Source organism: Patagioenas fasciata, chromosome 8 (assembly GCF_037038585.1).
Source record: "Patagioenas fasciata isolate bPatFas1 chromosome 8, bPatFas1.hap1, whole genome shotgun sequence".
Classification (NCBI taxonomy): Eukaryota; Metazoa; Chordata; class Aves; order Columbiformes; family Columbidae; genus Patagioenas; species Patagioenas fasciata.
In genome coordinates, this window is record NC_092527.1 from 32,013,206 (window position 1) to 32,138,132 (window position 124,927).

The following is a 124,927-nucleotide window of genomic DNA, read 5'->3' on the forward strand; positions in this document are numbered from 1 at the left end:
TTGCGGTGGAAGGTGCTGTGGGAGACAGAATGGAGAGTTGTAGCAGGGGGCTGAGCATCTGCACAGCTCTCACAGAGGGCAAGGAATGCTACAGCTCAGCTCATGCTATAAGCCTGGCTTTTGGATCACAGCATGCTGCCATGCCAGCCAGGTGAAAGGGTGTTCTCAGTTCTGTTTTCCCACTGCAAGTACTGTGGTTGCCGACACCTTTGGGGTTTCCCATTGCAGTGGTCTCACAGCAGCCCCACCACCACTTGCAAGCCAGGGAACACGTTAGGAGACCCTAGGGGGTTAGAGGCAGGGAGCGGCATCACGTGCCCTGGAGCAGGGGAAAAACACACTTTTACGAGGTTGCACGCATGGCCAAACAGCCCTTTCCATACACGTGACAACATTGGGATTGCCCGGACAACAATCGACCCAGTTGTATTTGTGCTCCATGGGGGCTGTCCTGAAAACTGTCATGTGCCAGATGCTTTACTCACAAAAGCCCTGCAGTGAGTACGGTCACGGTCATGTCTTCGTGCTGGCTCTGCAAGGTCACATCCTCCAGCCCGGAGGCACACGGTGTCCACGTGGGAGAGAGCAAGTACATTAAGTACAGTTTTCTTCCTATTTCCACCCCAGAAAATTACCTAACAACAATTAACACTAGTGTTTTGGTAGTTTATAAGAGCAGCTGTAACGTACCAAGGCAAGGAAGGGCCTGGGAATGGTTCAGCAGAAAATTGCATTTATTTTAAGCTCTCAGCTCTGAGTTAAATGAGGTCTCAAACACGTGACACAAGTTCTTTTGGATCACATTTAAAATAAATTTTGTATGTTTGGAAACAGTGAAACTAGAAACCGCAACAACAAATGGTGTGTTTTGGGGGAAAGATAGCAGGGGGAGAAGGAACAAGCATATCTAAAGATCTTATCTTAGTTTTTCTTGGGAGGACATCTTATCCAGCCAGCACTGGAAGTTGATCATGGTTGCGTGGTTCCCAGCAGCTGCTTTTGGAAAGGAAAGGGAGGCAGCAGCAGGCCAGGTAGATATCTGAGTACTTCCACGTCTGCTCTTTTCAGTTAAATACCAGATGTTAGGACTTCACTTGTAAACCTTTAATGACAAGGATGAAAATTAAATGTTTGCTAAGTTCTGCCTGGTTCTGTTTCCACACCAAACAACGCAAACACATCCCAGCTCACCTGCAGTCGCCTGTTTGCTAGATCTAATACGTGCAAGGGACCATGGTGGTCACTGGTGCCCTGTGAAGTGCTTTAGGAGATCATTTGTTGAGTTTGCATAAAACTCCATGCTGCTAAGGAAGTACGTCCTGATGAATTGGATATATTTAGGGATATATTCCATATTTAAATATTAAAATAATGCTTTTTGCACAACAAAGGCTTTTCTTCAGATCATATGATGCTATTCTTCTTCAAAGTTTTCACTACCACAAACATTAACAGGGTGCAGTGACCTGCCTGTGTTTTGGCCTGACACCTGGGAAGCATTTTTATTACACAAGGTTTCCTTATCTGCTCTGGCAATAAAACTAATGAAACCAGATGTCTCCGCCTTCTGTAAAGCTGCAAGGTCTTGCTCTTCTCCGTGTCTGCTCAGGGGGCAAGTAGGAGTCCTCCTGCGAGCTCCTGCCAGGGCTTGGGTCAGTGACACATCTCCTCCAGGCAACACTAACCTGAGTCTCTGGCATCTGAATTGCCAGTGAGGGACCAGACATGGATTTTGTTTCTAATTAACATTTGCAGTATAGTAGAGATTTATTTGCAAATACATATATATATATATATATATGTATATAAGGGACACATTTTACAAGCTTCAAATCCCACCTGAAGTCACCATCTTTGTGAGTGAGGCCCCGTCACCTGCCAAAATATCCCTTTGGCCTGAATATGTTGAAATAATTTGACATTCCGTGCTGTGCAATATATTAACCGAATCGCAATACAAGAAACAGATGTTTATTCCAGTGGGTGCAGGAGTCCAGACACAAAGTATTGGGTTACTGTCTGTCTCAGATAACAGGAAAAAGTGGAAAAGTTGGGATTAAACATTCTATATGTGTCTTATTTAGAAACTGTAAACCTTAAAAATGTAGCCCTAGATCCTGTAGCAGCCTTACGGGAGTGAACCCTGCACCGGCCACACATGATCGCAAGCTGCAACCAGAGCTCAGCACACGAACCTGGGCACTGGCAGATGCCGTGTGCATTACACCCAACTCTGGGGCTGTTTGAGCACTTTAGTTTGGTGCCTGGCCACGTTTTCAACTCCTGTGCCCAATGGTGGGTGATCCCTAGCTCACGTCCATGGGAAGCTGGGGACCATCTGAGACCCCATCTGTAATGTTTCAGGTCTTCGGGCACTGCTGTCCTGAGATCTAGCTGCAGAACCAAGCCCTGGGCTTTTCAAGTGAGCTGTTTTTTCTTAAAACAAAGGTTCATTATGTTTGATTAGTTGTGTTTATCCACAGAACTCTAAGAATCAGAAAAAAATGGGCTGATTTTGTTTTTTCAAAAGGAAACATGAAATGAGAGGAGCTCCAGAGAAGTTTGCAGGCTGGTGTGTCACTGTCAGGTCAGTTTTTTGTCTTGTAGCAACTCAGTATGGGGAACATTTACTCAAAGCTCTGTGCAGGAGAAAGCACAAGTCTGAAAAAGCAAATGAAACAATGAAAAGGGTTCCTGTAGAAAGATGGTGTATATCCAGGGATGTGACTTTTCTGCCATGCTCTAATTCTGTTGTTGTCAGCAGGAAATCACTGCCAATGCAGGTCCTGTTTGGAGTCATCTCAAAAAGACCTGTGGCTCTGAACAGCGCTTTGTGCTTGGGGTCCCAGAGGGATCGCAGCCTCTGGCCCCGCAGGGTGGCAGTCACTGGGGAGCAGTGGGACACTGGCCCTCCAGCCAAATACCCCTGGTTTAAACCCACTGCTCCTGCCACCTGAAAACACTGCCTGTCAGCTGGCAGCAGTTGTGGAAAATGAAAAGCACCATTTTTATTTTTTAATATCTGTCTAAACAAACAGACCTTGGCTTAGGCAGAGTTCTGCCTCCTGTCACATCTAAGCAAGTGCAGTATCACCGCAAGGGCTTCCTGGCTACAGGAGCTGAGCTTTGCTCATACAGGAGGAAAGATCTGCTGCTTCTTTCCTGTTCCTGTTTGCATCCCTTGCCATGCTTGAAATTTGCCGTATCCTGAGTTATTCTTAAACAAGCCTTCCCATTGTTCAAGTCACGGGTTGTGAATTCTGTCCCTTTGATGAAATATGACCTGTGCTATGGAAAAGTGAGAATGATGTTAAGTCTGCACGAGACACTCATGGCTGTGACATACAGGAAAGGGATGAGTGCTCTGCACTGTCCTCATGAATGAAGGCACAGGAAGGAGGTGTGACAGGGCAGCGGGTGAGCTGCTGGGAAACTTCCACGGTACCTGATGCTGCACTGGCTCATCTCACATCCTCACCCTGCATTTCCATTGACTGAAAATGTTCCCTCATAAAGGGCTTCTCTGGGACTGCAAGACTTGTCTCTGCTAGGAGGGTTTTTTTGTAATACCTAACCCCAGTGATTCCTACCTAATTTGTAAAATTCATGTCCTGACAATCTGTGCTGAGCAGGGCTGAATGAGATGGGGACAATCATCGGTTCCTTGCATGGCCCTCCATGCTAGCTCTGCTTCTTTATTCTCATGAGTAATGCCAGCTGAGTATTAGCACAAGTGGGGGAAAAACTTGTGCTGACAGAGAACCAAAGTGCCTCTCTGATGGCTACAGTGTCCTCCCCAGGACGCAGTTACCAGCCATGCAGGGTACATTTTGCTGGAGCAGGGGGAAAATCAAAATGCGGCAGCCATGCACTGAGCATCACCAGGCACAGCCTGCAGCCTTTGGGGTTTGCCCCAGGTTGTCACTGTGGTCACTCAGCCTTTTGTTCACTTAGCCCAACTCTCAGCACCAGCTGACCCCACGCTCAGGCTGTGCTGCCCATGACCCAGCTCCTTCCCCTGCCTCGGCACCCCGCTCCCGGGGGCTGCTATCATGTGCAAAAGGGAAGAAGGCGGCAAAACAAGAGCAACCAGGATTCACATAATATTGCTGCAGCTCTGCCAGGAAACAGATTGTAAAAGTTCCTGTATTTAAAGCTGGGAGATGAGTTTTATTGTTAGTAGTTGCTATAGCAACCCGAGGTGCCGGAGAGTAATACATGCTCGGCACGTTGCAACAGACTCTGACAAGTTCAAGGCTGTTGCCTTGCTGCTAAATCTTGTTGCCAAGGCAATGCAACATAAGGCAAGAGCCTCGAGAAATGAATACTGCTGACAGCTCGTGCCAGCAGGCTCCGTCTGATTAAAACGGAACTTTTGAAAGTAATGTTAACTTAAACAGCAAAGAAGAAGGGAAAGAGGAGCACGCAGATGGAGGAGAGGATCCAGAGAAGGAGCAGTGGGTTAATGTCAAGCAACAGGTAAAATAAAGCATTTGATTAAAAAGCAATGTGGCTGAATAGAATGTCTTAGACTGCAATGCAAGAAATCCACCACATAAGAAATAAAATAAATTTCTCATTTTTACTTTTTTTTTTTTTTTTTTTTTTTAACTTGGCCAGTACTGCTGTAACTTGAATGGGGACTTTTGGTTTTTCCCAATGGTGTTGACAGCAAAAATCATTTTCTCAGTAAATTTGTTCTGTGAGGCTTGTATTGTCGCTGCTATAGTAAAAGCCATGAAGGAGCTCAGTTAACATAAAATTTAATGTTCATTTCCAGCCTTTTTAAACATTCTTCATGGCATAATGTTAGCTGGAAAAGAGAGGAGGCTGCAAGTTGATTATTCTCTCCTGACTGTGATTCACTGATAATGTTGACAGTGTGCTCTGAGTTGAAGGAAAAGTGCTACCCCAAGGACCACAGAGTCAAAACAGATGATCAGTGATGAAGAAGTTGGGTAATTAAGTTAATTTTAACTAGCAATACAATATTTTGACATGTGCTATGGGGTAATATGGCACTAAAATGCAAGTACTACTGAAGTGCCCCAAATAGATACACAATGATCTCAGATGAAATTGTTGACTTGTCTATTGATTTGTGAGTAAAAGCATAATATTTCTTAAACAATTACCATAGCAGTATTCTGATCTGCTCCCATTCAGATGCCAGGGACTTTACATTTTCGTGAACTATCAATAGCTAAAAATGACCTCATGTTTTCCTATCCAATGACTATTCCAGCATTTGCATCTTGCAATACAGCAGCAGTGTGCAGCAGTATATCTGAAACCACCAAATGCCTCATGGGGTGTTTTGTTCTCCTGGCACCTGCTGTGGATTGTGGACAAGTTATCAGGTCTGCAAGCACTTTGCACTATTTAAAAATGGGAAACTAAGACACAGGAAGTGATTTGCCAGTTGTACTGGAAATTTCTTGTGTGCAATCATGGGCAGAGCCATCCCATTGACCTTCATAAAAGTAAGACTTTTGATTAACTGTGAAATATTTTTGTACTAATTTGAAGTTCTTAAGCCATGGGTGAGGAAGCAGGCAGGTGACTGGTCATATGCTTGTAATCACCATTTGTTTTTCAGCAGCTAAATTATATTCCAAGAAGCCAGCAGCATGTTACTTGCAACCTTACTACAGTTACTGGCATTTTTCCACAGTTGCCATAGCTAACTGTGAGATATTATATGATAAGAAAGAAGATAAAACCTGCTTCAGACAATTGTGAGGGGAACATGACATTGCCCAAGAGGATGGTTTTATGTGAAGACCATCCATTGGATAAAGAAATGTGAGAGTCCTAGAACTGGACATTAGCATTTTTTTTTAATAAGAAAGGAAAAGGAAACTCTGTTTTTAGCCTTAGTTGAATTTCTCTGCTGGTGATTCCACACATGGTGTTACTTCTTAATATATCCGGGAGAAGATTTCAAAGCTGTCCAGAATATGCTTCCTTTTTCTGAAGAGATGCACATGCAGAAGTCTGGCTAGTAAAAAGACAAAACCATATGGGCAGGTCACGCAGCAACATCGACACTTAGTTGACCAGCAGGATCACAGAGCATTTCCAAGACCTGGCTCTCCTATCTGCAGGTCCCATATGTCCTTGACGCCTGAGACAGTAGGATTCTTCTTGGAAGGTTTCTAGATCATCTTTACCACCCCAAACATGTTGTGTGATGCCTTCTCCAGAACAGATGGGATGCACGGAGAAAGCTCGGAACCCTCCAGAGGAAGCCACTGCTGAATCACACTGCAGCTAAATGCATCTTGGCACGTGCTCCGAAACACGGGTGCACAACCCTAGGGCATCCCCCTCTGCTTTCTTCTGCCTCCTACCCCTCTCCCCTGCTCTGCACCTATTTCATTGCTGGAGAGCCACCCCCAGAGAGCAGGGAAGCAATGTGGAGCTGGAACAGTGTGTCATCTAGATAGCTACTGATAGCAGAGCAGACAGAGCTATTTCCAGAATGATTAATAGTATTAACACATGCTGAAGCTTAAGGCTGAATATAAGCTTTAGAGGAATGTATTTTGATGTAAAAAGTGAATAAATGAGACAACTGTCAGAACAATGAGTGGTGAACCAAGTAAAGATCCTTAGCATAGAAGATGCAAAGCTCTGCCTGCTGGCCTGTTTTCACTGAAGCTGCTGGTAAAATTCCCATTGCCCTTCAGGCTGGAGAAATAGCCCAGCAATGGCATGTGGCACAGAGGTAACCAAACTAGCAGGCCCATAATTAATTAGCTGTATGGCATTTGATCAGGGGCACCCCAGGAGCCAAGGCACTGCTCTCTTTCCAGCCCAAACTGTGCACTGCTGCTCCTGGAGCCTGTTTGGGAGATCTTGTACTGTCCTTTTCTGTACATACCTTGAATGCTTGCAAGGGTACCAGTCTGAGGGCTCGTCCTGTTGCTGAATAAAAAGTATGTTTTAAAAGAGCTGTCTTGACTTATACCATCTTCTGATAATCCCCACTCTGGAGGTCTCAAATGCTATAATTGAAAACCTGCTGCTCAGATTCTGAAAGTCAGGTTTAACCTCCCGTAGGCAGCTCCCAGAAGGACAGTATTTTGCATAATCAGTTCCTTTGCAGGGAATATGGTTAGCATTTTGCTGCTTTTCTTCTCCTGACACTTTTCTCACAGGAAAGCAGGCAAACAAAATCTAGTCACAGCTATGCAATATCCTCTTACCTTGTTCCTAGTTTTAACCCCAATCATCAAGGTTTTCCTAAGAGTATCCCATTGTATGGGCAGTTTTTAATTTCATTTTTAAAAATCTGTTCCTCTCTTTCTTACACGAGACATCTTGACAATAGATGTCTTGAATGGATACACCAAAATCTGGTGGGTTTTGTTGCTTTAGATCTATATCTGTGAATAAGTCACATGCTCAGTGTGTTTCTCTGGAGCAGCTAATTCTGCTTGGACTGAGCCACATGATCCCCTTTTCCAGTCCTGCCTTATGGCCTCTGAGGAATGTTGCACTGGCTGCGAGGGAATTACTAGGTCTTGGCAAGACATGCTAATATTCTCGCAAAGACTTGTTAGGGACCGAGACTTCAGCCTCCAACTATTTCCTCTGATAAAGTAGAGTATTCACAGCGGTTCTTGAAGCACAAGTTTGACTTTGTTTGAGCTCCCCCCAAACCAGAAGGACCCTGCAAGAAAAGCTGGCTGGTGTTGCCTGCCTGCTAGCAGGCTTCAAAACAGAAGCACAAAGTGCTGGATCCAATTAGATAAATCAGAGTCTCACAACATTTCGGTCAAGAGTTGGGAAAATGAATATGCAGGTGGAAGACAGGTTATGAATTATGGCAACACTTGCAGCACTGTATGTCGGGACATCTGAAAAGCTAGATTCTCATATGTGGGGATGCAAATTTCATGTTTTCTTCCAAAGACACATCTGCATTAATACACAAAGTTCATAGCAGCAGCAGAACTATAGTCACATTTTATCGTAGCTGTTGGTTTGAGTTTTTTTTAACACTCTCGTTATCTTTCCACTAGCATCTGAAATGATACTGATAATCCTTGAAAGCACCAGAGCGTGAGTATCATATCTGCAGCTGGATCACTCTACTAGGAAGCTAGTGACACAGCATGGAAAGTATTTTTGCTATCTCATTTTGGATCATTGATAACAACATCACAAGTGAAGGGACCGCATTCATCCATGAGATGGGGGGGAACCACTCCTGCAACCCCAGCACATCACTGTCCCAAGCGTTTGCTTGCAGGGCAGAGAGAGATGGGGTATGAGTTACATGCTTTGTAAACCAGGAGCAGCTTTCTCCAAGCATGGGGGGCACAGCACCGGTGCAAATGACAGAGGGTGGATTGCAAAACAGGTGCCTCCATGCCAGCTTCCCAAAGCACTTGTTTCACTGAGCTGAGCACAGCCAGAGGACACTGTACGTGAACCTGGAGCTGGTCTCAAGCAGGAGCCAAGCCCCAGCAGCTGGAGCACTGGATCCTGGTAAGGGCATGGGTCAGGTGCTCAGAAACTCCCGCTTGACTCACGGCCCTGTTTCTTGCCTGTGTGCTGGCCTCTTTACACCTCTGCTGTTGGAAAAGGAAGTGAAACAGCCAGTTCTCATGTATACATTTAACAGCTTTGAAAAGCCCCCCAGTTGTAGAAAAATGGAGCAGAGCTGTGAGGTCTGGAGCTGGTTTCCTACCCAAAAGCCAGGCAGGATGCTGGATCCACAGCTGCAGGTTGGTCTGACAGAGGGCCAACTCCAACACCACTGTTCTCATCTGCTTTCATGTCGCCTGAATATTTGTATGCCACTTTCCCATCCAGCACCATCTAAGCCTATACCAAAGACTGAAGTCCCTCCAACTTTCTGAGGAGTGGTGGCACAAATTGCAGTCTTGTTCAGTGTCTTTTGCTGTCACCTGATTCATTTTTTTGACACTGGAATCCAAATCAGGACCGTAGCTCACCAGCTACGCAAGGACATATCCCATTCCAGCCTCCCTTGGGCTGTGCATACCCTTAGCTACACATGTTTAAATAACTCACTACAGCCATGTTTAAGCCTCCCAACAGAAGGACAGAGACCCAGCTCGCTCAACCAAACACAATGAGATGTGTTCAAGTCAGCTAATGGGTAATCCTATGTGTATGTACCACAAATCCACAACATAACTCACTGTCCTGCTTGGCAGAAGAGTATTATTGCCTCTTGGGAAACAGGCATTTCTCATCAAAGACTGTCCTTGTAGAATAAATAATCAAACCTAACTAATGCTTGTGTATGTGTGTATATATATAGCTCGTATGGATTTATATGACATGTTGCATATGCTAATGTCAGCCCCTCTGAGTGGGCAGAAAGTGATGGGGAAGTTGTAGCTACATGGAAATAATGGGAATTTTCCAGCGAACCTCAGCATGGCAGAAAGACCATTCTCAGAGGTCGTAAAAGACTCCTGCAGCCTGCTAATTATACACTAGCCAAATCTTATTATAAACAAGTAATAAGTATAGGCACGTTTGTTGGTTTTGCTAATGACATTAATGTCTCTTTTGATGATTTGCAGAGCTACAGGGGGCCAGGGACTCAATTTGTACTGATATATTTCCCACTCTGGTGCAGCCTCGGGAACTCTTGTTGATGTTTGAAATCTTTTCACCATCTATCTTTAGACAATTCAAGGTCTGCACAGTAGTTTGAGCTGCTTCTTCCACTGTGTAACACTTAGACACATTCAGAATTCTACTTAGATGGCAGATCTGCGTATTGTTTTCTAGTCTATAAGTGATGATATGTAGAATTACGCATTACTGTTCTTAAAGGGAATCTGTGCTTTTACTCGTCTGCAGTTTCCTTATGTCCCTTATCAAAATGGCTGCGACACTGAAGTCTGCTGTGTAGATTCATCTATCTTTCCCTGCAGAGTCCCAGAGTCTCCAGATACCCTGCTTAAAACCACTGACTTTGCAATTTATGGTTAGCCATCAGCAGGGAAAGAGACAGGCTTGGAGCTGGTTAAAACATTCTGAAGAATTACCGGGATTTGCTGGACAAAGACAAGCAAAGGTTTTTCTCTCACACACTATCCACATACCTCTGCGACTGATTTGTTTTGAGTTTCCAGCGTCTGTTTGCACAGACCCGATCATCGGTCCTGCTGCCCTTCTCCGCTTCCTGTCTGAGAACAAACCCAGACAGTCAGCAGAGGCAATCGCACGTCCCCTAGTACGAAAACCACCAAACACAATTTGTCCCGCCAGGGAAATCAGTGCTTTAAGTCTGTGAGTAATCCGCTGACTTCATAGGAGTACCTCTGGATGGATGTATTTAAACATGGAAGGACACTGTGCTGAGCACAGCCTTGCACGCTGCGGGCGGTGCCAGGGAGCTCCGTGCAGGCACCACTGTGCTTTGGGGAACCTGGTCAGGCTGGGGCAGCCAGCTCTTGCCCCCCAGCTTTCCGTCCTCCCCTTCCTAGCATTACGTATCCCTGGGAATACACTCAGAAACTACAGATGAGGTCATTCCCAAGAGTCTGCTTAGGTATTTGGGGCCCTTGACACTGAGAGGAGCTCAAATCTTGTACTCTATGTATGTTTGTTAAAGGGAAAGTGGAACTCTTTTTAGAGTACATGAGCCATTTGTTAATCTTGAATTGGTAAATTATTAACTCCTCTACAATTTGTTTATCCTTATCATTAGAGATTGCTCTAACATATGTTCTTCGATCTTATTTGCTTCCAGAGAGGCTTTTGGGAGTAATCGTTACCTATGCAGAATCTAAAATCAAACATTATTCATGAATTAATATTGTTTATGCATACTAACAAATTTGAGGCTGATTTAATCTCTGTGCTGTCCTTTCAAGTGATTCATCAAACATGAAAAGCAACAGTTTGGCCAAAAGGCCCTGTTTTTGACTTGATGCTCTAAACTTCAAAACTTTTGTCCAGGAAATTGCACCACATGCTCCTCTGCGGGTGCAGAGTTAGAGCAACAATCACAGCGTGCAGAGATACATCACCACTGAGGGCAGAGGGGTGATTCTAGCTTTGTCCTATATCCAGTTTGCCTTGGGATAATGAAGGAGAAAGTGGGTGCTAACTCTGTAATCCAGGAGAGGTACAGAAAGCCTTTTTGAGACCTATTGAATCAACACATCTCCCAGCCCATGACCTGCACTCCCATACCTCCACATTCCTCTCCCCAGGCAGTTGTACTGGGCTTCCCACCAGGTGTGGCTCTGGTGACAGCACACCCCGTCAGAAGTGACAGTGCAGCTTCAAGTCATAGGTAATGTGCTGACAAAGAATTCCCAACTTGTTCAGCCAACAAAAACCTTTTGCCCGTGTGTAGATGGAGCTGAACTTACAAACGTGGGTTTCTTGATGCAAAAGGATGTGTTGTGCTCCAAATGCATCATCAGAATCACAGATTAGAGATGTCTTTTTAAAAATGTGCTCTGAACATGAGTTTTTGCTTCCAAAAATAACTTGTATTTTGCTCATATTAGAAGAGCAGGATGTTCTTTCCTGTCCTGAAGGGATAAGGAGGAAATGAGAACTGTGGGGTTTTTATATGGTATGAACTACTCTTCTTCTGGACTAGTCCTGTGAATCTTGATTTTTTTTTTCCATATCCTTAGCATTTTATTCCCCACGGACCTCATTTTGCTTCCATTCATGCCAATGTTACTCCAGCGAAACTCTCTTTGATTTCAAAGGAATTCCTCCATATTTACAACCCCTCCCATGCTAAGGCAGTAGGCATTAGAAGGGAGGCAATCTACTGAAGACAGCAAATGCTGAGTGTCTCAAATCCCTTTTAAAATGAGTTAAAGTCAATTGAGAGATGTGAGTGGGGGCAGAAAGCATCTTTTCCTGTCCTCTGCATTTGAAGGAAAGAGACGGCTGTTTGGAGGAAATGTGAACGTAATGGACTGTACATTTGTGTCCCATTGTACTGAGGTCTGACAGGAAACACTTGGGGTTTGATTCAGGAAAAAGTAAATATTATTCCTTTATAAAACTCTCATAACCCCGGTTATCCTGCAGTATTTGACTACATCCCCGTCTTTAATATATATGTTCTCACAGCTCTCTCCAGAATACCAGAAGGAAATCTGGTCACTGGGGAATGAGGGAGGCATGGGAAGAGTTTGTGAAGCAATTTCCAGCCAATGTTCCTCCTAAGTGACAGCAAAAGTCCAGAGGCTCTATCCGTTTTAAACCAAAAGGACTCTGGAGCAGCTGCCGCTACTGACTGCCACCATGGCCATTCTTTGCAGGAAGAGGGCTGCAAATACCAAACTTCGGGTGATTTCTGAGCAGTATCTGCCAAGTCCTTGAGAGCACTCTCTCACCATAACGTATAGATGGCTGCAGCGAGGTGTCCCACCAGGTGTGCGAGGCTGCAGAACTCCAGCAGGCACCAGGGAATCCCTTGGCTGGAGGTTCACCCTGCAGCAGCCTGGAAAAGGCTCCAGCCATCAGCATTTAGAAACTTTGTTCCTTGAAGAGCCAGCTGAAGCTGCAGTAGTCTGTAGGATCAGTGCTTGTCCCTGGAAATGCCTTTCATCCCTCCCGAGGGAGCCTGCCTCCCGGAGTGACCGGGGTCAGGGAGCTGTTACAGTCCTTTGTCTGCGGGGAACATGCAGTACCACCAGTGTTTGGCATTTTGCTGTATAGCTCTCGAAGCTGCAAAGATTGCAGAAGGAACCAAAAACCCCCATACGTAACCCAGAAGCGACGGATTGAGGACATAATGCCCTTGATTGAAAAAGGAGGCACCCAGGAAGCCTTGTGATATATATATTTTTTTAAACTAGAGCTAAAGTAATTTGGCATGCACATCCCCTGAGCTGCTTCCTAGACCACAGCTGCATGAGGAATTATCTAGCTCTTAGCTGAAGTAACTCCTTAAAAAAAAAAACCAACATGTAGGTCATTAAAGTGCTAATAAAAAATGTTGATGAATCTCTGAGCAGTGCTCTGATTATCTCTCTGTGGGGAATGAAGAACTCATTAACATGAGCTCCATGCCACTCCCTCCTCCTCTCTTAGAGTTTGGCATAAAGTAAGGAAACGAATGTTTGTGGTTTGGCCAAGTTTCTAATGAGTAGCTCAGCTAGGTCCACTGATTAGACACATGGCTTTACGGAGGGTGAAAAGGCTGCAGTACAGTGTAAATTGGCAAAGTATTTCTGCCAGATCAGGTCCCCAAAAAGGAGATGCTTTACCTGTTGTGTGGATTTTTTGCAATGTATTTAGCAGGGAATGTACAAAGAGAGGGTTTCATTGACATGGCAGGCAGGGAACAATGCTGTGAGGTGCAGAGGGAGTAACGGAGTCAGATGTATGTCTGAGGATCCACTCTCCAAAAATGTAGTGCTATGACAGCTTACTATGGGGTTAGTTTCACTTGATAAGTGTTGAGGGTTTGGTTTTTGTGATTGTTTGTGGGGTTTTTGCTGTTGTTCTTTTTGGTTTTGTTTGGTTGTTTTGTTTGTTTTTGTTTTTAATATTAAGCTACAGCCTGGGCCCAAAAGAACAGTCCTGGCTATTATCTGTCCTCCCTGCTCTAGATGCTACTTCTCGTACCCCACAGGAGGGTGTCTGTGCAGCAGCCCCCAGGCACCGCAGGAGCTCACAGGCAGCACAGGGAGAGATCTGTGTTTGCTGCATCATCTGCAGGAGCTGCAGCACCAACATCTGCCTCACTAGAAGTAGGCGAGGCCAGGGACTCTCCAGCAGCACCTGACAGTTGTTTCAAAGGATAGAAGAAAACCTCCAGAACTAATGGGAGAAGTCTCTCCCATGCAGGAAAGTTTCTTCTTGATCCTGCTTGTAATCACCTGAATCATGAGGACTTGTCATCTCCATAATCTCTTCAGGACTAAAGTAAAACTCATCCACATGCCCAGGAGAAGAAAACTCACCCTACAATATGCACGAAAGGCATCTTTACATGTCTGAAAGCATTCTGTTGGGATAAGCAACTGCTGCCTCTGAAATTAAAATCTCAAGGTGTATAATCAATGTCACGCAGCATCTTAGCTCCTAAGACATCTAGTCTGTCCCCTGCTGTTGCAAACAATGTGTCTTACAATTACTTTAATAAAACTTAATCTGAAAAGCAGTGACATTCTTCCATTCCAAATCCTTCTCCTGGAAAAGATGGAATTTGATTGTTCTAATGGTTAACAACCCTCCCCTAATTTCCAGTTTAAATTTGTGCATGGCCAGGTCATACCAAATTGCTCCAGTGCCAGCACCATCAAGCCAAGCAGTTGTCCGGACCAAAGCGCAGAAATTCTGATCCTTGGATTTCTTTGCAGTATCACTCTCACTTTCAAAACCACACCTAAAGTTTGTAATTTCTTGTCCCTTTTGTGTTGGAAGTTTATTAAACATGTCACAGCTGTATTTTTTTCTGAAAGGAAACAAACAAGAGGAAATGAACACGCAAGGAACAGCCCTACTAATTCCATGAGTGTTATACCGAATACATAGGCAAATTGGAGAAAGCCAATTGTTTCAACCTCCATAGCCCACTTTACATATAGGTATATATTCTTCCCATGCCTAAGTTTTAATTTTCTACAACTGCCAGATAGTTTAAGGTCTTGTATTATAACATCTAAATAACAGATGCTGTACCACCTCATCCCATTATTACTGCTTGGTGCCTCCAAGTTCCCATAGCACTGGTCTGGTCAGGCGGAGCCATCTCAGTGCTGGGTATTAATTTGCAAAGTTAAAACATGTTCCTCATCCTCTCCCTTGTCAAATCAAATAGCCCATGGCTGGATAGTTTGGTGCCTTAAGCCCTTTTTTCTCTGAGGACCTCTCTAGCTCCAGAGAGGTCTTTCTGTGAGCTCCTGTACTGATGTGGTGGCTGTAGCCAGCAGAGCTGGAGCCTCCTTGGTGACTCCATCAGGAGATGTCCCCAGGCACATTATGTCTTCAACCTGCCCTTGCTCCAGCCCTGCTCATTTCCTCATGATCACAGTCCCCAAGGAGCTCTTTACGCAGAATTAAAAGGTTTTGTCCCCAAATCCACACAAAGCTAGTTGTGTGGGTGACTTTACACCTGTGAGCGATATTGCTGATTTCAAAGGGGACTTTCAAGCATTTCCCACACATTTTAGACAACTTCTGAGTATTAGAAATAATTAAAAATCTAATTAAAATATAGATGCTTTTTGCATAGAAAGGACAACTATCACCCAGTGGTTCCACGACTTCAAAGGGCTGATCAGAACCGCCCAGATGTGAGCAAACCAGCTCCGAAAACAAGAAACCAGTAACATTGGGTGGGGAAACAAAACAGAGATGATTTCAGCTCCAAAGCAGAACAATTACAGAAAGCCAAAAGAAAAAAAAAAAAATAATGAAAAGACAGCTTTTGCCAAAATGAGATTTGTATTTTGTGCAGCTTTTTTTAGCCAGGGCCGCTTTCTCCCCGCGGATGGCGCAGGAGCCTTCTCCTCAGCAGCACAAGCCATCTGGAGAAGCCTTCTGCTGCCTTTCAGCCCCGAAGACTGTTCAAATCTCTCAGAATTTCTCTTTTTTAAATTTTTTGGGGGGAGAGCTAGTGCTTATTTTTTATTCATTGTTCCCACGTACACCTCGTTTTATTCCCCCCACCCCAGCCACGCACTGAGTCCATCTCCTCTCGCTCGCTGCGACCCCCGGGGACGAGCGGCACGGCCACTGCAGGTAGCGCCGTGGCCGAAGCGTGGTGAGTTGGGCTGCGGACAATAATGGAGGACACTGGCGGTGCCACCACCGCCCCTCGGCCAAGTTTGAAGCCGGGGGAGGGTGAGGGGGGGCGGCGGCCGCCGCCCCCCCTCACCCTCCCCCGGCTTCAAACTTGGCCGAGGGGCGATGATGCAGGGGGGTGAGGCCGCCTCCTCTGCCAGATAGTGAGCCACAGCGGGCGGGCGGTAGCGGGGGGAGGAGCTCAGGTGTCCCTTCCTGCCACATAGTGCGCCGCCCCTTCCCCGCCCGCCGTGGTGGTGCTGGGGCTCCCGCCGCCGGCGAGGAGGGATGGACTGAAGCACAAAGGCGCGGGCCCGCCGAGGTAACGCTCCCGCGGTGTGGGGAGAGGAAGAGGAGGCCGGGGGAATATTCTCTTTTCCCGCCGAATGTAGGCGGGAGCGGCCGTTGCGGGGCTGCGGCCGAAGCGTTGCCGCGGTTGGGGAAGGGGGGAAGGGGCGGCTGGAGGCCCGGAGCGCTCCCCCCAGGTTCCATCAGACGCTTCACGGTGGCGGGACCGCGGCTGCCAGCGGGCTGGGGAGGTTTTGGGGGGCTGCGGTGGCCGTGGGGCTGAGGGGAGAACTTCCCCGTGGGTGTGCGCCAGCCCTCCGGCCGGGGGAGATGCTGCAGCGCTGCCTCGGCGCCCGGCTGGGAAGGACAGGGCTTTAAATAATGCGCCACTGCTCGGGAGCTCTGCTAATCGAATAAAACCTTGCAAGCAATTATTGTAATTATGGACTGTCCTCCGTCCATCGCAATGCTCCGAAGTCCCCACGAGCCTCAGAAAACTTCCTGAAAATGATTTTCTCCAGCCTTTCGCTGTGTTGAATTGCGCCGGGCTCCACCTTTGCCGCGGCTGATGGTGCGGGGAGCCCAGGAATGCGATTTCCCAGTGCAGCACACGCATTCTGGTCACGGCTGTGCCAACCTACCGACGATGGGCATCTGCCCCGGGGGATGCGGTGCGGTCACCCTGTGCGATTAATGCACTGGGATTATTTTCATTGTGTGTTCGTATTAGCGCGGACAAAATTCAAGATTGCTGTCTTGAACTTCAGGCTCTAGAAATGAGCGTTATGATGGGCCTTTTGGGAGTTTGTATCTCGCGTTAAAAAGCTTATTTAGAAATTCAGAGCAGTTTTCTCAATTGGTGTGAGTACTCGACTGCAGGTCAGGCGGGCAGGGTCTGCATGACCAAACGATGTGATTTTATCAGGGGAGCCTTGGACTGGCTCTAAGGAGGCAATAACCACTGCAGCTGGCTGTGGAGTTGGGTTGCTACTGTCTTCTCAGCATTGTTGTGTTACAGGTGGGTTCAGGCTGAATCTGCTGGTTTTCATCCACAAGCTCTGGACTCGTGTCCTGAGGGTAATGATGTGATACCAAGCAGAGGAAAAATGTGGGATTATGCCTCATCTGTGTGATACCACTATGTAGAGGAGTTAAGTTTTAAAACAAATAGATAAAATCAGTGGCAATAAATATCTGGGCAAAAAATAATTGGCCAAGGGTTGTAAAAGCATGATTGTATGAAATTGCTGAATTACTAATTGTGTGGGAGAAGTTGTTACTTAAGTCAGCTTTGGTACCAGAGGGATGAAGCTGATAAATGTGACCTCAGCCTTTAAAAAAGGGCTTTGGTGTGCCTGGGGCAGCTTCAGGCTGTCTCACCTGCCTCCTGGTCCAGTTGCTGGTGACTGGAATAGAGGGGAGGTGTGGTGGATGTTTGGCTGTGTGTGATCTGCTGGGAAGGTGCGGTGATGGCTTTGGGGGGAGCGATGTGAGCTGGGGCAGTTCTGCGTGTGGCTGCTTTGGCAGGAGATCAGCTGTGAAAGGCTTCTGTCCACCCTCCTGCCAGGGTTTGCAGGCACGTCTCTTGTACCAGGGGGTTCTTTGGTCTGCACACCCTCTCACCCATGTGGCCTGGCTGGAAAGGTTGTGTGAACTCATCTGAGCCTCCTTGATGGCATCCAGCACTTAAGGGTGAAGAAGGTGTGAACTCTGGGAATGCCTTGGGCTCTTTGGCTGTTATTGAAAGAGCTCCTCAGTGCTACTTTGGGTAGGGAGTGCATGAGTTCTTCAATTAAACAAGACAATAATTGTGTGAGTAATGATGTATACCAGTTTTAGCTTTAGAAATGTTCATGTTACGCCTTTTAGAGATACATTATTCTCCAGAAGACATTATTATAATACTTGCGTTTAGTTTTTGTTGGGAGAATGTGAAGCCCAATGCAGGGAGGAAGGGGTGGGATACTTAAGGGCTGAGTGTTTAATGATCGAGGTTAGTGCATGATGATGATGATTAAACACGTCCTTAATTCTTGACCAATAGATGGAGTGCTGCTACGCATTAGGATATCTGAGGATTTAATGGTCTCTTGGTTAAATCAATCCTTATCCTTGAGTCTTGCCTGAGGATTGAGGCAGCTGACATTTTTATTTAGGGAAATGATGATTTTAGGGTGGTGCAGTTAGGCTGTCACGTACACTGTGATCATCAAACCCAAAGAGGAGGTCCAGGTGGTGCCTCTCACATTGCTTGGAGATTGGGTGGACTTGAGTGATCTGGGTGAGGGGAATGATGTTTCCCAGTCAGTCAGCGAGGTGTACAGCAGCTCTTCTATTGACATTTTGCCAGTTATGAAATGAGTGTCGGTTGTTCGACAGGGCTGGGTGAGCCGAGCTGGGTCTGGTGTAGCTGTGCTGGAGCTGTCCCTGTTGCATGTGATGCTAGAGGTGACATTGCAGGCTGGGCTGCCTGCTTTTGTTCAGCTCAACTGGTTACAGGCCAAAGGACCTGGCGTGAGACCCTGTTTGCTGTGAAACTCATCAGAAATTGACATGCAAGAGACAAAAAATGAGAAATATTTTAAGACAGGCAAAAGTTAGTTTGTTTCCTTTTTAAGTGGAATGTTTTACAGATCAAAAAAGGACAGAAAAGAAGGCTGCTAGCTTTTCCCTTGTTAAAATCATTGTTGCTAGTTAAAGCTGCAGCAAACATCCTTGCCACACTCTGGATGGTGTTGGAATGGTAATATTAAAAAAACCCAAACAAAAAAAAAACCCAAAACAAAACAAACACAAACCAAGCAAAAAAAAAAAAAAAAACCCAAACAAAACAAAAAAATCCACACCACAACACACCAAACAAAACAAACAAACAAAAACCACAAAAATCCCCAAACAAACAAAACCAATTTTAATTTAGGAGAAAAACTTGTGTGACTTTGAGATGGTCCATAAAATTGCCTTTGCTAGCATTTTTTTTTTTTAAACTGGATAAAAATTTTTGTTTCCTTAAAAAATGTCTGCTAACTTTAGCAGCCATAGCAACCCCTGGCTATTATTTTCCTTGTAAATCAATTTTGCATTTTCATAGTGCTGCTGTTTTAAAAACTGAGTCAGTCATTGTTTTGGTATTGACTTAGAAGAATGCAATCTATATTATTTAATAACATTGCTTCCCATTACATCACAGGCTTTTCTTCAAGCTGTGTTTGAAATGCTGGTTGCTGTATGAGGGATGGTGGTATATGGTGGTGTGGCTTCTGGTAGGGTTCTTGGGGGGTAGTTGTCTTTTGTGTAGCGTATTTTGGTAGATGAAGATGATTAAAAGCTACTTGACCTTTAGTGAACAAGCAGTAACTTACTCATTGTATGTTAATGTTAGATTTGTTTGCCACAGAATCTACTCTGCTTCCTATATTAGTTTTGAGTCAGTTGGTATATGGTGAAACACTTTTGTTTCTTTTCAATATTCAAGATAACACAAGTCATCATACCTTATCACAGATGAGATTTTAGAGGTCTTTCAAAGATATCCTAGCAAGTGCATGACTGTTCTGTGGATAATTTGTCATATGGATTATTAGTTAAGACAAACCAATCTTAATAAATTTGGTTAGATAAGAAAGTATCTTGAATTATGGCATGCTCATAATCCAGTCTACAGTGTGGGGGGTGGTTATGTCACTTGGAAATAATCAGTAAACTGGAAAATGTTTACTACTAAAAAGTGGAGGTTTTCTTTGGGTTCATTGAAAAGTTAAATAGTGAAAGAAGGCTTGAGAGCTTCAAACCTCAGTTGGAGAGTGATGGCTTCTGCTTGGTTTCCCCCCCCCCGTCCTGGATTTTGGCAATTTGGTAAATGTGATGTAGGTGTCTATTTAGTTAGGACTGCGGGAGCACATTAAATGTAATGTGTACTTTATGGTAGTAACGTCAATTCTGCTTGACAAGGATTCAGTCAGCTAGTACAAAGTGCTAATTAGGGACATATTATAATAGTCTCATTCATTGCTCTAGTCTCCTAAACTGTTCGGGTCTTGGCTAGCAAGAAACTCTCTTTTTTTGCCTTGTGTTGTTTAATGTGTTAAAATCCTAGTGACATCAGAGCAGCAGGTAGTTCTCACATGAGTTAGCAGGTTGAGGCAAAGATAAGTAAACCTCAAACTGGTGTGAGAGGTCCCACTTGCTTTGTAGCTTTTCATGTTGTGTTTTCTTGACCCATGGCAGCTGACAGCTGGTAAATCCCTTTTCCCTTGTGCAGCTGGTACCTCCTGAAGTTACTTCTGCAGCTGAAATATGTGGCAATCTTGCATACCGTGGAGTTGATGGCAGCTTCATGCTGCTCTTGCTGCCCTGAATGGGTACCTAGCACAGAGCTGGTGTTAATGCTGACTGGCGCTTCAGCTGAGAGCGGAGCTACCTGCTGTGTTGGCCCAAGTAAACAGATTCTGTTGAATTGCTGTGAAAACCTGTGCTTGTTATCTTCATCAGTATCTGTAATAATTGGCTCAGGTGTTGGTGTGGTTTGTTTTTTTGTTTAATGTTGCATGTGTTTAATTATTACATGATTTTTCTTTGAGTATAAAACAAGCATTCCTATGCATCTCATCCATAGCTATTACGCTGAATATGATGTAGTTTAGAGGCCGGTTGGATCTGTGTCTCATGTTTGTGGATGCACAGTAAGTGTCAGTTCAGGAAGCAGGGTGCTTGCTACCTAACCAGGCATTCCTGTGCATGGCCTTCTGATGGTAGATGGAGTGCAAAACCGAAAAGCTTGCTTATTGGATAAAGCTTGCTTTACTTGTTCTCATACAGTAAAAACAAGGAAGGAAAACTATCATTTGAAATATATATACATATATATTCCCTCCTTCAAATGTGGACTCACTTTTGTTGAATAAATGCCTTTTTTTGACAGCTCTAGAAGTCTTGACAGAATGTTGCGTAAGTTATTTGATACTGAAGTTGTCTGTGTGATTCAAGTAAATAATTTCTAGATCAATGAAAATTATAAGTTGGTTGGGTTCAGAGAGATTGCTGATATTAACCTAAGTTGTTTCATATAATCCAGTATGCCAGTACTTCCTTTGCAACCCATATTACATTTTAGTGTTTATGGATTTATATACAAGAAACTCTGTATTTGTAAAGAGAGTCTCTAATGTCACAAAGTCAGGTATTTGAAAGCTGGGTAGTGCTTTCCAAAGAAAATATTCTGGATTTAAAAATGAAAATTAAACTATATAATTGGAAAGTATACTTATGAGCCCTTGTGTCAGGAAGCGTAGAAGTGTTTTGGCGTAGATGCTCAGGTCTAGCAGACACTTAACAGAGGCAACCTTCAGTCTAACATATGAAAAATTAGGTGAAATTGAAAATAGGATTTTGGGACGGAAACAGCAGACAATACTGGGTAGTGCATCCAGCTCTGTTTAGAACTGAATACAATGACACAAAAGTAGTGACCTCACAAGTACCTTTGTGTTTTCCTGACTCAGATACACAACCATTTTTAGGAGTGCTAATGAGCTGCATAACAATTTCTCCAGTCTCCTAATCAATTCCAAAACAGGAGTAAAACACATTTTAAGCCAGCTCCCTTTTAATATACCAATTATTGCTACACACCAGACAGCCCACTCTCTTTACTGTGTATCCTAAACCACCAAAACCAAACAAATAAACCTGAACTCTTAGAACATACAAATTTTATTTGGGGATGGCATGATAGTCTGTTGAGGATAAAACTGAGTATTCTCTTATGATTGTTTTCAGGTGTATTATCTGCAGTTTCTATGATGGTGCTGAAATTTAGGGTGCAAGAAGCTGTGTATAAAAGGGGACCTGGCAGTCCCTTGATAACTGGCTACAACAGTGGCCCTTCTGATGTAGTATTGCTGCCATAATAAATGAATAACTAGTCAAACAGGTGTTTCTGTTATCATGATTAAATGGTAATAGTGCCCACAACAAGCCTGTCATCCTGTTTCAGATCTTGATTGCATATGAAGCGTCATACTAAATACCCAGTTAAAGAGCAATTGTCTTTGTGGTGTCTACAGTTAATCTGCACAATTTCTGGCTTTCAATAGCAGCTGTCTTTAAATGCCTGTTTGTCTAAAAGTAAACGCAAAGGCAAAACTATTCCACTGACTCAGAATTTTTTTTTGACCCAACTGTCAGGGCATAAGGCAGAAAGCAAAGTTGTTCATGGTCTTTAATTCATTTACTAAATGGAAGCTGTTGTCTGTTAGGGCAAACCATGTATTTTCACACCAAAGGGTATGTAATTTTCTTATTCCTGAAATTACTGAGATTGTGAAAGAATCTGTGGGTATGTGTTTATTTATTTATTTATTTTTCCCTTTTTCCATTCCCATCAATGACCATAATCCTGAATACAAATTAGATTTCTTACTGATGTGTGATTGTTATGGATTGACTATCCAGAGCTATTTGTCTTTGACACGTAGCTGACTTGGCATTCAAAGGACACGTGCATGTTCTGTGTTAAATGGCTTGAGGACTGGAGTGACACACTTGGAGAGCTTGGCAGATACCTCTGCATGTGCATGATTTGGAACAGAAAACTCCATCTTCGAAGGCAAAGTGTCCAAAGTAGATCGCTCAGTCAAATTTTCATAAATATTATTATTGCAAAGATTTAATCCTAAGCAACTGAGGAAGAAAAATGAAGTTGTGATATGTGCTTTAGTAATGTCCGGTATGATGTTTTATAAAGCAAAGTATGTCTTTTACCAGCAAAGCCTTCTTTATTCACTTGGCTTGTTCCCTATCAACCCAATCATGGGTCTGGTATTGAGTAAAAAAAATGCATAAAAGAACTTGCAAATACATAGAGATTTGTGGGTTTTTAAAATAAATAAAAACAACCAGAAACCAAACCTAGTGGTCTGGCAGTCAGGTTCCCCCCTCCATTTTTACTCTGTTTCAAACTTTGTTTAAATAGTTTTGCAACATGCAAAGAGATTGAATACATCTGTGCAGGACCAGCATGAGTGAGTCTGTACTCAAAACCAGGTTAGTTTAAAAAAAAAGATCTTGAAATGGATCCAGGTAGCTTCCTAGTTAAAACATATCAAATAACATAGAGCATGTGAACTCAAGTCTACTCAGTTTAACTATATAAAACGTTTAAGCTGTAAAACGTCAGGAGGGTTTTTTTATAGGTGCCTGGGTAATTTGCCCTTAGGTGGCAGAGCGGCAGTGCGTGTTCCTGTTTTACATCAGATGTTTTCTTGTGAGCCAAGCACTTGGGGAAAAACCGAAGTACTGCTTCCTCTTTAAATGGTTGTTGTATACAGGTTACACTGCGTGTGCATTTGCTCAAGCTTAGATAATTTTACATGCCCTAAGACAACTCTTGGTTAAGGGCTAGTTTTCAAAGACTGCATAGTTCTTCTCAATCACCACACCATTCAAAATGGAAATTTTTGCTGGCTGACCAGCAGAAAATGTTCTCTTTGTTACCTTTCCTAACATGAGTATATTATTGCATGTCATTGCTTCTAATCAAGTCGAGTGACTTTTAATGTATTGCCAGGTGAGATCCCATGTGCTTCAAAGCAGTCTGAAAGTCCCCAGTTGCCCTGGATCAGGGCACCATCTCTTCAGTGATGGACCCAAAGTGGGCCAATGGAGACCATTAAGTGTGGTGGGATGTCTTCTGTAGCAATGGAGGTCAATGTTTCAGACCTATGCTATGAAAGCTTTGCTTAGATGCAAAGATTGCCCCATCTCCCCTCAGTTGGCAAATGCATCTGATGTAATTGGGAGCGAACGGGAGGGAGGGCTCTGAGCAGAGCTGTGGGAGGTAGGAGCGTCCTGCTCTGCTTGCAAGATGAACAGCGATCCAGGCTCACCCAGCAGTTCCTGTAGCTGGAAAAACAGACGGCTTAGCCCATATGTACCTGCAGATCAGTGTGTGTGTGGGCAACTCTCTTCAAGAACTGCAGTTTCTATATGTCACTTGTGTCTAAGCTTGGGTCTGTGAACTGTTTCACAGGAGCCCATAAGACAGAAAACAAGGTATAGTAGTCTTATTGTCCCAATACTTGTGTTAATCAGATACTTGTCTCTCCACTGGAAAAATTCTCCTCTTTCTGTGTTGAGAAGGGTTGAAATGCTCTCCTTTGGGGGGGGAAAAATAGTATTTTTTTTTAATCAGATGTATTTAATCCTTTCCTATTAATATTGGCTAAAACGGTGCATTAGAGTCTACTGTATGTGAAATGTTGACTAAAATGGATTAGCTGATGGTGGAAGTAAGAATAACAGTGTCATATTTATAATCTGCATTAGCCTTTAACAAGAAAAAATAGCTTGAGGTATACCATGTAACACTAGCGTCTGGCTACTATCAGATGTTGCATATGTATAGTAACAGGTATTGTGTGCAGTAAATTTATCTTTGTAGTAGGAACCTGATGTTGTTGCTGTTCCCAGGGGGTAAGTTGAATTACATTATTGCCGAGGCTGAGCTAACAGAGCTTTGCTTATAGTATACATACAGACAAGACAGTTCTTCCCAGGGAGGTGACCTTTGCTGTATTTTGGTTTCAGATTTCACAGGGACCTATTTCAAAGTTTTTAGCTTCAGTCCACACCCTGCTGGTAGTTGGCTATAAAACTCTCTTTGAAGAAAGTTTAAAAGAAAAAACCTCTGCCCTTTATTATGTTATTAAAGTTAGACAAATGTTGTTTGTTTACTCCCTTTGTAATATATATTACTACCACTGTTACTTATCAATATGACTGATAGTTCAAAGATGAAATTAAAGCTACAGAATTACCAGTTACAATGTGCAAATGCATAGTGTAAGTAATTCTTTTTTATGGCTGTTCTGTTTATTAGTTAACTTGAAGAATGTGTACTAGCATTTATTTGTGCTGGGGAAACTATTATGGTTGACATGGCATAATGTAGTGTGCTCCTTCCAAGGTTATTCCATTCTCTCTATAAACTTTTTTCGGGTTACGCTCTCTCCAAAATCAAATTAAAGACACAAATTAAAGCCCTCTAATCCTATGTAGGAACCCAATAAAATAAGAAATGTGTGTGTCACTGTTCCAATAAATATAATCACCTCCTTAATGTTGTCGCTCCTTTCTAGGACTCTGATTTCCATCTGATTAAAATATTTGTGTTGTACGTTACAATCAACTAAGCAGGACATCCTGCTCTTCCCTCCTGGCCATGTGGTCCTTTCTCATCCTCTCTTGTGAAAGCCCTGCTGGTTGCTGAACTTATGCAATTCACTGTGAATTGCAGCAGAGTACTTCCTCTCCTTCCCCTGTCTGCATTAACTCTCTTTAAAAAGTTGAATTAGCTTGAGAGGGTTGAGTGAGCACCAGGGCACTGAGAGGTGTCAAAGGCAGTGGTGAGAACCTGGGAGTGGAAAGGGGGAGATAGGGAGATGAGGCTGAGCTTCAGGTTGACTCCAGTCCCTTAATCCTTCAGTGGCGACAGCTCTTTGGGGTCCCACCTGCAATGTGAAAATATAAGTGGAAGGTCTTGGTGAGTTGGGCCTTCTGCAGGGGGACTTCTTTGTAGAAAAGAATGGAAAAGCTGTTTCTCTAGGCTTTGAGATGTGCTGTGGTAGCCACGGGATCATGAGGTTCCCCCTGCTCTTGCAGTACTCTCAAAATCAGAGGGGAAATGGTCATGCTTAAAGGGAGACTCTTTGGGATAAATGCAACCTTTTGAGGTTGACTATGCAGGCTTCGAAATTATTTTAGATAAAGTAATCTCAGCATACTTTGGGAGCTGCTCTTTGGCTCGTGTGTCACGTACCCACATCCCAGCTCCGTGAGGCTGCCAGTAAGTGACAGTTCTGGGTGACATGGAGGTGTTGGGTGCTTGGGGTCGCTTTCTGTAACAACCTTCCCTTCGTCTCCAGAGCCTGCAGCATTTGTGCACAGAGCAAGACACAACTAACCTTTCTATTTTAAAATAAAAAGGTTTTCACTATTGAACGGTGTGTACCATTGCTCTTGTTACTTTATGGTTCTATTTCATAGTTATGTACAAGAAATGGAGGGTAAATATCACTGCAGGAAAATTTCATTGCATCAGGTAGACCGCAGTGCCTATATGTTCAGGATTGTATAGAACAAAATATTTGTTGAGAGGAAAGGATGGGGTTGTACTTTGTTATAGTAATGAGCTTATGGATATGTTTACAAGACAATTTTATGTATAAAGAAGTAAGACTTAACATTGAGGAAAACTTGTGCAAATAAGTTGTTTAGCATAGCTCAGCCTGCCTCCCTAAATATTTTGTAGCTATAACTTGCAGTCTCTTACATGCCTTTGAAAATGGTATTGCCTCTCTTCTCCTTACATCCAGGTTCTCATCAGTTAAATGATGTGTAAGAAAACCTAGTGTTGCTACCAACAAATTTGGCAGAAGGATTGTTTTAGAAGTGTAATGCTGAGTTTCCAACAGCAGAAAGCTGTTTGCTGTTTAAGTTGACTGAAATTGTTCCAGTTAGTCTCTGTGCAGGTGGTGAATGATACATATTCATGGTGTGAAGAGCTGTCCTGCAGATAGCACTTCAGGGTCTTCAGTGCTTAGTCCTCTGAGCTTTTTCTTGGACCTCTCTCTTTTCCCTTTTTTCTCTTTTCTTAGCTGCAATGAAGCATCATCTTCAAAAGTTTGTGCTTTCTTTGTTTGATATGATGTGCAGGCTTCAGTGTAGATACTTAAGCAGTCTTATCAAAGTAATACTGGCTCAGTCAGAGTAAAGATGCTTTAGTTAAATAGACTATGGCTGTGTTTAAAAATAACAGCTCTGGCTGTGTCAGCGCGTTGGACGACCTGATACTGACTTCAACAGAAAGAGCTTCTGAAAATTACTTTGCTGGTCACACATATTACCCCCAGTGTGAACTGGATTTCTGTTGGTAGCCCATGAATTTTACATGTTTTTAGCCAAATGGCTGCAGAGGGACCTTGTTGTACTGGACACTGTTTAAATGCATGAACAGGAGTATCAGCACTTTGCTCTTGTTCAGATCATCAGAACAGAGGCGTCTGGGGTTGGGTGCAAACACCGTCCTCATCTAAGCTCAGTAGTTCTGGGTTCTCTGCCATTTGATATCTGTAGGAAAAAGCTGGTGTGTGTGCTCTACCAGCCTGAGGTCTGTCTGTGTGTGACCGCTGTGCATGCATGTGTAAGCTGTTGCTTTCTCGTAATAGTAAGGTGTGTGGAGAAGCTTGGTAGTAATTCCCATGCAATTGTCTCTTCTTACCCCAGCCCTGGTTTGGCTCTGACTCTGCTGGCTTTCTGAAAACAAATTTCAAGCATTGGTATTCCTAAGAAGTCTTGGTTAACAAGACATAGGCTGTGTGCCAAAAAAACCCCAAAATAAGGTAAAACATTTTGAAAATACTATGTGTATCTGATGTTTATTCCATTTCTTATGGTTCTTGTTCTGTGTGGGTTTTCTGTCCTTTTCTGTTTCTTGGCAAGGAAGATAGTATTACATTCTTATACCAAGAGGAAGGGTATTAAGGTTACTCATAAAAAGAAGATTTATTATCAAATGTAGTTTTTCATTTTGTTGTTTGGATTTTTTTTTTTTTTTTTAAACTCTAACCATACCCAGATTACTGGCTTTATTCATACAGTCGTTGTATCAAGTTTGGATGGTGTCTTTGTTAAATTATGGCTCCTGAGGGTTTTCTGTTACAGAGGTTTCTTCAGTCAGGGGAAATGAGGGTATAATAAGGAGGATCCAAAGACCGGACGTGATGATTCTATATAATAGGAACAAACAATGCCAGATTTGGCTGATGTTGGATTTTCCATCAACTTTTTTTATTGGCATTTGTTCATTTTGCTTTAAGCAGTGTTTAAAGTTGAGGCAGCCTGAGCGCCTGAAGTAATTGCAAGACCAATAGCAGACGATTTGGGCAATACGTCTAATCACTGTGTCCTATCTTCATGGTTCACCCTGAATTCAGGTTTACTCAGGAAGTCTCTTTGATTCAAATACCATTAGAGCAGTAAATTCAACAGGAGACATCCAGATTCACTGAAAGGACTACAACTGAATCTGGTATAATAGACCTGGCTGTGCCTGAGGTTCCTGAAACCCTGTTCCAAGCATTCAGCTCGTGCTCAGCAAGAAGCAATGCTGCTTTTTGGCACCGTGAGTACCTGACCTTCCTTGCTGCTGCCTCTGAGTCGCTGGAACTATCTGCCAGCTGTTAAGGGTATCCTTTGCCTTTTACTACAGCTATAAAATATTATTAATTGTAATACACTAAAATGGGGATAGAATCATCAAAACGTATTTCAGGATACAAGCGAATTTGCTGAGAGATTCTATAAATAAACGGCTGTGCCTCTCAGCCAGACATTCAGTGTGAAGCAAGAAGGCAGAGTGTGCCGGTGGTTTTCTCTTCTTCTGATGTTGGGCTTTGCTGGAAGAGGAATGATGCGGAGTCCATTTCTCACTGCCTCTGCTATGCCAGAACGCTGATATTTCAGGGTAGAGAGTGTGCAGTTTTATGTAGATACCTCTCAAGGAGAAGGGAGGAGGAAAAAAAAAAAAATGTAGTATTTGCTTTGACATTTACAAACTAATAGATACCACAGTAAAGCTGCTGAAGTCAAAACTGTAACCATTGTTTCATTATCCTTTTAATTATATTTGAAAGTTTTGTGGATATTTTTCCCCCTTATTATTCTCAGTAATTTTTGTGTCTTTGGGCATTGGTAAAATTGCATGTAACAGTCAAATCATACCCAATATACAAAACCATTTCCTTTCCCCATCTTTTTCTGCACACGCTCTTCACTGTACCTTATCCACTTCTTTATTCATACAAATCTAGGAGAGACTTTCTTAGTGATCCTTCTCTTATTCAGGCTCGACTGCATAACTTTAATGCCTTTTCTGTTGTTATTTGCCACCCATGTTAGCCACTCTGGTAAAAATGAAAGCCTTTTACAGTAGCTAATCATGTAGCACTTTGAAAGATGAAAACTGGATTCCTCATGGAGCAAAAAGCAGTATGTGATTTGAGGTTAGCACTTGTAGTGCATTAGGACAGTGCATTATGGTCAAATTTAATGAACATAGCTGCTTTTTTTTTTTTTTTTGTACCATAACATGCGCGTGGTACGGTAGGATTCTGCTTGATGGAAAAAGGAAAGCTGACAGAAGGGGTAAAACTATATATTGCCCCGAGGATAAACTGTTAGAAATATTTCTGTGGATTACAGCAATGGGTATTACGCAAGAAAGAAAAAAGTTTGCCCTGAAGTACCGAAATTATTAAAGTAAAAGTAGGATTTGTCTGTCTAGAAATTTATTGCAGTGTCCACTTCTGACCAGAGGCGAGACGAGTGTGGATGTGTTGTAAAATCACAGTCATCTACAGGAGCCTGTGGATTTTGAGGGTTGCAAAGTTGTGTAACTTGGTGTGAAAATCATAGAAGGTTACAACTGACATACTTGAATTATTTATGTACCTTGAAGTTGTGTGAAATTTCCTGAGAGGTCTGAGTTGACAGTATTCAGTGTATGAAGACCTGATATTCTAGTTCTTTGTTCTTTGAGGTAAACTGAACTAGCACAGACTTGTGCTATTATGCAGCTTTCTAATTAGAGTGCTCTCTTTGGTGTATTTGATAAATCAGGGGGGTTATAAAGGTAGAACTGTCTGTGTTGTGAGATGGAGTGATTTCATGGGGAAGTTTGCACTGGACTTGGATCCAGAACTACTGGGGCTTTCTCTTGAGCCACAACATCTTTCTTTGGCGCAGTCCGTAAGGGAGAGGACAGGCAGGAGGTATTCACACCACTCAGCTCAGCCAGCTGAGGCTTTCCCCTTAATCACAGTCCTGCTTTGAATTGCCTTTTGGAGAACTCTCTGTGGATGCCGGAAGCCTTAAAACAAGGGAAGCCCAGCTCGGGCTTGGCTGGCTAATTAAGCTGCCCCGGTACAGTAGTGTGATTAGCACACTTAGGTTGTTAGGCCTGCATACAAATTCTTTGTGCAGCGGGGCCTGGATCCGTGGGTCTTCTTGGCTCCAAGCAGATAGCACACGAATAACAATTCTCTGAGTTCTCAGCTCATTATTCAGATTGCTGTCATATTTAAATATCCTGTCTGCATGTTGGCTTAATGTCTGGAAAGACTTGGGCTCTGAGATTTTTTTTTTAACTTTTAAATACAAGCTGTGTAAATGCTGCAATATGTTATCTATCTTCTTTTAAGATACTTTTTCCCATACTGATGTGACAGCCAGTGGTGTTCACCCTTTTTGGGCACAGTGAAACCCTTTATGTGAAACAGTTGGCACCTGATAAATGAATGAAGGTTTTGTCATTGGTTTATTAACATGTCCAGAAACCACCTATGTGTTTTTGGTTCTCAAGCAGTTTGTTTGTCTTCCTTATTAAGAAAATAAACAAATGCACACACATCCTCGCTTGTTTCTCCTGCCTCCCCATCCATAGGCAGGATTCAGAATCAGTCAAATCAAAACATTCTTAAATTGGGGTTTCCTTTATGTTTGAAGAAAAAGCTTTGCTAGCAAGGCTTCCATTATAAATAGTAGGTAAGTGCACCTACCCGGCAGGGCTGCTGCTCTTAAGGGAGGCTGCAGCAGTTGAAGTTTGGAAGTCATTTTTAGGCACCATATAGACAGACTGCATGTGGGCAGAGCTGCTCACCTGCATCACCCACCCTAACCCAAGTAGCTGGAAACAAACACTTGGGTGAGAGTGGGGCTGAGCCTCGGCTATTGGACGTTCTGTTGGCTTCTCTTGCTGAAATAAACCTTTCCTTGTGGAGCAGAAACAAGTGCTTTGTGCACCTCTGGTCTCAGATTGCCTTGTTTATCCATCCTTGCCAAAGTTTCCTCTCTGAACAACCTGTCAGGTCTAACTGCACTTTAGATAAATCTGATTCCACCACTGAAGTGAGTGTTTATATGACTATATATACATTTTTTCAAATCCTGTTGAAAATTGTGCTCAATTCAGATGTAATACATGTTTGAAGTCCTTGTTAAAGGTTGCTTGGGACATTTTTAATGGTTGTGAAAGTATCCAGTTGTCTGGTCCTCCTGCCTCCAGAAGCAAATACAGTTACATACATGTTAATTAGAAATTAGCTGGTCATTAGAGGATTTTAAAATTGAAGCTTCATTCAAATTATCTGACATTCTATTTCTTAGGTAAAAATAGGACTCTTCCCTGCTTTGATTTTATTCTTCCTCTTTTTCATAATTTCATATGACATTTGTAATACCTTGCTTGGAAAAGATGATCTAGCTTAATCAAATACCTGAGCTTTACAAATAAATGTAGGTGCTCAAAAGTGTGCTTGTGAAGGACTGTTCTTAAATACTTCAATACCTGGATATCAAATATGGTGAAAATCTGGGTGTAGATATGGAATGATGCAGTCCATCTTTCTGTGCTGTTTCTATCCTGTTTTGAAAAGAGTTTGTTTTATTCAAACTTTCTTGAGGTAAGTTGATAGGATTTTATAAATTGGCAAACATGAAAAAAATGAATTCTTATTTAGACTTTACTAATTTTGAATATATATTTTCTTCAACTCAAAACACTAAAATAATTGATGAAAGTGTCTTAAGTTTCTCCACTCCTGTGAACACAGTTGTAGTAGCAACTTTTCACTTTGAAAATCAAATTACAGTTTAGGTGCAGTCCTAGGTAAGCATTCTTTTAAGTAAAGAAGCTCAGTCTAGGCTTAATTCTAACCTACAATGTTGCTTTTTTTCCTTGAACATTGGGTTCAAGATGTAGGCCACATCTGTAACCGTGTTTTTAGAAATCAATCTATTAAATAGGTTCTCTGCCAGCAGCATCTGGTTGCACTTTATGTATGTGTTTTCTTTCATAAAGAAAGCAAATCATATGACATAAGCCCGGTAGAATAAAAGTGATTGTTTATAATATTTAGTTTATTTATATAGCACCACAAGATGGAATACATCTCCATCTGAAAAACCTTACAGCAGATTACAAAGGTGAGCAGATGACATCTGCATTTCCAGATGGCCGGTCTGGGGTACTGTGTAGTGTGGTTAATAAGCCCTGATTAAAGGGATATAAAATTAGTAGCTGAATTGCTAATCAAATGGGGACTAATAATTCCAGATGCCTTCACAAGTTGTGTCCTGCATCCTGTGGTGGTCCCGTGACGCCGGTACCCACGATGCTGGTAGCGCTCCTGAAGCTCCTCTGGGGTCGGAAAGATCAGTGCTGTGCAGGGACAAACCTCAACAGAACATGGTACCTTTTAGGACTAGTAGCAAACCCTTGGTGCTGCTCACTGCCATGAGTAAAGTTTAGGAGCAATGATTTGCTTTTAGTGAAATAGACTGCACAGCACTTGTTTGCCTGGTTGTTCAGACTAATTGCAGAAGCTTGATCTTAATTACACTCTTAAAAGTGGCTTCACTTACAAAATGAGCACTCTCTGTGGGGCTTTTGAAGAGGTCCAGCCTGGATTCACCCATCGGGTTCAACTTAAGAAACATCCAAAAGATAAGAACTGGAAATATTAATACCTTGTGAACATCAGAGGCATGATTTTGTGTGCTAAAAAGAGTATTGGGCTGCGATGTCCTCAGAGCAGGGGGAGCTACGCAGAGGCTGTTATAATCCTGAACAACAGATCTCTTCAGCACATGCCCACTGAGGTATTTAAGGGTGTCACTCACGTCTGTCCCTCAAGCTGGGCCACCTGCAGCTGTGGAAAAACCTGTAGATAAAGCAGTGTTCAACTGAGCATGTACAGTCCAGTACTTCTGATTTTGAGATATTTGGAAGGAGCGATTTCTATATAGGCCACCAGACAGTTATTTCAGAAGTAGCTTTTTGTGTCAAAAGTTTGATGGGAGCTTTTATGCCCTGCAAGACTCATGTGTCACTGAGGGAGAGGCACATGTCATATAGTGTAGTGCTTATTTTTTCCTCTAACAGGCTCTGATCAAATGTGCATGAGGGAAGGATGTTTTGACAATTCGTAGCCAGATAAAATATCCTTGTGTGGTTAACGGTGTCTTTCACTTTGGATTTCTTAATTGGTCATCCATACGTTAAAGTTGCTTACAATATGTAGTATTCAACAAGTAATACTTTCTTGGACTCTTTCCATTTCAACTGATTTGCTTATCTGTTAACAGCATAACTTTTTTTGACTCATCAAGAGAATGGCAGTGGTCTAGAATAGATTTTTGTTGCAATACCAGAACAAAACAGGAATTTAAATACTGTGGCTATTAGACCTTTTAAAATTAGGCATCCTAATTAACAGAGCTAAACATCTTAATTACTTAATGTAATTAACAGAATACCTATTACCTTTTTAGTTGCTAGGCTAAAAGCTTTTTAGCCGAGTACAAGCTTTTGCTGTGCATGATGACCCTTTAAAGGCTTTTGGGACTCTCTCCAGCTGGCAGCTTGGCATTGCTGAACAGATGTGGCTGGTCTCTGGAGAGCTGAGCTGTGCTGCTAGCTTTATTAATTCCTGGCACTCCTATTGATTTGTGGGTCCAAACAAAAGTAGTCTCACGTGGAAGTGGCATAACATGGCATGTTATGTTGGTCTCCTCCTGATATGTTCAGGATGTATTTTGGTAGGTCTGATATTCGTCCTAGCAGCTCCAACTGGTTGTTTGTACATGTGCATGTTTTACTGTTTCTTGGCTTCATGTTCTGCTCTTGGTGATTCATAGAGCATCAAAATGCACAGAAATGATGTTCTCAGCACTTTGGAAGACCTCTCCAGATAATTCTGTGAACACAGCTTGTTCACGGGAAGCAAGTGGGCGTGCTGGAGGAGCATTCAGCTTTCCTGAAAGTGCTCCTGATTACTGAGGAACTGCTTTGCAGCTCTCTTCTGAGAAGAGGGTTCTTCACTTCTTCCAAATATTACTTAATAATTAAAATCTTAAGGTTGGGAGGAAGTATATTTTCCTGCAATAAGGACAGTTGGTGTCAAAAAAGCAAATGAAAACTTCTACTGATGGACCAGAGTTTGATTTTTCCTGGAATCTAATTTATATCTGCAAAAGGCGAGCTGTGGTAAATTGGTATTAGTATGACAGTAAACTCAAACTATGCGTGACAGGTTCTTTCTCTTAGTCTGGGAAGAGTTATAGTCAGATGATCTGTATATGTGAAATATTTCTGGATAATAATGTATTGTTATCAAAGTACTGAACTGAAGATTTTTTTTTTAATATGCTTGTCAAATATAAGAGGAAACTTGAAATAGTTTAGGGGTTTGTGAATAAGAACAGTATGAGAAGAAGTTGGCATGTTGGAAATGCTGGTCACGGGCAGTTGCAGATAATGTTCTGAAGGTTGTCGGGTGAGGATGCTGGTGGATTATGAATTTCCCTCTTCAGCCACACTCTGGCACAAACAAACATGCCAATTGCTGCAACAAAGGTGCTGCATTAGTGCACTTCGCTGACCTCATCCCAAGAAACATACAGCACTAGCCAATTTCTGAAATAATTTGGGAAAATATTTATTTAAATACTTACTGAAAACAGATGTTTGGGAGGTTTTTGTGGGTATGTTAAAGTCTTAAGAAAAAATCCTGAAATGTAATTATAATAGCTGATGTTTGTACCTTTCCAATTCTTGGTCTCTGAGACTCTGCTTTGATAATTTCTCCAAGGGAAGCACTTGCTGGTCAGAAAGTGGATTCAGATTGAGACCACCCAACAGTCACTGAATAGCAGTCATGGCAATATGTATGTTTTCATTTAGTATAAACATTTTGAACTTAATGACATCCTGTTTCTAAGGATGAGAATAATCTTACTTAAAAAAAAGGAGGAGGGGGAGTATTAAACCAGGAAACATGGGTCCATGACTGCACTTAGCTGGTAATCCTATAGGTTGATGCAAACTCAGGAGGAAGTTCATGAGGTGTTATGATATTACAGCTTGCAATTCCTAAGGTGCTTGTCAGGCAGTTACGATTGTTTTCATACAGAGACCCAAACTTGTGCATTTTACTGAACAGAAATGGAACAGGTAACGAGAGCTTGTTGAAAAGAACAGAACAGCAAATGAAGGAGGAGCAGGTGGCCGGGGAGACAGTGAGGGGAAGATATGGATGGTGTGCTAAGTAGCATCTTGACTTAATAAAATGTTACACTGGATAGGATTTCTGTTTAACTGGGTAACAAGCTTCTGTTTACATTTCCAAACCCAGTCTGAATGGGCAAATATTATTATAGAAGAATAAAAAGAGAAGCTTAGATAAAACCTCAAGATCAGACTTGAATCATTGAAACCTTCAATACTTGGACTCAAGCTGAAGAGGTCAATTAATTCTACGCTAGTTTAGCTTTCTTTTCTTACTCAATTTGATGTACAGTATTTCAGCATGGCAGTGTTTTAGAAGCAGCGTATAAAAGTGGCTATTTTGTTTCTTGAGCAGCTTCAGCAGCAGAAGCAAGTAAGTTGCAAAGATCAGTAAGGGCTTATGTAAGCTGACTGAGGTGCATATACTCAGGAAATCTTACACTTCTGTAGTACTGTTTTATTTTAGATCTCGGCTTAGATTGATTCTGCTCATATTCGACATATATCTTGTGCGGTCTTGCATTGCCATTTCATGTAGTGCTCTGTATGATCAGTGTATGGTGTTTTTTTTTCCCCCTTTTTAAAGTATTTTTTTCTCAAGGGATCACGCTATGTACAATAAATGCCCTTAGCCAAAGTTGAGGATCTTGTTCGAAAGTTGGCTGCGAAGAGGTGAGGAGAGGGAAAAGCATGGTTGGACTTCACTTCGCAAGAGCTGGGAGGGAGGAATTGAAGCCAGATGAGATCTCATCCTTCCTTTCTTGAGGGAGGAACACGCAAAACTAAACACTGTCCTTTTTTTCATAGCAATAATTTACATTTTTACTGTTCTAACTGTACACTTGAGTATCATTTTGTCTTATGGTTTTGAAGGAGGAAAAACAATCCCCTCCCAAAAGGGCTTTCCTAGAAGTGTGCTGGAGGAGCCTGTGGAAGTGAGTCAGTTTGACTAAGTTGCAAATAATGTTCTGTCTCAACCGGAGAGGAGGGAGAGGAGGAGGGGAAGGGAAAAAACCCCTTGATTTCTGAGGGGGGAAAGAAAGGTTTACTGCTCGTGTTCTTATGCCCTGATAGCTTCTATTTTCAAGAATGCTTGACCTGTGTTAAATTGCGGTGTTCATACTGATTCAGAGCTGGGATTTTGGGACTTGGACAATTACATGTGTATTGTGAAATGAAGTCTCCTCCCAAGTTGAAATGTAAGAATTTCCTTTTGCTTTTGATGGCAGAATAAGCTAAACTAATTGAGCAATCTTCTAAAGCTTTGCATGGTCCAGTAGGGATTCGTCTTCTGAATGTAAGTACATTTGGGTATTTTTCTTGTTTATATCTTCTGTAAGCTGACTGTAACATTTATGTATAGTTTTAATGGTCCTGTTTGTTTGTTTCTTTTCCCCTTTGGAAAACTGGGATCCCTATGGTGAATGACAAACAAGGATTGCATCAGTAAACTTTGCTGTAGTAGCTGTTGCTAAAATATCTGACAGGATCTGTGTTTTGTCTCATCACGGTGATCCAACCAGGCAAAACTGTATAGCAGCAATATTTTCACTGGAAAATATTAAACCTATTCCAATTATCATCATTTATGAAGTCATGCATTTATTTTCCTGTACTGATAATTTAATGTAATTTCCTCATACATTAAAACTAGTCTAATCTCAACATGAAATCTAGCATCTTGTGTTTTACCTGTAAGTAGCAAAAGCTATTAGAAAGCAAAGCTGGGGGCTGGGGGGCAGTGAAGACTGCTGTGTCCTACAGCAGATAGACATTCTTATTGCCTTTATACCTGAAATAGCTACTGTCGTCATGTAGCCACTGAAATTCTTTATCTGTTCTTTTCCAACTGATAGACAGTTCCACAACTCAAATTTTAGGCTCATTAAAGGCCTAATCTCCCCTTAGGAGCATTGTCTTGAGATGCTGAAATTTGGCTTTATAGCATAGGCAGTGGCATAAGGAGTTTCTCCAGTTCCAGGCACAAAGAAGGCAGCGGTGGATCCTGGTGCCTCCCTGGCATTTCTGACTTGGGCATTCTCATCTAATTCTGCCTGTTTGGTTTTAGTCCTTCCTTTCATATGTCTCTCAATTTCTGTTTGTTTGTTCTGTAAGAAAGACATAGTCTGAAATGAAGAAAATCCTACCTGCTAAACACGCCTGGAGTGCATGTGAGGGGCTCATTTCCACAGCAGGCATTAGGAGATTAGTGACTTGCTGTGGCTTTGCCTTTCTTCCTCTCTCTGAAGCAGTAAGTGCCCCTCATCACAGGATCTTTTTGAGTACAGCCTTCATTTATGGACGTTTTGAATACACAACCAATCATGCTCTGCTTGAATGACAATAATGTGGTAAACAGAGTATTTTTGCTTCTGGTGTTTTTAACAAGCCAATAAGTGGCACCATTCTTCTGTTTGGGGAAATATGATTATCCATCTCTATTGGAATATGTTATAGGGTAAGCTTTGTAAGGAAAAGCTTTGAAGCTCAAAAGGAAAAAATGCTAAATATATATATCTCATTGAATATAGAATGGTATCTTAAAGAAGTGTGTTCTTGCTGAAGATGAGATCGAAGTTATTTGACATTTCCACATTGTGTTTACGGCTAAGACTATCGTTCTGATTTGCATTCAGAGTGATGCATGTGACAAGCCATTATGTGGATTATTCAGGGTGCATAATTAGGCATTTACTTTCCTTCCCTTTCAGAGTATCTGTGAAGGGGTTTAAAAATTTGTAGTTGTAATGATCTGTGCACTTTCATATGGCATTTGCATAATTAATTTGGGAGGTGGGTCTTACGGATTTATTTTGAAGCTTCTGTGCCTGAAATAGGTTCCATTGATGTATAGATAGAGATGGCTATTGAACAAGCAGTCTGCAGTGGAATAGCACAGTGAGATAATATTATGGCCTGTATTTGGGATTTCAGGCCTGGCTGTTATGTCTGGGCTGCTGGCCTTCAGGCAAACACTTTTGGAAGGAGGTTCTTAACACTGATGTTTTGAGGTGCATTGGTGTTTTTCTTTTAAAAAAATAGCGTTGTGTGAAGGGGAAAAAAAATGACCTTGCCCAAACCAGCGTAGCACACATGTAAACTGAGGAGCATTGTCTCTAGAGTTGCAATAGCCTCATTTGAACACCTGTATTGAAACTGCTTTAGAAAGAGTCTAGTTTTCATTGAATGCAAAAGAGATCTGGAATTGTTTCAAAATGTGAATTTAAGTTAACTTTTTTGTTTTTAAAACCCTCTGTGTACCCACAGAGAAACTCTTTCTGTGTTGTGAGAATGATGGATAACAAGACTTGTTTTGCCTCTTGCAGATGTGTACACACGTGCGACCTCCATTGCTAAGCAATGGGTTATGTGTCTGGTTGATGGAAGGAATGTTTCATTTCAGAGTTTCGGAAATGCACCACGTACTTCTGAAGTTTTAAATTCTCCAAAGAATTCTGATTACTTTGTCTCGGAGGAACCAATCTTGCGGAGCTCCCTGGTGTAGCAGTCCTGGGGGTCTGTCTGTGTCCCAAGCGTGGTGCCTGCACAGGCTGGGGGGCGCATCCGAAACAGCCCCGTGTCAGCAGCTCTGGCAGGGAGGCTAAGGGGGGACTCCCTCTGGAGTCCAGTACTCATCACAACAGGAAAACCTGCTTGGGGTTCATGGTGTGCAAAATCCTGGAAATAAGTACTTTTTACCTGACCCCCTTTGAGTTCTTGGGGGAAAAACATATCAAATGTTTGATGCCTCGCTGGTGAAGCATTTGTTTTCCCCCTGAAAGAGGAACCATGAGATGTGGGCAGGCAGATATTTAAGAAGTCATAGGGGAACTGTGGCACACATGAACGAGCAGGCTATATTAAGTGCCAACTACATTATCGGTTATTTTTAGTGTCTCCTCCTGCACTGTTGTTGGGAGGAGGAGGAGGCTGGTGCTGGCGGTGAGCTGGTGCTGATGGTGAGCGGGTGTGCATCCTGCTCACACCTGTGTTCTCCCTCCTCAAACACATGGGTGTGCCTCACCAGTGAGTTAAATTGCTAGTTCAGGATGCTCAACATTCAATTCCTTAATCGGTTTGGAGGGATTTTGCACCTTCTGCAGCTGATGCTGTTTGTTACAGAAGCAGTACAAACCCAGAAATTTTCTTCCTTTATATTCTGCCCTGTTTCCTTAGAAACTGGTTTCATACCATAACTGTGTGCTAAGAATCAAGTTGCTTTGCATTCTCCCTTAGAAACATGTAAAATCAAATCGATGAACACAAAGTGCAAGTATATGGGTCCATTCTTCTTTGCAGGTTCTTCTCTGCAGTGAATCTTCTCTCACTGATCATTTTCCAGCTCTGATGCTCTGGAGAACAGAGCCCATTAGGCTGATTGCTGTTCCTTTGATTAAGCTGCAAGGAGTTGTCAGTGCTGGAAGTAAAACTTATTTTTAGTAGCTCACATTAAACGTTCAGCTTGTGTCTCAATCAAAGCAAGCTCAGTTGCCTAATTGATTATTGTCCATGTCTTCACTTCCAAAACAAAAAATACTAAAAGTTCTGGAGAAAGCTTGAACAGCTTGAAAGTGCATGAAGGGGGGAAAAACGTCCATGTTAGTGGAGGTATTGCTCAACTGGTAACTGATCTCCTGGGGTTTTGTTTCTGATAAACAATTTGGCAATGCTTCCCCAAAGCAGAGATGTGTTGCATCTTCACTATGTTTCAGCTAATTTTGATGACAAAACGTACTGATGGTCCTTTGTGGGTTTTGGAAATGAGGAGCCAAAAAGTGGGAAGAGATAATGTTGACTCAGCCTAGAAACTGGCAAGTACAAAGAAACAATGTTTGGTTTTGTTCAAGTTGCATTAAGTCCTCATTTCGTAGATGATGGCAAGGGAAGTGTTTCTGTCCTGGCTTGGTCACCTGAATTATTACAGTCTAAGCATTTGTGTGGCCACAGAGCTTTATGCAAAATCTGTTTTGCTTTTTTTTTTTTTTTAATGTGGTGGTGTTTGCATGAGTTATTTCAATAGTGTTTTGTGTTTTATTTGGTTTTTGCATTTGTTTGTTGTTGTGGTTTTGTTGGGGTTTTTTCCCACATGGACATGTTCAATTACATTTTTAATTTGTTGTCATCTCTATCCTGTGTTTTTCCTACTCTCATGGATTTCCTGTGGTTGTGGTATGCAGCCTCCCGTGCATCTGTGATTGAACTTCTGCTCCTTGGTATTCCAGAAGGGCTGCTGAAGAAACAAGATACTTGACATGATCATTACAAATTGTTATGCCTCTGAAGGGTCACATCACAGTATCACAGTATGTTTGGGATTGGAAGGGACCTCAAAAGATTATCTAGTCCAATCCCCCTGCTGGAGCAGGAACGCCTAGGTGAGGTCGCACAGGAATGTGTCCAGGCGGGTTTGAATGTCTCCAGGGAAGGAGACTCCACAACCTCCCTGGGTAGCCTGTTCCAGTGCTCTGTCACCCTCACTGAGAAGAAGTTCTTTCTCAAATTTAAGTGGAACCTCTTGTGTTCCAGCTTGATCCCATTGCCCCTTGTCCTATCATCGTTTGCCATTGAGAAGAGCCTGACTCCATCCTCGTGGCACTCACCCTTTATATATTTATAAACATTAATAAGGTCACCCCTCAGTCTCCTCTTCTCCAAACTAAAGAGCCCCAGCTCCCTCAGCCTTTCTTCATAAGGGAGATGCTCCACTCCCTTAATCATCTTTGTTGCCCTACGCTGGACCCTCTCCAGCAGTTCCCTGTTCTTCGAATAAAGATCAGAGGTGCAATAAACAAGTAGTTCTCTTTAAGCAATCATCTCTCTAGAAAGGTATTTTTCGTCTAGTACCTGTTTTCTAGTTTGTGTTATGGTATAGCTCTACATTGGTGTTTTTCTCCTATCATAGGTATTAAATGAGGTCATTGAACTGAATTAAATCTTGAAATTAATCAGATATTTGGGCCAAGCATCACAAAGCATTGGGAACCTTTCATTCCTGATGAAAAAGTTAGCTGCATGTCATGCATTGTGCTCATTGTTTTCATTAATTTCCTCTGTAACAAAGGGGCCAATCTGGCTTTCATTGCAACTTGATGCAGGTTTCTGGTGCATGTCAAGTGGAGCAGAATAAAGCTGCAAAATGGCTTTTAATGGTAAGCTATAGTTGACTACCTTTGATCGAAAGAGAGAGCGCACCTTCAAAAACAAGGTTATAAAATGCACTGAAAGGGAAGCATTATACAGCAGCTCAGATAAAAGTAGGCGGGTTTTAAGAACATGTGGTTGAAACTAAAAACCAGTTTGAGGTAGCTGCTTGTCTTGTGCAGTTTGCACTTTTTTGCAAGTCTTCCTGGGTATGTTTGTATTTGCAGTGTTGGAGGAGGGCTGCAGCACGGATCTGTTGCAGAAAGGTGGAGGAGCAGAGATGAGAGGTCACAGAATCACAATGTTAGGGGTTGAGCTGCTGGGACTGGGAGAGAGGGACGTGGTTTGCTTATGTTCCATCTAAAGTTTGTCTCTGCTCTTAGTTTGGCAATAGTTCAGTTTATTTGCAAAACTGTCACTTTCACTGTCTAAACAATGACTTTGGTACAATCGCTACTGTCCTAATCCAGCATGTGTGAACGTTCATGCTGTCTGTAAGGGCTTTTGGGAAAAGAAGGTGAAAATTGAGGGGGAAAGTAGTAATTTCACTTTTTTGAAAAAAAGAAAAAAAGGCAATATTACAAAATGCTAAATGAAGAAGTTGTGTGGCTTCAGTAGATGTCAAAAGGAAGATTATGTGAGCTCCCCAGAGGGCACAATAATTTTTTCATTTTTTGAGAAAATAAGAACTTAGAAAACAACTGTACAGTCAGGATGGGAAGAGAGTAAGGAGACTTTCTTTGTTCATGAACAAATTTAACTTTCTTCTCAGTAAAGTAAATACAGTCCAGATGGCTGGAAAGTACAAGATGCTCCCAGGGGTGAGGGTGGAGGTTGGATGAATTAAGCTTTGTAAAAGTCAAAAGAGAACAAGTGAGATAGAGAGTTTAAAAAAAGAAAAAAAAGCAGTTGGTTTCTATTCTTTCTCAGGTTTGAAGACTGGATTGAGCCTTTCATGATAGTGATTAAATTAAGGAATATGAAGAGGCAAGTTTTCTGTTTAGAATATCAGAATAAAGTAGGAAGAATACTGATAAAAATCTGATTTTCTTTCAGCGGTGGAGTTTGTCAGTTTGTAAACAAATCGTAATCTTAACTTCCAAATAACAGCTTGTTTCAATAAATAAGGGTTTTGTTACTTTGTAGCTGAGGAATAAATATTGAAAGATCTCTAAGTACACTGAACATTATTAATTTTGTAGCAATGGTGGTGTCATTAATCCAGCTATGACTTTATCCATAAATTAATACTGGAAGAAGATAGTACTATACATTTGAAGTTTATGTTGTGAAATGTGTTCGGATGATCCGTTGTCAAGGCACAGAGATTCCTCATGGGAGGATGTGAGTGGGGTGATTGCCTCGGTTGCTACCAGGAGTGTGGGGAAAGTCCTCTCAAGCCCCTCAAAACTTGAGCTGCTGGGCTTCCTTTTCATTTCCATTCTTCTCATCTTTTTTTGGGCACAGATGAGTTTGGATGGTCACAGCAAAGGGATGCAGAATGCTGGGAACCTTGCTGGAAATGCTCAGAATTAATGTTGCTGCAGTAGAACGGGAATAGCACTTCAGCTTCATAGTGGAAAGAGAGAGCTGTGTGCTAGTGCAAGTGTATGAGTGCTGTAGATTTCATGTCTCATTAATAGAAATAAAGTAGTATTAAAGGAAAATATGAGATTAGAAAAGAATCAATGGCTGCTTAGGTGGTGAAAGTGTCAAGTTAGCAAGCAGCACTTCTTGGTAAAAGTTGCCTGAATGAACACTTTTTAGGAGTGAAGTGACAAAGACAGTTTGTGAAAACCATGCTCTGCAATGAAATGTGGTATGAGAATGTTCTAGATCTTATTGTCACTTTGTATGAAAAAATGTGACAAGATTCCTTGTGAAACTTGCTTTGCTTTTTATCCGTAGGCAGACCGCTATTGCTACACCAGTATTATAACTGCAAATGTTAAAGTATTTTTTTTAATATGCAGGTTTATTGAGAATGGTGTATCAAATGCACGTACCTCAGTGAGTTGGGATGTTGGTCTTGTTTCCTTGTGTGAGAGATGGAGCCCAAAGGAGCAGAACTCTTGCCCCCTGAAGTGCCCATTCCATTCTTAAAGCTTTGATGCTGTAGTGGGTGTCTTGGGCAGAGCAGGAGATAAGTGGGCTGCATACAGTGCCAAGAAGTTGCTTCTGATTGCAAATGAGATGATTAAAAATGTCAAAATTTTATCTTGTGGATGTCAGATCAAGAGTAAAAAGGGCTAAATAGCTGTGGGGCTGTTTCCTAGCCGTAAAATAGTATATTTATGATTTACAGGAGGTTAGCCAAAGCAATGCTTAGGGACACTTCTCATACCAAGAGCACACCTGGCCATGAAAGAGGAGGAACGAGCCAAATATGAAGTGATGTAAGTGCAGTATAAGTGCAGGGGATGGTGCTGAAAACTGAATGCAGGAGGAGGAGCAAAGCACGGAAGGAGGGAGCTGCACCTGGTGGAGGGAGGGTGGGATTTCTTGCAGCCATCAACTTGGCATTTTGAAATGAGTGTGTATTGCTGGGGTGGGATCCTGCAAACCACTTGGTAGGAGTGGTTGGAGTGGATGGTTTCTGGTGAAAGCTGGGAACAACTTTTAAAATGTGAAGTGAATACAACATATTAGTGGGTGAAATCTGATGGTAGTAATGGGATTGTAGCAAAAGCTTCTGAGTTGGAGTTGACACTGAGACACTGCTAGAAAATAAGAAAGATTTCATCTCAGGGACAAGAAGGAAGAAGGAAATCTGTGCTAACAAAAGGTGAGAAAGGGATCATGCTGGGCTTTCACATTTATCTTCCTTTAATAAAAAAAAAAAAAAAATATATATATATAAGTAAGATATATTTTTCTTCCAGCAGAAATTTAAAAATCTGAAGAGTCTGAATACCGGAATATATGTGGCCAGAGGCAAAAAATATAGAGATGGGGGAAAGATTAGGGTGTAAGTTCAGAGGCATTAAATAGCAATGGGAAAAAGGTAGGTATATTTTTGTTCACAGTTACCCAAACCTTGGACATAACTTGAAAATGGTTTTGCTTAAGCGTAGTGTGTGTAGCTTTAACATACGCTTTTTCATTTTTCATGATGAAAGCTAAAGGAGCAGTGTCCATTCACCTTGACAAGCTTTTTGAAGCCACAGTTAGCCCTTGTATTTTGTCTGGCTTGAAGTACCTGTCACTGGAAGGGATGTGATATATTGACAAATATGAATAAACACAGCTTGACTAATGCTGGGCTCAGTGGGGACTTCACCTCATTTTAAGGGGATGAGGGGAGCAGAGGTTTGCAATGCTCCAATTATTTTCCTGAGACCAGTTAGGATACCTGTTACAGAACTGTACCCAGCTACTGGATCCTTGGGGCCATTCAGATGATTTCTTAAACTGTCATTTACCACTGTTTGGACTGTTTGTATGTGGGAAATTATTAATTTGGTACTTAAAATACCCTACCTTAAACTATTTCTACTGTTGAGAAGCAGTAGATACCAGACATCAGCTCTGTTCTTTACAACACTGAATTGTTGAGCATTGAGGCTTTAGTAGTGGGATTTATCAGATGACAAAGATAAAATGGAATATTTGACTCGTAATATTTTTCTATCTCTGCTTCCTTATTAACACCAAAGATTCCACTGATTGTAGCGCCAGTTCAACCGGAGTATGAATGTTGCATGGACTCTGCCCAGTAGTTTCCTGAACAGGCATCTTGGTGCAGCAACTGTAGGAAAAAAGAAAAATGAACTTTGCGTTTGAATGAAAACCAGTAAATAATTTATTGAGTATCTTGATATTATGCTCTAATTGTGGAAATAGGTGGTGTGTTCTAACTACTGCCTTGCATTACAGTCTGCAGGGTTTGAGGCGTTCTCTGTAGCATCACCAATAAGATTAAATTGAAAACCTTTGAGTGCATGTCTTTATCGAGGACACTCACAGTAATACAAACAAAAAATAGTTTTGGAGTAGTCTTCTAAATCTCAGCACAGACTTTGGCAAATCAGCTTAATAGGGGTTTTGTTTGTGGTGGTTTTTTTTGTTATCTAGTTAAGATAATTGAAAAAATATTTTTGCAGTATTATATGTAATTAAACTAAGCTGCTACATTTTGTAATTCATGTTTAGATCTTCAGCATCATTTAAAAAGGAGACAAAGATTCCTATGTTTGTAACTTCAGAAAAGTTGAATTCTTTAAGACCAAGAACAAAAGCTCAGCACTTTGAGAGTTCAGTGTGCGTCTCTTTGAAAGAAAAGGTCAAGAAATGCAATAGTTCAAATAAAGCCTTGCTTGAAATTTTTAGCTTCTTGTTCAGTAAGTTCTGGTAAATCGCTTTGTATGTGGAAAATTTTTTAGGGGAGAACTGCAATGGCTATTTTGTCACTTATCATCTTGGAAGACTAAAGTACAGTATAGACATGTTTTATTTGTGATGGTGACCTCTTTGTCCACAGTGCCATTGGGACAAATTTGTCAAAGCTTTTGGCCCTATTTGTCTGCATGTGGGACACAAGAGCCATATCCCATTCTCCTTTTCGAATAGCATGGAGGATTTTTGCATGTTCTCTCCTAGAAGGGGAATTCCAAAATTTGAAATGTTGTAATTGTAAGAGTGGTTTCCTTGACTACCAGGGTAATAATCCCTCTGCCATAGATTGTAAACACCCTCCCACACGATCAAAGTCTTTTAACATCTCTATCTGAAGTTAAGACATTTGTCTGCCTCTTCCATCATCCAGAATTCTTGACTTGTTTGGCACACTAACTCCATAATGCTTTTTCTTTAATGTGTTTTGTTTGGTTTCTTTTTTCCTTCTGAAAACAATTTGGTCTCTGTAGCACATTTCAGTTTTGTTCTGTTTTTATGACTTGTTCCCTTTGCTTTCCTTTAGCTGCAACAGTGAGAATTAAGTACAGTTGTAGCCCTGATTAAAATCTTGGCTTAACTGAGTTGCAAATTTGCAATGACAGATAATTGTCAGAGTGCAGATGATTGGTACCTTTTAGGACTCCTGGTGCCTTCCTTAGTTCCAACAATACGCTCTGTTTTTACCGTTGCTTTTGTTCTCTTTCTCTCTTTACAGCATGCAGCTTGGCACAGGGTGTGAATTGCTTTCTCCATGATAGTGACTTGTTAATTAGCTGTTAAGAAAATTAAATCCCTCTGTAAGGCCTGTTTTGCCTTTCTCTTGGGATATCTCATACTTGGTCTCCTCATGTGGCATTTTGAGGCTGATAGACAGTGAGTACTGAGGGTGCCATTGCCCAGACAGATCCACCAACATTTCCAGGTTCCTTTAGGGGGATTCATAGTGTCAGTTGGCATTGCTCAAATAATCCCAAACAGAGAAGTTAGTCTAATGAAAAGATTTCCTCCCCAACTGGGCAGATATTGTACAAGGCACAAGGGGTGTACTACCAGTAGTACTGTTTTTAATTCCACTTGGCAAGTTGAGTAACAACCAGTGTTTTCATACCAGTGCTCCTCGTTAGTATCACCTGTTTTACTGTCAGGGAATGCTGCAGGATTGAGTCTTGTTACTGATAAACTACTAAGTTATGGTTGGGGATAGGAGTCTGTTCCTGGTTGATAGGGATGCTAACAGTATTTTGGGAAATCTAACAAATAAGTAGAAATTGCAGTAGAAAAATAAATTTTCTTCAGACAAAATTGCCTTATAATTAAGCACAAGTTCTCTTTAACCCTTAGGAAATATATTTTTTGTAAAGCCTCTCAGGTGCTGTGTTTTAATAAATATATCTTGTGGCCCTGGTATGATGCTTCTGTATCCTATTATGTCATCTATTTTGTATGCTGAGTGCCAAGAGTGGAAAAGATGGAAACATGGTTAGATTGTCAGTTGTTTCCAATGAAGAAATCTCTGTTTGGTGGAACTGTTTGCATTCCTGTGGTCAGTGGTATAAGGAAATACCGTGTTATGAAAAATTCCCAATTGTTTCCTTAAGGGCTCTTAGAGTTGCACAACCTTTGATGGTTTTGTTTGTTAAAAAAAGAAATTGGTTGCCAGCTCTTTAGTTTGGAACTCAAAATTCTCTTAAATATTTACTAGGGCCTTGCTTTCCATACTCAAGGTTTGGATTCAAACCAGAGGTGTATTTTCCTAATGCATACTGAGCAGCCATTATAATATAAGTAGTTGAAGAAGATTATGTTTTCATTCCAGTGGGTGTTTCTTTGGGATATCCCATCAGTTCCTTGACTATCTGTCATTGTGATTACTCATAGTTTCTGGATGCAGCTCTAAAATGTTGCTTCTCTGAGCAGGGGAGAAGATAGCTCTGTAATTCTCAAGAAGAGCGATGGTATCTCTGACACACAAATCCTATTGTCCTACAGGCTGAAGCCTTCATTTAACATTTAATTTGTACTTGCATTTTCAATATCCTATTAGGATTTGTGTAATATGTCTGATTTCTGATATATGCATTAATTCAGAGTATTCAAAATTTTTTTGGAGATGCTCACATTCAATGTTTATCTTACTGCTGTCTTATCTGTATTCCTCAAAGAATGTATTTCAGTTATTATTTTCCATAATCTAAGGGCTGCCTTCGAGTTGGTTCCTTACTGTGTGACTGTTATTCCTTTTCAAATTTTCTTTTTCCCATTCTTGATATGATCTGCATCCTTTGTTACTGGGTGTATAATTTTATTTTGGTCAGAGAGGGATTAAGCAGAATGAATTAGGTCATGGCACCAAATGTCTTAGTAGTGTCACAATTGTCAAGGGTTTCATGTTTTTGTTTTGTTTTTCAATAATGAAATTGGGAAGAAGAATAAATTTTCCTGTCTGGGAGCATTCTGCAGATGCTCTCTGGAAACAGGAGCTGCTAGCCTGCAAGATGGGATCTCTTCGTGTGAGTGATGGCTGTGCTTAAAATAACGTATCGGGAACTTGCATAGAAATAGCATTTCCTTATCTCTAGCAGTGTGAAGTAGATGAAAAATAAACCGTGCTCATGCCAAGAATAAACAGTCACGTTAAAGTGTTTAAATTCCTGATGCTGTGGAGGGTTCCTGCTCTGACATGACATTTTGATGCCAACACTCTTCCCTGGTCACTGCCATGGCTTCGTGTGCTGCTCCAGGGAGAAGTTGGCAGGACAGCAAAATAAGTAAATATACCCAAACTCCACGCAGAGCACCTGGCTAGAGATGATTCCGTCCCCTAGATCTGTATTCTTATCAGGTCTAAATGTAGATGAAATCGTTTTGTGGCTGTTTACCTCTATTAGTACTGAGTATAAGTACACTGTTCATTCCTAAGTGCAAACTTGCTGAAAACAGTACCATATTTATGGCAACTTTTTTTTTTTTCTCAAGTGAGTGAGAACTGACATTTTGTTAAAAAAGTAATTCAGGGAAAACAGACGATTTCAGCACACATGCAATAATGTTATTTTAACTGTGATTCTTTTGGAAGTTTTGGGAATTTTTGCTTCAGAGTATCTCATGACAATGATGTCTTGCTTTAATTTTGTATAATTCTACTTGCCTTCTTCCTATGCATGTTGTTGTTTTGGAAGTCAATTCCTTACAGCTGAAATTCACTGAGAATACTGAATAATCCAGCCTTTAGTGATGATGGGGAAGGGGATAGTCAGCCTGCTGAAATATGTAGATTGTGAAGTATTAGTAGTGCAATGTACTGAGAAGACCTAAGCAGTAATGGTGGAGGGTACTATGCTAAAGTCATGAAAGAATAACAAGTAAAAGCTGGTGATGATTGAAAGAGGCTGCTGAAACCTGATGAATAAAAAGGGCTTAACAGGTTGGTGAGAAGTGCTGCCTGTGCCTGATGGCGGGTTGAGCTCAGTGTTTTCACAATGCATAAAATGTCTAATTTGCAATGTATAGATCTTAAAAAGGAAAACATAGCATATGTTTTGTATGCATGTATGAAATCAAGGGGTCTGTCCCTCATCCCCCAGGAAATAACTGCTTTTCCTTGGAGGAGCAGCTGAGGGAAAAGGGAAGATGATGAAAATAGATTTGTCAGGCTTAACTCTAGAAAACTCAAAGACGGAGAAGACGAAAGACCATGGAAGCAAACAATTGCTATTTTATTTACTCATTTTACTTTCATGTTAGAAGCTGAAGGCAAAAGGAGAAGCCGTAGCTGCTCAGTGGTGGGAAGGGGTCAGAGCAAGGCAGTTATTTCCTGATGAACTTTGCCCACCACCAGTTGTCAGCCTTCAAAGAGCCAGATTGTGTTCCCTTCCCCGGCTCCCCACCCGCTCAGCAGCACAGCGGCTGCTCCTGACTTCAGCTTCTGCTGGGTTAGCAGAGGAACCGTGCGCTGTGGCTGCTATGCTCTGTTTTAAAAATGCAGCAGATAGGCTGGATTTCACTTTCTGATTTGTAATCCAGCGTGCATGAGGCAAAATGGAGAGATTCCCAACTAGATGCTATCACGTAAGACTTTCTTTTGGTATTTTTTAATATGAAAAATGCGTTATATGATAACAAAGAAAAAATGCGTTATATGATAACAAAGTAAAATGCAATTCAATAAAACATTCTGAAAGAGTTTAAGAAACTAAATGTTGTGTAGCTCCTCTCTTAAGTTTCAAGCGTATTCCAGTAATATTCAAAAGCCTACCAGGAGTCAGTAATCTCTTTCTTCTGTTTTACAGGTCCACAACATTACTAAAGCAAGGAGAGCTGTGGAAAAGAAATCAAGGTACTCAGAACATTTTACTGTCTGAATTCTTGGCCGTGTTCTTGCTCATCATTTAGTGTAATGATTTTAAGAGGGAGGAGGGGAATTGAATCAGCAAACCGCCACTTTAAAGTGGTTTTATTAAAAAGCACAGACAAAAACAAACAAAAAAATAAACACCCACACAGCTTTAATCTCATTGATGTTGTGCAAAATACTTTTGCGGCTGAAAGTGTACCTTGGCTTTGGTGTATGTGCAAGAGTCTGAACAATACTGCATAATATTTGCTCTGTGTAATGGAACTTCTTATGTGTAAGGATATCGAGGTTTCCTGCAAGTTCCAGACATGGTGAGGTGGTTGTTACCTGTTTGTACAAGGGGGTACAGGGACCAGCTGATGAGAAGTATCATCAAAGATGAGTGAATGTGTTGCTTGCAGCTTTGACATTCATCACAGTAATTACTAGACTTCAGTACCTTATTTAACCCTTACGTGTACAGTTCCTAGAGATGCAAAAGGAGGAGTATGAAGACAGCAGAACCTGAGCAGTAGCCTTTGTTTTACGAGTGAGGAACTGTTTTTTGCTTTGGGGTTGTTTTTTTTTCATACTTTTTACAGAAACTTCTGACTATTATGTCTTGCCAGAGTTACTGTGGTATAGCTAGCACATATTGTGTTATGGTTTTCATTTTTATGATAATAAGCAGCAAACATTCTTGCAGTGCAGTCTTCTAGGGATTTTAGTGCCTAACCTCTTATCTGAAGGGTATTTTTTTCTACCGGTGTTTTCCACAGCTCCCCAGTCCTTGATTAAGACAGAGTGTTACAACTTGTGTTTTCATGCCTGTTATGTAACTAAAAGGACTATATTAAAATAATCCCGTTGCTGACACCTGGATAGGATTCTTTGTGGGTGTGTTTTTTTTCAGCCGGAGAAAGTTTTTTCTCTTTCATTTGCTGTGAAATATTACCCATGAAATGCCACACATACCTTGCAAATGCAACGCCATGAGGCAGAAGCAAGGAAGGAGTCAAAACACTTTATCTAAGTGCAGAGACAATGGTTTTTATTAATAAAAGCTTACTGCACACTTCTCTCTACTTCAAATTGAACAGTGACGAGCTGCCTTCTTCCAGTAAAACAACATGAAACTGTTACTTGTGAGTGATGGTGTAGTGAACTCTAGAGTTTTCTACCCTGTTGAGTTAATGCTGAGTTTGCATATTTTTAGCTGTTTTTAACATGCCAAAGCAGTTTGATACAGATAGAAGTATAATTTATATAGAATTAATCTCAAATTTCTACTTTTAATACAGCTTTTAGAGATTGGTTATATCAAGAATTTATCTTTATGACTGAGGAGAAAAATAACGTGTGTTTTCTTTTTGATCGCTGTCTTCAAGACCGTGGGAATTTAAAAGAAAGGGCAGAGCAACTTACAGTGCTGAGAAAAATGAAACGTGTCTAGTTCTTGACCTGCTGGTGGGTATTTATGCTTACACTGCAGGCAATGTAGGATTTCTCAGGTTATTTATTTGCACGGAATTGAAAAAAAGGAGAGAAATCCTGTCCCAGAGCAAACCAGCAATATTGGCAGTGACATGTTCATCTATAATGCCTTTCATGTCAAGAAACAGAGTAATTTCTTGATCCTTTGACTTTTGTTTTAAGTTCATTCAGGTGATCACTTCCACCTTTAAATTGAAGTCTCTATGGTGCTTGGGGTGTTTAAAATACAAGTTGTTTTGCTGGGAGCTTGGGAGGCTGCTGTACATGGAGCCTCAGTGTGGCTGCGTTCCCTTCGGTGCTGGACTGGCCTCTCCTGCAGGCTCCTGGTAACATGAGAACCTGGCAAAAAGCATAAAAAGGAATTAATGTGTGGCTGGAAAAAAGATACAAGAGAGCCTCAGACTTTTATCTGGCGTCTCCAGTGCTGAAGGAGAGGTTTCTATCTCTTTGCTCAATTTAGACAGGAGATTTTACTCCAGACGGTTTTTTGCCCCTCACTGTGCAAAACCTGTCAGATCCTTTTCCTGACACTTTCTCCCCCATCAGTCCCTCAGAAAGACTTCAAAAGAGATTTTTTTTCCCCATTGCAAAAGGAACCAGACATGGCCTTTCTTACTCACCCTGCATTTGAAGCATTGATAAGTAACATGTGGCTGACTCCAAACTGCAGACTTTCCCAGCCATTTAAGAAAACACTGCTAATCATTAGGTTTTAAAAGAAGCTATAGGATTGTTCTTCCTTCTTTGCAATTGTTCTTTTCTGTAATATGTCCCAACAGTTTTGATTCTCTTCTCTCTGACGCAGTCAGAATTCACTACTGTCTTTCTGATTAATGCATACTGAAAAGCAATGTCAAATTTAAAAAAATTTTTCCATATGGAAAGAGATTCTTTATTCATAATCCCTGTCATGCTGTTTAAGCTGTAACTTTTTTCTTTAATGCCTTTGGATCGTCACTCTTTGGAACATTTATTTCAGGAGTGCCTTAGCAGAAAGCAAAATATTATTTTAAAACCTGAGACTGAGTAAGAGGAGCCTGGAATCGAAATCCACTGTCTTGTGTAATTGTTTAAACCTGCTATGCAGTTTGGCAGAGGTATGAACTGAGAGGTCTTTTCCATAAAATGTAGCTGGGGCTTCGTCTTCAAAGACAGGGTATGCCCGGGAACAGCCTCTGGTCCTTTTAATAAGAGTAGAGCTGACTTGAAAGGCAAGACTGCAGATGAAGAAGAATGTAACCTGGGGGCTTATGAGCTTATTCAATAACTCCAATCTGGTGCATCGCATTATAAGGACAGGAGGACACAGTAAAACAACTGCCTCCTTATTTCTTGCTCTGTCTGAGGAACCGGCTAAAAGCAAATGGGACAAAAATACAGTAAGATGGAAGATTAATCAAAATCTGTGTTCGAATTTATCACCTGGGTTGATTTTTCTGAATAAAAAAACCCAACCCTTCCCTGAAATACAGAGAGTATGGCAGCATTACCCAACCGTTTAACCTGGCTGAATATCATTGAGTGTTGGCTCTCAGCTGGCAAGCTGCACTCCCTTTGCCTTCTGCTGTCCCATGTGGTTTGTGTGAGGAGGGCTTAGACCTTGAATTGTTAAAATGTTCAAGGACCTGTTGGAGCCATTTTCTAAAACCATCTCACAAAATGATAGTTTTGGGTTCAGCGACTTCATAAAGTTGATTTTTTTTTTTTTAATGTTTTTTGAGAGCAGTGGGTAACTTCTTTCTATGATACGAAGCACTTTTCTATGTCCTGATTAGCATTACTCAATTTGTTGTAAAAATTAGACTTGTAAAATCCCCTTACACATAGTACTGGGGAAGATGTCAAGGTAGGGCAGAGCAGGACAGTTACCAAAGTATTGTTGCGTATTACCAGTGTAGAGTTAACCAAAATTTTTGTCTCTACCCTAGTTAAAGCATCAGACCCTAATGTCTGGTTCTCTTGGGTGACAAACAGGATGTGTGGCCGTATCTGTTTTGCAGGATGACCACGGCAGCCCTGCTGAAGCTCACATTTCTAACCAGGCTGTTTTCGGTGCTTTTGGGCCCCTGGATTTTCTAAGCCTGGAGAGAGGCTGGATGTTGCTTGTGGGACTATTTTAAGCATGTACTTGAGTTCTGCCTTTTTTTTAGTTCCCCCTCCAATGCTTCTTTCAACACATCTGTTCATTTTACCAGCACCATGTGTAGGTCTCTCTTGTTCAACTGGCCCTCACCCTTCTAGTTCAGGAGGAACTGGGCTGAATGTTGGTTTGAGATCAGTTTAGGCACATCACTTCCCAGGCTTGAGTGACAGAAACTGTTTAAGTGTTTATTCCTAGATATATGACATTTTATGCAGACATGGAAAGCTTATCTTCTCTGTCTTCCGTCAGTTACCAGCCCTGATCATACTTCAGGATCTCAGAGGCCTGGGATCCTCCTGTGGAACGTGACTTCATTGTCTTCTCTGAGCCCCATGGTCTAAGTGAAGTTTTGGTCAGTTTTTTAATTGGGGACATTTAAGTTGTGCAGGTGGGCCTCTTCAAATGTCAGTGATTCTAAATAACCCTATCTTCATGAATGATGAAGCAGAATATGTGATATGAGTGTGTTTCTGCCTTAAATGCCTGTTTCCAGTCAATAATAGTAAAAAAAAAAAAATTGGTCTTGCAGTCTGGTAACAGAAATAAAATTAAACACACAGTTGGGCTCATGCACGTTTCATAAACCCATGTAATCTGATACCTCATTGTCTGCAGTGAATCAGTTTTAAGCTTTTATTTGTTCCTAGCGTAAGAAGTTTCACTGCAGAAAAATCTGAATCTTTGACTTAATCTTCTCAATAAATGTTTGTAGCTGCAGAAAATAACGTTTGTTTATGCTGTATCTGCATTCTGAATTTTTCTCATTAAGATTGGAATAAGATAACTACATTCATCACTAAGATGGTTGTTTTTTTCTGAAGTCCTTCATTTGTTGGACTTTTTCCTTCCTGTTGAGGTGAAGAAACTTTCTGGAACTCGGTTCCTCTTTGCTTGGCTGGTCTCTACCCCTCTGAGTGCTGGAGGTGACAGCGGTGCTGTTCGCTGTGGCCAGTTGCATCAAAGCACTGGAGCTCTGCCCAGATACTCATAAACAAATAAAATACAATGTGGGATATATGTTGCGCAACCTAAAGTAATCAAAGAGAATATGTATAAAAAAAATAAAAGGAGATCCTGTTTAGTGTTTCTGCAGTTGTTGCCTTTCTCCTGAAAAAGCACTTGCTTTGTGTGTAGCTCCTGTTGCTTTATTAAACATGTGAAAGTGTTTTTTCATTGTTCATTGTGTTTTGGTTTTAATTATTATTTCAAAACCGCCATAATTTTCAACAGTTTGCCTTTACAAAGTAGAACCTAGTTCTCTGTATCCGTAGCACCAAGCTGATAATTGTCACGTCTCAAAAGAGCCCAAAACATTGTTTCTCTGGCATGACTGGACTAAGCTTGAGCACTTGCACTGCTTCTCTCACTGTGATGGAAAGCTGGAGGAGGAGAGCTTAGCAGTCGAGGATGAGGAAACTTTTAAAGTAAAAGAGGAAAACATCACCCTAGGATGTTTTCAGAATTGCTGCTACTTCTGTGATCCATGGTAGTAAGGAAGGCTTATCCCAATTCGTGCAGCCTTTTAAAATGTGAACAGGGCGCTTGAAGCAAAGATCCTGTTTCCTCAGGCACGCTGCTGAGCCTTGGGCTTGTGCAGAATTTCTGTAGATATTACTTCTGTTGTGGATTCAGGAAAAAGACATTCAAACTTTCCCAGCCAGCGTATCTTTTAAATACATTATTTTCATTATGTTAAAATCCTGAACTGTTGGTGCTGCCTTTTTTTTTTTTCCCCTCTACAAGTGGCTGGAATGTGTTGAAGAGTGTTGAATCGCTCTTCACCCGCTTCCCTTTCCAATGCCCCTATCCTGGAAGCAGTTTGCTGGCAGCAGATAAGTTTCTGTATCTCACTCCCTGTCAAATTCCTCAGCCCGTATGATAAAACAGGTCCGTGTGAGGCAGGATGAGGAAGAGGACAGTGTTTATGGGAAGTCTTTGATGGCAGCAGGGCAGCTTGGCGGGCACCTCCAGAAGGATTTGTAGGGAGCTGGTGCTGCCAAGCATGGGAGAGATGCGCTGGAGCTCTGGAGTTCACCAGACGAAAAAACTCATCCTTTTTCAGTTGACATGAGCAGGCTGTTACAAGTCAGTAGTACAGATTGTGTTATCAAACCCTGGTAGTTTTGAATTAATGAAGGACAGCTCTGGAAAAAGAGTTGATACAGTTATTCAGTAGCTTCTGACGTGGTGATCAGACTTTTTCAGCTCTATGTGATGCTGTAATTAAAACCAAGAATGGTGATTCAAAATTGCCAAGTGGTGTTACTTTAAATCAATAAGCTTATAATTCTAAGAGAACAGATCTAGCTTAAAATTAAATATTGTTTCCAAAAGACAAAAATAATTCTGTTTTCCTAGCATTGTAACTATTAACAAAATGGGTTTAAATATGTCACTCTATCTTTACCACGTTGTACTTAATTTTTTAATTGCTCTTTAGCTTAGGAGTAAGTCTGTGCTTGATGATTTAGAAATGCTGAATATTTGTGAGCATAAAAATGTAGCTAGATGTGTATCGACTCATCACTGTGACTTTACAGTGGAGGTTGTTGGGTTTTTATCCAGGCTGGTCTGGTTTGGCTTTATTCATAAGCTGGGTGGAGTGAATGGAGAATAAGTGTTTAAAAATTGAACTTTTTCCAAAGTAGTTATAAGCCTCAAAACTCTCTTCCACTCAATACTGATTTAATAATTTCAACAAGAGCCTGTGTTGTTAGGATTTTTTCACCTTCATTCATTGAACTGTATGCAGTAATGATGACCTCCTTAGCAAATGTTGATATTTAGAAAATCAGTTTAATAAACATACAGCTTTTTGTTTCCCCTTTGCTAAAGCTGGATTTACTTCTTAATGGTTCTGTTGTAATAACATGAGGGGTTTGTGTCTGCTAATGAACAGTGAGTGACTCTTCATAGAAAAGAATCTGTTAAATGGGGAGCTAGTCTTAAGATTCGGCTTAGTTGTGTACCTTGGCATATCAGGTTAAAACAGTGTCAGTTGAGTTATTTGCAGCTGACACTCACTTAATTCTGTTCTTTCTAAAGGGCTTTAGCTGTTAACTGAGCCTTTCCAACGCTACAATCGCTGGCAGTTGTCAGCACGGACCGCTAGGAAGCGGGATTTGTATTGTGGCATCTTTAGGCTGAGTCTTAGTCGAGGGGGAATGGGGGTAAAAAAAATCACTAATGTAGTGTAACTGTGAGTCTGACTTCTTTATGCTCTGTCTCCATTCGGGAACTGTTTTCAGTCGTGAACAGTTGCTGCTGTTGCGTGGTGTCCACAACTCAATGTAGAGAGAGATAGGTAGAGTTTCATGTCAAACGGTTCAGTTTGAAGTTTATCTATACAAGTATTTGGAGCAACCTATAATTAATTCTCTTAAAATTAAGTTAAACTTATCTGTGTTTCTGGATTAACAGCAGTGCAGCTACACAAATCAGTAAGTGATGATCGCTGAATCAAATCTGTGGGACCAGACTCCTTTCAGTGGTGCCCAGCAACAGGCACAGACTGAAGCACAGGAGGTTCCACCTTAATATGAGGAAAAACTTCTCTACTTTGAGGGTTCCAGAGCACTGGAACAGTCTGCCCAGAGGGGTTGTGGAGTCTCCTTCTCTGGAGACGTTCAAGACATGCCTGGACACATTCCTGTGCCATCTGCTCTGGTGAACTTGCTTTAGCAGGTGGGTTGGACAAGATGATCTCCAGACGTCCCTTCCAACTCCAGCTAACTGTCTTTAATGGTAAGGGTGGCAATAGAGAATTTGTACTTGACATAGGCTGTAACTTAAGATTGAGTTAATTCTTTTAATAAATTAAAGCAGTCAAGCCCCCAAATGTAATGATTTAACAAGGACAGAACAGACTCCTTTGTTTACATTCTGTTTGCAGTCTTTGACTATGTACTTCTTAAAAAAAAAAAAATAGTGAAACGCTGTAACTCATAGGAGTTCCAGTCTTGGTTAATAATACATTTAACAAATTGCCTTGTTGTTTGGAGCACTAACCTGTTCCTGTGGAGGTGACCTGATGAATGTTTTCAGAGGAGGAAGCCTGTTGATACCAGTCTCACATTTGTGGAAGGAAGTGGCTTGACAAAGCATCAGTGTTGTTTACAGTGCATTGGATATGGAGTCTGGGATAGCAAAGCTGGTTCTTACCTGGCTTCAATAAGTAGAAGTTTGAACTATGGTTATGTTTCTAGAGTTGAACTGGAAGTTCACTGGTAACACCTGAGCCAGGGAGCTGAATGCTGCAGTTCCCATGCCGGCCTTCTGCCTTTGCTAGTCATAAAAGTGAGAATGCTCATTGTAAGGAAGTTTGCAGGTAGCAAAGTGACTCTTCAAAGACTGAATTCAAAGTCAGATTAAATGTATACCACCTATCTAAAACGTCCTTTTTTTTTTTTCTTGTTGCTACTTTTTATTTTTTCAGGGGCAAGGAGGGTTTTATAGCAGAGTTCAGGAACCTCTTAGAAACATGGAGACATCTTTCAAAAGTTGAAGCTGTGTCCAAAGAAAACAGAAAGGAAAAAAATCCCAGCTATTGCAAATTAAATTTTAAAGTATAATAAGTCTGGCCAAAAGATATTCTGAGAAACAATTTGCTAAGGGTATGAGAGCCTACAATAAATCATTTAAATTAAATCATTTCAAGTGCATCAGAAATGGATGTCGTGCCAGACAGACTGAGGAGCTGGTAGATGACTGAAGTGTAAAAGAACTGCTCAGAGAAGATAAGATGCTGATGAAAGTTAAATCATTTGTTTCCAAGTTGACTTTCCTGCAAGATTTTAATATTTTCATGCAGAAACTTTGCTCCATAGGTGGTATTTTAAGACCTGGTCTCAAATTGAAATGTTGGTAAATTTTTTTTTTTTAGGTTCTAAAAAAAATATTCAAATTGCCAGGAGTAGGTATCATTTGCCCAAGTGATCCTGAGGTAGCTGCATGTGACAACACCAATCTGGCAACTGTGGTCTGTTGCTGAGGATCAGAGGCAGGAAACTAGGCAAACACAATTTCAATGTATTAAAAGAATTCCAGAAACAGTCAGGGTACCGCAGACCAGCAGGTCTGTACAGACGAGTTGGTATGTGTGATTGGAAACAAATAAAAACCACAGAATTGTAAATGTGCACATCCATTGTTTATCTAGTGTTTGGAGAACAGCGCACGTGTACATTTCAAATAGATGATATTTAGCCTTATAGTGGGCACGCAGTTAATGGGGTCACTTGTTTTTCCTCCTCTTCAGTTTGCAGAAATGGAAATGAAATGTAATTTAATTGAAATGTAAAATGCAAAAAAGCAATTATTTGTTTTATAATCATGTAACGTTGTGAAGACTATACTTAATAAGCAGAAACACTATTACTATACCACAGTGTAACCTTTTGTTAAATTGGATGGATGTCAATAAAGAATTAGATCATAAGAAGCAGTGGGCCGAAATTAACTGTGTTGCAGCAAGCACACTAAATGACCTGTCTGTGGTCAAAATATGTGACTGCCAACATACATTAATTTAGATGTGAGTATTTGGTCAGCTTTGGTCAGATTCTGACCACAAGATCCAGGTAAAGCTTTGTTTGTGGCAGATGTGCTGTGGTCAATAAGTTGACTCCTATGAAACCTGCCCAGTCTGAATTTTCTCCTGTCTTCATATGTGATTTGGACACATCAGACTGGATGGATGTGGCTCTTTTTTTATTGCTAGTGACACACAGATCATAAGAGGATACAAAACAAGTAAGGTGTAGTGTCTTCTGTGCATCAGATACAAAAGTTTAGGAAAAAAGGTGCTTTGAACTAATAGTGGGTTCTTGCAAGTTATTCCATAGGTACAACCTCTTTAGGGTGTCTGACTTTCTACGTGGATTGAATATATTTGAAGTTTCTTCAGTGTAAAAAGTTCACATTGGAATTAAACATCTTTTTTTCCTCAAGAGTTGATCATAAGTGTGTGAATTTATGAACTGAAGGAGGAAATGGGCATTTTATGAACTTCACATTTTCTGCAAAAGAGAAAAAGAACTGATGAAGACAAAAAGTGTTTTGTACACTTTTGCAATGACATCTCCCTTGAAGGAGTGAACAGTTGCACAAAGCAATAAGGCTGTGTGCTGTGAGGATTTTTTTAGCTACTTTTCCTAAGCAAGAAGAGCTTGCATTTGACCAGTTGTGCATAAAGTTGCTGATGACCAGTGAATCTTTGAAAAGATAAGAAACTGGGGGTAAAAAAAACCCTCAACACTGATCTTTGTTAAAAAAAAAAAAAGTTAATACCTTAATGATGGTGAAATAGCTTTGAAGTGAAACAGATTTATTAGACTACGAGCTGAAAGGTCTTCTGCATCTGTCAGCTGTGTGCTGGTTTTATACCGAGGAATCATAAGATGAGGAAAGGCTACCAAAGAGGTCAGGTTACCTCTTTGACCTAATCTGTCCTTCAGGCTTTGGGGAGGTGCACTGTAGATAATTTTATGCTATTCTCTATAAAACATAAAACATAGAGTTTGCATCATTGTTATTTTGCAGACTTGTGTCATATGGAAGAAAACATATGTTCGTAGGTGGGTGCTGGTAAGTGTGCATGATCTAGAAAAGTGTTCAAAAATCCTTTCATCTTCACCATAACTTATGATGTTGCATTTTTGCCGTGAATCGTGCCCCAGAAGATCAAGCTGTGGTGTATGGAGGCGAGTTTAAATTAGCTTTTACCAAACAGACTTCAGATTTGCTGTAAACTCTGTATTGCAGTGAGTTTAGCAAGGTGGTTGTAGCAGGCTGGTGGATGTGAGGGGTTTGTCTTTGCTTTAACTCGGCTTTCAACATGGACTGTTAAAGAATTTCTAGTATAAAGGAGTACTTTACTTACGTGTCGTCGTAACATTGAAATGTGAAGACTTTAGTACCATGTTGAGGTCCAGAAGTGTGAGGTGTATAATGCATTTGCTAACTCTGGCTCATCTGTTTTTCTTGACAGCAATAATAAGATACAGAAGACAACCTTTGAAATTTACATTAGCTGCAAGCATTTACTAGGAACAGGAAGGAAAACATTCTCATTGCTTTAAAAATCCTTTATGGAACTCACTAAACATGACTTCTACTTAAACTTGTTTGCTTTGTAGTAGTCTCCATGGATGTTCGTTTTCCTAATCAAGTAAATTTGTATTTTGATCACAAACCTAAGAAAATCTAAATCTACTCCTCCCCTCACTTTTCCTCCTACTCTCTTCCCTGCATGTTGACAGTTTTTTTTATTTATATATTTTTAAGGAATCGGACGTGTATTTTCACTTAATGTTTGTTATGTTAGCAGCTCCTGCACTTGGTATTCTGAAAGCTTGTTTGTGCCTGGTGACATTTTCTCACAGCATATTTTAGTCCACATTCACACCACTGTTGCCAGATTTCAGTATTTGATTGGTACCACTAGGTACTCATTTTCTACTGTGGTGTGCTGCAGTGCAGAAAATGAGTGTGTAACATGGCTTGTTGACTGGAGCAATGGAAAAGACCCTTTTCCTCTGAAGAGAGTGAGATGCATAGAAAAAAACGCATGCTGAGAGGTGCTGTCGGGCTGTGCAAGTTGCAGGAGTTGAACATGTAGGCCACCGTTTGCCCTTGGTATTTAAAATAGCAAAGTGATCTCTTGTTATGTGTTTCCTCAGTCTTGCACATAGCTTGCAAGTGTTTAGAGCAGCATGAGTCTTGCGTAACCTGATGTCAGCTATGGGGATGTCTGCTTGTGAATTATGTGCCTCTGTTGCAATCACTGTAAGTCTACAGTGCAGGCGATGAAGTCTAGAAAATTATTCACTTCATCCTAGAGTGAGACTTTAATTAGACAATTAATTCAAATGTTATGTAAACATTTAAAGTTAGGCAAAAAGAATAGCACTCTAGGACCTAATGAATTCCTGAACACGAATGTTGAACGTGAAGATGTTAAATTTCAGTAGTTCATACATGATATGAATGATAAATGAAAACTATTACTTTAGGGCTTAGGAATTTTCCTTTCAGACTGGGAACTTTTAGATGTTGTGCAATTTTGTTGCTGATTCAAATTCCAGAGAGAAAAAACTGAAGTCATCCCAAGTAACTCACACGTTATTTACCAATTAAGTATGAAATTTGGTAATTCACCCACTAAACTCCTCTTGCAAGTTCAGGTAATGCTATTTACCCTTAACCATTATGTAATGTAAGCATTTCTAGACACACTCAAGCACCTTCCATATTTCAGTAATTAACCCAAGGTGTGCGATATGTATTGCCTGTTCATTTGTGCAGGTCCTTTCTCCGCAGGAGTAAATGCAGCTTCCTGAATGTGGAAACTGGGGATTTACTAAACCCCTTTTGCATTCTTTTAGTGCAAAATTCTTTGCTGTATAGCAAATCTGAGAGCTATGTACCGCTTGGAACCTCACTGCTACACTCACCCATGAGTCTATTTTAGGATATGTAAGTGGTATGCAGGCTTGCAACCCTTTCTTTGTGTGAATTTTAGCCTTAGTCACTTAAATTTATCTTCAGCTTGAAGCATCATGCCTAAATTTAAATGGTAAATCCTTAAGAGCAGAAGAATTGTGGTATTTATTTCTGGGACATGTCTTCCATGCTTTTGTGTTGCATAGATCCTGGATAGGTTTGCTGCACAGGCAATAATTTTGCTCTGGAGAAAAATAAAGAAGAAACTAGTCAGCAATGGCCGTGTTTAGTTAGCCAGTTGGCACACATACACCTGCAAGATTCACTTGAATGATTTATTTTTGTAGTGCTCACCTGAGTTTTACTGATGCAGTGAAATTTACTCTGTTGTCACTTTATCATCAATCAATATTTTCACAGCCTTCTATCAAAATGTGACTGAAAACTGAGCCAGAGAACCAGTCTTGAAATCAATAACTGCTGATTTAATACCCCTTCTAATAAGTATGGGTGGAGTGACAGTCATTTTATCTGTAATTTGCTGAAATATCTTAGGTTTTGAGGTAGGTTTAATCAAGCCTTTCATCCTTCTGGGAATTTTAGATTAAAAATTCCTTTTTGTTTTGATGTTCAAATAGTTTTGCTTTGTATTGTCCAATATTTAGGAAAAGTAATATATAAATAATATATATTATGACTGTTTGTTTGTATTGCAGCCCTTCATGTGAAAAGAACTAACAACCTTGGAGCGCTGTGCCCCCGCTTGGAGGGGCTGCTCAGTGCAGCTGCGGCTGAGTCCCTTGCCTCCACATCCTTCCCCCTGTGCCTTCTATCCCAAAGTAAAGCTGTATTCATCACATACAGAAACTTTCTGTGTATGCGTCTAATATGTGAGAAAGTTAGGTTTTGCTGTGGCAGACAGTAAGCGATGTACAAAATCATCCCCCAGTGGATTTGCCTGATGTTGAGCAGCTTAAAGTGAAATTATGGGAAGAATGATGAGTGTGGTTCTTGCGTTCAAGCAGCAGTGGAACTACTCCTGCAACAGTGTAGTGAGATTACTTGCAGTCTGAAGTGTGCTATCCTTCTGATTTAAGGAAATTCTGCTGCTTCTGTTTACCCATTATTGAGTCATTGGTTCCAAGGGAGTAAAAAGAGAATGTATTGTAACCAGTTCATACAAATTCATAATTTCCAGCCAACCATGGGATTTGGGTTTACTTTCCTTGGGAAACTGTAAATTACTGAAAGTCCTCTGCTTTTGTGTTTTCCCTGTACTAACACCACATGCTTGTGTAGGTGTTTCATAGATTATACCGGTCTACCAGAAGCATAGGTCTAATCTTTAATGGTCCATATTTAAAAAGGTAATATTTAGATATCTCATCAATCTTGTTTGCTAAAAGAATATTGTTCTCACTTTAGTTTCATTACTATATGGACACGGTATCAGTCTTATTTCTGCAGAGTGTTTTTCTTTCCACACACTGGGACGCAAGCCTGTAGTTTTAGCAGGCTCTATTTATTCAGCAAAATACACAAGACGGTACTTCAGCGTGCCTTTTTGTAGTGGGAATAGCCCTTCTATATTTACTTCTTACCTTAGGTACTGGTCTTGAAAATTGTCAAGTGCAAATATTTTGTTGTTAGTGTTATTATTCTGAATACCTGTACAGTTTGAGCTGTTGCCCCTGGTTGAGTGATGCAGCAAGTCAAAAGGTCATCTGCTGTTACTAAAAATCAAAGGAGCTCTTTTTAACTGGTGGTGGTGGAGCTGAAGAAAAAATGGTAGTAATATATATTAGAAGAGGCTTGCTGTGTGTGGCTTTACCCAGCAATAAGGTAACCATATGGATAATTTGGAATTTTTAAATGGGTTGAGGAAGGAAAAAATACACATTTTTGTTTTTTAAATATGTTACAGGAAAAATATGAACTTTGCATTTAGCTTTGTGAGTTTTTTCCAGAGTGGGATGATATTTCCAGGTACTTGGCAGGGCAGGGTTTGTAGATGCTACCGATAGGATGTTCCTCTTGTTAATATATACTCGGTGCCTTTCCTGAAATCGTAAGTGTGGCTTTAGAGGATTGTATGCATGGGAAAGACTCTAAAGAGCTGAATTCTGCCTTAAGTTCTGAAGCTTCAGGGCTGCAAGTATTGCTAAGATTTCTTACCAAGAAGTAGTAATTACTTAGCAGTAAGTCTTACTCTAGTGTACACGGAGCCAAGTCCCCAGCAACTTCATTTTGAAAGTGTTGATCTTAAGTAACAGTAACAGATTTTGTGAAGTGTCCCCAAATCTACCTGTTTGGCATCAGTCAAGGTAAAAACATCTTGCAGAGCTGATAGAGACACATGGGTCTCTGCGACCATCCCACCTGGTCTCTGACAGTGATAGTCGTGTCTGTCCTGCGCGCTAAGCCTGGCTTTGCCAACAGCTCCCCATCCTGTCCCCCTCCAGCTGCCCTCTCCCCCAGATAACTTTATCCTCATCACACAAAGCTCACTGGTCTGGATTTCATTTCTTCTCGTCCAGCTCCATGAGATCCTGCGCACATTCCTGACGCGTTACCCACAGCCCGTGTCTCTGAAAGCACCGTATCAGCTTTCAGTGGCAAAAGCTCAGAGAGGAAACAGTCCAGTTCCTCCATGAGCAAACAGCTGGGCAGTTGTGGATGGAATTAATTGCTGATATACACTGGCTGTGTTTTCCTTCTGTTGTCATTTCCTTTGCAGCTGTGAAAGGCAAATATTTTAGGCTTTGAAAACAGCACAGACCTCAGCGGTAGTGGTGCAAAAGTACTGAAATATGTCCACTTATTAGGATTTGCATACAGAATAAAACCTCTCCTAAGCTATAACAACCAGCATTGTTGATGTTGGTGTTCAGATTTCAGCTGCACCTTCCAAAAGTATTTTCTGACTTTGGATTTCTAGCTTGAAAAAAATCTGTTAGGAGGAGATTTGGCTTTCTAAAAGCAAGTTAGTGTTTTCTGAAAATAGGCCTCTGAAGTTGAGTGTTGACAGTAATCCCTTCTGAAAATGGTTGTCTTCATCTCTAGTCTTGGAGCTATTATACCAAATGGACTGATGCTGCTTTCGCCAAAAGTGAAACAGTGAAGTTGCTGAAAGTTGTGTTCCAGGCCAGCAGTTATGGGAAATTTATCACGGAGTTGGAAAATACGCATGTTATCAACAGGGCTGCATGTCTGCCTGAGGCTTCACCCAGCCCATAACAATGCGAAAACAAACCACCCATCACAAATCAAAAACTGCTGTCAAAAGTACATTCTGAGCACTAATGATTTCAGAAGCTGCAGCTTGCTGGTTTTAGTTGTAAAATCACTGGAAAAATGTGTAGTGTCTGTTGTTGAAGATAATATTTTTCTAGCTTCCACCCTGTAAATCCCACAGATATTTTTCCCCTTGTTTACTAAATTGTTCTAAATGCACTTTTGTTTTATGGAAATTGTTAGGCCTCCCCTACTAGCAGGTTTGTGCTGTCATGCAGTTTAGTCAGGGAACCATCTATAAGCTCTTTTGCTAAAGTATCTACAAATATCCTAAGGATTTTACTGATACACAGTAATTGCATATTGTATGTTTATAAATAGTCTGATTCACAGAACTGATTGTTTAAACAGATGCTAGATAATTTTTTTTGTTGTTTTAAGACCTGGTCCTAATAAGTATAATAAATCAACTTGTACAATTATGCTGAAAATGCCCCCACCAGCTTGTTGTGCAATTCTTTCTACCACAAGATGAGTATTTCAAAGGTCCCACTGAAACCAGGGCCATTATTTATACTGTGCAGAGTGAGGAAGGGTTGACAGACCAAGGTCTTAAAATAAATAAATAAAAACATAAAAAACCAAAACAACACCAAAAAAGCCTAGAAAATAAAAGAAGTTACACAACTCTTGAAAGCAGCCCGACTTTCAGTCACAGCACTCACACCAGCCAAGCTCAGGCAGAGGTGGCTGCAGAGATGTGTGTCACTCTATGTGCAGCAGATACAAAGGAGCGCATCCTCGTCGGGCCGTTCACAAAAGAGATTTCTGCTGCGAACTTGCATCTGTCAGGGCTAATAGTGCGCAAGGAGACACCAAACCAAGCCCAACTCACATGGCACGCAGGAAGTTCAGCTGTAGTAACTCAGTTGTAAATCTGAGCCAGAGAGTCAAGTATGCTTGAACCGTGCCTGTTACTCAAAGAATAAAGGCTGATTCTTTCAAAGGCTTCTAGTTTTTATAGCTATACAAAAGTTGTCATATGTTATACATATGTTTATATGTGTGTGTATATATATGTATGTTCATATTTTATTTTAAATATACATGTATCATAGGCACCCTGTCCTGTATATGTCATGCTGAGTACTTTTTTGGCAGGTAGCAGAAGTTATGGAAACAATTAAAATTCCTGTGCAGCATTGGATGACTTATTGTTTGGAAGAGTGGGTGGTGTTTGAGGGAGGACAAAAAAAAGGCAGATCTGTACTTTAAAATTGAAGTGTAAAACCTTTCTGGTGTGTTTTACCAGAAGATCTTTTTGTCAGTTTGTGTTTTGACAGAAAGGTCTGAATATCAGAAACACAGTTCTGGGTTTTGTACTCTGGTATATCTTATTAGTAGAGCTCCAGTTGTTTTTATGGCCAGTAACCAACTGTGTCCATTTTAAGGCACTAAACAATGCATGAGAATAGGGCTCTTAACTGCCCCAGAGTGCAATAAGGTACTAAAGTTTAGGAACTGGTTGCTTTCTGCTCTGGCTTTACGTTATTTCTTAGTTCACTTGAATCTAGTGCATGTCTGACCGAGAGATTAAAAGAGGCAAAAAACCCAATCAGTTTTTTAGAACTGATACAGTATCTGGGCAATCTAATTTTATCCAGCAGTATCTTGATCCACAGAGTCTGAAGCTGCATTTTCCTATGGGTTACATGACAGGTTGGTGGGATGATTTGCTTTGCAAACCTGTAAATGAGTTCATGTTTGTGAATCTTGTAGCTGTGGTTTCTTACTCCACCCTTTTCTCATGAATAAACCTGAAAAATATTTAGGACAAGATTTCTCTGGACTCGCCACATCTGATGATATCTTTTTCAGCTATGGTCTTTGTATACATGTACTTCTAAAACAATTGGGAGGTGTGGTGCAATGTGCTTCCTTGGAGGGAGGAACACTGTTAGTAGAGATTACTAATTCTGTGAGAAGAGTCAACCACACAAAATGCTAATGCTGTAGTTGGGAGGAGTCTGTGGCTTTGGTTCTTCACTCCCTCAGCTTTTGCCAGTGACTTGAAGCAGAGAAGTGTTTGGTCAGTTATGGTGAAACATCAAAAACATGTTTGTCTTCCTGACAACTATGTATCTCAACCTACTAAAAAGTTCAGTGTCTTAATCAACTGCTCAACTTGCTACATGAATTACATGTAACTAATAAACATTTCAGATGGTTTTGTGTGTGACTTACAAGCCGTAGTTGAATCAGATACATGATTTGGCAGCACTAAAGCTCGAGACATCGTGGCGTGAACTTTGTGTAAGAGTGGGTTCATTCAATAAAAATAAAAGAGGCATTTAAAGAGCCTTTTATTCTTGTCATAAAGATGCTTTGTGCTATTGCCGTTGTGTATTTGACAGAATGGCTGGGGATGGATGCTGCAGAAAGTTGTCTTGTATTTTGGTTGTCTTCTGTTTCAGGCTTGCATGATTTTTATCGTCAATGTCGTGACATGACTGGTGAGTTACAATTTCTGTGTTTGAATGGGGTTTTCCAGTGTAGTTAGTATGTGTGTTATCCATAAATCAGTTATCTCTTTGCCTTAGTTCTGTATATTACATTTTTTTGAGGAATATGTGATCTGTTTTTACTTCTGCTTAGGTCAAGGAGAACGCTAGCTTTGTTAAAACTGGGCTCAGAATTTTGAGTATGTGTTGGCAGCTACAGTGAGAACAATCACACCAGGCCCAGGGCTGATTCTGCTGTGGTGCAGTACAGTACCACAATTTGCTCTACTGGCCTTCAAGGTTTAATTTTTAGCTCTATGAAATAGAATAAAGCAAATATTCTTGGTTTTGTGGTTAGATTTGGTTGTTTTGTATGTTGGTTTGGGGTTGGTTTGTTTGTTTTTACAGCTACATATGAATAGGTAGGTAATCTTGATTAAATTGGAAAACACATTTTAACACGTGGATCTGAAATGTAGCACAGCACTGGTCATACAGCTACAGCACTTGTTGCACTGTGGTTCCCTGCCTCAGTTTATTGTATCAAACAAGTTCAACTTCTGTGAGTATGTGTGCTGATGGACTTTTATTGTGTGTATAAGCTGTCGCAGACTAGATATTCTCCTGTATTAGTCATTGCAGAGGGAGATAAGCTATGACAGAATGTGTGAAGCAGCCTTCATTAATATACACTATAATAGCATTGAATATCTTGGATTACATCAGATCGATTTTTACTTTTTTATGATAAACACATGACCAACTATTTTTAAATTGCTATGAAATTCAATTTTATGGTGTCCAAAATAAAACCATCACCCTCCCCACTCCTCCCCCCCAAAAAAGGCGAGGCACCCAAGTATTTTAAAATACATAAAGTTGAACTGGGGAGAAAAGGTGAAGAAAAAGCTTCTAACTTTCAGTAGGTTAATCATACTTTCAACATCTGGAATTAAGGTTTTTCTTAAACACAGTTTTGAGATATGCAGTATTAATCTGGAAGTTTTGTGATGTCATGCAGAGCTTAGCCTAGGAGTCAGATATTCAGTTCTGGCATTAGGGTTTTTTTTGCATTGTTTCCGCATTGTGGCATCCCACTCCACTTCCTCGCTTTGCTGAGCACTGAAAGGGACATAAATTGACAGAACTAGATTTTTCTGACTGGTGTGAGGGAAGCAGTGTGAAAGATAAACTTTAACCTATCATCCTGTCAACAGATTTGCATTGTTACAGAAGTAAGAATTTATGCACTGGGGAGTCAAGAATAGTATAAAGTGATAACACATTCAGATAAAAAGAAAGTGCGTATTTGGAGTTCTGTTTTTCAGCCTAAAAATAGGAGCTGATTTGCTTTTCCGTAATTTTGCCATAAAAAAAGTACTGAATATTTTCACTGGCCTAAAGCAAGAAAAGTGCTAACTATAATAAAAGTTGAACAAATTAATGGGCAAATCGTGAAGGAATTTGGCCAGTCGCTGTAGTTTTGGGGTGGCTAACCTTTCCCTTAGCAGTCTATACTGTGTCTGCAGTGTGCCACAGTTCAGTTATGCAACCTTGGGAAATTTCTCTCCCACTGAATGCACTCATCTTTTATTAAGGCTAATGGGAGTCATGTGTTCGTGTCAGCGGGAAAGCAGACCCTTACAAATCTTTCTGGTAGGTTGGATGGAAACAGAGCTCACGTTCATTATTGCTGTGTTCTGGGCAGATGGATGTCTCATTAGTGGGACGTTAATGATGTTCAGCGTACTTCTTTACTGAACAAGAGGATGTGGTGAAAATATAAAATTACTGACTTCTCAATCTTATAATTTACTGCATCGTTGGAATACTTTCTGTCTGTGTCCTTTCTCCCATCCCATTACCTGAGGGTTAGTACCTGTAGCATGGTGGATGTGACGCTGTGACACTGGGGGTGCTCCAGCCCCACTACCGTGGCTCCCTGCTCCTGGGAAACTTAACCACAGCTCAGTAGCAACCACTGTACTTGCAATCCTTCTACAATTTAGAGCAGGGAGCAGATCATAAACATTGATCAGGTGGGAGCCAAACTTTAGCTGTGGGACTGTCAATTTAGTATCTTTATAGTAATAGCTGTGTGTGGAGAGGGTTGTGCATGGATTGGCAGGAAAGGGCCCCTGGGTGGTGATGGGCAAGAGCTGCACCACCGCTTCGTTGAGCACACGTTCCTGCAACCTGCCCGCTAACAAAACCAAACCCACCGGAGTTGTGAGGCTGGCTGGCCCCTGTGAAGCCAAACCCTTGGCCGATGTTCTGCAACACACGGTGGGAATTCGCTTCCCCTCAGGAAATGCCGGCTTTTTGGTGTTTTATCTCGCAGACGCAACTCAACAGAACAATGGGCTATTAGAGCATTAGAACAACGGGGCTGCGGCTGACCTCCTCATTACTTCATTGTGCTGGCGAGGCTAAAAGGAGAGGTTGGCTGCCCTCGGAGCTAATTTGGTGGCCGGTGTGTGGGGGCCTGGGCTGGTGGTGGCTGTGAGGTGAGGATGGCCGTGAGGGAGCTTGGAGCTTCTCCTTGGGGCTGTCCCCCTGTGAAAGGGAATGAAATAAACATAGAAACATACTGTTGGCAAAATAAGTGTTTTTTTGTTTGTTTTTTCTTCCTGGTACAAAATCTATCTTCCTTCATTCTACAGCTTTTAAGACAAAGCAATTACATCATTGATTTTTGTCACTGTGACTGTGGAGGCATCTGGAAATGACTGAATTGTGGGTGGGCTGTCTGTTCAAAAGCAAAAAGGTGCCGACCTCCCCAGTTCTATGTAGAAGGGGACAGGCAGGCTGTCACCCCCCATGTGGAGTCCGCAGACCTGATTTTATCTCGAACGTGCAGCCTTTGGAGCTGTTGTTCTTCGTGAGACTGTGCACATCTGTAAGCAATTAGATTAATTATGCCATTGATATCTCAGAAATTAGAATCAAACTTGCTGTACTAGGAATTTGTTGTTTCAGAATAAGGATATAGGGGAATGCTTTAATCTACAAACAACATAGAATCCAGCTATGTGTGCTATTAGTCTTAAAGGTGCACTTTTATTATCAGCACTCTTATTTCAATGCTGGTAAAATATGCAGAGCTGCAGAGAGACATGTGTTTTGAGGAAAGTCAGATGGGACACAACATTCAGGTGTTTGCCTGTAGCTCCTCCTTTGCAAAGCAGAGACTAGTTTCTTAGTCCCTCAGCTTTCATTGCACACATACCCTTAACGACAATGAAAAGAAACCAGCCTTCCTGATGGCATTTCATACTGTCTTGGGTAGAATTTTCCTGCCTCTGGGACTGGAGGAGGAGCCCATCCAGTACGTGAGTTATTTGTAGATCGGTTGTTTGTTTGTTTTTTTTTTCGTGATGAGAAACAACAAGGTGTTGAAACTAGTTTTCTCTTCTGGACTGGTGTATCTGTCACATGCTGAGAATTTTATGTATATTTTTTAATATGTTTTTCTGAAAATATGTAATAAAGAAGGATCATGGCGTCCTCTTTCTTGGGCAGTTGCCTCCTCATTATGTAAATGTATTCCCCAGCACCCTGACTGGAAGCCTCCCAGTCAGTGCCCTCACCCTGCAACTCTCGCGTTGCATCCGAGGGTCCAGTGCTGGAGACTTTACTGTCAGTTTGACGGGAACAAGAAATGGGTTCTCCATGCAGAAAGAAATATTTAATAGTTATGATGTGCACCTTTTTTTAAAATGGTGTGGGGTTTTTTTATCAGTTGAGGAAAAACAAGCGATGGCAGCAGCTGTGCCATGTGAGCGAGTGTGTCATGAGCCTGCTGGGGAGGGCATAGTGAAGGGCATTATTCCGCCAGGAGGTTGGCACTGGCCATGGCCCTCCAGAGTTGCCACAAAGGATTTGCTGTTCAACATCTAATGCAACAAGCACATTCATATGTTTGCAGAGGGTTTCCATGGAAACCGTGTAAACTGTGATGCTAGTAGACAGAGGCAAAGGTTATACTATTGTAGAGGCTCTTTTGTATTCTCTTTAAATGTTTCAGAGCAGCTATATTTCTTAACTGATATGCTGAGCCTGTGCAACAATTTGTGCTGATTTTTGTGGTGTTTGGTTGGGGTTTTTTTGGTTTTGGGGGGGGGGCGGTTTGTGGTTTTTTGACCTAGCATTTGTCATGGTTGTACTGAGGATGTCAGATGTGCTGCAAGAATAACAATGAAGATGTGGGTTTGTGGTATTTGTTGTTGTTGTTTACGTAGAGTCACGTGAATATCATTATCTGTGTATCTTTTTGTTAGTGGTAACGATGCATTTGGAAATGAAAGAAAACAGCACAAAAGAAAAAAAGGAAGTCAAGCTACTCTTCCCCTACAAGTACAATTCCCAATTCTGCTGAGTGCTTCTATTGCTCAGGTAGAGCTAACTCTTTTTCAGGTCATCATTCACTGGCACTTGGGGAATTTTGAATGCTCATCTTCTCTCAGAAGTATGAACTTGTGCTATTTATCGACACTACTTTTAACATTGGCTAGGCCTTTGACACTCTTTGAGAGTTCATGCTATTTTAATACTACAAATCTGAATTTCCAAACGTATCTATTGGTTTGGTCACGTTTCAGGAAGTACTACCACCACAGGCACAAACACTACTTATTATTAAAAGAAAGAGAAGTATTGGCTCTTCTATATCATTATCCAGGTTCCCATTTGGCTGTCCATGTTTGCAAAATTGTGCTTGTTCATAGGTTGAAGGTCATTATCTTGGGAGTTTTTCTTAAATGACTGAACTCAGGTCTGTTCTCGTGTCTGGGCTCATGGTGCAAGTCAGTGAGAGGTTCAGGTATCTTCATCTGATGCTCTGTGAAAATCAGACCTTACCTTTTGAACTTGTTGGTTACTTCAAGCCAGGTTTGGTACAAGGGTAAAAAATAATTAGCTTGCGCATTACGAAAGTTGATATCTGGTTAGAAGAGAAAGATGTAGGATTTTGATGCTGAGGTTGAGCAAAGTCTGGTATAAGTGTACATAATTAATTGAACTCATGATGAAGTTTGCAGAACCAAAGATGATTTAAATTCTCAATTTTAAAGTGTTTTATACCTTGCTGGGAAAAGTGGAAAAACTTCTTTTAAGTGTATAAGATGTTCCCATCTAATATAGAGAATTAACTTAGAGGCATTAGTTGCATTTCCAAACAATATAGTTTGAAAACATTCATGGTTGTGCTGTCAGGATACACAAAGCAGCACTTCGTAAGTACTTTTTATGTATGTCCCATACAAGGGTGAAGCAGCTGACTTGGAGTACTCACTGTTTCTAATACGGAATGGAAATGCGAAAGGCAGTGTTAGCTCAGGAGAGCTGTTCAGTGACTTTTGGGCAGCCAGGCATGACCAGAGCCTGCTGCACCTTGCCGAAGGGGCCAGGAAGGGATGCATTTGTATGTTTGTTTGTTTATCTTTTGCTCTTTTGTGTTTGGTTATTTACATATCAGATATATAATTATTAAAAACTTTGTATCCAGTGCCTCGTTAATGTGACAGTTAAAAATAATTTCAAAACAATTAACCAGTTGAAAAAGATCCATCCATTTTGGTCTTCTAGTCCAGTGTCCATTGATTACAAAAAGCACTTTGAATATAACATGAAAATAAACACGATAGACATAACAAAAACATATCTTCAGGTTTCATATAGCATTATTGTATAATTGCACTCTGGGGGGGACAGGGGTTGTGCACCAGGTAGGAGTGGTTTTTATTATGAATTCCAGCTTTCCAAATTTGAATCCAGATGTCTCAAGAAAAAGTCTGTTCATATAGCACAGAGCTTAGCATGTGTTTCATCACTTCTTTCTGACTGCTTTGTAGTACAAACTCTAATCAGTTTTGATAATTTATCACAATGCTGATGAGGCAGGCAGGAATCAAAATCCCATGGCAATTTGCCAGAGAATTTGAAAGAACAAAACAAAAAAACCCACAGCAACCCACAGATGGCATCTTAAATGCTTGTTCCAAGGCATACTGGAAGCATCACTCAATAATTAACATAAAAAAAAATTAGAAATCAGGTTATCTCCCTGCCCAAAGTAACACAATGAATTAGTAAATTAGAACAATGCATCTTAAAAATAAATAAATTGAAATACTGTTTAAGTCCAAAAGCAGCATCCACTGCTACTTCTCCAGAAACCTTTGAGACCAGCTTTGTCCTACAGATTCCTTTTTTCCTTTTTGGATTAGGAAATGAGCTCCAAAAAAGATGCGGTTCATCTGCACCCCCGCTGTGGCAAATGCAGAGCTCTTGCTGCCCTGGGTTGGTGTCGTCCATTCCAACCCGTCTGTGGAACTGCCATGAATGAGCCTTTGGCAGGAGCCTTATCACCTATTATTCAGCACTTTATTAATAAAGTTTTGTGGTGTTTTTTGATATATTCTTACATTGCTTGAAGAATTAAGGATCTCTGTATTAATGTTAAGTTTTCACAGATGTCTTAAAAAAATAATCCAACACAGGAGTCAACAAGATAACTGAAAGCTATAGAAAAGGTGCAACTTACTTTCACTCGTTGAGCAGATATGATCTGTGTAGCGTTAGATGATTTTTTGTGTCATCAGTCATTTTCTTATGGTATAAACTGAATTACCATGTTTACCTAGGATGATTTCCAAGAGTAATTCAAATATTCAAAAATAATAATCACCAGAGCTCAGACCACAATGTCATTTTTACAGCAATTGTTAGTTAATTCTTAGAGCATTTGATTTTGATTCATAATGATGTAACTGAGAGAAAAAATTATCTCCACATCTCTCTCTACTCAGACTCTGAACTCCAGCCCATGGGTAATGTGTCTGATACTTATATTCAATATAAACATAAGCAGGTTTAATTGCAAACAGGCAAATACCATTTTCAGGCCAGGTTTATAAATGAGCTTTGGAAGTACAAACAAAACAACTTTTATGTTATTTTATGAATTTTTGTCTTAATACATTAAATTGAAACAGTTTTATGTAAGAGGCAGATTCATCTAATATGTTGTTGGCTTCAGAATATTCTTGAAATTACAAACAAACAAAAAAACCCAGTAGAAGTGTTGAGGGAGAATCTTTCATGCTGTGTGAGTGGCTGGTCAAAGGCTGCATGTGCCTTCCAAATTATAACCACAGTCTTTGCAGCTGGACTTTTGAGTCACTGGTGCTGCAACTCATTCAAGTGCTGGGTTTGTTTCTCCTCTAAGAGAACTCATGGAGAAGCTTTTCTTCATTTGCATGACAATACTTTAGTAGAAAGTGAAGGTCTCTTGAAGCTGTCTGTGGTTGATTGGGTGTGTTTGTGCCACCTTGGCTGCCAGGAAAGTCTGTCCTCTGTACCTTGGACTGGCTTCTCTTTAGACATGAAAATCTGCCAGTTTTATTTATGCTTCGTGCAACTGCTTAGGACAGAAGAGAGGATAATTTAAATCTCGAGGAGAAGTGTTCAATGCTATGCTGGTTTTACACTCTAGAAACAACCATTGCAGATGTTGGCAAGTTCCCAGGATTATGTGCAGCATGCCAGGATGCATCCGTGCTCTGTGATACTGGAGCAGTCTGTTGTGGAGTGTCTTATTTTATCCAGACTTTGTGCTTACAAATGATGATGGAGGAGGAGAATTATGGTATAAAAGTAGATAATTGCTTGCTTGTACTGAAAAATAATAGTAACCTAATTATGAAATACTTATACATTTTACTTTTTACTTTTAAAAAAACCTAATCTTTCTACTGTTCTTGATGCTGACTCACCATACCCCTCACTGTGTGTCCTACCAAAGCTCTTGTTAGTAAATCTTCTGCACTTGTTCAGGGATGTCTGCTGCTCTGTTCAGTGCTGTTCTTGAGTTCAAAATGACCCTCTGACTTCAGACTGACTTGCTTGAGATTCAGTGGAGTAATTCTCCATTCCTGAAGGTGTGGAAGACCTTTGGCTTTCTGAATTTGATTTGCTTTTCTAGTACCACAAGCAAAGGGTGGTAGAGAAGAGAAACAGGTCAAATGCAAGTCAAGTCAATTGAGATTAATGTACATATTTATATAGGTTAAACTTTGACTGCAAATTAAACTTTTTGTATTTATTAGTTAGGTAGTTGGTTGGGTTTTTGAAATTATGTTTAAGCAAGCTGAAGACAATACTAGCAATGTAGATAAACACAAAAACAGTGTTGCTGTACCACCCTAAATCCTGGGGATTTCCCTGGGAAGGATAATTAAAGCAACATGCTTTGAACACAGCTAATTAAGTAGCTGCCTTTTAAACTTTCAAGAAGGGAGGGCCTGGCAGCCCCCTGAACTTCCATGTGGCCCTTCTCTGCTCCATACTTTCCCTTGTCCTCCTTTCCCAAACTATTTTTAACCCTGATCTCTGTGTATCCAATTCAGACACTCACTTCACAGAGAGGTGTGCTGGCCCAGCCGGGGGATGGCGTTTCAGGAGATGGGGAGCTGAAACACATGGGCTGAGAGGGGCAGGATTGCCTCAAACCAGGCAGGAAAACACAAAAACTGTAGCACAAGGTGTAGTTAAGTCCTCTAAAGACAATACTTTTATATGTATTAGGTATGGGACCATAACCTCAATCAAATTCTGCATGTTTGTTAACTTTTCTCATGGTACGTTTTAACATACATTAACATTTATGTTTGCAAATGGACCAAGGAGGAGAAAAATGCCCCATATGTTAAGGCAAAATTATTTCTGGTTATGGATGACAAAGCAAGAGCCTTTGGAGACTGAATGAAGTGGGAAAAGACACCATCAACATAATTTGGGAATAGGTTTTACAGGTTTTTGTCCCCTATACCATCACTTTGCTGATATAAGCTGTTAGAGTCCTACCAATAGATCCTTCTCTGTACATCTCAACTTACAGCATTTATTTTCTGGAGCATTTACTAGAGTAAATGTGTTGCTTTTTTTCTCAAGATGCCTGAGGTGCTTTCTGTGCTCCTCAGGGCTAATCAGTGGCAATGTCCCTGCTGCACAGTCAGGCCTGGGCTTGGCTGGCATCATTTGTCACTTTCATTGATCCCTAAAATTACTATTTTTTGAATTATGATTAAAAACCTCAAGACAACGATAACCTTCCCACTATGCTTGTCCTTCATATGTGAAATCTATAGATGCAATTGTGTTGTTCTGTTTTAAACATTCTTTGTTTATGACTTCATCATAAATCAGCTGTTTTGAAATGCTGCTGTTTTCTGTTTAATATGAGAATGTATGTACCGATCAGTAAACGGTTGAAATTCTTTTTTTGAGAAGCTAGGCAACTTATTTTAATGTGGTCGGACTGATATTGGCATATTAATGTGACTAGTGTTATTGTTCCTTATTTAAAATTTATAGTAGAGTGATTCAGAGATCCCAAGATGAACGGGGGGAATCGTGCAGGGTGTGGTGCGTGATATAAAGAAAGATACAATTTGTCCTGAAGACTTTATGATCAAAGGTCTGGCGCAAGTTCATCTTTTCTTCAAGTCTCCAGTTACAAATGTCCCCACTGAGATCAGATGCTGGCCGGGTTCCCCATTCCTCGCTTATGAGTTACGGAGGGCGTTGAGCTGCAGTTGGGTATGGTCACTGCATGGCAGTGGTCTTACGTGCCATCTGCACTGAGCTGTTGGTGATGGTAAAGGTCAGGATGTGATGTGAAGAGGTGAAACTTCAGGGGTTTGGGCTATAAAAAGGTTTGACTCTGTGCTGCCATGCACGAGATTGGTTGTTCATTCAAACATTTGTAAAATCCAGCATTTGCCATGTGTCGATCATTGGGGTTGCCCACCATCGCAGCCTCTGACCCTCCAGCAAAACCCAGGAGGCAGCTGCTTTGGCCATGACATTTCTCGGGAGAATCCAACTGCCATCAATCAAGAAGGCTTTTGATGTGTCCTGGGATCAATAGGTATTTTCACTGCTATCCAATGTCACGTGTTGTACCAGTGACCTAGAAGGGCTCTTGCAGATTGCCAGGAGTCCTTGTAACCCCGAGTGGCGTTTCTGTGTTGGTGTAAATCAGTAGGATTTTAAATATATATATATATATATATATATATACACATTTACTTAACAAACTCATTTCTTCTGCTCCGTAACTCTGTGTAGGTCTCCATAAAGAGTGAAGTCGTTTTCCTTGGCATCTGTGCAGTTCAGAGGAAGCCCAAGAAAAAGGTCACCAGAGGAAGCTGGAGGCTTCACATTGCAGGACAGGGAGAGGCAGTGTGTTACAAAATGTGAAAGGTTTTGACTGCAATCAGCTTGTCCAGTTATGTGTGGGGTTTTTTCTTACATATAAGTTCTTAGTTTCTGTTGCAGAGAAACACAGGTTTCATCTTTTTCAAAGGATTTGGAGAGATTTTTCAGCCATTGCTTGTGTGTGTGTGTGGAGGTTTTGTGTTTGCGTACTTTCGCGGCTTAATACGGATAAGTACTAACAGAACGTAATCTTTTAATTTGGCTCTCTGCTATCTACTGACTCGTGAAATATTTTTAGGTAACTTAGCCACAAGTGATTATGTAGATAAGCACAGATAAGTCCCTCACTCTTTTTTTTTTTAAAGTTTTTTTTTTTTTTATTGTCTTAATGTTGCAATGTTTTGGAAAATACTACTTTTTTCATTAGCAACAACCCAATTATCTCTGGAACTAGATTAATTGAAAATACTGTGCCCCACTCTCCCACTCCAACTTGTGTTCAAGCTGCACCGTGAAAACCACAAGTTGAAGCTGCGTTGGTGCTGCACCATTTGTGTTTCATCAGAATCCTTAAAACCAAAAAAGACAAGTAGTTATTTCCTATTGAAATCTGATATTTATGTTTTATGTCTTCATTTCTGGTTTTAAAATAAACCTGAATTATACATTTGGGGTTAAAGCTCCCTGACATTAGTTTGAGGTGTTCCCTGACCTAAGGAGGTGGGATGGGGGGTTTCTGCAAGCGGCATCTGAATTTTTACCCTGGAGCAGAGTGGGAGTGAGCAGAAAAATGTTAAAGAGGGCGAAGTAACTTCATTTCTATCATTGTTTTTCAGTGCATCTGTGCTTTGTGTGGGAGCAGCTTCCTGCATGTGCCATGGGGAGAGTTTTTCTTTTCCCTGGCAGCTCCTGTAAGTCTCCTTCGCTTTCTGCTGCTGCAAGGACATTTCCTGGACAGCAACCGTGCCTTTGATTAGAAGCAGGTTATTTTAGCTCAGTGATCAGATATTTTTAAGTGATCTCATATCCTGTGTGTGAAATTTTAACGCTGCTGTAGGAAAACAACTTAAACCAAGAGAAAGTTACATTCTCATCATAAAGCTCTTTTTTGCTGTGCTTTTTTGTGAGCTTCACTGTAACACAGAAGATGAAAGAAACACAGAGGAAAAGGGGATGTGAGGTAGGACTGACACACTTGTCAAGTTTAGTTGGTACGGAAGCTATTTGCAGTTTACCAAATGATTTAATTTATTAGCTGTTCTGATGTTTTTACTCTGTTTAAGGAGGTGATTTTTTTTCAAGTACATTGGAAATAGTCTCCATCCACAGACTCCATACCATTTCATAGGACCACTCACCCTGTGTGCCTCAGCAGAGGTGGCAACTATCAGCACTCCGAAGTGCAACTTGATGTTGTTTCAAAATATTTGTGTACACTTACATGTGTAAATAAAACTTAAAAATGAGCAAAGTATAACTCAGCTTTAAAACCATTTCTGGTAAATTGCAGTGAATCAGGTACTTGTTAAAAATAACATAAATAAAAGGATGAAATATAATTATTGCAGACAAAATTTTCTTTTAAAGGAACAAGTTTACGAAAAGGAAAAAAACCAAACCAATATGATATCTGTGAGTGACTGATCTTCTCTTAAAGCGAGGTTTTAGTGACACAATCTATTGTGCCTCTTTAAAGTTACAAATTAATAGTTCATATTTGCTTCTATCATACTGTTACAAATAACTGGTGTGGTGAACTGTGTCCAGCAGTAAAAGAGGATTGATAATAATCAAATTGTGACATGAATCCCCCTTTACAACTCTGACATTTCAGTGATTTCTCATGTTTCTCCCAGTGCAGCCACCCCCCATCCCATTGCAATGCAGCAGCACCTGTGTCCATCATTTCAACAACAAACTCTGAATTCCTCCTCTGTTGCTGCTTCTAACTGATTTGCTTGTATGGCTGGGTTTGTTCTAACTTGAATGTTTTGTGTGGAGAGCAGTATAATCTCAAAATGTTCTTATTGTCTGCACAACCTTAACAATTTTCTAGTAAAACAGGAAAACATTATGTAGTGAAGCAACAAAGCCCCTACACTGCTGACTGCTTAAGGGTCCTGCAATACAGTGATGGAAACAGCCCAGTTACATGCAGCCTTTTCTCAGCATAGGAGGTTTGATGGACCTTGAATCTGAACTAGAGGTTTTCTTTTTGAGACTGGTTTTGTGTTGTATCATCCTGTTACTGGATTATAGCAAATGGATAACTTGCTCGTCAGAAGTTCTCTCCATCATTCAGAACTCATGCAGCAGTGAAGGAATATGAAAATGTGAATGATTGAAGTAGTTTGTGTCAAAAAACATACAAGTTCATTTATGAGACTTAACACATGCAAATAGCACTTATGTCCGTGTGGTAGAACATATTGGATACATCATTCTAGGCTTGGGTGTTGTTTTTTGTCCCTCCACCACTGCTTGTGCTGCAAAATGTTGGCAGGGTTGCCTGCAAATGTGGAGTTGCAGACTGCACCTGCTACAGGCTGGGTGCATGATGAGGAGCCTTCCTTAACAGGGAAAAAAATGTAACATCTTCAGTTAAAGGTAAAGGTGTAGCCCTCATATTTTGGGTGGGTGTCAGCAACACACTGTGTTATCTCACTTTTTGACAGTAAAGAGTAGCTGGGGTCAGTTCCAGTTTACACTCGTTGAAGTGTGAGTCGCACGGCTTGAGTATTTATGTTGACTTTAATATTGCACAATATAATTGGGCAAAAATAATGTGTTAGATTTAACACAGAAACACAAAACCAAGGTTCAAATACACTCAAGTTCTTCTTTCTTAGAAAAAATGTATACTGCCACTACATAGCCTCTTCAATGTGGTGTCTGGAAGGAGATGATGATGATTTAATTAGCTTGCTCTGTTTAAAAGCAGAAAGACTTAAATTAAATGCACAACACCGGATTAGAATATTTGATTTGTAACCAGTTTGGGCTGTACTATGACAAATTGTTTATGCCTGCATTGCTACTGGGAGAAGCAGTCTTAGACACCCCTGTATAATCATTGGTTATTTTCAGAACAAACATTTGTGTAGATATGGAGTGAACTGGCTGGGGGAACTGATACAGTTGAAAATGAAATCTATTTTTTACTTTTAACTTTTGCTGTTTTTTAAAAAACAACACAAAAATGTAAAGTTATCAAAAGAGTAGTTTCTCCTTCCCATTTCACCATTTGGCCTTAGAAACATCTGCTGTCATGAATATGTGGAGGTGATACAGCACGAAAGATTGAATGGCTGGGCAAGTTGGAAGAAGGTGTGGCTGCTTTATTTTTTTGGTTCAAATACTACCTTGTGTCAATTTAAGGGTGTAGTTTGACAAGTTGACTTGAGTGTTAGTAGACAGAATCACTGGATATTAGTAAAATCAGTTAATATAATTTTGAACAAGTATTACCTATCTGGCATATTTTCCGTTCCACAAATTGTGTTTAGAAAATACTGACATCTGAGTATACACCTTAGTGATCTCACCACTGTGTGGGGAGACCGATAAATGAAACCCAAACCTGTCGAAATACTAAAAAAAAATATAATGATCTGTCAATGCATTGTTAGATTTCTATGGTATTTGATGTCCTGATAAGGAGAATAAAAAATGAATTTAATTGAGGTATTCATCCAAGTAGTTTTTCTGCCATAGAACAGATGCTTTCATGCAATTGCATGTCATTACTAAAATGTATAGGAGGGAGAATTGACAGTTGACTTTCTAATGCCAGAAGACAGCAGCGGTGACCCTCATCTCAGTTCCTATTCTCTTACATGTTTTCCTGCCACTCTTAACCATTCCCCCATATTCCTTAAGTGTTTTTCTTTCTGCCAGCTGACTTCTGTAGCTGACAGTGTTGGCCAAAGCCAAGTCTTTGATTCAGATTGGAACCTGCCTGATTCACAGGGAGGCTGGAACTGAGATCAAGAGACACCCAGTTTGCTTCCAACAAGTCTCCTGGCAGACGAGATCCTGGAGAGGGGAAGAAAGAGCAGACTGTTCCTTAAAAACAAGCAGGCGAGAAAGAGCGAGAGCAGAATAACACAACGTGCTCCTTAAAAAAAGCGGTGTTCAGATGTGGTACAGTCTGGCTGGAGCGCTCAGACCTGCAATCAGTGGTTAATGATGCGGTGTGCACGCTGCTGGTCTGCAACGCTGGGAACGCTCACACAGGTGGATTGCACTGCATAGACAAAATGGGAATGTCTGAAAACAACCCTAAAAAATTAGCATAAAAGGTAGGTTAATGATTTGTTCCTAGGTGGTCTGATGGTTTGCTCCCTTTTCTGTTGCTCAGTCTTTCTCTTATGGTGTGTGTGTGGTTTGCTTGTTTGTTTGTTTTCTCAATATACATTCTGTACATTATAAAATACATAAATACATCAAGTCAGGGATATCTGGAGTGTTCTTTGGCAAGATAAATTTTTATTGCATTTGGTCTCTTGCTTTCTTATTTTCCCTTCAGTACTCCTTGTTTCCCTGACCTCATTATTTTTGAGCTGCTTTTATGATCTGACATTGAAAACAAGTTATTCCAACAGAAGCAGCGTGGTATGTTACTTAGACTTTACAAAGTGTCAGGTGGGGATGCTCAGGACTTAATGTTGCAGCCTAAAATCAACAGTTCCAAATTCCTGGAATAAATTGGAAGCTTTTGTTAAATGAATGTAGTGCTAAGTGGAGAGGTGCATGTCCTCCTGACAAAGGTGGAATGCTCTACTTTCTCCCCGTGGCCCAGTTACTGTTATAAAATATGGAACAGAATGTGGAGACCAAACCCATGAGCTAAATAAGGCATCAAAACACGGGAGGACATGACCTGTTCTCTTTCGTAGCAGCATCCGAGCTCCCTTCAGCCTGAACCAGGAGGGCAGACCCAGCCACGGGAAAGCAGAGCTACAAGTTACCTTGTTACAAGTTACACTGTAGCAAGAGCTTTTGAGATTCCTTATTTCACAGGTCCCTGATGTATTTTCAGCAAGGATGGAGGTTTGGTGTTTAAAAAAAACTTATATCTGCTGACTTGCTTTTCTTAGTTTCTTTTGCCCCTCATTGTACCAGTTGAACCATAGGTGGGAAAACTGCTGTTCTTTATACTTTGAATGTCTCTTTGGCATGACAGCATATGTGTCTTGGGCCAAAATGTGGACTAAATATTTGTCTCAGCTAAGCAAGAGTGATGGCTCTCCCCTGGACAAAATCAGGTCCCAGTTTAGGTTTGATTTCTCTGTGTATGGTTGTCCGTTCTGGCCCGTCTAGGTTTAGTGCCTGGTTGCTATAGGGCCATATGATCTGTCATTTCCACCTGTACATTGGTCTCTGTAAGCACAGATCTCCCCCATGCAAGCAGTATAGCATACACAGGAAACATGATGGCTCACTTTCTGTAATTCATGGACATCACTGACAGGGGTGGAAGCCAAAAGTAGCTTTGTAGCAAAACGCATTTTGTTTTAGGCAAAAGAATCTCACAAAAAAAAAAAAGGCGTGGGGGAGGGAGAGAGACTTCTCTATGACAATTCACAGCTTTTGAGATCTGGATTTTCTGTAAATACTTCTATGCCATTGCCAGTCCTGTGCTGAGAAGTAGGTACAGAATTTTAGATCCCCAAAAACTGAGCACATTTTTTAACAAGTGTCTTTTATTTTTTATGTATTTATTTATTTATTTTAATGTAAGATGCAATTAAATAATAAAAGAATGGCTGGTTTGTTTGAAAATTTTCCAGCTGGACAGTAGGGGTTGTATGAATGTCAGCCTGGGCCCAACAGAGCGGCCGTTGAACCAGACCTTGTAAGAACAACTGGACCCAGTACCCATATTATGTTCAGTACCGGAGGTTTTTTGTAGTACAAGAGCTTTAATGTTGTAATCTTAATGGCTAGAGGTAACAAACCAGTCTGAAAGGAAAGAGGGAAAAAAATGAAGTCTAAAGCAATTAGAAAAATCTCTTCTGTGGATTTGAGGTATTGCCAGCCACGTTTGTGTCTTTTTACAGATGAATGAGCTTTTCTGTCACTGTAAGAATGAATTGTAATGTAACGGACTTGAACTAATTATATCCTGTAAACCTACAATAATAACAATAAAAGTTTTTTTGAAGTTCAGACATGCGTGTAGTTGGTCCGACCAGCCAAGTTGGTCAGCAGTTGAGCAACAGTGTGTCCCTCGGGGTTAACGGGATTCAGGGGCATTTTGGGAAAAACAGTTGGGTAAGGCATGTCCTGGTACAAAGTAACTGCGGAGCAGGAGTCACAGCTGGGCACTGATTGAAGCAAGGTCCTTGCCATCTGCATTTCTAGACTGCTTCCAGTTACCAGCAGGTGCTGGAGCGTGTCTGCTCTGACTCAGATGGAGAACAGTGTAGGCTGAGGGGTCTGATCTCAAGTTCTTCATACCTTGTGGCATTTGGACAGTGAGCTTGTGGTCTTGTATCTTCTCATGATGCTTTTTCATTTTTGCATCTTAAACCCTGCCATGTGGGGGGAAGGAGAGATGAGACATAATAGAAGGTTATAATTATAAGGGTATCTCTTCTAAACTGAACCGAGGGAAGCTGAGCTGTTATCATATCCCCAAAATGCTGTTCCGTTAGGTTTATCCTTCTGCTTCAGTTCTCCCAGTTTGCAAAGACAACAGTTCATTCTTTAGAAAAACTCCTGTTATACTTCTACTGGACATGCCCAAACCTACACTTCCTTGAAGCAAGCCCCTTGTCTTCTCCCCAGCATCCCCATGCTGATTGCAGGTAGCAGGCTCCCCAGTGATCAGTCAGCAAATACTGAACAAACTCAGCTGAGCAGCAAGTGCAAAACTTGCCTCTGTAACAAAGCCATCAGAGATCATGGAGCTTTGCACCCAGGATGCAAATTATACATCCCAGAATGTGATATGTTCATCTAGCGTGCCAGATACCCCCTGTAAGCTCTGCATGTGCAGCTGGATAATGTTGCATCCTAGAATCTGTTTTTTCCCCTAAAAAACCAACCAAACAAAAACTATAAAAACCCAAACAAGCAAACAAACAAAACACCAAAACCAACCAAACAAAAAACCCCAACAAAAACAAACAAAACAAAACCAAACAATTACAGCCCGTAGTGATTGGTTTTTAGAAGGCTGCGAGTTGTATTTCATCTCAGTCCCAAATTTTATCATAATCTGTAATATACATGAAAATCATAGATGTGGATTTCTTGTATCTTATGTGCTAATGCTTTCCAAGCTCTGTAGGTGATATGTCTTCTTTTTTCTCTCTGGGGTTTCATATTTGGTAGCAGGGCTGCAGTGCCCCAGGATTTAATCCTTGCGCTCTCCCTTGCAGCGTGCCAGCAAAACTGCTTGGGCGTCAGTGTGGGAAACTGGCTGAAAACCAATTTCCATCCCACTGCCAGCCTGGCTCGTGGTGCGGCTGCGCCGCGGAGGCTGCAGTACAGAGACCAAAAGGGCTCATTGCAGGCAGCATGGGGGCTTGGGTGGCTGAAGCTGGTTTTAACAGGGATTTCCCCAAATATTTTATCTGGAACACGTGTGAGGTTGTAGTTGGAAGAGTTCAGATCTTCCATGTGAGTTCACAGATGTTCCTGGACAGTAGTTGCACTGACCCGAAGGAGGGATGGGTGAACTGTGCCACAGAGCATGGACACTTTACACTGCTGATACCATGTCAAACCATGCTCTTTAATACTGTTTGACAGCTCTTGTTCCTTCATTCTTGGCTGGTCTTCCTCTGAAGAGGTGAATTATTTGCATACCAAATACGTTTGCAAACATTTTTGTATTAAATAGATTATTGAATGTAGATATTTGCATGTTAAAATGTAATTTCATAGTGTGCTATCTCTTTCTACAAATCTTGGTTCTCTGTTCTTCAAACTTGAGAAAACATCCCTCTACAGTACCCGTTTGAGGAGTGATGTTCCCGAGTGTGCTTCTGAGCCTGATTGTTTATACGAAAATTCAGATGTCTGCTTTTCTGCTTTTGATCCAGTTCTGTTTGTGTTTACAAATGCTTATCAGGTTCTTTTACCGTGTGGCTCTCTACTAAGACATGAAAATTTTGGGTTGGTTTGTTTTATTCTGAATGTAATGAGCTTCTGTGAGAAACTTTCCATAAAATTGCACGCAAGATGAAAAAAGCTAAAACTCAGCTATTTGCCGTGGGTGCAGCCGCAATCCTGTGCAACCCAACATACGACCTTTCCTGCTGATCCCTCGGTGTCTCCGAGTGTCTCCTGAAAGTGCAGGCACCAGCCAGCGCTCGGCAGAGGTTCCTGGCAGCCTTGGAGCAGCCCGGCGCCTCCTTTGAGCTGGAGTTATGAGACGTTTCGGAAATGCAGTAGTTGAGGAATGTCTTCCCTCAAGTTGGGAGATGAGGTCTCAGCCGATGTTAAACAGAGGCCCCATCTTCTGGGTGTGTTTGGTTGAATGTGTCAGGAAGGGCAGCTGTATGAAAACCGTGGGGGAGTGATGAATGCAATGTAAAGTGATATGGGACAGCTTGTTGTAGAAGATATGATGGCAATTTTGAATGTAATAATTTTTAATTGCATGCTGTTGGGTCTTTCATTTGAACTTGAATAGAGATGTTTATGCACCACCAGAGATTTCATTAATGTTTTTAACATACTTTTCTAGAATTTATCCTTAGTTTTCTGATTACAATGATTATTCACTTGTTCGTCTTTCATTTTTGATGTTGTCCTTCAGAGATGAACAAGAATGTTATTTGTGTCCAGACTTGCAAGTTATATTGAATGCCTATTTTTAATGGTTAATCGTTCTTCCCTCTTTTTGATTTGTTCCAGCTGAAGCCTCCCATCCACAGTGTTGAAGCATGAGTACTGATGCCAGTCAGGTGGTGATCACTACTCCTCCCTCGGCCACGATGCCTCACAAAGAGCGGTACTTCGATCGCATCAATGAGAATGACCCAGAGTATATTCGGGAGAGAAACATGTCTCCTGACCTGAGACAGGACTTCAATATGATGGAGCAAAGGAAGCGGGTCACTCAGATACTGCAGAGCCCTGTAAGTGGGATTAAGGGGGGATGAGAACAAACAAGTGTTATTTTCTGAGATTCACAATTAACTTTATAAGACTTCAAAACAAGAAACCTACATCACAGCGAGCTAGAATAATTCTGGACCATCTTGTAAGAAGAGTCACACAATAGATTATGCAGCATTTTGTTTGCATAACTTTTTGTCTGTGAACAAGCAGGTTTTATTGTGGGCTTTTCTGTCTCCTGGTGCTTTTACATTCTTATGCTTCACTGCAGTATTACAAAAATATCTGGCTGGCTGCAGGGTACTTAATTAAGCCTTAGGGGCAGGGAAGAAAGTGAAGGAGTCACCGGTCAAATAGGAACAAATTAGGGCATTACGTAGTGTTCTGCTTTCTGCGTTTGAATATTAACCTATCATTTGCATCAGGAATGCTTTAATTAACATTTTTAATTGGGTTAAATTTGTTTAAAAGCTAGACTGTGTTCTTTTCATGTCCTTGGGGGTGATCATTCCCGTACTTGGCCACATTTGTAATCATCTACTGGTTGTGTAAGTTCACTACTTGTGTAGGCTGCATATAAAATTATTGAATCTATTGAACCACCCTCAAATCAGTTTTAATTTATATTTTAATACATGCATTCTTTGGGTTTAACCTGATGAATACATTGGAAAGTAACGCGATTGCCTTGAGTATTTTGAAGCTATAGGGAGTGAGTAAGGACTGCGAGTGTGAGCATTTGGGGGTGTTGGGGTGTAACATAGTGAGGATAATGGAACTGGAAAGGAGTTAAGCAGCTTTACAGACCTTTTTCTCTTCAGTTCCTCCGTAAGTTGGGGTGCTCCTTCTGTAATTTTTTTTAAGCTTTTCCATATGTAATGAGATTGCAAACAGCTGTTAGTAATCACCCTATTATAGTCATCCGTGAATAACAGGATTGTTTGCTAAAGTGTTGTCCTGGAGTGCCTCTTGGATCTCTGGGTTGCTCTGAGTATAATGTGAACCTGTTGACACAGGAATTTATTGCTTTCAAGTCCATTTGTGCAAGCTTGATTTTGCAGCCAAGCTCTTTTATAAAGAAAATGCTCTAAGGAGGTATTGCATAATGCTTTAATCATGATAATTTCATGTTAAACACTGGATTGTAAAATGTGATTGGAGTCTGCTCCTTCCTGTTAAAATATTCACATTATGAGTAGCCAGGACTCTCAGCAAAGACTAGATCTTTAGCCTAACAGATAAAACGCAAACAAGGTCTCTCTAACTTATTTTTATGTGTGGTATTTTTTGGTCATTGTGATGACAGTATTGAATCTGATGAGCGTAAATATTTCCTTAACATTTTGGGGGACCTATTGCCAAGTCTGCCCAACATAATAAATGTCCCTTTGCTGCAGCCACTGTGGAGTTTTTTTTTAATAGATTTAGCATCACCTTGCAGATTTTAGGAAGGAGGATGAAGAGGGGCAAATGCTGAGTGTCTTTTAACAGAATTTTGGGGGACAAAGAGCCTCTGGGCTAATGTTAGTGTCTTGCAAGAGAAGCTGAGCCCAGCGCTTCTTGGAAAGGGACTGTTTGGAGCTGCCAGTAAGTTGCAAGTTCTTGTTGTGTAAGGGAACAGTTGTCCAAATGGGCCGGGGCGCTGCCGCCTGCCCGGCTCCTGGCATCTGCCTGGGAGGAACGGGAACGTGGGAGCCGAGTGCCACCAGCAACCAAGAGAAGGTGTTTGAACAACCATTTCCCCTCGCTTAAGCATTTCCTTTTATTGTCTGTTTTCTTGAAATAGAAAATTTAGAGGAACCCTGCTACGATTTATTGTGTGAGGAAATAAAAGTATTTTTAATACAATATCTGTGACTGTGTCCATCAAGCAAATTTCATAATTCATCACTGGGGATAGAAACTGCATTACTTCTTCCACATTTCAGCTGGAATGTACCATAGTGTTCATGAGAGTCAGGACATTTACCTGACCATAATAATTGTTACAAAAGGGCCATAAAGCATTTTTCCTGTTACCAATCTGCATAACACAGGTTTGGAATTGAATTAAGGAGAATTGTGCTTAATGTTTTTGTTCTATGGCTGCAGAATTACCTTGCATTAGAAGTTTGCATAGAGCTTTGTTGTATCTCTGGTTTATTCCATTCAACAAGGTGGAAATAACTTGAAGGTGTTTGGAAGAAGACTAAGAGAGGTTGTCAGACACATTTTATAGAAGAGCTTGCTTGCTGCTAAATCTTCACCCAGTCTTAGATAAATGCATTCATATCTTCACCCAGTCTAGATATGTGCATTCAGATCAAAGAAACAGTTATTGACTCATCTTCTGGTAAATACTTGTAAGTATGAAGTGTATGTAGGAAGGGTAATACCTTTCTTAAAAATACACAAGCATGTATGGTCTTGAGATGAGCTTGTTTGAACATGCACTTCCTCTGAGCAAATGTTTATGGTGTAAAACTAAAGGGTCAATCACTGTCATATATAGGGAAGGTGAGGTACTGATTTAATCTGTTTTACCAACAAGCTTTTTTCTTTATTTCTTTCTTTCAAGTAGGAAAATCTAAATCCCTTAGCAAGAAAATAAATTCAAAAATATATTTCAGGAGCCATGTTATATTTTGTGCAGTGCATGTTACTGTAGGGGCTACAGCCCTGACCAGACATCTTCAGACATCAAACTGCTGCATCTCTCTGATGTGCTGTTTGATGTACATATTGATGTGCAATCTGACTGTTCCTCTCTGATGTGCGGTTTCCCTTTCCTAAATCGAATAATTTAAAAGCTACTGAAAAGCTATTCTCATTAGCTCTGTTGTCTGCTAATGTCTTAGAGTCTATTCACAGTAAGTCTTAGACAAATTAATAGGAGTTTTATGACCACTGTCTGCAAAGAATGTCCTGACATCATCACTGAATTCTGAGATCTGTTTGCTTAATGCTGCGTATGACCCGTGATGGCCTGGAGAATCCGATGGGACCCGCATGTTTGTCATTCTGTGTCTGTTAAAAACTTGGAAAGGAGTTAGGATGAGCTAGGACTGAGCAGCCCAATAGCATCCAGAGGTACTGCTGGCCAATTTTACCATAAAAGTTTTTATTTCAGTAATGTGTGCAAGTTCAGAAGGTTCAACTACTGCATCATTACTTTTAAAGGAAAGGCACTGCATTTATGCAGTGGACTAATTTTGTTACTTTATGTTGCGTCTGAGATACTTGACCTATAATATAACCAAAATTTGAAAATATGGTGTGTTTTTTTTTACATTTTCCAGCTTAATTCTGAATTTTAAAAACAATTTTGTCTTTTCATTTGCTAAAAAATCATCTATTGCCTGTTACACAGAGTAACTACCACTTTCAAAGAGTAACACTTATCTGTTGTAAGATCAAAACCCGTATTTCAGTTATGGTGTGGAAGTCCTCCTGGCCTTCATTTCCTTCTGGAAACAAAGCAGAAGCAAATGATAGCAAACAGAAGCTTCAAAAACACTGTTTTAAAAAAATATTTTAAAAAAGCAGTGTTTGTGCAGTTACGGTGTGTGAAGAGTGACCAGTCCGTTCAGCATCGAGGCGCTGGATGAACAGGGAGCAGGGAGAAGCGGCCAGGGCGCTGTTGGGTGTTTCTGCGGGCGGCTGTGCTGTGCGGCTTCCAGTGAAGTGAGATCGTGAGAAACAATGATCTCAGCAGCAGGAGAGCAAACTACAGGCTTTAGTGAACAGGACTGTGTGTGTAACCTGGTGGGAAATTAGGATTAGTCTTGGAACTGCATTGAGGAGTACCTTACACACACTTATAGTGCTGTGTTTGCAGAAAAGCTGCAGGTCAGAGTGGAACTGGAAGAAGATGCATTCTTATACATAAGATCTGCTGTTATTTCATTATATTATTTGATTTCATTATATTTCATTATTTTTACTGACGTAAGGAAAAGTTGGAGTAGGCAAATTTGTGTATAAAGTGATGAATTGAACAGCTGAAATATGTAAACGTAGAAATGCCTGACTCTTGGAATTTTAATGCCCGGTTTATGTTTTGAATTTACCAGGGAAAGTTTTGTGTGGCTTTTTGAGACCCATTGAATATGCACTTGCTATTTTTACATATGAAACACAGCTATTTGGAGGCTGTTTGGTTTTATGCTGAGCAGTTTGCTGGCAGGATCTCATCGGGCTTTGCTTTAGTTTGGCGTTGGATGTAGAGAGCACCTACCAATCCATCGAGGCTCTTCAGAGTGTTTGGAGCGATCCTGGCTCAGCGCTGCCATTGTCTGAGGGCACTGGTTCAGGTCTAGCCAGCTGGATTGCAAAATCAGATTTTTTTTTTTTAATGCAGAGGTTAAAAATGTACTTCTCTCCTGTGCTGCTCTTCCTTCCTGCCTCCCCACGCACAGACGCCCCTGCCTCCCACGCTGGCTGGTCTTGCCCAGAAAAGTGGGGAGATAACAGCCCTGCTTAGCAACTCCTCTGTTCGGAGCTCTGCCTTAGCATGCAGCGTGCAAGCAGATTTTTCTCCTCAAAAACAAGCAAACCCACCCACACTTCCATTTTTTTTTTCTTCTTTTCCTGGCTGTGTTATTTTCAGAGATGAAGGATGGTTTGATTTATTTTTTCCCCAGCTCTTGCAGTTGTCTGGCTTTTTTTTATTGAGTGAACATTCAGTATTTTCACAACACCACTCCCTTTTGGAGCTGTTTATTTTCTTAAAATATCAAAGTCCTTTCAGTTCCTCACGTGTTTCAACTTCCAGGGCTCTTTCTCCACAGGTTCAAAAGCCTTTCAGATCCTTCAGGAGCGTCACCCTTTGGCCGGGAAGGGCTCACACAACCTGGTACCTCCCCATAGGACCTCCTTGCTGGGCAGCCTCTCGCACTTCAGGTCCCTCCTCTGGCTTTGGTCTCCTCTGACGTCTTCCTGGCTTCCTGCTGGGGAGTTGTGACTCTCCTTTCATCCAATGGCTTTTTTAATCGCATTCTTTTGTCATATGACCTGTGCAGCATTTTGTTCGCCATGGGAGATGAGCTCAACTTGGCACATCATTTAAGACACATCAGAAAACGTCCTTTAAAGATCCCATCTGAGCCGTGACAATATCCTGCTGAGCCTGGGGCAGATGGGGGGCCGGGCAAGTTCAGTGGTTTAAGTGAAGTGAATTGTGTGCTCAGGGTAATGCTGTGTTAGTTCAAGGCCATCCACTAGATCTCTATGAGAAACCAAGAAATCCTGTTCCCTAAACTCTGTTTCTGTGGTGGTGATGGTGCAGGGTCAATTCACATCCATGTTCTGACACATGCCAGCACTGCAAGTACGATTGAGAGTTGTGCTGTTCACTGCTTTCTTACATTAAAAAATGAAAGTTACCATTAACTCCTTTCTTATTTCCATATTGCTGCTTTGCATTGAATTTGAACGGTGGTTTTCATTAGATATACATGCCAACAGTTTCCAAAATTACTTCCCCCCTCACACCTATGTTTCTAATCTTTCTGCTGGCTGGTGAACTGCTTGGGTTTTTGTCATTTTGGGGGTGTCTGTGGATCCTGTTGTACTTCTGGCACCATCTTCTTTGGATTATTCAAATCATTGAAAAATCAGACCCATGCTCTTTTGCCTGATGACTTTCCTATGGTCCTACATGTATTTGAAGCTATTAATTGTAAATAACACTCTGGGTTAATTCTGTAAGAAAGTGATAGAGGGATATAAAATAAAAAGCCACTGTTAAGAAATCCACCATTTTTCTTTCATTCACCAGTCTTGTAAATTCTGTACAACAAAGGCATCAATTTGGTCTGGTGAGAGCAGGGAGAGGGGTTTCCATTACAGTACAAGTAATGAATAACAATTAAAGGTCTTAGCTGTATTCATTTTTGAGTTTTGGTGTGTTTTCGGTTTTGGTGTGTTTTTCGTTTTGTGGTTTTGTTTTTTGGTTGAGCATGAGTTTTTTGGGGATGTTTTTGTGTGGTTTTTGTGTTGGTTGTTTGGTTGGTTGTTTTCCTTGGCTGTTAAATAATCCTTTGGTTAACTTAACAGTGCCTGGAAAATCCTGGAAAGTCATGGCTGATGACTTTCCCCTCTGGCTGCAAGATCTCTGCCCGTTGTCTGTCCTGGTGCATCGCTACCACACGTGTTCCCACCATCTCTACTCCCGCGTTTACTGAAAAAACAGTTAATCATGCTCGGAAACATGTCAGACCCCGTGACAAGCTGACATTTGATTTCTTCTTCCTGACCCAGGCCACCCACTCGTGGCAGCAGTTGTGCGAACGTGGGGATCGCTGGGGCTTGGGGAGCTGGCTGTGCCGAAGATGGGCTTTGCAAATGAGCTCAGTGCTTCAGGTTTTGCTCTAATCATAGGGTATTTCTGCACTGCTTATCGCAGGAATAAACATGCTGCTCCATTTGAGGAGGGAAGTCAGTGAGTACCAGGTTAGAGGAGCTGGAAAAACCAGCGCAGGCTGAGCTCTGTCAATGGAGTCACTGAATCCAGCCCAGGCACCCACACGTTTCACTGCAGGTGAAGAGATTATGATGACTTTACCTGCTTCCCCATATTTATTACTATTTCTTTCTGTCTTAAGACAGTAGCCCCCTCCCTTTTTTTTTTTTTTGTAGCTTTAACAAACACATTTTGTGACTCTTATCTTTTCCCCGCCAGCCTTAACTCGCTGGCGGTTTTTTTGTGGCCAGCTCCACCCTTTTCCACTTAGGGCACCGGTTGTTTGTATCTGAACTCCAGTCTTGAAACAGCCTGTGACGAGGCCGTATCGGCTGTTTCAGTGAAGTTCTTCCTCTCTGTGAGCAGCTGCATTTACAGCACGGGAGTTAAAATTAACATCTCTTCGCTCTCAAGAACAAAATAACCAGTTAAGTTTTGTAACTTTTCTTCAGTGGTGGTGATATGGCTTAGAGACTCTGGGTGGGCACATTTATATGTAGACAAGTTGAATTAGAACCTTTTTAAAAGTGGATATAGAAACTGTTTAAGAATGGGCAAAAGTGAAAATGGATGAAGGAGTTTCCTGTATTATTGTACAGCTTTGAGGTTAACAGCAGAGCTGCTATTAAATGTAGGGACCTCGCGTATCTTTTCTAGCTACTTTCCTGGAGGCTGATCTATCAGTTTGGACCTTGATGTAATTAGCCCTGATGTGAGCACATGGTTTTTCCTCTTAAAGGTTTGGAGTGGTGTGGAGTATTCATAGATGACCTGTATGTCATTATTTGCTCTGTTTACAGGGATTTTTTTTTTATTATTATTTTATTTCTACTTCTTTTGAGTGGAAAAGGACTACATGGAGAAATTGATGGTCAACAAACAAGCAGCAGCATAGAAAGACAGTCAAAATACTTATGAGCCTGCATTATTCTTAACATCCTCAGAGAGCTGCCTACCAAAATGAAGAGATTAATACTAAATTTTTCTCAACATTATTATTCTCTGCTATATATAGATGTGTATTCATGTAAAATAGGTTATTTTACCAAGTTGGTTATTCTAGCTTTTCTGCTTACATTGTCTAAAAAATACCAGTTGTCAACTGGCATATACAGATATTGCTTTGATTCTTAAAACCCCCAATTTACCTTGTCACCTCACACTTACGTTGTCCTTCTGAAATAAAATGAAAGTAAATGAGTGAGAACTGAGGCTTGTAACCTCACTGTTGATTTTCAGAGAGCCCTTGCAGCTCTAAGTTGAAAGATTTTTGCATCTAAACTGCTTGAGTTTATGATGCGTGTTTGGAAGATGATTGCACGTATTTCTGGAGAAGTAATTTTATTATATTAGAAAGACCTTGACCTAATCATGTAACTAGTGACTGTATCAAGAAAAACTGCATCTACAGTATCTGTTCTGCAGGCTGCAGTACCGTGTAAGGCTGTCTAGGCTGGTGTAGAAGAGCCAGATGGAGTTTTAGAAACAGGCTGAGCTGCCCTGCATATTTGTACTGGTGAGTTGTGGGGATGTTCATGTCTGAGTGGCAGGTAGCGGAGCAGCATTCAGAAGGTGGGTGAGGGGGCAGCAGAGCAGATGGGCACAGCCCTGTCAGGGCAGCCTGGTCAGCAGCTGGCAGGCTTGGCAGTGCAGGGGATGCTGAGGTCTGTGGTCTGTGCAAAACCATGTTTTCATCTGGTGTAACATAATGTGGTTCAATTCACTGCAGTTTTGAAGAGAACACCCTCAGCTGGTGGTGGTGGAAGGGAAGTTTGCAGCCTGCTGCATACTGAGATCAGGAAGGTGTGCCAGGAGAGGTTTAGGTTGGACATTAGGAAAAGGTTCCTCACCCAGTGGGTGCTGGAGCACTGGAACAGGCTCCCCAGGGAGGTGTCACAGCCCCAAGCCCGACAGTGTTTAAGAAGAGACTGGACAACACCCTCAGACACATGGTGTGAACTGTGGGGTTGTCATATGCAGGGACAGGAGTTGAACTCGATGGTCCTTGTGGGTCCCTTCCAACTCAGGACATTCTATTCTGTCAAGCTGTTTGCATCACTGGCTCTCTGCTGCCAGGCAAATAAAAGCTCTACTCAGCATTGTCCTAGTTGTGCATCTTGTCTGAAGTGTTGCTTTGCCTGCTTTGCAATAGCTGTCCTGGGCTCAGCTTTCATGCCACGGTCTGAGGACGCTGGTGCTTGGCTGGGCAGGTGAGCTCACTGGAGACAGGAGGATGCTTGTGCAAAGAATCGATTCTCAGCTCCGGTGGGTGGGTCATCTGGACAGCAGCACCAGTAGCACCAGTACAGGCACAGGTGGGATGGCCAAGCCCAGACGTGGTTCAGTGGTGCTGATGGGCAGCACGGGCAGCTGCAAGGTGCTGTGCTCCTTGCTTTGGGACTCAGTATCCCACTGTGAAGCATCCCTGCTCTTATTGTATCATCTTACGTCTAAAGTTCTAGTGTTTTAACACAAACAAAACAAAAAACCCACAAGTACCCAAAGAGCTATTTAAATCCCAGAGCTGAAACTTTATTGAGCAATGCTGAGCCTACAGATGAATAACATGATTTTTCATTCATCTGACAGTACCTTTTTTCCTTTGTCAGCATTTTCTTGTCAAATACTACATCTGAAATTACTAGTGACCTTTCTGCTTGAAAAAGATCTGCTTTTGTGCCAGACCAGAGTGTTTGTTGTCTTTTTGGAAACATCTCTTTTAAGCATCACTTTTACTTGGTTGCTTGTGGTCAGTTGCGGTGTAATGCCATGTATATGTTACAGTCTTGTGAATGAAAGCAAAACCAAACCACTTGGATTCCAGGCTACATTAGGTTTTAAGAAGCAGATCTCAAAATCAGAGCCCTTCATGGTAGTGGTTTTACAGAAGTGCCGTACAGCAGAAGTTCCAATAAATATAATTAGTTTAATGGCTAATATTTAAGGTAAATTGTTCTGAGAAGAAGGTGGTGTCCTTCATATGAGCCATCGGGAATTATCAGAAACAGAGGAAGGTTGTATTAGCACATTTGAGATGGTTATCTAAGGATATATATATCCAAGTTTAAAGGTCTGTAGCAGTGAACAAAAGGTATTGAAATGTTCATAAATATGCATGGAGTGTGAGTCATGTGCATGACACACTGAAGGTGCAGTCTGCTAGAAAACATTTACTCGTTGGCATGTGGATAGATGGAATATTTTACACACTTCATCCATGTCCTCACCTCTACTTTACGGCTCATCCCAAACCTCCCTGTTTTCTACTTGCCCTGGCTTTTACCTAACTTCTGTTATTTCTGAAATTATTTTCAAGGAAAGCTGCTTGTTTGGTTTAACAAAATCGTTGATACAACACTAGATCCTCATTTGTAGTAGTCTTAGCAAGTGTATAATATACTACTGTTAGCATCAGAGAGCAAAACTGAGCTCAGAAGAATGAAAGTAGCATTATCAGAAAGCAGAAGAATTAAAAATGCAGTAAGAAATTTAAAAAAACCTGCCAAATATTGCCTAAAATATATTGTACTACCTTTTTATACTGCTGTAGAAGTAACATTACTCATACAAGTTTAAAAACAAAAGTTTGAACATGACTAATAAGAGCTTATTGTGAATGTTTTTTGCAGGTCTTTTTTATAGTCCTTGTTGAATTGAAGTGAGAGTGATTTACTATAATATAGATAACTGTTTTTCTCCATCTCCTCTCAAGCAAATACTTCCATAAATTTCATGAATTCTGTCTGCCATGTAGCCCCCAGGAGACCTCAAATGCACCATTTCTTTATATACAGGTTGTAAACAAGAGTGAAAGCGCATTTCAGCTTTGCAGAATGTGAAATGGCAGAGCTTTCTTCCAGGGGACCTCTTGCAGGAATATTTCAGAAGTAACTGGATATTTTGGAATGACAAATTGAAAATAAGTGTTTGTACAGCTTATTGATGAACTATATTGGCCAGTCGTTGTCTCTTCAGTCTTAATAGATCCCAGTAACAGAAGGAGAAAGTGCCATAAAATGTAGCCATATGGTAAACCACTAGCAGAAAAGTGAGCTGGCACTGGGATGGCTGGTGCTCGAAAATCTGTTTTATGTGTTTTGGGGATTTTTAGGGGGGCATAACAAGCCTTTTGTAATATGGGGGGTATGATACACAAAGCGCTGAGGAAGTACCTCTCTTATTTTACAATTTATACGCTTTCAGGCAGGTTGGTAGAACATAAAGGTTTGACTTTGGCTTCTTTTTCTATGCACTGAGTTGTTTGACCACCAAAATTATTTTTTCTAGTTATGTCTTCAACAGGGAATTGTATAAATCACATGCATCTGAATTTCATTGAAAACCACTTTGGTTGTAGTGAGAGATGCTCAGATTCAGGAACTAAGCAGCCTCAAGGATTTAAACTGGGCTGTCACGGGTGACGCTGAATCAGCTGTTTCCCGTTTTTACAGGTTGTGATTTTCTGTGTATCCCTTTCCTTACCCTGAGCTTCGGCACTGTGTTCAAACACTCAGTGCTGCACTTGAATTCTCACTAAGAGTTGTGATTTGGGCATGGAAAAAGCTACTTACTGCCCAGTGCTCTGCAAATGGGGCTCTGAGACTCTCAAAATGAATGTCCCAAATTGGTGGAAGCATCTGACCTCAGCCTGCTCACTACTGTTCTGTGGAAGTGATGACAGGGCCCTGCTGCACCTTAAAGGCGTATTTTGGGGATTACTAAGTTAATGCTTGTGAAGCAGTTGGATTTACAGTAATTATCTGCCTTGAGAAAATCTTGTCAGGCAAATAATAGTTGTCATCTCAATAGACTATGAGTGGCATAAAAAAAAAAAAAGGCACAGGGCCACACACTGAGCCATGAGAAGAGTAAAAAATATTGAATTTCTTTTCTAGTGAGATCTAGCCACCGTGTGCCAAATGAGGCATGGAGACAACTGTAGTACACTTAAGGATTATCATCTCTGTGCAAAAGGGGCAAAGAAACATCCTCTGGGTGTCTGACTTCCAGCAGTCTGGGCTTGTGGCCACATGCAGGTTCCAGGCTGGGGACAGCGCTGGTTATTTTGTTGGTACAGGTGGCACCCACATGGCCATTGCGACACATGAGGTCTTGGTGATGATGGCCATCCTCAGAGATGAGTCAGACTGAAGGCAGTGGGTTCCACAGTCATCTGCTGATAGATGAAGGATCAAAGTCAGGAAGCTTTCTCTAACCACTTGCTGTTTTCCACAAATCCTTGTTTGCCTTTCTGGCAATTGCTTCCCCATAATCACCTCCCATCAGTTTTCCTTACGGGCTCTCAGTGCTGATCCGCCTCCCATATCTCCGCTTCTTTTATCTCAGTCAGGTTCCTTTCCTCACTCGATTCCCTGTTTCTTCTTTCCTTTTCCCCATCTGCTCCATTCCCCTGCTGCGTAGATCTTACCTACAGCAGCTGCTAAAGAGAAAAACCTGATTTTGCCCATGTATCTTCCAAAACATGGAGGCTGGTAAGAGGTGGTTGATCTCTTTGAGGGATGCTGTGTACATAGTCTCATCTGCACAGAAAGATCCATGTAACAGATACTGCAGTCAGTCCACGTGAATATTTAGAGGCTTTACTTGTGGAAATCTGGCAAGTCTCAGGTACACACAATCCTGTCAAAATTACCCTAAGGAAGAGCAAGGGTGCCTGAAAGCTTGGAAATTAAAGTGTAGTTGTGGATGCTCAGCTGTCCAACTGAGAGGCCATATCAAACAGAGTCTTGAGGATGTTTTTGCAGGGGTCTGGTAGCACTTTCTCTCTTTTAGAGTCCAAACTGTTGATGAACAGACTGTGTCATGATATTGGTGGATTTTACCCAAAAAAGTGGGTGTTTTGGAGGACTGAATTAAAATTCATTGAAGAAATTGCATTTGCCGTACAGAACTCTTTTCTTTTTAAATTGAGAGCAAGTACTCTGCTAAGACAGGCAAACTGAAAGGAGAAATTACACACTGGGAATAGCCTGGAGCTATAATAGGAGTCAGCTGTGTGGTAAAGACACCAAATGTCTTTCTGGAATGAACCAGCAAGAATGTTTGCAATACACCTCAGCTCATGTTGTATGCAGCTTTGCAAATGGCTCGTTCAGACAAAAGCTGGAAGACGCTACCAAGAAATGATGAGAGAGTTAGAAAACAACCTCTAAAGCTGCTACTCCTGCATTTATACGGTCCTAAAATTACGGTCCTTAAAATTACATTCAGCCCTGTAAGGCAACCGTGAGGCTGATGTGGCCCACAGTGAAAATGAGTTTGACACCCCTGCTCTAAAGGCAATTTGAAGGATCAGAATTTACTTAATCTAGAAATGGCAAGACAGCAGTAGTCCTAGGACAGGCGTTTGTGAATAGTGGTTCATCTGTCCAGCATCTAGAAGGAACAGGCTTTGTCTGCAGTGCATAGTACACTGTATAGTACTGTGAAAAAAGACAGTTTATCTCTTGGGGTGTGGACATTCTATGCAGGTGAAGAGGAAAGCATTTTTTTTCCCTTTGGTTTGTTTTTTTTTTTAAATTTGTTTGTTTTGTTGTTGTTTGTTTTTTGTTTGCTTGTTTTGCTTTTGGCTTTGGGAGAAGGAAAGAAATAGAGAGGAGATGACATCCCAGCGTTCTTTCAAGTTTTTGTGTGTCTGTGATACTGCTTGAGCATGGATGAGCTCCAGTTTTCCAGTTGTTTATAACTTTATCACATTTGGATGGATTTTCAGAATTAAAAAATATCTAGCACTAAAAGCAACACATTGTGATTGAATTTCAAATACCTCTTCCAACGTATGGAGGTTATTGATAAAAATGGGGTTTTGTTATTATTTACAAAAAATACACTTTATCTTGTTTTGTTCTGGGAACTAGTTAACCCTCTGTGACCAAACTCCTTCCTCCTGCCCCCCAAATTGCCAATATTTGGCATGTAAAGTTTAGGTCAGATAGTTGAAGTTTGGAGAAGTTGTAAGCAGCTGAAAACAAGGTCTAAGGAGAAGTACAGTGTAACATTAATAACAGGTGAAGCTACCAGCCCCACTTATAATAATCTTATTTCTGTCAAAGCCAGGTTTCCTTGATTCTCAAATGTTTCTACAGGCTTTTAGAGAAGATCTGGAATGCCTTATTCAAGAACAGATGAAGAAGGGCAATAACCCCACTGGACTGCTTGCGTTACAGCAGATTGCTGAATACATTACAGCAAGCACTTTTGCAGGTTTTTCCTCATCTCCACTCAGTAAGTGAATTATGCGTATAATTGCACTTTTTCCCTCTTTATTTTATTATCACCAGGCCTCAGGCTGGGATCTCCCCTTTCTTTGAATAAATGTTCTGTCAGAGCTTGATTCAGCTGTGAAGTAGTACAGATGGTGACCTTAACTTTCCTTTTTAGGCTTCTTTCTTTTGAATTCTGTGATTTGTATAATCATATCCAAAATGTTTGGAGTCCTCATACGCAGTTATTGTAGAATTTGCTAATAAAAGTTTAACTGAGATAGGGAACAAAAAAATGCTTCACCCCTTTACTATTAGCGCTTTAGCATGAGCATAAAACAAGATGTGAAATACATGACAATTTAGATTATTTTTCTACTCTTGCATATAAATTATTATTTTTTAAAAGGGGTGGGTGGATAGTTCCACAAACAGCTCCCACAGTTAAAACCAGCTTGTAGTATGTATTCTAGTCATAAAGATGTCACGAGGATCTTTCGATTAACACTCGAGTTCATCTTTTGAAGTTGTGAAGCACTGAAACGTTAAAGTCGACGTGAGTTCTGTGGGTGGACATCATATGGGAGCTCACAAGCCTGAAGTACAGTGGCAGCTGTCAGTATTCAGCACCTTTTGAGAACTGGTCCCAAAATGGCTTTTTGTAGTTAATTTGACAAAATGAGTGGAAGAGAACAACAGAGAGCCCAGATACTCTTATCTCCATGTCTCTGGCTGATTACTGAGGCTGCAGGTCCCACTGCTGTCTCTGCTGCGTTTGCTCAGAGACTCGGACAGGGTGACTAATCTGGAAATGCAGACTCTTTCTGTTGAAAACCAAAATCACTTTCACTTATTCTGATCTTAACTTTCATGTAAGCAGAGGTTGTAGCACTGGAAGGGATATTGTGCATTCATGAAGGGGAGAAGCATGTGTTTGTGTAATCGCAAGTCAAAAGAGATAAACTGATCTTTGTGCCTTCTCTGTCAAGAGGTGGTCTCTCCAGCAGTTTGAGAACTCCTGCACTAATTGTAACTTCTTCATTAGGACTAAATTAGAGTGCTCAGACTGAGACATCTCTTCAAATAGTTATACTGCTGTCGGAACTCCATCAGGAATGTGTTCTCCTGTAATTTTCAAAGTAACATGTTAAAATAACTTAATTAGTGGCAAATGTCTTAAAGCACAGTTCCGGTCCTATATAGGATCTCGAATCAGGAGAAAGCTCAAAATCCAAGTGGTGCTCCAAAGGAAGCCTGTATTTCACCTCTCTCATGTTCGAAAGAGAGATGAAGACTTAAATTCTGAGTATGGTTCCTACTGTCTTAAGGTAATGGAGGTTTCAGTAAAGACCTTAGAAATTCCAGCAGTGCAGTTCCAGTCTAAGAATTGCTGGTACTGTTGTGCCAACAATTTAAATACACCACTTCTGGGAGATCATGACATAGCTGTAAGTTATTTAGTTGTCTGACTGGCCATCATCTTTTTTTGTGTTTTTCAGGCCATGGAATGATTACACCCATCAACGATCTACCTGGGATAGATACCTCCTCATTTGTTAAGGGAGAAAAACTTACTCGTTGCAAGTTAGCCAGCTTATATAGGTTGGCTGACTTGTTTGGGTGGGCACATTTGCCAAATGCCTATATTACAGTAAGTATTTTAGAGAACAAAATTTTTTATTTGGAATCTTACCTACTCATTCAACTTAGTTTTCCCCCTGAATGATATAAATTCAAAAATAGATCAGTAATCCATTTTCTTCCTCCCTTTCAGGTAAGAGTGAGCAAAGAACATGACCATATTCTAATCATTCCAAGAGGTCTGTCCTTTTCTGAAGCTTCAGCTTCTAATTTGGTACGTGATTCGCCTGCTGTAATAACCACCAAGGCTAAACCCGTTTGTGGCTGCTGAAATGGACTTCTAAACTATAATCATGCTGGTTTTTGTTTTTTATTATTTACCTGCCAGATGAAATGCCGATTAACTATTTAGAGATTTGGATCTTAGCATCCTTTATCCTCAGCATTTCTTTCTGGGTTTAGCTTTGCTTTCTGTTGCGTTGCCTTCAGCTTCAATGTGGAGCAGCAAAGTTTTGTTTTCCTGTCTGGTGCAGCTCATCAAATAACCTCAGTGTAATAGCAACCTCCTATAACCTGACAATATGGTAATGCATATGAAATGACTCTGTAGGAGTAGTGTTAGTAGAATCTGCTCTTATCTTTGTAAGTGGGGAAATAAAGTTGAATAATCTTCCCCAGGCTCAACAAAGGGTGAAGTTACAGATTGGCATTTAGGCAATGGTAGCTGCTAAATCACGCATCTTTTGGTGTAGAACCTGCCATATGTTCTTCATGTCAGTATGATTCTGTAAAGAAACTACCTCCAGTTGGAAGGGGTAGCACATTGAGACTGATAGCATTACACCAGCAAACAGAGAACCAAAATACAAACATGTGAACAAGACCTGATATGCCCCTGCTGTTGTTTTATATTGATCCTGAAATTATTATTTTAATGTTCCTGTGAAACTGAAAATTCCCTATGCATTTAATTTTCTTACAGGAAATTTCTCAGAGCCTGAATTTTCTTCATATTTAAAATGTAGGAAATGTTAACAAAACTGATTTTTGAAAGTCGGAAAAAGATAAAAAGGTCAGCTAGACCAAAGAGGAATATACGTTGTATCAGGGTCTTGTCTTTACTTTCTCTACACCTGGACTTCCAACAACTATCAAGGATGTGGGTAGCAGGAGGGCTGACTGACACACAGATTCCTGTCTGCTCTCCTGCTTTTTTTCATACTCTGAGCCCTAAATATGGGAAGGAAATTTGGTACCAAGTAAGAAAGGGAGGGTAGTTTGTAGATAATGGCAGTTCTTACAAACTCTTTGAATATTGTTCCTTTGTTTAACTTTTCCAGGTTAAAGTAAACATCCTAGGAGATGTCGTTGACCAGGGAAGCACAGCTCTAAGTATTGACAATGCAGGATTCAGTCCACATGTGGCCATCTACTCCACACGCCCTGATGTCAGATGTGTAATACACATACACACTCCTGCAACAGCAGCTGTAAGTCTTCCTTCTGGCATTAAAACAGGTTTGCCTTATGAGCTTAGAGCACATTTCTGAATCTGAATCACTGCTCATGCCAGTTTTATTTTGATTTTTAACATTGACTCTACACTGATAAAGAAAGGTGCGAGGTTATCAAATAAGCAGAGAAAGAGGGCTGGGCCACTGCAGTAAGATGGGTAGGAATAACCTGATGCTCACCTAAGATTGTGCTCAGGTTGAGGAGGCTGTGAAGTATATAGTTTGCTGGGGCTTCATTTATAGCATCTTAGACAATATAATGTGCTGTATACATCATCATTTGCATTATGCGACTCCATTTTTAAGTGGCTTAATTAGTAGTTACGTTCAGTTTGGATTTGCCTCACTATTAGAAAGTCATAGTTAATATAGAAGTAAAAAATAGTCTGTATAACAATAATAAAAATGCAAGGAGACCTGAAAGAATTGGTCTGAGATAAATGGATAACTTAATACTATTTTATGTATAAATGCAAATATATTCCTTAACTACAGACAAAAAGAAAAGGAATGGATAACTGCTTTTATACTAGATTTTTGTAGTTGTATATGTGGAAAAGAAGGAAAAAACATTAAGTAAGCTTATGCTGAGAATTAAACATGGGTAAAATTCACAAAAATTAACACAGTAGGGATAATTTGTCTTTTTTATAATGAATCTGAAAAAGAAAAAGGTATTGCTTCTAAGCTTTCACTATGGAGACTTTGTCTTCTAGCAAAGATACAAAGTACATCCTGCTAAGGCTTGTGTGTTTGAGATGCGGGTTTTAGGAGTTTTATTTTTTCCTAATTATCAGTACTTCATTTTCATGAAAAAGGTTTCGTCTATGAAGTGTGGCATCCTTCCCATATCACAGGAGGCACTGATTCTGGGAGATGTTGCTTATTACAACTACCAAGGATCTCTTGATGAACAGGAAGAGAGAATTCAGCTTCAGAAAGTTCTTGGACCCAGTTGCAAGGTATTCAACCTCATTCACGCACTTCATAAACAATTTTCATGTACTGCTCCAGTTTCTACCATTTAACAGTAGTGTCTTCATTTACTAGGTATTAGTCTTGAGAAACCATGGTGTGGTGGCACTAGGAGAGACACTGGAAGAAGCATTCCACTATATTTTTAATGTTCAACTGGCCTGTGAAACACAGGTGAGAGTTTTATCTGTATTTAATTTCAAACATTAATGCTGCTGAGTTATAGATTACACCCAGATGGGAAGAACTCTAATATTACAAAGTATTCAGAGTTGTGGGATCCAGTAACTGTATGTTAGTTCAAAGTCAGAGAAACTGGAATAATCATGAAAACATAGAAGGAACAGCACAAATACCGTATCACTCTTCCTAGAATGAGTATCAGTGTTGTTACACTCCAAAGGATACAGGTTTTGTTCCATGCTGTGGAGAGGGAGCTGAATGTTGTAACAAGGAAAGATGCTTCTCTCTATGATCACAAAGATTTGTAAAACCAAATAAACAAAAGGTCTTTGGAGCAATGGTGGAGGGTAGGGGATTTAAACGTACCTTGATGCCCCAAATCTGTTGTTTCCGTTTGGTCTTAGCTTTACTTAATTAAGTATCTAGGTATTATCTAGAACTTGTGGCAAAAGACCCCTGAAAGTGTCCTCAGCTTCCATAACTCTCAAGCCCACACCCAGAAGCTTCATCACTTTGCTCTTATTTGTTCACCGAGCCATCCTGTCCTCCCACATGGGCGTTTGGAAGTGCAAATGTCTTCCTCTTCTTTCCTTTGCTCCCTTACCCTGCCATTCATTTTGCGTTTGATCGCTGGTTTGTTTTGAAATTGATTTAAAAGCAAAATATTTTTAGTCGTGGGATGCAGAAAGACCTTTTTAAGGTACTCTGAAAGCTAGTGTCTGAGTCTACTCCTTTGAAAGTGCAGTTGTTAGCAGACATTATCACCCTTTCAATAACATCACTTGCTATATATTTTAATACATTTTTTCATAGTAGAAAACTAGCCTGAGAAATAACTGCAGCATGTGTTAGTTTCTCCTGTCAATTCAGAAAAACAGAGAATCCGAAAGCTTTTCCATAAATGAAATACTCTCATTGCTGTCTCTAGGTTCATGCATTAGCTGGAGCAGGTGGGATAGACAATCTCCTGCTGCTGGATCTGCAGAAGTTCAAGCCTTCCACGCACGCCGTGGCAGCGTCTGGAGGAGGTGGAGTTAATATGGCTTCGCAACACAAATGGAAAGTTGGGGAGCAAGAATTTGAAGCGCTCATGCGGATGCTGGACAACCTGGTGAGAGCACATCGATGGCGTTGTCCATATGGTGTTCATAAGCTGCTGAGAGTGTAGGATTATCTTCTGTAAACCAAATTATTTTTTCTGATTTCTTTGTGAGTGTGAAAATGAAGACAGAAATTTTATTGTATATGAAATCTCTTCTGCTTGGTTTAGTTTCTATTATGTCACTTTATCTGACAGTAGTATGCTGTCTTGATAACAATTTATAATGTTTTGAATTTAAATTTTGTCCAACCCATCTCACAAACGTATTTGCTTTTTATAGTAGCTTAATAGTAAAAATGTATGTTAACCACCAGGTAGTAAATTGACATAGCAGATTCCCTCTGTATTTTGTTATTAACTCTAATATTAGGAAGTAAGGTGATAATTTAGTGTTTGTCTGAAATGTCTGATTCACTGCAGTGTGAATTCTGGAACAGCCTTTAATACAAATAGTGACGAAGCGGGGAGTGTCATGGACTAGGATGTGCCATTGTGCAAGGCAGATAGAAATGTCCTCATGCAAGCTACCGAGGTCATAACCTGAGCAAGGGGGGTCACTTGGTAGCCATGTGTTCATGAAGATGAGAGGAAGGTGAAGTGTGAGTGGAGTACTGCCCAGCTGCTGCTGTGCTGTATTTTAAATGGGTCTCTTGAATGTTAGTAGTATGAATGAATGATGGACAACACCACTAGCCTGTTCTCTGAAGAGCTCAGTGTACCTGCTTAAAGCATATAGAGCAGCACAAAACTTCCATGGCTACTTTGGATAGATTTTTCTGATTTTAAAATGGTTTTTTGTTTGTGTTTTAAATCTATTTTTTTCCTCCTCCACAGGGGTATAGAACCGGCTATGCCTATAGGCAACCATTAGTCAGAGAAAAACCCAGACATAAGAGTGACGTTGAGATCCCAGCCACTGTGACTGCCTTTTCCTTTGAAGATGATACAGTCCCGCTTTCCCCCCTGAAATTCCTGGCACAGAAGCAACAGAGGGAAAAGACAAGGTGGCTGAACTCTCCAAACACATACTTGAAAGTTAATGTGCCTGAGGAGTCCTGGAACGGGGAAACAAGTCCCAGGACTAAGATCACGGTAGGTAGATACTTTAGATGGTTGCTTAGTTTTTGCACTACTTGAAAGTAAATTATGCACAATTTATACGAGGATTATCAAAGAAGTTTATCAAACAAATAAAAATAGGTTTGGGGAAGACTTAGTGATATCAGTACTAAGGGCCTCCTTTGTTCAGGAAAAAGGGGGATTGACTGTTTGGAAGAGTAAGAGTTTATGATAAAATTTCACAATGATTTCTGTTTCATTACTAGCCCTTCTGATCCCTGAAGTAGAAAACAGTTTTTCTACCGTGTCGTTTTGTGCCATTAATTACCCACCAAACATAGTAGGGTTTTTAATAACCCATAGGTTGTTCTCTTCTCTACACCAGGGAAACACAAACTGGGGTGTATTAGAAGGGGGGTGGTTAGTAGATCGAGAGAGGTTCTCCTTCCCCTCTACTCCACCCTGGTGAGACCACATCTGGAATATTGTGTTCAGTTCTGGGCCCCTCAGTTCAAGAAGGACAGGGAACTGCTGGAGAGAGTCCAGCGCAGGGCAACAAAGATGATTAAGGGAGTGGAGCATCTCCCTTATGAGGAAAGGCTGAGGGAGTTGGGTCTCTTTAGCTTGGAGGAGACTGAGGGGTGACCTCATTAATGTTTACAAATACATAAAGAGTGTCATGAGGATGGAGTCAGGCTCTTCGCAGTGACAGCCAACGGTAGGACAAGGGGCAATGGGTACAAACTGAAACACAAGAGATTCCACTTAAATTTGAGAAGAAACTTCTTCTCAGTGAGGGTGACAGAGTACTGGCCCAGGCTGCCCAGGGAGGTTGTGGAGTCTCCTTCTCTGCAGACATTCAAAACCACCTGGACACCTTCCTGTGTAACCTCATCTGGGTGTTCCTGCTCTGGCAGGGGGATTTGACTGGATGATCTTTTGAGGTCCTTTCCGATCCCTAACATTCTGTGAATCTGTGAATTAATCTCGAACTTCCCCTTTCCTCTTTGGGAGCCTACTGAAGACAGACTTTGAAGAGTCTGTTCATGCTACTACTTTTAGCGACGATCAAGAATTTTTTTTCCTCCTCATTCAGCTCACCAAGATGTTTCCACTGTGTTTGCAGCCTGGAGAGAAGTCACTCTCATGGCACCACAAAGCGCATTATTTGCTATCAGACTACTCCCAGTCACATAGTACAACTGTAAAAGCACCAGCTCCTCCTGCTGGCAGGCTAGCGAGTTTCTAAACTGAAGTTCGGGAGAAACACCCTCAGCAGATGTCGAACCTTGCTTACAAAGGAGAAAAACTACAGACAAAATGTGTGGTTAACAGAGGTGGAAGCTGATTGCATGAGCAAGGGCTTTGGAGCTGGTGGATCTGTGTGCCAGTTACTAGAAAGCATGATCCTTTCTATATATGACTTCACTAGCGCACAGTTAGAACTGCGTTTTTCAGGAACGTATTTCAGTGTTTACAAAATGTGATGGTACATGATCAAGACAACTTAAATCCTCTTGGGGAATTGGGATTCTTTCGTGGATGTTGTGTAGAATTGAGAATAAAGTCAGAAATTCCTATCTTTATATCTCCTGTTTAGCAGTAAGACAACACTGAGGATTGTTCCTCCCCAGCATGTTGGTGTTTTCAGCTTTTCTTTTTTTCTTTAAGTGGATGAAAGCTGATGACTCCTCCAAGACTAGTGGAGGGACACCAATCAAAATTGAAGATCCAAACCAATTTGTTCCTCTAAACACAAACCCAAGTGAAGTGTTGGAAAAGAGAAATAAGGTAAAATAAGTATAATTAAATGAAAATTGTAATTTTTCCAAATTATATGCTCAAGTAATAATTCAACACAACAGTAAAATAATGTTTTCAAATGTTCTCATTTTGCTAAGAAGTTTCTTTGTATGTGATTTTGGCACAAAAAGGCATGTATTCAAATGTATGATAAACATGAAGTCTGTAGATACATATGCTATGTATACATATATAAAAATTTTGAATGCAATAGTTTGATAAAGGGTGAGTATTAACTCTGGAAATGATAAATGGAAAATAGTAGTCCCAGCTATTTAGTGTTACGTTTAGTGGATAATTAGGGGTCAACATGAACTGAATTGTGGTGCATCATCTACAGCATGATTCTGTCTCAGACTGTAATGTCACTCAGTTCTGTATTAATTCTAGCACTTATTAAGCTGGAGTTTCTATGGTCCCATCCTCCTCCTAATAGCAGGAAAAAAAGAAAATGTGAGGTATTGTTGGACCTCTTAGTGAACACAAGTATCTCACTGCTTTTCCCTTCCAGCACACAAGATGCTGACTGTCAGACTGGCCAAATACTCCACCCTAGGCATAACTATATTAACAGATACTCAGGACACTTTCCATTTGATTACATTTTTTTTTCTTTCTTGGAAAGCACCATATCAGTATCCGTGGGGACTGAACTGGAGTCAGAAGGAACAACTCCCTTCCTTAGAACTGGAAAGGCACCCTCTAATCATCTAGAGATTAATAATACAAGCCCCAGACAATTACATTTAAATTCATGCATGTCACTGTCTCATTAGATGGTTTATTCCTATTTTTATGCTCTGGATTTTTTTTTTTAATTATCTGTATTTGTATTTATATCTGATCTATCTGTCTCTTAAGCACTGACAATGTGAAGCCAGCGTAATTGGTTTGGGGAAAATAGTGAGCTATTCACAGAGAGGAAAACTTTACCAAACTTTGACTGCAGAGATCTCTCCAAGAGCTTAACATAGGTCATTTATGGGGTGGAGAGAACAGATTCAGGGACATACTGTTCCTTGGAGCTTATTTCTAAATACTGGTTTGCATGGGCTGGTTTGCATAGGCTGAGGGGAGACCTCCTTGCTCTCTACAGCTGCCTGAAAGGAGGCTGTAGCATGGAGGACGTTCGTCTCTTCTCCCAGGTGGCAAGTGGCAGGACAAGAGGAAATGGCCTCTAGTTGCACCAGGGAAGGTTTAGGCTGGATATTAGGAAAATAATATTAATGGAGAGGGTTGTGAAGCACTGGAAACAGGCTGCCCAGGGAAATGATGGAGTCACCATCCCTGAAGGTGTTTAAAAGGCATTTAGATGAGGTTCTTAGGGACATGGTTTAGTGCTAGAGTTAGGTTATGGTTAGGCTTGATGAAACTGAGGGTCTCTTCCAACCGGAATGGTTCTGTGATTCTATGAGGTGCCGGAGCTGGGACTAGGGTGGATATTTGGGAGTATGTGAAGGGCTAAATGAGATATTCAGTGCATTCAAAGGCAGAAGGAGAGACATTTATTTATAGGTGCAGCAGCATACATCTCGATCCTCCAACCACTCACTGCTGCCTGTGTTACTGGCTTTGCAAACTGATGGGCATAGGATTTGTTAAAGAGAAATATCTGGTTTTAACCCCATTTATTTTCTCTCTCTATAGATAAGGGAGCAAAACCGATATGACCTAAAGACAGCAGGACCACAGTCTCAGCTGCTCGCTGGGATTGTTGTGGATAAAAAGCCGAGTCCAGTGAGTAGAACATAATTTATTTACAAATATTTGGGTTATTTGGCTGCCTGTCTTTCAAACATCAGTTTGGGCTATTTTCTTTCTAAATGCTTTGTTAGAACTGATTATTTTAATGACATATATGATACATTTTATTCATGTTTCACTTCAGAGGTTTAAAATGTTAGTTTCAAATGGAAATATGAATAGTAAGTTTGCCTGCCATTGAAATCAGTGAAGTAGGACCCCTGTCTAAAACCATTTCAGCTAAAGAGTGATGAACTTCGCAATGTACCATGCCAGAAATAATCTGTTTATCCGTCTGTGGAACCCCTGCTAAAGGAAGTGGTTGACACCCAGAAATAACTGAGTTTAGAAGCTGGGATGGAACTGCGTAGAAGACTCTTTGCATTAGAAACTGGCTTCTTATTGGAAGGGTTTGCAGTTTCTTACCTGTCCACATTAATATTTTCATTAGTAAAAAATACTTCCAAACAGTGCAGTTATCCCTAATAAAGTTATATAACAAACTGTGATTAATTGAAACTCTGTAGTCCGGAGAGTTTCCAACCGTCCATGGTTGCATCCAGATGCACTAGCATCTGTTTTTGTCATTTTGGTTTCCAGTATTCTTTTGAGATACCATGGAATTCACTTGTTTACTTCAGGCAAAAAGAATATTTTCAAAATGAGTTTTCTTTCAACGTGAGTATAATTTTAGCTTTGTCACTCTAAGAGTCGTCTCAGAAGAGCTCTTTCAGTTAGATTGTTCAACCTGGACCGTGAGCATAGTTGCTTTCCTACACAAAATTCCTAGAATTTGGGATGTTTGCAGAAAATAAGGGGAACCTTATTTTTTAACTCCTGTTGTTAAAGGACTTCCACTTCTCTGAAGAATATATTAGTCCCTGAAGTGTAAGCTGTTGAGGCAGCTCTCTGCTTTGAAGCTGTTCTCCCTGATACAAGAAAAATAACCCTAAAATAATACTTGTGCTGCTGCAAAAGGATGATGTTTTACAGCTCAGTGCTCGTTACTATGTGAATGCCTATTAAATGGGGTTATTTTCATCTGGATGCATCTGTGGTTTTCTTCTGTATTCCCTACCAATCTGGTGTCACCAAACTTTGGGCAAAACAGAGACATTAACCATATACATCTTGTTTGCTTACTTCTGTTTTTTAACTGTTATATTTTGTCGTTTTCTCTTTTCCAGCCAATGCAATTTGAAGATGATGAACACGCGCCACCGGCACCACCCAACCCGTTCAGCCATCTCACAGAAAAGGAACTGGAAGAGTATAAGAAAACAATTGAGCGCAAACAGCAAGGATTGGAAGGTCCGTGGTGTGCTTTTAAGTGTTGGGGTTTACATTTCAATAATGAGAGTTTAGTTTGAAAATATCTACTGTAAAAAATGTATACATGTTAATTATTAGTATATACTGTTGGCAACTACTTTACAGCTAATAATTCTTGAGATGGTAGAATTCTTTGTTTTGGATTTTTGGTTTGTTTTCTGGTTTGTTTTGTTTTTTACTTTGGTTAGTGCTAAAATGAGAGGTTTGCTCAGAAATGAGGTTAACAAAAACACACTGTAACAGAATGACTTTTTTGTCAGAATCATAGAATAACTTAGATTGGTCATCTTAATCCAACCTCCTCCTCAAAGCTGATATCAAAGTTAGATCAAGTTGCTCAGGTCTGTGTGTCCAGCTGAGCAAAAGTTTACTGAGGTGCTTGGTCTTGACTTCTTTAATTTTTCTTCTGTTCTTCCAATGTGCAAGACTCATCTACTTTCACTTTTTAAATCTTCTTCCAACACTACTATTCCATAATACATAATTCCTTATACGTAGGGGTTTTGTTTTTTAACAGTAACACTTACTATGCATTCTTTCTTCACTAATATTGTGTAATGAAACAATTTTCCTATATATCACAGTCAGGGTGTAGCATAATACCTTGCTGTAACAGCAAACTGTGTGACTTACAGCTAGATAAAACCATAGGGCATGCTACTTGGAATGCAACCTTGCCACTTTTTTCAATTCTTTCTATTAAAGAACTAATATGTAATGTTTGTTAGCAAATAAAATGTTTAAATCCATAATTCTGTAGAGTTTAAACTGTATTTTGTAACTTCCTGATGTTGTCAGCATGAGCAACGCGATGCTAGCAGAACTCTTAATCTTGTGGCACTAGCACTGACATTCTTGCTTGTTTTTTACTTTCGCATGGCAACTAATTCAAATCTTGTCCTGCAGATGCTGAACAGGAATTATTCTCAGATGACGGTTCATCTGTGTCACAAATTCAGTCACAAACTCAATCCCCGCAAAATGTCCCAGACAAGTTAGAAGGTATTCCAAGCACTTTCTGTACAATGCCAATGGCTCTGATAACCTGAGTCATCTGCTCTTCTGCTGCGTTCTTTACACTTGCATGAAGTCCATTGAGCCAAAGAGAGACCTCTTTTACCAAAACTACTTTTCCCATTTTTTTCTAGTACATAATTCTTACAAACTGAAAATAATGCAGGGCATACTGAAACTTAGATATTACTGGAGTAGGGGAAATAGATATTTTATTTCAAATTTATTGAAAGCGTTAAGATTAGGTTTCTTGCCTAAGACTTTTCCAGTGAAGTCTAAGAAGGCATTTGGAAAGGGTAATTTTCTAAAGACTTCTGTATGAAATGGCTGCATTTTCATAAATTAGTCTAATGCAGCAGAGAGTAATTCTGATTGCTTGGGACTATATACATATATGCTGTGTAGACTGTATTTGTATATAGTGTATCCAGCTTCAACTGTATGTGCACCTGGCAGATATAAGGTTAGCTTTGCCAGCCCATTTTGCTTTAATGACATTTTCACAACATTTGTCTGTTTACAATGAGTACAGATAAAGGGAGAAAAAAACACATCTAAGCACTTTGAGTTTCATTCTTTACATCACAGTCCAGACCCCGTGGATTTTGTTCCAATACTGGGGGTTTTTTGCATTATAGTGGACATAAATAATTGCAAAATTGTCTGTTCTTTCAGAAAATCATGAAGATCTCTATACCCAAAACGCTAAGCTAATATCAGTGGAGCTGCCAGTTGTGGTGGTGAACGGCAAGGAAGATGCACATGATGTGGAAGATGATCTCACCAGGAGGGTCAGTCAGTTAACAACGAGTACTGTGGAGAGCGTAGAGATCACAATTAAAAGCTCTGAAAAGATAGAAGAGACCCTGTCCCCTGAAGGGTCACCTTCCAAATCCCCATCGAAGAAGAAGAAAAAGTTCCGCACGCCATCTTTCCTGAAAAAGAGTAAAAAGAAGGAGAAAGTAGAAGCGTAAGTGCAGTTCTGCAGTGAGGAGACATTGCACATTTGAGACGTTTCAGTTGACCATTAACAACATAGTGTTAGGGGTGTGCAGTAACTGGACTTTTAACCTAAACAAAAAGGAACTGGAAGAGGTTTTGCTTTAAAAAAAACCCCACCCAAACAGACAAAAAAAAGAAAAAGACAAAAAAACCTTTCATGTTAGTGGAAAATTAATTCATCTCTCACCTAACTGTGCCCAAAATTGCTATGAGGGTTGGAAACGCTCATTAGTTTCATGTAGAACTACACTGGCAGGTGCTCAATTACCGTCATAGCAAGATCAAATACCATCACAGTATGCAGCAGCGAGTTCTGCTTGGAGTATTTTGCCGACCTTAAAATTTTCAGTACAGTTAAAGTCTTTATTGAAGTTACTGTTGAGTGATCATATGACTTTTTAAAACTGCTGTCTCATTTCATAACCAGACCATTCATTTTTGTATTGTGATTTTTGACCATATATTTTATGTTTCTGCACCCCTCTTTGAGTGGGTGCGTAGTAACAGCACACCTTTAAATCTTTTTTAAGACTAGATCATATAGAAATATTATACACTGGCACATAATATTAGGGGAAAAACTGTGTAAGAGAATGTTTATTTGGAATTATACAAGATGTCTAAAGAATTCCATTCTTCAATAACTTTTTTGCCAAATATTTCATTTTAGTGAAATATAATTTTTGAAGACTTCTTTTTTATTCTATCAGTTGGGGAGGGGAAAACCCTTATTTTTCAAGAAAGGGGCTTTTATACACTTAACATTGATAATTTAGTTTAACTGGCAAAACAAAAAGAAGATTTTATATGTTCAAATGTTTGTATACCATTCAGTATAAAGGTATTATAAGCATGTGAACCAAGCATTTAATAGTAGAGTGTATTTAAGAATGCTTGGTTTAGAGTATACTTAAATATAAGTCAGGAATCCAGGGACTTAGAAATCAAAGGATAAAAGCATATAAAATTGAACTGGATTCATGTTTAAAAATTACTTGTGGTTTGTTTTCTTTTTCTCTCATGGTATTGCTAATGAATGAAGAAAAATAATCTCTTAACCAAATGAAGGAAACAAAACTGTTAAAAGGGAAAGTGAAATAGTAAGAAAATAGGAGGAGACAAAGAAAGTAAAAGTTTGATTATTTTTTTTAAATAGATGATATGGATTGTGGGGTATTTTTATTAAATCAGCAAAGTGACATTTCCATGTTAGACATTTTAAATAATTTGTATGGATTCATACAGAGTGCAACACTTTGGGTTTTTTCCTTCACTTTCATTTGAATTGTAAAAGGGTCTCATGAATCTGTGTTGTCCTTTGGATGAACCCAGAGCAAATCAGAGCCTAGTGCCACGGGTGAGGGCGGTACCGCCACTTACTCATTTTTACTGATATTGTCATTTTAGTACTTTTACTGTATTGTAAATACAAACTAAACATAGAACTTTACATAGGGTTTTCTTCGCTGTGTCAAACTGTCTGTAAATCAGTCATTGCAATAGGAAGTACATTTTAAAGATCCATGTGATTCCCAAATTGCCGGTTGAAATATTATACAATATATAATTGTTAAATATGGCTGGAGAGTGGTTTGGCATGCAAAAATGTTGATTATAGCATGTTTGGGGGCTGGTTAGCTTTGACCGTGTCAGTGTGATAATGCAATGTTGGAATGGATCCTGGAAACAATTTTCTAGCTATCACTAAATACTGGAATCAGTGTTTTTAATCATAGTGGAAACTTTCAGTTGCTTACTTTGTTTTTTATGTTCTACATTATTTGTGTTGTATTACAACATATGTAGAAACAGTAACCTGTGAACTATGCTTTTCATAACTTTTTAAAAAATATATCTAAATGAATGCAATGTGCATAAATATTTTTTAAAATGCAACCGTGAACTATTTGCACCTTTTGCTAATGCCTCTATTTACTTGCTTTGGCATAAAGAATGAGCCAGCCAACTCTTGTGTCCTGTGGAAAATATATAAATGTTATCTGAAATTGCTCATAGATGTAATGCTAATTAATGTTAAATCACAAATAAACAGTATTTTAAATAGATAGATTTTGCGTAACAGCCTTGTGTTTATAACAGTGCTCTTGAGTCTCTCGCTAGTAGAAAAGATGCTTTGATTATGCGTGTTACCTCTCAAGAGTTTATTCTGAAGATGGATTCTTGCTTATGCTTATTCTGAAAGCTATGCAAGAAAATAGTCTGATCTTATTAGAGAACAATTGTTTTCTGTGTCACAGATCCCAGAGATGAATGAGGACAGGCCTGTGGTAAAATAGGCAGCATTGTCAGGCGGTTGTTTTGCATCCATACCGCAGGGTTTCCTCACCCTGGCTGCTTCCCTGGCTCCTTGGGTTGTGTCTTCTGCTCTGCAGCGTGGGTTTATGTGTGATGGCCCAAGATGTGGGACTTGGATGGTTTAAGGTCAGTGTAAGTACAGAACAGGGAAATAGCTTGGGGAAATGACTATTTTTATTAATGAAAACAAAGTTATTTTGTAGAGAAGACTTTTAATGCGAAGTTATTGGAAGACATCGTGCCCTGCCAGCATATGGTGTATCTCGGAGTCCCTGAGGCTGCAGAAGTTGCAGTGTTATATTTTTATTGCTATATCAACTCTGTGAAATGTCTTTAAGGACTTCACAAATGTTTATTTTCGTTGTCTTCCTGTAAATCAGCCTTTTGTTTCTGTTTACAAGAAAGTCAAGATCCAGCCCTCTGAGTCTGGAGACAGTTCCATGAACTCAGTCCCTGTGTGGGAGGACAATTTTGGTTCAGCATTTTCAATAAATCTTAACCAAGATTCAAGTAATTTTCTTACTATCATTTGTCTCCAGGATCAGTCTGCTTAGTGCTGCACTAACATGAAAGCAGACACTCTATGAACACAGAGGGGCTGACACTGTAAGGTTAAGTGTATCTATAGTTTTCTGCTTTGAACTGTTCGCAAGAGTGTATGAACCACAGCAGACCCTTTGTTTTCACTTAGATCTGACTCTTTCAAGTGTTAACAAGAAGGATCTGAGATTCTGCAAGTCAAATAGATGTTCATAGCAGGCATAACATACATTAAGGCTTAAATCTTGGGAAGAGGGAGCCCTTGGAAACATGAGCTTCAAAACAGATCATTGACATGATAGAAAATAATTATTACCATTAGGATGCTTAATCCAAGAAAGAGCAATACAGAGAAGAGGCAGTTACTTGCAAGCTATCATCCAAGAACCTTATAAAGGAAAACAAAGGATTTATAAAGTTGTGCATCTTTCTACCCCACTTTCGTGTAGGTATGGCCATACTAGAATCTGTGTTGTGATCCAGGTGATCACCTGCCAACTTCTTTTATGGACTCTCACTTGTTCTGGAGGCGAGTGTTACATGGCAAACCAGATTTTCCTCAATTTGTGAAAGCTGCAGAACAAGGTATACTTTAGATCAGGATTTAGATGCTGATGTAGATAGGAGAATGTCCTGGTGAAGGCTGTAATACGCCATTTTGACCAATATTTTCCTGCCTTGCCAGCTGAGTTATTGTCCACTGTTGAGCATGTAGCATATCTTGCTGTTTTCTCTGGTGTTCAGTAGTTGAGGATTTTGTATTTTCTGGAAGTCCAGTTTGCAAAACTGTTGAGTTTTCACTGTTTCAGCATGTGGAAGCTTGTCAAATCCAATGTACTGCCAGGCAGCCAACGACGGGGAGAAAGGGCCAGTGTTGGCCCAGTCCAGGCATGCGGGTCTGGTGGCAACTTTTGACGTGAGCACTGATGTTCCTCCTCTCCCTGCAGACTGGTGGGGAAACGCATCCCCTTGCCACAGGGTGATTGCCTGGGTTCATGTTTGTTCTTTCAAAGGTCCGGTATGTTAAATGAGGTGGAGGACTCATTGAAAAGCACTAATTAGAGTCTGCCTGGGGATGCGTGCGGGGGCAGCTGGAGCGCGGTCAGTCTGTGGGCGCTGCCTTGTGTGCGGCTCAGACGGCGCGAGCAGCCAGCGGGGAATGGCGGGAGGGCGATCAGTGCAGATGGGCGCTTCTGACATTTTAACTGTCACAAAGCCTGTATAAACTATTTTTAGAGACTTGAGGACTGGCCGAGCTTACACAGACTCTTAAAGGAATAGCAGAAAGCACATCCATTATATAAAGGTTGCTTATCCCTTTGCCGCAATTTCTTATCTCAGTTGCGAAGACAGCAGCAATTTAGGTTTCTAAAAGATAAGATTGCCAGAATGTAATGTGGAGAAGCTTGTGTTTTTCTACAGCCTTGTTCTTTGGAAGTGTTTGATGACATTAGCTTTATATTTTGTGCATGCCAATAGTATGTGCAAACACACCCAAGCAGTTTTCACTTGGACCAACACACAGCATGGAAAGTTTCACTCAGGTGTGATCAACTTGTAAGAAGACAGAACAAAGCCTGGTGATGAGAACTGGAGGGCAAACCTGATCACAGCTTATGTCTCCATGCTGGCTCTGATATCACCCGTGTAGGTATTTGACCCTGATACCTCATCAGTGGTGGGAGCTACACAGGACAATTATGCTGAGCCAGGGAGAGAAAATACTTCCTTGGATGTGTTCTCAAAGTCCTTTTACAACTGGTTGTGCCTTTCTTCTTTTTGTGTCTGCAGGGAGCAACGTAAATTTAAGAGTTCGCACTCTGAAATTGTGGTTGGGAGTCCCAAAGTCAAACACAGCCTGTGAGAGGTAAAAATGGAAGCGGCCATTAGATGGCATCAGACCTCCGCGTTTGCTGCCTTCATTCCCTGCAGTCAGAAAGCCAATAACAAAGAGCTTTCAAAGAAAGTATTTTGGTGGAGATTTTGTGGGCTTTGTTCCAGTTCCAGCGCAGCAAGATGAAAGCAGACATCTGGCTGTCGGACTCATTTTCTTTACTGATTCATTTCAAAATCCAGCAATGGAGCAGGCTATGTCTGGGAGGCAAGACTCCTCTGCTCCCCTTGATCTGCTCACACTGTTGCAACTAGCTAAGAATATATATATTTTTTTCACTTGTAAACTCATTTCACTGAGCAGAAGCATATCGGTATGTTCAGTATTTTCTCTAGCAACCTTGCCCACAGGCCAGAGAGCTCTCAGCATCCCTGGATGATGGGGGCAGAAAAGGTAGGTGACCCTGGTGGAAGGTCTGGAGGACAGGGACAGGGCTGAGGAGCTGCAGAGCTTCAGGTGTCTCAGGGTCAGGGCAGGGTGTCTCTGATCTGCCCCTCGGGTGAGCTGCAGAGGTGTGAGTGGAGAGCTAGAAGTCACAGCACCTGCGTCTCTGGTACAGTCTACGCTGAAGATACATACTTTAAAGCATTAGAAAAACCTGTTGCTTTGGAAGTTCAACTGCGACAGTTTGGTGAGTTGTACTAAATTTTCATAGCTCTTTAAAAGGGAAGGGGGTGCTCTGCTACTGCCAACCAATTTGTATCCACTTGCTCTTCAGCAGGTAAGTTCTACCAAAGGCACAGTTGGCATCTTGGTCTCTGAACTGCACATTGCTGGATGCTGAGGGCAAGGACTTGGAAGCATCACTGCATGCTCAACCTGTTTTTATGCTTTTCTTCGAGTGTCTTCCCTTCATCTTTATGGAAAACAGCATATTGGACAAGTTGGACCTTTGTCCTGATTTGCTACCGTTGTTTTTCTGGATTAGTCAAACTTGAGAATGGAAAGACACAGCTGTTTGCGCTGTTAACTGTTGTGCACAGAAAATCAGAGAAAGAGAGGAGAGGATGGAGATAGATACATTATTATGTGTTTTAAAATATGCATTATGGATACATAATAAAGATATATTAGTGTATTATATCTCTCATATATGGTGGCCAAAGGGACAGATGCTCCAAATTGTCTCCAAGAAAGAAAAAGACACATTTGACTTTAAGAAAGTGGAAGGTGTTCTCCATGTGTTTCTTACTTGGGAACTGCCTGTAAATGAAGCACAGAAGGGGAGGTAGGGAGGGGGGAAGAAAAAAGTGACAGCTAAAAACATTTGCAGCACGTGTTTAGCAGAACTTCCTATTTGATCTTTCTTTTCTGACTTTTTCTAGCTTCTTCCTATCCCTGGTCAACATTTGTATGTCCCAGCTGTGCAAGAGCTGCCAGGCCCCTCACCTTCCCCAGACAGAGGAGTGAAGGGCTGCTGAAGACCCTTCCCAGTCCTCCCCGTATCTCCAGGGGGAGATACCCGGTACCCACCGATACCAAAGGATCCTGCACTTTTCTGTCTTGCCTACATCAGCATCGTAATTTCCAGGCGCCTTTCATTTTGCGTTTGCAGCAATAGATTGGTGTGACTGCATGTCTCTGGATGCTGCTGTAGCTTTTGCAGACTTCTAATTTGCAAAAACGAAACTTGTGCTCTGGGTTATCAGGACAGCGAGTAGTTGAACTCTGTAAGGAATAAGTGAAATGCTGCAGGGTGGCAGTGTTGTCCCCAGCACAGCTTTAAGCACGAGCCGTCTGCTCCCCAGCAGATTCTGCTGGCTAGTTCTGGTTTTGACCTTTGGCACATCAGCTGCTGGCTGCTCCCTGACCTTCTCATCAAGAACAGGCTCATCCTTCTCCTCCCAAAGGTATGGAAAGTTCAAACATTGCCTCAAATGATGTTCTTGAATTAACAGCCTGATTTCTCTCAAAGGGTTGAGCACACTCACCAGTGCCCGGGGGAACCACAGAAGAACAAGTTGCTTGTTCAGCCCTTGGCTTGATGCAGCAAGAGCCAAATCAGCCCTGAGCTGCAGGGGGAAAAGCAGCATGGCAACCGGCTGTCGTGCTTGAGGAGCTCGTGGGGATTGAGTTCCTCAGTAAACATCCTGATTTCCAAGTCCTTCCCCACTTCTCCGTGCTCCCGTGGGGCTGGGGAAAGGGAGGTTGCTGCGGATGGCTGGTTTTCTGTCTCCAGGCTGTTGAGAGCAGCTAATTGACCATTAATGAATATGCCTTCATGTTAAGGGTCTCTGAGTGTTAATGGCAGTGCAGGGACCTGCCCCTGTGTCTCTCAAGTGGGTGCTTGGCATGACAGCACTAAGGCTTGAGGATGTTTTGAGTCCCCATACAGATGGCCTCATGGTGCGACAGAGCAGCTGCTGGGACATCACCTCCTTCCTTTTCCCTCCGTTGTAACAGCTGAGTAACAGAGGTGCTGCAAACATTCAAAACTTCACTAAACTTGTATAAACTCAGTCCCAAGCTGTGCCTGCCTGTGAAGGTAGCTTGTTTTAAAAATAATTTTTATGAAGAAATCCAGCTCTACCCTGAGGCAGTGGGATGGACTCGCCATTGCCTGCATGTCAGAGGCCATCACCCTGTCCCTCCACGTGCTGAGGTGCCATCTGCCTGAAGGCTCCTGGAGCACAAAACCTGTTCCCTTTGACACCAAAGTCCGAACATTGAACTTGAGTGAAGAGAAACTTCAGCCAGCGCCTTGAGAAAACTGGAAAATAAATGCAATTAAGGTGCAGTTGCATGTGCATCAGCCGCACAGGCAAGTGCGTGGTGCCTCCCTCTCTGCAAGACCAGGCACAAGGACTAATTCTTGCTTTGACCAGACTAAAAAACTCCAATCTGAAGCCCAGATGAGTCGTAAAATGGAGGACGTTTACCTTGTGTGCCACCTGCCAGGCACTTGGGATGGAGAAGGGCAGGCACCAGCAGCACGTGAGCCTTTCTCAGGTCCTGTTATCTGGCAGCACCTCCAGGACCTGCAGCACAAGCCACCTGTGCAGGGGATGCGTGAGCTGAGCAGGAGCCTGGCAGAGCAGGGATGATAAACACAGCCCTGACTCTGCCTTATCACCTGGGTGGGGGTGCAGATGTGTACCCAGGTGGGAGCTGTGCTGTGGCCTTGGAGATGCTCCAGAGGACCAAAGCCTCGTCATTTCCTCAGTCACATCTTCACTGGATGCCAAAAATGACCTACAGAAGATGGTGTGAACATGCTGTAGCAGCTGTGGTTCATACACAGTGCTTTGCCCTTGGAGGTCAGACACTTCCAGCCCCACTTCTTCTTTAGCTCAATTAATAAAATGGAGAAGTTGGCTGTCAAACCCACTCAGCAGAGGCAGAACGTGGGGCAGTAACTCCTTTCCCCAAATATCAACCACCGCTTTCTTATTCAGTGATTTTAAATGTCCTTCCCCCTCTAGCAGATAGCACAAAGTGTTGCTAATACTTACTCTTTCCATCTGGCCAGACAACTCTCTCAAACACCAATACCTTTAATTATATATATTTGTATATACATATTACACATGCTAATCATATCTACAGAGATATGAAATCACTTACCTTGCCTGGCTTCAGTTCTGTTTTAAAGCTGGTAAGAGTCAACATTCAACCAGCGTTAGGAATATGCTGTATAAATAATTAGAGTTTATTCAGATCTATTCAACAGTGTTTACATCTAATAAGTAATCACATCCATTTAGGCATTGATTTCCTGGCTGACAAGTCACCTAAATGCGATCACTCACCTTCAGCTGGGGCAGCTGGTCCTTCCTGGATTTATTTAATGGGATCAACTTCACAAGTTACCTGCAAAAGGCACCCTGGGTAGACTTTTCTCTGCCATGGTCTGTGCAATGGGAGAATATGTGGTTATTGCAATGATTTTTCTTATAACCAGATGTTTTGGGCTGACTTACTCTATTTGGCTTTATTTCTGTCTCTCCACTTGCTCTTTGGTACTAGAGATGCCCCAGATGTCTTCTTGCAATGAGGATGGAGGCTCATTGTCAGTGTTAGCTGGACTGTCCTGCCAGCACCCTTATGCCTGCTGGTCTGGTGGGGATTCCCGGGGTACCAGCCACTCGCTGGGGCTGCTGCGCCTTTTACAAACACTTCAAGAAATGGCAGTGTTCCTCATTTAAAATGAGGTTTCTGTGAACAGGGAGGACAAGAAGGAAATATTCTTGATGATTTTCTTACGTTGAGCATTTTAGGTTTAAAAGCAAGGTACAAGTGCAAAGACCTTCACTTTTCCTTTCAGCATCTTCCTCCAGTGTAACCCAGGTGGGTGCTGGTGTGAACACCAGGACATGCACACCATCGCATGCTACACAGGGTAGTGAGAGGCAGCCGATTTGGCTGGAGAGATCAGTGTGTTTTACACAGGATCAGCACCTTTGTCTGTGTGAAAATAACCTTGTCTGAGCCTTTGACATGCAAAGGGTCTGTGTGAGCAGGACAAAAGCTCCTCTGGTGGGACTGGGCTCCCAGTTGGCACCTCCAGCCACCCCGAAATTCAAATCAACATGGCATAGCTTGCTGAGACTCATTATGGACCACAAGTGCCTTTTTGGGGTGGATTTTGGCAAGCCACACATGCTGCATTACACCCTGCGACATGTGGATTCATTCAGCCTTTAATCCCTGAGCACCCTGGGTGCTGCCCCCCAGAGCAGAGGAGCACTGCTGCCTAAAGTAGGGTGACCCTAAATACACCCCATGCCCTCCTTTAGATCTAATCAAGGCTGTCAATACCACTGATTTACTGGACAATCAGAAAAAAAAAAAAGAAAAAAAAACCACAGTTCCTCGGAAAAATTGATATGACATGAAAATATCAAAGCAGCATCCAGGTGAATGGAAACACAGTGCTGTGCTCCCTCAGTGTCCATATAAATGCTGTCTGCACCGCCCACAAAGCAGCACCTGCCTCTGGTAGCCTTACACACTGAGCAAAGGCTGTTAAAGAAATACACGGTACATATGTAATGCAACGGCGTGCCAAGCTTGTGGAGGACATGCGCTCACAGAGTCTTGTCCCCACGGGTCAATAAATCAGGTGGTGCTTTGCAGTGGCAAGATCATGAAATGTTGTTATGTTTTAACACTAACTTGTGATCTTGAGCACCTTTAGTGCTCTGACTTCCATTCCTAATGAAACAAGGGGATCCTGCAAGAGGCAGCTCTGAGCCTTCCTTCTGCTCAGCTGGACAGGAGCTGATGTTGCTCACCTGGAACATCCCTGGGCCCAGTGGGTGCTTGAAGGAGAGGCTGCAAATTATCCCTCCATCGTGATCCTGGCTCTGACAATCTTTGAAAGAATAAAAGTGGTTCTTACTGTAATTAACTTTGAACAGAAGTCTGAGATCTGCAATAGAGCTGTCAGGGATGGCTGAGCCTCGTACACCGTGCAAGTGCCGCCTGGGCTCTGTGGGATGGCTGGAGAAGCATTAGAGCAGGAGCCGCTGTGCCCAGCTCCCATCACTGTCACGTCTTGGCTGATACAGGCTCTGAAGTCAAAGCTTAGCGGTTGCAGGAGGAGCACTGGGCATGCTGCTGTCCTTTACAAGCTGCTCTGTGGCACAGGCAGGTGGAGGCAGCCAGAACTAACACCAGGTTATGACTTGCCACCAACCATGGCTCACTGTACACTCCCCGTGCTCAGGAGGAATGAGGACATGCAGTAATTTACAAACAGTTCCCAGACACCTGATGAGCAGGAGTGAGGTTTTGCTGTTGCATTGCTTACTCCAAAACACACTCATGGCTGCTGCTGCTCAGGAACAGGAACCTACCCCCAAACCAGCCCGTCGGTAGGTGCTCCCCATCACCTCAGGGAGGAACTACACACCACGGGTGCTGTGTAGCTCTTCACCATCACCAGTGCAGAGCTTGTTGCGATGGAAGCCACAAGCATCCCATGCCCACCTGCCGAGGGTACAGCTCCGGACAGGCAGCAGAGCCGCATCCTGGACAACCCCCAGATGCCGCAGGCCAAGCACTCAGCTGGGGCTCCACAGTAAGCTTCTCCTGCAGTGCCAGATTT

The 124,927-nt window shown here is 41.0% G+C and overlaps 1 protein-coding gene and 1 long non-coding RNA gene across 6 annotated transcripts; both read left to right on the forward strand.

The window, feature by feature from the left end:
* The first annotated feature begins 4,323 nt into the window (after nt 1-4,323).
* On the forward strand, nt 4,324-9,270 carry LOC139828565 (uncharacterized). Its single transcript, XR_011740325.1, has 2 exons — nt 4,324-4,479; nt 8,031-9,270. It is a non-coding gene; the product is annotated as an uncharacterized lncRNA (long non-coding RNA).
* A 6,677-nt stretch (nt 9,271-15,947) lies between these two features.
* ADD3 (adducin 3) lies at nt 15,948-116,194 on the forward strand. 5 transcript variants are annotated; one of them, XM_065843095.2, is made up of 16 exons: nt 15,948-16,087; nt 50,002-50,048; nt 86,952-87,175; nt 100,704-100,842; nt 102,320-102,471; nt 102,595-102,675; nt 103,742-103,891; nt 104,734-104,877; nt 104,966-105,064; nt 106,002-106,184; nt 107,010-107,267; nt 108,906-109,025; nt 110,685-110,774; nt 111,968-112,091; nt 113,019-113,114; nt 113,802-116,194. In XM_065843095.2, the coding sequence occupies exons 3-16, from the start codon at nt 86,981-86,983 to the stop codon at nt 114,098-114,100; spliced, it is 2,130 nt and encodes a 709-aa protein (XP_065699167.1). In that variant the 5' UTR covers nt 15,948-16,087; nt 50,002-50,048; nt 86,952-86,980; the 3' UTR covers nt 114,101-116,194. The 5 variants fall into 5 exon arrangements, with proteins under 5 accessions (XP_065699167.1, XP_065699175.1, XP_071668238.1 ...); XM_065843098.2 differs by lacking the exon at nt 15,948-16,087 and adding an exon at nt 36,449-36,473; XM_065843096.2 differs by lacking the exon at nt 15,948-16,087 and adding an exon at nt 49,617-49,780.
* Nucleotides 116,195-124,927: the final 8,733 nt, after the last annotated feature.

What these genes read in the sequence shown, in the direction of transcription:
- ADD3 (XM_065843095.2), top strand. Translation starts at nt 86,981, where the DNA reads ATGAGTACTGATGCCAGTCAGGTGGTGATCACTACTCCTCCCTCGGCC. An exon ending in TGTTGGAAAAGAGAAATAAG is followed by an intron (nt 109,026 to 110,684) that starts GTAAAATAAGTA and finishes CTCTCTCTATAG; the next exon opens with ATAAGGGAGCAAAACCGATA. An exon ending in TGTCCCAGACAAGTTAGAAG is followed by an intron (nt 113,115 to 113,801) that starts GTATTCCAAGCA and finishes CTGTTCTTTCAG; the next exon opens with AAAATCATGAAGATCTCTAT.